Source organism: Muscardinus avellanarius, assembly GCF_963383645.1.
Source record: "Muscardinus avellanarius genome assembly, chromosome: 12".
In the NCBI taxonomy this organism is placed as follows: domain Eukaryota; kingdom Metazoa; phylum Chordata; class Mammalia; order Rodentia; family Gliridae; genus Muscardinus; species Muscardinus avellanarius.
Window position 1 is genome coordinate 55,383,411 of NC_137798.1, and position 144,179 is coordinate 55,527,589.

The 144,179-nt window shown below is 41.6% G+C and overlaps 2 protein-coding genes and 1 pseudogene across 3 annotated transcripts; 2 read left to right on the forward strand and 1 right to left on the reverse strand.

Annotated features, from left to right (window-relative positions):
- Positions 1–17,852: 17,852 nt before the first annotated feature.
- LOC308271009 (disks large-associated protein 5-like) lies at positions 17,853–71,008 on the forward strand (the record flags this gene model as incomplete). Its single annotated transcript, XM_080707144.1, is given in 23 exon segments — positions 17,853–18,090; positions 19,758–19,828; positions 23,161–23,435; positions 25,018–25,133; positions 25,759–25,885; positions 30,499–30,584; positions 31,259–31,419; positions 36,305–36,397; positions 38,924–38,959; positions 38,963–39,143; positions 42,852–43,035; positions 45,811–45,871; positions 46,733–46,973; positions 48,734–48,783; positions 50,154–50,269; positions 51,587–51,658; positions 52,723–52,783; positions 57,070–57,185; positions 58,503–58,574; positions 59,639–59,699; positions 63,970–64,085; positions 66,536–66,596; positions 70,877–71,008. Coding segments are annotated over 23 exon segments (2,727 nt in total).
- Positions 71,009–77,692: 6,684 nt separating this feature from the next.
- Positions 77,693–87,535, reverse strand: LOC308271295 (galectin-3-like; the record flags this gene model as incomplete). The annotated part of the gene is made up of 5 exons (XM_080707569.1): positions 77,693–77,749; positions 79,770–79,935; positions 83,915–84,003; positions 86,335–86,721; positions 87,518–87,535. The coding sequence occupies 5 exons, from the start codon at positions 87,533–87,535 to the stop codon at positions 77,693–77,695; spliced, it is 717 nt and encodes a 238-aa protein (XP_080563695.1).
- Positions 87,536–92,266: 4,731 nt separating this feature from the next.
- LOC308271010 (high mobility group protein B1-like) lies at positions 92,267–111,666 on the forward strand (annotated as a pseudogene). Its single transcript has 3 exons — positions 92,267–92,695; positions 109,105–109,205; positions 111,543–111,666. The product of its transcript is annotated as a high mobility group protein B1-like (transcript).
- Positions 111,667–144,179: the final 32,513 nt, after the last annotated feature.

A 144,179-nucleotide genomic window follows, 5' to 3' on the forward strand; every position in this document is an offset into this window, starting at 1 on the left:
TGTTCCCAACACACACACACAAAAATGGTAGATATTTAAGGTGATGGATATACCATTTACTCTGATCTGATCATTATATATTGTATGCAAGTAGTGAAATGTCACACTGGGGGCTGAGAGCTATAGTTGGTAGTAGAGTGTTTGCTGACATGCACCAGGAACTGGGTTTGATCTTTAGCACTGCAAATAAATTAAACAAACAAATAAATGAATGAATAAATAAATAAATAAATACAAAAGAAGTCTGACAAAAGCAATTTGGACAATAGATTCTTTGTTTCTTTGTGTGTGTGTGTGTGTGTGTGTGTGTGTGTGTGTGTGTGTTTAAAGGTAAACTCAATACTTTCTATCTGTTTAATTTTTTATTTTTTTGATGGTACTGGGGGCAGAACCCAGGGGCTTTCTACCTCCAGGCTATACTCCCAGACCTATTTTATATTTTATTTGGAAACAGGGTCTCACTAAGTTGCTGAGAGCCTCACTAAGTAGCTGAGGCTGGCTTCGAACCTGTGTGATCCTCCTGTCTCAGCCTCCCAAGCACGGGGATTATAAGCGTGTGCCACCACACCCGGCTACTTTCTATCTGTTTAGAGTAAGAGTTTTGGTGCCTGTAGGGAACATGGGCTCTATGTTATTTTCCTTTTGCTTTGTGAAGGAAGGCTAAGTAGCTCTGGAGATACTGAAGTGTCTTCTTATTCTGATTTAGACACAGCTTCAGCACTGGGTTTACATGTGCACATATATATGCATGTGTAATAACTTATGTTCATTTTTCTTGTACTTTAGGTAGACAGATATTGCAAATTTTGTCACCCACTAACTAGTTTCAGAATGTCTTAAGGCTGGTAATGTATAGAGATTATATGATTACATGTAAGCATTTTATTCAAACTTTTGAATGTATTGATATATCTTTCATTATTGTGCTATGTCTAGACTATATATTATTGCCATTCTTTTGTAATTATGCCATTCTGTAACTGTTATATAATAGTAACAACTCTTAAATGTAAACTAAGATTTCTTTTTTCTTTTCTTTTTTCTTTTCTTCTTCTTCTTTTTTTTTTTTTCTTTTGGTGGTACTGGGGTTCCTGGAAGCCCTTCTACCTCCGGGCTACACTCCCAGACCTATTTTTACATTTTTATCTGGAAACAGGGTCTCCTAAGCCAGCGCCCGCAGCTGGCTTCAAACCTGCGCAATCCTCCTGTCTCTGCCTCCCAAGCGCGGGGATTACAAGCGTGCGCCACCACGCCTGGCATAAACTAAGATTTCTAAAGGCTCACTAGAAATATGTTTGTGTGTATGTGTGTGTTATAAAGGATTGAACCCAAGGGCATTCTACTTCAGAGCTATACCCCTCCAGCACTCTTTATTATTATTACTATTTTTTATTTTCACGGTACTAGGGATTAAATTCAGGGGCTGAGGTATACCCCCATCCTTAGTTTTTATTCTTTATTTTGAAACAGAACTCATTAAGTTGTGGAGAGCCTCACTAAGTAGCCAAGGCTGGCCACGAATCTTCAATCCTCCTGTCTCAGCCTCCCAAGTACTGGGATTATAAACAGACACCATCACACCCGGCCTAGTTTTTATTTTGAAACAGGGTCTCACTAAGTTGCTAAGGGCCTTGATAAATTACTGAGGCTTGATTTGACCCTGCAATCCTTATATCTCAGCCTCCCAAATATTAGGATTACAGGTGTGCACCACCATACCAGGCTAGGGGTATGTCTTTCTAATAGGTCTTCCCAGTATTTTACATTTTTTGGATAGGGAGAAAAAGAAAACCAAAGCAGTGGAAGCTTAGTGAATGCCAAGGAAAAGGGTCCACTTGAGAAAGTAAATGATTTCATGTGCACATGTGATGCACACTGAAGATTCAGATGAGAAAGAAGGAGCTGGGCATGGTAACAGTGCTTAGGAGGCTCAGAAGGGGGGTCACAGGTTTGAAGCTAGCCTCAGCAACCCAATGAGACCCTGTTTCCAAATTAAAAATAAAATAGAGCCAGAAGACTATAGCTCAGAGGTAGGATGCTTCTGGTTCAATCCTCAGTGCCAAAAAAAAAAAAAAAAGAAAGAAAGAAAGAAGAAAATGGAAACACACTATACAAAGTTTTATTCCAATAAATGGTTATTACCAAGAATCTCTTAATGAAAAGGCTCTATTCAGGTCAAAGTATAAACTATGCACACATAGTCCTTTTTTTTTCTCCTTTTCTTTCTTTCTTTCTTTCTTTCTTTCTTTCTTTCTTTCTTTCTTTCTTTTTTCTTTTTTTTTTTTTTTTTGAGATGGGTTTTGGTATGTCGCCCAGGCTGGCCTCAAGCTCACAGGCACTAGTGATTCTCTTATATCAGCCTCCCAAGAAGCTGGGAGTACAGGTGTGGGCTACACGACTGGCTTATGCGTGTGTGATTAATTCCACAATTACCACTGAAATTTCAAGACAGTTATTTTTAAAACAGAACACTGAAATTTAGAGTATCATTAGCATATCCAAAATGTTGAGAGCTGCATGGTTGATAAAAAGCAAATGGATATGAATTTCCAGAAAAGCCAAAAGGAACTTGCTTTTTTGCTGGGCGTGGTGGAACACACTGGTAATCCCAGTACTTGGGAGGCTGAGACAGGAGGATGGCAGGTTTGAAGCCAGCCTTCTCAATTTAACAAGGCCCTCTGCAACTTAATGAGACTCTGTTTCCAAATAAGAAATAAAATTGAAGCTGGGCGTAGTGAAGCATGCTTGTAATCCCAGTACTTGGGAGGCTGAGACAGGAGGATCCGGGTTCACAGACAGCCTCAGCTATTTAGTGAGGCCACTAATTTAGTGACTCCACAATTTAGTGAGACTCCGTTTCAAAATAAAGAATAAAAAATGGTGTGGGAGTGCAGCTTGGAGGTAGAATGCTCCTGGGTTTATTCCCAATACCACAAAGAAAGAAGAAAGAAAAGAGAAGAAGAGAAAAGAAAGAAAGAAAGAAAGAAGAAAGAAAATAAAAGAAAGAAAAAATAAAAGAATTAGAAAATTGGGCTGTGTAGAGTGCCTCTGGGTTCAATCCTCAGTACCACCAAAAAAAAAAAAAAAAAACCAACTTGCTTCTTAGAACACCAGAGATAACCCTGGTTCTTTCCACAAAAACCTGGCATAAGCCTTAAAAAGGAAAGACTTATTTTGATTCCTGATTTCAGAGGTTTCAGTTGTGGTCAGCTGGCTTCATTGCCTTGGGCCTGTGATGAGGCAGAAAATCGTAGTAGAGAGGGCCTGGTGGGACAGAGCTAGGTATTACTTGGCGGCCCCAAAGGGGTGGGGGTGGGGACTTTATATCTAGGACCCACCCTTAGACTGGGTTCTACTGCCTCCAGTCTCCACCATCCCAACAGTCCATTCAGCTCCCAGCCCCTCAGTGGATCAGTCCATTGATAAGGTTAGAGTCCTCATACTCTAAGCGCCCAAAGCCCTGAGAATCAAGCCTTTGTTTCACACACAAGCCTCTGGGGGACACTCCAGACCCAAACTACAGCAGGTGGCATTCTTTTCTTTCATACTAAAGTTTTGTAAGTCAAGAATTCTGCCAGGCTGTGCATGGTGGCACATGCTTCTTGTAATTCCCGTACTTGGGAGGCTGAGATAGGAGGATCGCAGGTTTGCAGACAATTTCAGCTACTTAGTGAGGCTCTCAGTAACTTAGTGAGACCCTGTTTCTAAATGAAATATAAAATAAGGCTGGGAGTGTAGCCCGGAGGTCAAAAGCCCTTAGGTTCCATTTCCAGCCTCTCTCTCTCTCTCTCTCTCTCTCTCTCTCTCTCTCTCTCTCTCTCTCCCTCCCTCCCTCCCTCCCTCCCTCCCTCCCTCCCTCCCTCTCTCTCTCTCTGACACACACACACACACACACACACACACACACACACACAGAATTCTGCATTTAAACCAGGTGTGTGGTACATGTTTGTGATTCCAGTACTTGGGAGGTTGAGGCAGGAGGATCATAGATTCAAGACAAATAAATCTCAGCAACTGAAGACCTCCACAACTTAGTGAGACCCTGTTCCAAAGTAAAAAATAAACATAAGGCTGTAGCTCAGAGGTAGAATGCCTCGGGGTTCAATCCCTAGTACCCTCCTCCCAAAATAGCCAGGCATGGTGGCACACACTTGTAATCTTAGTACTTGGGAGGCTGAGACAGAAGGACCACAGGTTCATAGCCAGCCTCAGCAACTTAGTGAGGCCTTCTGCAACTTGGTGAGACCCTCTTTCACAATAAAGAATAAAATAGGGCGGGGAATATAGCTTGAATGTAGAATGCCTCTGGGTTCAATCCCCAGTATCACTCACACACACACACAAACACACACACACCACCACCACCACCAACAACAACAACAAAAAGAAGTGGTAGGGAGGGTAGATCATGATAAATTTTTAATCTTTCAAAGTGAAATATCAATAGATTCTATATAAACCTGATAAAACTTAGAGAAGAAAAATGATATAAAACTAATACCAGAAACTGTAAACAGAAGTGATTTATGGAAAATAAATTACCAATTGGGAAGAGAAGGGAGGATTGAGCCAAGTAGGGAGATTTTATTTTTCATATTAAGCTTGTTTTATTCTAATTTTTATATTATGTGAATGTAGCACTTTTCTAATAAAAATTAGATTAATTAAAATAAATGAGGCTATTTCAATATACTTCACTGCCTCATTAATATTTATAAGACATAGTTAATAAAGAACTCATATTAAAATATGCTCATGGGCACTAGGTCTTTACTTTTAACTATTAAATCCTTTACCATTATATAAATACCTGCTAAAAATATTCAAATTGAGGACTGAAGATGTAGCTCGGAGGTAGAGTACTTGCCTAGCAAGCACAAAGCCAAGGGTTCAATCTCCAGTATCTCAAAAAAAGAAAGAAAAGGGGGGCCCAGGCATGGTTTGTAACCCCAGGATTTGGGAGGTTGAGATAGGAGGATTGCAGGTTCACAGCCAGCCTTAGCAACAAGAGGTCCTCCACAACTTAGTGTGACCCTGTTCCAAAGTAAGCAATAAAATAGAATACCTTTGAGGTCAATCTCCAGTAGCACAAAATAAGAAGAAAGAAAGAAAGAAAGGATGGAAGGAAGGAAGGAAGGGAGAAAGAAAGGATGGAAGGAAGGAAGGAAGGGAGAAAGAAAGAAAGAAAGAAAGAAAGAAAGAAAGCAAGCAAGCTCTAGGAGGAAAAAAAAAAAGCCTGAGTAGACCAAAATATTCAAATTAAAACAAACAAAAAATGACTTAGCCTTCTACAGATGAACAGTTTACCCGAGAAGAAACACTTGAAAAGTAACTAGACAAAAACATTAACAAAAATTAATGAGTGACAAAGTAATATTAGTGAACAGGCAGTCTTTTTAGAAAATGAAATCACTCAGTTTTTTTTAAAGTCCTGTAATCAAGTAAAACTCTGTGTGTGTGTGTGTGTGTGTGTGTGTGTGTGTTGGTACTGGGAATTGAACCCAGAGCCATTCTCCCTCCACGAATACTCCCAGACTGATTTTATTTCTTATTTGAAAATAGGGTCTCAGTAAGTTACTGAAAGTCTCACTAAGTTGCTGAGGTTGTCCTTGAACCTGTGATCCTTCTGTCATAGGAAAAAAGATCACACTTGGGTGGGATGGCAGAGGTAGGGTGGGACAGGAGGGGGTGGGTGGCTTTCACTTTGTAAAGTATAAATTTTGCACTATTTGACTGGTATTTTTACATCTATTATAAAAGTAGTTCTGCCTCGTTATAAAGACTACAGAAATAAAGAATAATTTGGTGATATAAAAAAGAAGCTTGATCCAACACTCATAGCCAACTAATTTACTCTATCTCCATATCGATTCCTTGGAAAGAGAATCTGACTTAATCCGAAAAAAGAAAAAAAGAAAGTTTGAGCCGGGCATGGTGACGCATGCTTGTAATCCCTGTATTTGAGAGGCTGAGACAGGAGGATCGCGGTTCGTGGACAGCCTCAGCTACTTAGTGAGGCCTTTTGCAACTCAGTGAGACCCTGTTTCAAAATAAAAAAGAAAAAAGAGGGCTGGAAATGTAGCTCAGAGGTAGATTGCCTCTGGGTTCCATTCCCAGTACTGCAAAATAAAAAAATTAATAAGAACTTGAACAAAAATGATCACTTTAAAAATGTTAAAGAATAATTTATTATAGAAAAATTAAAAGCCGGGTGTGGTGGCACATGCTTGTAATCCCAGTATTTGGGAGACTGAGGAGAATAGCAGGTTCTAGGACAGCTTCAGTAATTTAGACCCTCTGCAATTTAGTGAGACACTGTTTCAAAATAAAGGAATAAAATACAACTGGGGGTGTAGCTCAGAGGTAGAATGTCCTGTCCTTGGGTTCAGTACTCAGGAATACACACACACACACACACACACACACACACACACACATGCATGCATGCGCTCACACATGCGCAAAACCAGGTGTGGTGGCACATAGGATTACACTTGTAATCCCAGCATGTGGGAGGCTGAGACAGGAGGATCTTGGTTCATGGACAACAATAAAAAATAGGGCTGGTGTGTAGCTTGGAGGTAGAATGCCCCTGGGTTCCATCCTGAGTACTGCAAAGAGTAAATAAATAAATATTAAAATTTTTAAATTACCTAAATAGCTACCATAAAGAGAATGCTTGATTTGTAATGTAGTAAATGATATATATGAAAACATAATGATTAATAAATTATTGCTGCAAAAAATCGTAATGAATTATGCATCTATTAAGTAAAACATTTCTTTTAAAGTAAGATGTGTTTTTTTTTTTTTTTTTCAGTGCTGGGGATTGAACCCAGGGAATTCTACCTTCAAGCTACACCCCAGCCCTATTTTTAACTTACTTTATTTATTTATTTATTTATTTATTTATTTATTTATTTATTTATTTTTGGTGGTACTGGGGATGGAACCTAGGGACATTCTACCTCTGGGCTACATTCCCAGACTTGTTTTATATATTGTTTTGGAAACAGGGTCTCACTAAGTTGCTGAGAGCCTCACTAAGTAGCTTCGAACCTGCGCGATACTCCTTTCTCAGCCTCCCAAGTTCTGTGATTACAAGTGTGTGCCACCACACCTGCCTAATGAAACCTTATTTCAAAATAAAGTTAAAAATAGCTGGGTGTGGTGGTGCAGGCTTGTAATCCAAGTAAACCGGTCTCAGCTACTTAGTGAGGCTCTCAGCAACTTAGTGAGACCCTGTTTCCAAATAAAATCTAAAATAGGTCTGGGAGTATATCCCAGAGGTAGAAAGCCCCTGGGTTCCATCCCAGTACCACCGAGAGAGAGAGAGAGAGAGAGAGAGAGAGAGAGAGAGAGAGAGAGAGAGAGAGAGAGAGAGACAAGTCTTTCCTTGGCTCATGGTTTCCGTGCCCTAATGCCTTGGGTCTGTGATGGCATAATATATCATGGCAGGTGTGTGGCTGAGGAGGTCTGTTCACCTTGTGCAAACCAAGAAGCAAAGAGAGAAGGAAACACACGGCACCCAAGATCCCTGTTAAGGGCAGCTCCAGTGTCCTTACTTCCTCCAGCCAGCTGTCACCTCTTAGAGGTTTCATTGCCTCAGGATTCGGCCATCTATGGGCTGAACCCCTGAAACCATGAGCCAACGTAAACTTTACCTCCTCTGAGTTCTTCTTATCAGGTATTTGGGTCACAGAAATGGAAAACTAACTAAAACAAGGGGCTCTGGGTGTGGATAACTTCTGTAAGAGGAAAGAGGGGCATAGTGGGACAGAAGGCAGGAAATACGCACATGTACATTTATTTATTTATTTATTTATTTATTTATTTATTTTAGTGGTACTGGGGTTCCTGGAAGCCCTTCGGGCTACACTCCCAGACCTATTTTATATTTTTGAAACAGGGTCTCTTAAGCCAGCGCGGCTGGCTTCTAACCTGTGCGATCTTCCTGTCTCCGCCTCCCAAGTGCGGGGATTACAGGCGTGCGCCACCACGCCCGGCATTGCACATGTACATTTAGCTAGCTTGTTTCTACTCTGAAACACATCACAGTCTCAGTTTCCCCAGCACCCTTCCAGGCCAATGATTGTTCCTCAGTTTCCAGTCTCAGCTTGAGAAAGTTCATGATGCAAAAGAGCAGTCGATTTTAATTCTAAAGGAGATGTTTCATTACCTCGGGGATTGGGTTTACACTGAATAATTTCAAAGGGTCTGGGGATCTGGAGTGGCTCTGGGCTGGTGCTGCCATGAAGCAGAGGCAGTTTAACAATTGGGGTTTCTTAGGACTCTGTTCCAGAGCTGACAGAAATAAAGCAGAACTGGGATGTCACTGGAAAAAGCTCAGTGGCCACTCCAAAGGAGAGAAGATGCATAGCAGGAGGAGAAAGATTGATTATGTAGCCTTGGCTTCCTCTCATCAGAAACACTTTTTTTTTTTTGGACGGGGATGTTAGCTCATGCTTGTAATCCCAGTACTTGGGAGGCTGAGACAGGAGTATTATGCAGGTTCGAAGCCAGCCTCAGCTACTTAGTGAGGCTCTCAGCAATTTAGTGAGACCCTGTTTTCAAATAAAAATAAATAAAATAAAATTTTATTTTTAGGTTCTGTTAATAGTGTTATTGTCTGTTTCCTTGGGAACTAGAATGTAAAAACCTCTTATTTGAAACTCTGGGCTAGGAATTGAGGCTGTTCCCCATGTCAAAGTGACCCACAAGAGTGGACGTGGTAGTACACACTTCTAATCCTAGTATTTAGGAGGCTGAGACAGGAAGATCGAGGTTTACTACCAGCCTCAGCGATTTAATGAGACCCTGTTTCAAAATTAAAAAAATAATTTAGGGTTGGGGTATAGCAAAGATATAGAACACCCCTGGGTTCAATCTCCAGAAGCAAAAACAAAACAAAACAAAAACCCCCAATGTGACTCAAGATTTTTTTTTTTTTTTTTTTTTTTTTTTTTTTGGTGGTACTGAGGATGGAACCCAGGGGCCTTCTACCTCCAGGCTACACTCCCAGACCTATTTTATATTTTATTTGGAAACAAGGTCTCTTAAGCTAGATGAGGCTGGCTTCGAACCTGTTCGATCCTCCTGTCTCAGCCTCCCAAATGCGGGGATTACAAATGTGCGCCACCACGCCCGGCCTTGAGGCTCAAGATTTTGCCCCCCTTTTTTTTTTAATTTAAAATTTAAACCTTTTATCTCAGCCTTCTAAGTACTGGGATTACAGGCATGTGCCACCGCCACACCTGGTTTATGTGAACATGTTGCAGTCTTGTGGATACAGCTGTTGCTCCAGATAGGAGCAAGAATCCTTTCCTTGGAAGAATTGCTTAGAGATTTTTACAGAGGACACAATTCACAATTCATCATCATCCCAATGAGACCATGCCCATTTTAAACATGTTTGGTCTAGCCCAGTGTGGTGGTGTGTGCCGGTGGACTACCTGCAAGTTTGAGACAGGAGTTTGTTTGAACCAAGAGTTCTAAGCAAGCCTGGATCAATGTATGTAGAATTAAGCTCCATAAAAAACCATAAAGGTTAGATAACACGTTATCTAACTTGGTAATATTGAACCCAGGGGCATTCTAACTCTGAGCTATACCTAACCTTATTTTATTTTTTATTTGAAAACAGGGTCTCATTAAATGTTTGAGGGCCTCTCTAAATTGCTGAGGCTGACCTCAAATCAAACTTTTTCTTTTCTTTTTTTTTTTTTTTTGTGGTACTGGGGATGAAACCCAGAGGCATTTTACCTCTGAGCTACACTCTAGGCCTAGTTTTTATTCTTTATTTTGAAACAGGGTTTCTTTTTTATAATTTTTTTATTGGAAAACAGGGTTTCTGAGTTGCAGAGAACCTCACTATGTACCTGAGGCTGGCCGCAAACCACGATCCTCCCATTTTAGCCTCCCAAATGCTGGGATTACAAGCATGCACCATCAATGCCTGGCTTGTGACGATAATTTAACGCAAACCTGTGAAGAAACAGCAGGGTTGGGGGTCAAACTCAGGGCCTTATGTGCATGCTAGGCAAGTACTCTACCACAGAGCTACATCCTCAAGCCACTATTAAACATTTGAAGCAAAGAGTCTTTCCTATCTCCACAGTAATGTGGATATTATAATTTTGGTCTGTTCTTGTTCATTTTCAGCAGTGAACAAACACTGTACTTTTCATTAAACACTACATCACATGCTTTTTTTTTTTTTTTTTTTGGCAGTACTGGGGATGGAACCCAGGGACATTCTACCTCTGAGCTACACCCTCATCCCTATTTCTTTTTCTTTTTTTTTTTTTTTTTTTTTTTGTGTGTGTGTGTGTGTTGGTACTGGAGATGAAACCCTTCTACCTCCAGGCTATACTCCCAGACCTATTTTTGTATTTTTTATTTGGAAATAGGGTCTCTTAAGCCAGAAAGACTGGCTTTGAACCTGCGGGATCCTCCTGTCTCTGCCTCCCAAGCAAGGGGATTACAAGCGTGCGCTACCACACCCGGCTTATTCTTTGTTTTGAAACAGGGTCTCACTGAATTGCAAAGGGCCTCACTATTTAGCTGAGACTGTCCACGAACCATGATTCTCCTGTCTCAGCCTCCCAAATACTGGAATTACAAGTGTGCGCCACCACGCCTGGCCCCGGCCCTATTTTTTATTCTTTATTTTGAAATAGGGTTTCACTGAGTTGCAAAGGACCTCACTAAGTTGAGGCTGTTCGAGAACTGCCATCCTCCTGTCTCAGACTCCCAAATGCTGGGATTGTAAGCATGTGTTAACCACACCCGGCTTTCATATACATTTTTCTATGTTGTGATTTGGCATTTGTGGTTATTATTTTCAGCAACTGCATAACACCCCATCAAATAGATTAGACTCTTTACTAAAGTATTTCCTCATTGTTGACATTTAAATTGCTTTCAGTTTTTCATTGTGAGGAAACTGGTGAACTTCTTTAGGCATATGATTTTATGATGACTTGTCAGATATGGCATTTTGGGGTCAAAAGGGCTCTGAAGTTTCTATGGCTCTTGGCACATACAGCCAAATTGTTTTTGAAAAGGATTATGTTAATCTAGTGTCACCAGCTATGTAAAAATAACTCAACATACACCTGCATTAAATGTTATAAATATGATCTGACATAATTTCCCTGCCACATAGAAGATCATTAACTTATTTATAGCATTCTTCTTTTTATATGTGAAGAGTCATTTTCCTTAAAATATGTAATGAAATTATATATATACATTTTTTTTGTGGTACTAGGGTTCCTGGAAACCCTTCTACCTCCAGGCTACACTCCCAGAGATATTTTATATTTTTATTTGGAAACAGGGTCTCTTAAGCCAGCGCGGCTGGCTTCGAACCTGTGCGATCCTCCTGTCTCCGCCTCCCAAGCGCGGGGATTACAAGCGTGCGCCACCACGGCAAGCTGGAATTATATATTTTTAAGTATCACTGCTACCTCTTTTCCACAGCCTCTTTCTTGACAGTTTTTTAATTTCAGAGTTTTTATGATTACAATAACTGCTGATTCATTAATTTTCAATACTGAGACACATCCTGATTTTAGGTTACAGTATATCATGAATGTTGCACAGTTAAAATATTTACAGAAAGGATAATAATTCTGTAGACCTGTACTCATTAACTTTAAAATGTTTCATTAATTGGGAAAAAATTTTGTCCTTCTGATGGTAAAAATCTCAACTAAGTTAATTGTGTGATCTTTGCCAGTTTTATTACCTGGTTTGGCCTAGAAGAGCTTAAAATGATCTAGATGAATAAAATTCCATAGAAGTTCAATAACTGCTTTTATTCCAGAAGTTCAACTATTTTCTCCATTTCTTTCTATCGCTATCTTATTTGTTGAAACTACTAGCATATTTTATGAATTAATGAATTATTTCAAATAAATAATTACCTCCTGACAATCACTGTCAAAAAACATTTTTAAAGAACTTAACATCAGTAGAGCCTAGTTAGTAATTTTGGAAAGATCACAAACGAACTTATGATGTTACTTACAAATTAAAAATACTTGAACAAAAACAGCAGCTTTTATTCTTACCGAGTTTTACAGTTTTCAGAATGTTGTCATATGCACACATGCATTATTTCCATTGCATCCTCCCCACAACTCTATTGGGTACATATTTAGATGTCATCATTCCCATAATTTACACGTGGGAAAACTAAGGTTTGGGGCCACCATGAAGTGATTTGTCCAAAAATAAATACTAAAGCTGGGTGTGGTGGCGCACGCTTGTATTCCCCGCGCTTGGGAGGCTGAGACAGGAGGATCACACGGGTTCAAAGCCAGCCTCAGCTACTCAGTGAGGCTCTCAGCAGCTTAGTGAGACCCTGTTTCCAAATAAAATATATATTAAAATATATATACATATAATATATATTAAATATATATTAAAATATATAGTATGTTATATATATATAATATAAAATATATATTTAAAAAAAAGGTCTAGGGGTATAGCCCGGAGGTAGAAAGCCTCTGGGTTCCACCCCCAGTACCACCAAAAAATAATATAGAAGAAATGAATCTTTAGTCAGGTAATTGGAATTCTGTAGGCCACTCTAGATAATTAGACAAACAAACAAATAATTAAATAGGGATGGGGGTCTGGCTCAGAGGTAGAATGCCTCTGGGTTCAATCTGCAGTAATACACACATGTGCGTGTGCACACACACAGACACACACATTATATTTGTAAAAATCTCTAATTGACAAGATTTTGTATAGCCTCTATCCCTTATTTTCTCCACACACTCATTTTCTATATATTGCTATTTTCTAGAGACTTTAATTCCTAGTTATTTTTGGTTTTTTGTGTTTTTGTTTTTGTTTTTTTGTTTTTTTGGTGGTATTGGGGGTGGAACCCAGAGGCTTTCTACCTCCAAGCTATACTCCCAGACCTTTTGTTTTTAATATATTTTATTTGGAAACAGGGTCTCACTAAGTTGCTGAAAGCCTCACTAAGTAGCTGAGGCTGGCTTCGAACCCGTGCGATCCTCCTGTCTCAGCCTCCCGAATGCAGGGATTACAAGCGTGCGCCACTACGCCCGGCTAATTCCTAGTTTTTATAAATATATGTTCTCTTTTTTTTCTTTGGCCTTAGAATGTTTGAAACAACCAAAAACATCACAAAAGTATTTTCTTTGACTGTGGTTGTTATTTTTCTATCTGTATCTTCTAGAGATCTTAGTTGCTGCTATATAGGAGCAGGCCAAATTTGTATAATCCCAGCCTTTGGGAGGCTGAGACAGGAGGATCGCGGTTCTGGGACAGCCTTTGCTACTAAGTGAAGCCCTTTGCAACTCAGTGAGACCCTGTTTCAAAATAAAGAATAAAAAATAGGGTTGGGGTTGTAGTTCAGAGGTAGAATGTTCCTGGGTTCCATCTCTAGTACCACAAAAAGAAAGAAAGAACAAAAGAAAGAAAGAAAGAAAGAAAGAAAGAAAGAAAGAAAGAAAGAAAGAAAGAAAGAAAGAAAGGAGGGAGGGAGGGAGGGAGGGAGGGAGGGAGGGAGGAAGGAAAGAAAGAAAGAAAGAAAGAAAGAAAGAAAGAAAGAAAGAAAGATCTTATTAAGTTGCTAACAAGCCTCACTAAGTTGCTGAGGCTGGCTTTAAAACTGCGATCCTCCTATCTCAGCCTCCCAAGTACAAGGATTACAGACCTGTACCACCACGCCCAGCTATAATAAGGATGTGATTAGTCTTAGAGTAATTTCAGCTGAACGGTAGTAGCAAAAAAGAAAATATAATGAATTAAAACTTCATTGGGAATTAACTGAAACACAGAATTAGGGTTTCCATGATGGAAAGGAATCTGAAGATTAATACAGTCCCACAGCTAATTAAATACCAGACCCAGTTGAGCATAGTGACACATGCCTATAATCCCAGCTACTCAGGAGACAGAGGCAGGTGGATCATTTGAGCCCAGGAGTTTAAGGCCAGGTTGGGCAACTGTGGAGATCAGGCTATGCCTAACTCTGAGTTATACCATGATATATATAGAACAGCAGTTTTTAGGCTGTGCATAACCTTGAATCACTATTTTGTAAAGCAGTAGTTTGCCATGGGTTACTCCATTCGAGAACAAGTGCTGAGGTAGAATGACTCTACACCTTATTCTGTACAAGTTAACACCACCTGTGCAGCACAACCATAAGGCGCAATTAATGAGTTAATTTTACTAATACGTAATGACCACCTGTGAATTTATCAAATTAAATCAGTAACACATGGAAGGGGCGGGCACTATCACGGAAGTGTTGGATAAAGTCCCTCCAATCAGAGGCTCAATCAGAGGCTCAATCAGCGGCTCGATGCGTGCGGGAGGTTTGAATTTTGCGCAGGGCCGGATTGTAGGCTTTTTTTGCTCCGGAGGCGACCGAAGTCGTCCGGAAACCGAGCATTCCTTTACTTTTAGTTCTGCTGAGGTTTCCCAGAAGAAGGTGCCGCAGGTAGGTGAGGGTGGCGGCGGGGAGGACGCCGGCCCGCTTCGGGGACGGCGTGAGCAGCGGGGAGGCTGCGGGGTCCGCGTCGCCCGCCCTCCCGCCTGAGGGCGCGGAGCTGCGAGGTGCCAGTGTGTGTTGCTCTCGCTTCACTGCCGGGGCTTGATTGGCCTCGGTGGCACCGGGCTTCCCGTGCGGGACGTTTGGCATCTCTGCTGTTGACACTGGATTCCAGTCGCTCCTCCCAGACTCGGTGACGACGAAAAACACCCAGTGGCGAAGGTCCGAGCAAGCCCGAGCATCGCATTTAGACTTTCAAGGGGGAAGGAACTCCTGGCAGCAGAAGAACTTAGATGTACGTGTGTGAGAGCCAGGTTGCCTGGCGTGGGATCCACCACCCAAGCCAGATGCGGGCAGTTGATGTGCCCCATCTCTACAATGACAGTAATAGTAAGCCGCTTTTTAGGGTTTCTGGGAACATTAAGTATGCCTTTAGTGTTATTTCTCTCCTCTATTTTATTAAAGTAATAGCCGAGCGTGGTGGCAGGCGCCTGCAATCCCAATACCTGGGAGGCGGAGACCCGAGGGTCTCAGGGTCAAGGCAATTTAGCTAGACACTGTTTCAAAGTAAAAAAAAAAAAAAAAAAAAAAAGGCTGGTTGTGTAGGTCGGAGGTAGAATGCCCCAGGGTCAATCACCTGTGCCATCAACAACAACAACGCTGGGCGTGGTGGCGCACGCTTGTAATCCCCGCGCTTGGGAGGCTGAGACAGGTGATCCTGTTCGAAGCCAGCCTCAAGCTACTTAGTGAGGCTCTCAGCAACTTAGTGAGACCCTGTTTCCAAATAAAAATATAAAATAGGTCTGAGAGTATAGCCCAGAGGTAGAAGGCCTCTGGGTTCCACCTCCAGTACCACCAAAAAAAAAAAAAAAAAAAAAAAGCTTTCTGATAAGCCAGGTGTGGTGGCTCACGCTTATAATCCCCGCGCTTGGGAGGCAGAGTTCAAAGCCTTGCTGGTTTAGGAGACCCTGTTTCCAAATAAAAGAGCATAAAATAGGTCTGGGAGTGTAGCCTGGAAGTAGAAGGGTTTCCAGGAACCCCAGTACCACCACCAAAAAAAAAAGCTTTCAGATAGAACCTGGTGGAGCTTTATGGAGGGCAGTGTGTCTGAAGAGGGCATGGAAGCTCCACACTAATTTATACATACCTTATCCTGTCCATCTCTTCATATGTATCCTTTATCACATGCTTTATAATAAAGCGGTAGTTGCGAGTAAGCATTTCCCTGGGTTCTGTGAGTTGCTATAACAAATTAGTTCAATATGAGGAGAGGGCATGGGCACTCTGATATATAGCTGAGAAGTCAGTAGCACGGGTAAAACAACCTGGGGCTGGCAGTTGGCACTGGATGTGGAGAGCAGTCTTGTGGGACTGAGCCCTTAATCTGTGGGATCTGACATCATCTCAAGGTTGATAGGATCAAAATTGGATTATTTGTCTGATAATCAGAAGTTTGAGAGAACTGGGGATATAGCTCAGTGATACACTTGTCTACTTGTCTAGTGTGCACAGAGCGCTGGATCCAATCTCCAGTATCACAAAACAAAAATCAGAAATTCTTGTGTTTGAGAATATAGAGGTAGAATCTTAGTTTATGTTCTGGAGTGCCTGTCACTTTTTTACAAGCTGGGCGCGGTGGTTCTTGCTTGTAATCCTAGTATTTGGGAGGCTGAGACAGGAGGATGGCAGGTTTGCAGCCAGCCTCAGCTACATAGGCCCTCTGCAACTTAGATCATGTTTCAAAATAAAGAATAAGCCGGGTGTGGTGGCACACGCTTGTAATCCCCTCGCTTGGGAGGCAGAGACAGGAGGATCGTGCTTGCGCTGCTGGTTCGGAGCCAGCCTCGCTGGCTTAAGAGACCCTGTTTCCAAATAAAAAAATATAAAATAGGTCTGGGAGTGTAGCCCAGAAGTAGAAGGGCTTCCAGGAACCCCAGTACCACACACACAAAAAAAATAATAAAAAATAAGGCTGAGAGTATTATTCGGAGGCAGAATGCCCCTGGTCCATACCTGGTACCACAAAAAAAAAAAAAGAAAGAAAAGAAAAGAAAAAGGAGAAGAAGAAGAAGGAGAAGAAGAAGAAGGAGAAGAAGAAGAAGGAGAAGAAGAAGAAGAAGAAGAACAACAACAACAACAACAAGAACAAGGCTTCCTGCATTTATCACTGGAGGAAGGTTAAAGAAACTGCTTTGTATACAGTTGTTTTTTTTCTTATTTTTACCTTTCCTTCTTCCAGTGTTCTTTATGGTAAATTTGGCCATATTCTAGGCTGTAGTTTTTCTAGGTTTCATCTGTTAAATAAGTTTCTATTTAGAACTCACAGTAGGTTATACCATCTTGTCCTTTGAAAACCCCTTTTCCGGTATTCATTGTCTCACATTTGTTCCTTGTGTATTTTAAGATTTTTTTATTTTAAAAGCTCTCAAGAAGCTGAACTGCAATCTTAATGTGTGTGTGTGTGTGTGTGTGTGTGTGTGTGTGTGTGTGTGTAACCCAGGGGTGGAACCCAGGGGCATTCTACCTCTGAGCTATACCCCCAACCCTATTTTATCCTTTTATTTGGAAACAAGGTCTCACTGAGTTGTGAGAGCCTAACTAAGTTGCTGAGGCTGGCTACAAACCTATAATCCTCCTGTCTCAGCCTTAGTCTAGGTGCTGGAATTACAGGCGTGCACCACCATGCCCAACTTAATTTTTTTAATAATAAAAAGATGGAAAGCTATACAACTTCAAAATCTTTAAAGTTACAACTAGTATATACAAGAGATTCAAGTTAGCTGGGAACAGCGGTGCACGTTTGTAATTCCAGTACTTGGGAGGCTGAGACAGGAGGATCACAGGTTCATGGCCAGCCTTAGCTACTTAGTGAGGCCCTCTGCAACTCAGTGAGACCCTGTTTCAAAATAAAGAATAAAAATTAGGGCTGGGCTTGTAGCTTGGAAGTAGAATGCCTCTGGGTTCCATCCCCAGTAACGCAATAAATAAATAAATAAATAAATAAATAAATAAAGAAAGAAAGAAAGAAAGAAAAAATAAAGCCGGGCACAGTGGCGTAAGCTTGTAATCTCAGTGCTTGGGAGGCTGAGACAGGAGGATCGCACAGGTTCAAAGCCAGCCTCAGTTATTTAGTGAGGCTCTCAGCAACTTAGTTGAGACCCTGTTTCCAAATAAAGTATAAAATAGGTCTGGTAATATAGCACAGAGGTAGAAGAGCCCCTGGGTTCCACCCCCAGTACCACAAAAAAAAAAAGAAAAAAAAAATCCATGTAAGTTGGTTTCTATCTTTTGTTTCCCTGACAGGATGTCTTCCTCAGGTTTACCCATTTGTCACAGAAAAGATTTAAGTACTGAAATGATAAGAACTAAAATTGCCCATAGGAAATTATTGTCTCAGAAAGAAAACAGACATAAGGAATATGAACGGAATAGACATTTTGGTTTGAAAGATGTCAATATTCCAACCTTGGAAAGTAGGCTTCTTGATGAATTAGATGAGACATCTCAAGAGCTTGTTCCAGAAAAGGCCAGTATCAAGCCAAGTAAGTAAAGTTCTTTAAGTGCTTTTAAGAGTAAGTAAAAGTTGATTTCATGCCTATGGGGGGCAGGGGGGACTGGCCAGAAAAATAAAATTTTGAAATACCATTCTAAATAACTGATATTTTCTACAACTAAATCCTGACCATTTAAGGACAGGACTGACGGGGCAAGGTGGCACATGCCTGTAATCCCAGTACTTGGGACGCTGAGGCAGGAGGATCACAGGTTTGAGGCCAAAAGTAAAATAATCTTTAAAAATAAAGGCTGTAAGGGAATTCACCTATGGGATATTGTGGCATTTTATTTATATTGTCTTAGAGGAAGCCTAAAGTCTTTACTTTTGGAGCTTGTGTAAGTTTTGACAAGATAAATTGATAAGCATTAAAATAGAATGATTAAATAATCTTTGAAATAAAAATACTCTGCTAATGGAAACATTACTTAGAGAAAAGAGCCAAGGAAACGCCGGGCGTAGTGGCGCACGCTTATAATCCCCTAGCTTGGGAGGCGGAGACGGGAGGATCGCTCAGGTTCGAAGCCAGCCTCGTGCGCTGGCTTAGGAGACGCTGTTTCCAAATAAAAATGTAAAAATAGGTCTGGGAGTGTAGCCCGGAGATAGAAGGGCTTCCAGGAACCCCAGTACCACCAAAAAAAAAAAAAAAAAAGAAGAAGAAAGAAAAAAAGAAAAGAGCCAAGAATTCATCCTTGCAGTTTGCCCAAAAGGAATTTTGGCAATTAGAGTTGTAATCTCAGTAATCGGGAGACTGAACCTGGAGGATTTCAGGTTCCAGATAGAGTCAGCAGTTTGTTGAGACTCTCAGCAATCTAGTGAGACCTTGTTTCAGAAGAAAAATAAAAAAAGGACTGGGGGTATAGCTCAGAAATCAAATGTCCCTGTGTTCAATCCCTGGTACTACAAAAAAGAAAAGAAGAAACAGCTAAAGAAAAAGGAATAATTTCAGAAAGATGAAAATAAAGTATCTTAGAAGGCAAGGAACATACAGGGAAGGAGGAAAAATGAGCAATGGCTTTTGCATTTAACCAAGAGTCACATCTATTGTTTATAGAGCAGGCATTAGGAGCTGGCATGATTTTGATAAAAGAGAATTAGAACTGTTGAAGATTTTGTTTTTGCTTTTGATAGGAGTGATTTGCTTTTGATATTAGTGTGTGAAGGTCAAAAGAAGTGGGCTGGTAGTCTAGGCGAAAGGAGAGAAAATAAATCTTTGGTATTCAGAGGAAAAAGAAAAAGGTAAAAAATGCCTTTATTGTTTTTGTTTTGTTTGTGGTACTGGAGATTGAACCTGGGAGCATTCTACCTTTGAGCTACACTTCTAGCCCTGCTTTATTGTTTTATTTTAGGCCTCACTAGGTTGATTGGAGTCTCACTCCTTGCTGAGGCTGTCCTCAAATCAGTGATCCTCCTGTCTCAGCCTCCCAAGTACTGGGATTACAGGCATGCCTGGCTTATTTGTTTTGTTTTGAAGTAGCTGGTGTATATTTAGCAGGACATTTTGTTTTTATCCCTTTTTACAGTTGAATTCCATCATAAAAATTCTTTAAGACATACATTCCTGTTGCCTTTTTTACCTTTCCCAAATTACTTCATACTTTTAATGCAACATTTTATATCAGTCAAAATTGGTAATCTTACTTTGTTTTTATTTAGATCATGAATCAGAAAGGAATGCACCAAATAAAGGAAGACCTGCCCAAAAGGTAAAAACAAAACCTGACAAGGTAGAGTATAAACATGTATTCATTTCTAGGTGCCTTGAAGACTTCATTCCTACTTTGATCAAGTTGAAATCAAGCATATAGAACTACTTAAGAGGTTAGGCCACATATGTTAAAACCTTGAACTAAAAACACAGCTGAGAGGAACCATTATGTGAGAATTAGATAAGAAATAGGATGGAAAAGGGTGCAATGTGTTGACTTTGGATTCAATGACCAGCGGTTGCATCTTGTCTCTGCTTCCAGTTAGCTGCATAATTTGGGGCATGCTATGTCACTGAGTTTCCGTCCCTAGAATTCCCTCAGAGTATAGTTGTAAGAATTAACTAATCCAGGCGTTGTGGCACGCTCCTGTACTCTGAGTACCTGATAAGCTGAGATGGGAGGATCATAGGTTAGAGGCCAGCCTCAGCAACTTAGCAAGGCCCTGTTTAAAAATAAAATAGGGCTGGGGTATGGCTTGGGGGTAGAACCCTCCTGGGTTCAATACTTTTAAAAAAAAAAATTAGCTGATGTTTCTGAAGGCATCTAGTGTAGTATCTAATAAGGCTCTCCCAAAAAAGGTACTATTTTTTTTTTCCTTTAGTGGTGACACTGGAGAATGAACCTTGGAGCATTTTACCTTTGAATTAAACTGTCAGCCTTATTTTATTTTATTGTGGTACTGGAGATTGAATCCAGGGTCATTCTACCTCTGAGCTATACCCCCAGCCCTATTTTTTATTTTTACTTTTTTTTTTTTTTTTGCAGAACTGAGGATGGACCTGGGAGTTACACTTCCCAGGTTACACCCCAGCCCTATTTTTTTATTCTTTATTTTAAAACAGGGTTTCACTGAGTTGTAGAGGGCCTAAGTAGCTGAGGCTGGCTGCAAACCTCTGCTCCTCCTGTCTCAGCCTCCCAAGTACTGTCATTACAAACATGCAGCACCACGCCTGGCTCTGTTTTATTTTAATTTTTTTTTAAGTGAGGTCTCACTCAGAGGCATTATTTTGAGGACCTGATCTTTTGGTTCATAATTAGTGCTAAAATTATACCTTTAAAAAAAAAAGTTAGGTTGAACAGTAACCAACCTGTCTAGATTATTTTTAAGGATCAAATGTAGATCTTCTAGGAAGGCAGTACAGGGTGAATCTTATAAACCAGCTAGACCATATAGCTCTGCTTTTAAGATTTATTTTCCTCTTAAATATTATCACTGGTGTTTAATGTTATTGCCACACTGGTCTTCAGGATAATGTTGCCACTTAATTCTTTGTCCAGGTCAAAATACTGTGGTTTGAGTTCAGATCTCATTAAAAATAAGAAACTTAAAAAATAAATCAAAGCCAGGTGTGGTGGTGCACACCTGTAATCCCAGCATTTGGGAGGCTGAAACATGAGGATTGTGGTTTGAGGACAGCCTAGCCACTTAATGAGTCCCTTTGCAATTCAGTGAAACCCTGTTTCCAAATAAAGAATAAAAAATAGGGCTGGGGGTGTAGCTCAGAGGTAGAATGCCGCTGGGTTGCGCCCCAAGTTCCGCAAAAAAAAAAAAAAAACCCAGAAACTTAGGAACCTCCAAAAATTATGTTTAAATACTAAGTAACAAGTTGACCTGGAAAAGCTGAGCATGGTGACACAGGCATGTAATCCCAGTACTTGGAAGGCAGAGACAGGAGGACTGCAGGTTTACAGCCAGCCTCAGCTACTTAGTGAGGCCTTCCACAACTTAGTGAGACCCTGTTTCAAAATAAAAAATAAAATAGAGGGTTTGGGGTATAGCTCAGCAGTAGAATGCCCCTGGGATCAATCCCTAGTACCACAAAAAGTAATGAATAAATAAATAAATTAATTAATTGACCTGGCAAAGAAAATACCATATTTTGTATGATTTATCTTACTGTGTTACATTGTAACATATTCTTATCATAAGGTTATTATTTTTATATTTTATATATCATCTATTATTTTTTGATACTGAGAATCTAACCCAGGGGCATTCTACATCTGGGATAAACTCCTACCCCTCTTTATTTTTGTTTTTGAAACAGGGTCTTGCTAGGTTACTGAGAGTCTCATAAATTGCTGAGGCTGTCTTCCAACCTGTGATCCTTCTGTCTCATACTCCCAAGTATTGAGATTATAGATGTGTTACCACATCTGGTTTAAGGTTATTTTATTTATTTATTTATTTATTTAAAAAATTTTAAGTTTATTTTAAAAGAGAATTTGGCACCAGACATGGTGACAAACACCTATAATCCCAATACTTGGGAGGTTGAGACAGGAGGATTGCAGATTCTTGATACTTTGTGAGGCCCTCTGCAACTTAATGAGACCTTTTCAAAACAAAAGAATTAAATAGGGCTGGGGAAGTAGAATGCCACTGGGGTCCATCTTCAGTACCACCAAAAAAAAAAAAAAAGAGAAAGGATTTGGTCTCTAATAATAATGTTAGTCCACTAATAAAATACTAAATCCCTTATTTTAAATTAATTGTGATTATCTATGTAAATTTAAGTAAAAAGATATTTGTTAGTTGAATACATTTTCCCTCTTAGTTTTCCTATATTTTAATGTGTTGTAATATGTACAGGGTGTTATTTATTCCTTTGATTAGAATTGGTTCTCTTCCTGGATCATAGTAATGGTTTGTGTCAAAAACAACTGCAGCCAGCCAGGCTACTTAGTGAGGCCCTTTGCAACTCAGTGAGACCCTGTTTCAAAATAAAGATTAAAAAAATAGGGCAGGGGGTATAGTTCGGAGGTCGAATGCCCCTGGGTTCTATCCCCAGCATCCCGGCATGGTGGCGCACGCTTGTAATCTCAGCGCTTGGGAGGCTGAGACAGGAGGATCGCACAGGTTGGAAGCCAGCCTCAGCTACTTAGGGAGGCTCTCAGCAACTTAGTGAGACCCTGTTTCCAAATAAAGTATAAAATAGCTCTGGGAGTGTAGCCCGGAGGTAGAAAAGCCCCTGAATTCTACCCCCAGTACCACAGACAAACAAACAAAAAAGTAAAAAGACTATAAAAAAAAAAATAGGGTTGGGGCTGTAGTTTGGAGGTACAGTGCCCCTGGGCTCCATCTCTGTACCGCAAAAAAAAAAAAATAAATAAATAAATAAATAAATAAATAAATAAATAAAACCATTGCTATGATTCAGAAAGAGAGAGAACCAATGATATATTCCATATATACATTTATATATACATTTTAATTTTATTTGGCTTTGTCTCTCAAATTATGTACCTGCAACATATAGCTCAGTTGTCATATTTTCAAAACTGCAAAAATTGGTTGAACCTATCTCTAGAAGAGAAATTCTTACTTTATTCTGTTTACTTACATCTAGGTTGTTTCTTTTAAAGTTGATAGTGAAGGAAATACTTTGGATTCACAAGCCAGTGCAACCAACGGATTGGATCCAGATGGAGTCTTATCGAATATGGAAAGATTCTCTAAGACAAATCCTATTAAAACCAAAGGAAAGAGTTCATTTGCACCCAGTGACTTTATGTTTCATCCCCTGGATGGTCTGAAGAGCTATCAAGTAGCACCCATGACTCCCAGAAGTGCCAATGCTTTCTTGACGCCAAGTTATATCTGGAGCCCCCTAAAAACAGAAATGTAAGAATATAATCTTTTTTTTTTTTTTTTTTTTTTTTTTTTTTTGGTGGTACTGGGATTCCTGGAAGCCCTTCTACCTCCGGGCTACACTCCCAGACCTATTTTATATTTTATTTGGAAACAGGGTCTCTTACACCAGTTGAGGCTGGCTTCGAACCTGCATGATCCTCCTGTCTCCTCCTCCCAAGCGCGGGAATTACAAGCGTGCGCCACCACGCCAGGCAGAATATAATCTTAAAAATGGAAAAATATGTGTGCGTGTAAACACACACAAATGTACATATAAAATCTTAAAATCTTAGTGAGATTTTGTTTCTTGCTAAGAAAGCTAGTAACAAATCCCTTTTATAGATTTGGCCTGTGATTTTGAATTGGGTTAATTATAATTATTATAATTATAAAAAATTCTTTCAAAAATCATTCTTCAGAAGGCTGTAGTAACATTTTTTTACAGTTTTGCTATTTCCTATGTACTTTTTATTTTCACCAATCTAGGGCTTTTTTTTAAATTTTGCTTTTCATAAGTGGCTTAATTATAACACATATTCATTGATATAAAACATGTTACTGGGCCTTTCAAACATGCTAGCAAGGCAAGTGCTCTACCACTGAGCTGCATTCCCCTTTTATATTTTGAGATACAGGGTCTTCCAAAGCAACTGTATTTCAGATGTGTACCACCACACCCAGCAGAAGTAAAATTTTTTACAAAAAGAAAGGCGCCATAAAAATGCTCAGGGCTCGCTGGGCATGGTGGCACATGCTTGTAATCCCAGTACTTGGGAGGCTGAGACAGGATTGCAGATTTGCAGCCAGCCTCACCTATTTAATGAGACCCTGTGCAACTGAGTGAGACCCTGTTTCATAATAAAGAATAAAAATAGGGCTACGGTTCAATCCCTAGTACTTAAAAACAAACAAACAAAAACAGTTCTCAGGGCTTTTTTTAATTTGTTTTTGCCCCTTTTTTTCCCCCCTGAGAGTTACTTTAGGAAAAGTATATCTAACAACAACAAAAAATCATTGATTTGCAAAGTGTGGACTCTTAAAAGAAATGGCAAGGCTGTTTTCAGAGACTAGCTGGCAGCAGAAACAAACAAAAAATAAAACTACTCAGGAGTATCCAAGACTATTAAATGCGTATATTTCATTAAGAAGTCTTCAACATCTTTGCATTTAGCCAGGTGTGATGTTACACTTTATAATCCCAGTACTTGGGAGACTGAGAAAGGAGGATCACAGATTCAAGGACAGCCTCAGCAAGTAGTGAAACCCTGTTGCAAAATAAAATAGGGCTGGAGATGTGGCTTGGAGGTAGAATGCCCTTGGGTTTAATCTTCAGTGCTACACACACACACACACACACACACACACACATATTTTTCCATCTTATTATAATTAATAAAGACAGACCTTCCCATTATAAGTTTTTAAACTTTTTCTCCTTCAGAATATACTTATTTTTTAAAATAGAAACATTTTTATTTATTCCATATTTTTAAAAAGCACCATAATTCTGAAATCTCATAATTAGATATATGGAGTTAATGTTTATGAAGTATATTTTTGCTATTGTTTTTAGAGAGAAGACTCAAGAAGCAACAAAAGAAATCTTGGCACGAAAATCTACCAAGACAATACAGCAAGATTCAGATAAATTACAGTGTTCTTTGGGTTCTCCAACAGTTTTGAATGATGGTATAGTATTTTAATTAAACTTATACTTTTCTGGGTTATGATTAACTAGAGCTTTGTTTAGAGCTCAATTTCACCATATTAGTTCTGATATTTGACCTCAGATTCAGAAGAAATGGGAAAACATGGAGAAAGAATGAAGAATACAGACTGAGGAGATGGAAAAAAATATAAATTTGAATGTAAATTTAATTTTTTTTTTTTTTTTTTTTGCGGGTCTGGGGGACGGAACCTAGAGGCATTTGATCTCCGAGCTATACCCCCTGCCCAATTTTTAAACAGGGTTTTATTCTTTACTTTGAAACTCACTGAATTGCGGAGGGCCTCACTAAGTAGCTGAGGCTGTCCGTGAACTGAGATCCTCCAGTCTCAGCCTCCCAAAAGCTGGGATTACAAGTGTGAGCCGCCACACCCGGCTTAAATGTAAAATTTCAGTTCACTGGTATTAAGTATATTCAATATGAATAATACTGAGAACCACATTTGAGGAGGTGTGAATGAAATAATTGAGGCAGAAATGAAATTTGTAAATTCAACATTGAAAAAAATTGAAAGATCAAAAAAAATGGGCGGGATATCATTTTAGGAATTGCTGCTTTGAAATTGATATGTACTGTTTAATTTATAGAACATGGCTTAAGTCCAAATGAAGATACTACTACAAATTCAAATGGTCTTTCAAGAAATGAAGTCTCATCACTTGAAATAAATCAGAGTCAGGCATCTCTGCCAGAGCATGATGTGCCATATTTCAGGTCTGTGTGTTTGTTCCTTGCATTAGAATTTTGTATTAATGTGTAGGGGTGTGTATGTGTGTGTTAATGGGAATTGACCCAGGGGCATTCTACCTCTGTGCTACACTCCCAGCCTGATTTTATTCTTTATTTTGAAAAATGCTTATATGTAGACATTTAAAAGCCAAATTAAGCCCGGCGTGGTGGTGCACACTCGTAATCCCAGTCTTTGGGAAGCTTAGAGAAGAGGATCACAGGTTCTCGGCCAGCCTCAGCTACTTAGTGAGGCTCTCAGCAACTTAGTGAGACCCTGTTTTAAAAATAAAGAATATGGCCGGGCATGGTGGTGCATGCTTGTAATCCTAGTACTTGGGAGGCTGAAACAGAAGGATCACACAAGTTTGAAGCCAGCCTCAGCAGCTTAGTGAGGCTCTCAGCAACTTAGTGAGACCCTGTTTCCAAATAAAATATAAAAATAGCTCTGGGGTTATATCCCAGAGGAAGAAGGCCCCAGGGTTCCACTCCCAGTACAAAAAAATAAAATAAAAAAGAATAAAAAATAAGCTGGGCCTGGTGGCGCACGCTTGTAATCCCCACACTTGGGAGGCTGAGACAGGAGGATCGCACAGGTTCGAAGCCAGCCTTAGCTACTTAGTGAGGCTCTCAGCAACTTAGTGAGACCCTGTTTCCAAATAAATATAAAATAGATCTGGGACTAGCCTAGAGGTAGAAAGCCTCTGGGTTCCACCCCCAGTACCACACACACACAAAAAAGACTGGGGGTGTAGCTCGGAGGTAGAATGCCCCTGGGTTCAATTCCCAGTACTGGGGGTGGGGGGTGGCAGATTAAGCTGGTTGGTAGCACAGGTGGTTCCTAATTCAAAGCGTAGGAAAAAGTGTAAGTGAAAAGTTTCCTTCCCAATGCTCCATTGAGAAGGGAGTTACTCTTGGGTGCTATTTATTTCTTACAGATATTTCCAGAGATAAATAATGTATGATGTAGGCAAATATTTTCTCTTTTAAGAAATATAAAGTTTATAGTACACATTTATCATTTTTATTTAATGTTAAATGTTGAAGACATTCTCCATGTATACATGTACATGTGAGTTTGTGTTTAAAGTTGCATAGTACTTAGTTATGGATGCACCACAATTGGTTTAATAAGATTCTCTTGACTATTAACTTTGGGTTCAGTTTGTCACTCTTACAGTCAAGGCTACAAGGAACAGCCTTGTTTACTTTTCAGTTCTCTTTTGTACAAATACATAATCTCAATTTGTATTCCTTCCAGCACTGTATGAGAGTTTCTACTTTTTTTTTTCAATGTAGTATCAATATGTTTGAGCTTTGCCAATCAAATGGCTGAGAACTATTCTCTTACTATAGTTTTAATATTCATTTGTTTATTTTGCAGAGGTGTTTTGTGGTGGGAGGTAATGGAGTTGAATCCAGTTGCATTCTACCTCAGAGCTACCTCTAGCCATTTTGTGTGTGTGTGTGTGTGTGTGTGTGGAACTTGGGGTTTAATCCAGAGGTGTTCTTCCTTCGAGCTACATCCCCCCAGCCCTATTTTTTATTCTTTATTTTGAAATAGGGTCTCACTAAGTTGTGGAGGGCTTTACTAAGTACCTGGGGCTGGCCGAGAACCCAGATCCTTCCTTCTCAGCCTCCCAAGTACTGGGATTGCAGTGTGCACCACCATGCTCAGCTTATCCTCTGCCCTTTTTTTTTTTTTTTTTTTCCCCATTATGGGGATTAAACCCAGGGGCATTGTACCTCCAAGCTACATCTCTACCCCTATTCTTTGTTCTTCATTTTGAAATAGGGTCTCACCACATTGTGGAGGGCCTTATGAAGTAGCTGAGGCTAACCTTAAACCTGGGATCCTCCTGTCTTCACCTCCATACTACTGGGATTGCAAGTGTGTGCTACCATGGCTGATCGTTTAGCCCTTTTTGTTATGAAATGGTCTCATTTAGGAATTGCTGCTTTGAAAATTATATGTAATGTTTAATTTATAGAACATAGCTTAAGTCAAAATGAAGATACTTGTAAAAATTCAAATGGCCTTTTAGGTCGTTAGGCTAAGGACCTAAGTTGCAGAGGCTGGCCACAACCACCAACCCCCGTCCCAGCCTCCCACGAGCTGGCATTACAGACAACAGTAGCACACCTGGCTTTATATGCTTGAGAACCACTTTCAGTTTTAGAACATAAAGTTTTAGAATGATATGGGATTTTAGACATTAGCTAGTCTATCGTGTTTTGCAACTGAGTCATTGAGACATTAAGCAGTTTATCCAATATATAATGTCAGAGTAAGCCAGGTCTCCTTTCTCATTAATTCAGTCGTTCTGCTTTTGCCATTGAATATAAACAACTAAGTTTTTGTTTTGAGAAACAAAAACCTTGAGCTAGAGCTGTGTGTGCAGGAGGCCCTAGGTTTGATACTCAACACTACAACAAAAAGAAAAACTCATGTTTTTCCCTGCTGGTATACATTTGGGGTTTTTTGTTTTGTTTTGTTTTGTTTTACTTTTCCCCTCATTTCTGTCAAATATACATAACACAAAATTTGCCCTTTTTTTTTTTTTTTTTTGGTGCTAGGAGTTGAACTCGGGCATTCTACTTCTCAGCTACACTTCCAGACCTATTTTATTTTTTATTTTGAAACAGGGTCTCGCTAAGCTGCTAAGACTATCCTCAATCCTGAGATCCTCCTGTCTCAGCCTCCAAAGTACTGGGATTACAGACGTGCACTACCACACCCAGCTAAAATTTGCTATCTTAATAATGTAAGTGTAAAGTTCAGTCCACTGGAATTAAATATATTCATAGTGTTATGCAACCATCCCTATTATCCATCACCGTAACTCTTTTTATCTTGTTAAACTCAAACTATACCCACTGAACAGTAAATCTCCATTTTCCCCTCCCACAGTCCCTGGCAAGCCCCTTTCTTTCTAGAGTCTTGACTGTGCTGTCATAATATTACTTGGGAAACTGGGATAGGAAGATTGCAGATTGTAGGCCAGCAGCACATGGAAACTTAGACCCTGTTTCAGAATAAAAATATAAATAGGGCTGGTGATGTAGCTCGGTGGCAACCCCTGTGGGAGGCTCAATTCCTAGTACTACAAAAGAAATAAATACATTCATAATTTTAAAAATAGACTCATAACAGTATTTGGCTTTTTGTGATGAGCTTATTTCACGTAGCATAGTGTCCTCAAACTTCGCCCGTGTTGTAGCACACATCAGAATTTTTTTAATTTTTAACCCTGAATACTAATTCTATATTTTGTTTATCCATCTGTCAATGAATCTTGGGTTGCTTTCATGTTTTAGCTATGAAACTATGAGCAACTGTGAATGAGTGTGTAAATATTTCTTTGAGATCTCACTAAAGTTCTTTCGGGGGTATATACTAAGAAATGAAGTTTCTGGGTCATTTGTAACTCTTATTAACATTTTGAGGAGATGCCATATATTTTCCATAGCTTACCATCTTATTTATTTGTTTGTTTATTTGTGTATTTATTTATTTATTTATTTATTTATTTATTTATTTATTTATTTATGTGGTACTGGGGGTGGAACCCAGGGGGGTTCTACCTCTGAGCGACACCCCAAGCCCTATTTTTTATTCTTTATTTTGAAGCCGGGTCTCACTGAGTTGCAAAGGGCCTCTAAGTAGCTGAGGCTGTCCTTGAACTGAGATCCTCCTGTCTCAGCCTCCCAAATGCTGGGATTACAAGTGTGCACCACTGTGCCCAGCTCCATAGCAACTTCCCATTTTATACCCCCCACTGACAGTGCACAAGCGTTTCAGTATTCCTGCATGCTAGGATGCTTTTTTTAGAGAGACAGATTAAACTTTCTTTAGATGTAGGTTTCTCAATCTTAGCCTATTGCCATTTTGGTTTGTGTACTTCTTGTCGTAGGGTGTGTTTTGCTTATTGTAGGATGTTTTGTTGTAGCATTCCTAACAGTAGTGACAATGAAGACAGTCTCTAGACATCCCTGAATATCCAGGAGGGAGCAAAATTGACTCCAGTTGAGGACCATTACCTTTACATAAGCAAAGCCAAATAATTAAAGAGATTCTGTAAGGCCATATAACTGTAATCACAGTCTTGTGGTTTTTGTTTTCACCTTGCTCTTGGCACTTGTGTTAGTCTCAGTTCCATGGGCAATATCAAAGAATCTAATGCGTACTAAGGAATGTTAGACTTTAATCAGCCTTCAGAAATGTTAGCTTGAAAAATAGGTTGTTAGCCCAGCACGGTGGTGCACACCTGTAATTCCAGTACATGAATGGCTGAGACTGGAAGATCACAGGTTCATGGCCAGTCTCCGCAACTTAGTGAAGTACTCCACAACCTAGCCAGACCCTGTTTCAAAAAATAAAATAGGTCTAGGGTATAGTTCAGAAGTAAAATACCCCTGGGTTCAATACCCAGGTCCCCCCCCCCCACACACACACACAGAGTAAATTGTTGGCATTATCCATCCAAGATTTAAATACCTTCCTAATATTATGTAACATAGTATAATAATACTAATACTGATACTAGTGTGGGAAACACTTGTAAAACTGAAATATATATATATATATATCGTAACTTTAGAAATATCCTGCAGTTGGAAACTGAGAAATTAACTTCATACTGCCTTGAGTGGGACAGAAAGCTTGAACTGGACATTCCAGACGATGGTGAGAGAACATTTATAATTGTGGATGTCTTAGCTTTGTTTCTTTTCATATAGTTAGATTCATCTGAAACATGTAAATTTAATATTGTCCTACTTTATCATTTCATTATTACCCAGAATAGCAAAGTTTTCATTTCTAAACCTGTGTTTTGTCATATATTTGTGCTAAAATAGTTTAAGACTTTGTGTTTTATTACTAGATTTTTAAATATGATTTTATGATTGATGTCAATATCCAGTATTAATTGTACAAAAATAATTTATGAATGAAAATTAATGAAAGCAAGATGGAAAAGATTTTTTGAAAAGTGATTTCATCTTATTTGGTGAAACTATTTAGAAAAAAAAATCATTTGTAGATTCAGTATGAAGTCCATCTTAAATAGATATTTATGGTTCGATGAGTTGTTTCAGATTGAACTCCTATAAAATACGAAGAAAAGCAGTAGACATGAGTTTAACATTACTAATTAATAATAGGGATCAAAGCAAATATTTAATGCTCTGAATTTGTATGACAGAATTTTATGGTAGATTTTGTTGTTGTTGTTTTGCTTTTAAGAATTTGATTTGAAATGCCCTAGAATATTTGTCATGGAATTTTATCACTTGATTGGTTTGCTATAAAGGTCCTGTTTTGTCTTTTAACTTTTAAAAACTTTTTATCTCCTTTAGCTAAAGATCTTATTTTCACGGCAGTTGGCCAAAAAAGACTCCTTATTAAGGAAAGATTCAAACAGTTCGAAGAAGTGGTGAATGATTGTGAATATAAAAGAGGTGAAAAGGAGACAACCTGTACAGATCTGGATGAGTTTTGGGATATGATTGGTTTTCAGGTACATGGTCAAGTATTTTGAACATAACTTTTACTGTGGATGGAACCCAGGGGCATTCTACCTCTGAGCCACACCCCCAGCCCTATTTTATTTTTTATTTTTTATTTTGAAACAGTCTCACTGAGTTGCAAAGGGCCTCACTAAGTAGCTGAGGCTGTCCGCGAACCATGATCCACCTGTCTCAGCCTCCCAGATGTTGAGATTACAAGTGTGCGCCACCATACCCGACTCAAACATAAGAACTTTAAAATTTTTAAAAAGTGGAGTAACAGAGGCAGGTGTAATGGCACACACCTGTGATCTCAGGACTTGGGAAGCTGAGACAGAATTGGGAGTCAAGGCTAGCCTCAGCAACTTAGTAAGACCATGTTTGAAGAAAAGAAAAAAGAAAAAGAAGGGCAAGTGGTAGCTCAGAGGTAGAATGCAAATTTAATCCATAGTACTCCCCCACCCAAAAATCAAAGTAACAGTGGTAAAATGGGGGAATAGTAGCTGCTTACATACCTTTAATATTGAGATATTAGAATAACTCAAACTGTAAGCACTATCTAAATTTTATGATTGTTTCCTACCCCCATATTGTCAGGATAATTTCTGCATGAATTGGAAATTGAAATGATACTCAACTCTTGAACAGTCTGTACTGATTCTACATGTGAAAAACGAGTCAATCTATAGTACTTTAGTGGAACTAGCAGTAATTAAATTCCTTTTGTTTGCCCAGCATTGTATTAGTTGATACACACACACACACACACACACACACACACACACACACACATTCTCTGTCTTGGAGCAGTTTGTAGTTTGATTTTATGTATCTATATTTATTTCTGCGCCCCTCCTGGAGGCAGTATCACCCATTCTCAGAGCCTATGGAAAATGTACAGAAGATTGTACTGCCATTTTATATAAGGGACTTGACTACCTGAGAGGCTTTTTTTGGTTTTGTTTTCTAGTGCTAGGGATAAACCTAGGGTGTTGCAGATTCCAGGAAAGTGGGCTACTACTGAGCTGCACTCCCAGCCCAATTCCCCAAGGATGCTGAGGGGCCACTGTATATGAATGTATCTATTCACCAGTTGATGGACACTTATATTGTTTCCATTCTTTGGTGATTATGAATAATATATAAATATTTACATACAAATATTATTTGTGAGCTGGGCATGATGGCTTATGCTTGTAATTTCAGTACTTGGGAGACTGAAACAAAAAGAGTGCAGGTTTGAGGTTAGCCTCAGCAAATTGTAAGATTCTCATCAACCAAGTGTAGCTTGAAGGTACACTATGCCCCTGGATTCAAACCCTAGTACCACAAAACAAAAACAAATACTAGTGTGTTGATAATTCTTATTGTTGTGTGTGTGGTACTGAGGATTGAACTCAGGGGCATTCCACCTGAAAGCTATACCCCTAGCCCTATTTTTTATTTTTATTTTGAAACAAAAGTCTAATTAGGTTGAGAAAAGTCTCTACTTGCTGAGACTGTCGGACCTACAATTTTCTTGTCTCAGGCTCCCAAGTACTGGGATCACAGACATGTGCCACCACACCTGGCTTGTTCTGTCAATGACTTTATTTCTCTTGGGTAAATAACTATATATTGCCAGATCATGTACTATATTTATATTTAACTTAAGAAACTACCAAAATGTTCTCCAAAGCAATTATGCATGGAGAAAAGCATTCTCGTCAATAGTTTGAGTGTTCTGTTTTTCCAGATCCTCACAAATACTGTCTCTAAGCACAGATAGATCCAACCCAACAGCAGTACCTTTTTTTTTTTTTTTTTAAATGATACTGGGGATTGAATCCAAGAGCTTTCTACCTCCATGCTATACTCTCAGCTGTATTTTATTTTTCTTTTTAAATAGGTTCTCCCTAGGTTAATGAGAGTATTACTACTTGCTGAGGCTGTCCTCCAACCTGTGATCTTCCTGTCTTCAGCCTCCCAAGTACTGGGATCACAGATGTATGCCACCATGCCTGGCTGATTTCTAGGCTTTTAAAAACAATTTTAGGCCAGGCATGGTGGCGCCTGCCTGTATAATACTAGTACTTGGGAGCCTGAGACAGGAGGATGACAGGTTGGCAGCCAGCCTCAGCAACTTAGCTAGGTCCTCCACAACTTAGGTCCTTCCTGTTTCAAAATAAAAAAATAAAATAGTGCCAGGCATGGTGGCACCTGCTTGTAATCTCAGTAGTTGAGAGGCAGAGACAGGAAGGTCACAGGTTTGAGGATAGCCTCAGCAACTTAGAGAGGCCCTCAGCAATTTAGTGAGACCCTGCTTCCAAATAAAAAATAAAATAAGGTTGGGTGTAACTCAGAGGTAGAATGCCCCTGGCTTCAATTCTCAGTATCACAATCAATTAAGTAATTAATTGATTGAATTAAATAAAATGTGTATGGGGTATAGCTCAGAAGTAGAATCCCTCTGAATCTACTTCCAGTATTAAATAAATAGATAGGACTGCTATGTAGAATAGAGGTAGAATGGCCCTGGGTTTAGTCCCCAGTATTACACCCACAAAGAAAAAGAAATATATCTCATAGCCTTCTTTGCATTTCTCTAATGAGTAGTGATGTTAACCAACTTTTTTTTTCCTCATGGTACTGGAGATGTAATCATCTTTTTGAAACAGGGTCTCACTGAGTTGCAAAGGGCCTTGCTAAGTAGCTGAGGCTTTTCGTTACTGCAGTCCTCCTGCCTCAGTGTCCCAAATGTTGAGATTACAAGTGTGCGCCATCATGCCCAGCAGTTAACCAACTTTTTTCCCAGGCCTTTTAACCATTCGCATATCTGTGTGTGTGTGTGTGTGTGTGTGTGTGTGTGTGTGTGTGTGTGTGTGGCTTGCTTGCTTATTTGTTTGGGCAGTACTAGGTATTGAACCCAAGGCCTTCCACATGCTAGCCAAGCACTCCACTCCTGAGCTTTTCCCCCAGCTTTTTAATTTTGAGACAATCTTGCTAAGTTACCCAGGAATATAGCTCAGCGATAAAGGGCATAATTGCCATGCAAGAGGCCCTGAGTTTGATCTCCAGCACCAGAAAAAAGAAAAATAAGAAAATGAACAACTCAATTAAAAAATGGGCAAAAGACCTGAACAGATGCTTCACCAAAGAAGAAAAACAGATGGTGAATAAGCAAAAGATATACGTCTCAACATCATATGTCATTAAGGAATTGCAGATTCAAACAATGAGATCCTATTATATACCTATTAGAATGGCAGAAAATTTAAAACACTGACAATACCAAACGCTGGTGAGGAAGCAACAGGATGTGGAGCAACAGGAACTCTCCGTCGTTGCTGTGAGAATGCGAAGTAGCGCATCCATTTTGGGAGACAGTTTGGCAGTTTCTTGTAAAACTAAACATACTCTTACCATATGGTTTAGCAATTGTAGTCCTTGGCATTTACCCAAATGAGTTGAAAACTTATGTCCGTATGAAAATCTACACGGGAATGTTTATAACAGCATTATTCATAACCACAAAAAGTTGAAAGCAACCAAAATGTCCTTAAGTAGGGGAATGCATAAATAACTCTTTAAATTTTTTTAAATGTTGTGTTCATATCATGTAATTTTATTTATTCATTCATTCATTCATTTTTGTGATACTGGGGATGGAACCCAAAGGCATTCTATCTTAGCGTTACATCCCCCAGTCCAATTTTATTTGAAAACAAGGTCTCACTAGGTTGATGAGAGTCTCATTACTTGCTGAAGTTGTCCTCAAATCTGCAATCCCAAGTACTGGGATTACAGGCGTGCTCCACCACACCCAGCCCATATCATGTAATTTTAGAAATGAAAGGATTTAGAATATTTTTCCTACCATTTCAGTGATCAAGCATAATCTAGGTCATGTATGAATGTATCACTTTGAATCTCATTGTGTTGTATAATTAAAATGTGCCAATAAAAGCATAAAAAAATTTAGGACAGTTATCCATATATGACATCCTTTTTGAGATTTTGGAGATTTTTGTCATACCAAAAATAATAATGAGCAATTTTATATAGCATTTTATTTATAATTATTGTTTTGCGGTGGTCCTATAGATTGAGTCCAATGGGGCGCCATCTCTGAGCTATACCCCCAGCTTTTTTCCCCCAAATGTTTTATTTTGAAGCAGGGTCTCACTGAGTAGCTGAGGTTGTCCTCATACCTGTGAGCCTCCTGTCTCAGCCTCCCAAGTACTGAGATTATAGGTATGCACCACCACTCTTAATTTGAACACTAAATTAAGAATATCACTTTTGAGTGCACGTATACACCTGTAATCTGAGCTACTCAAGAGGCTGATGCGTGGTGGGGCATGCTTGTAATCCCAGCGATTGAGTCTAGGAGTATAGCCTGGAGGTAGAAAAGCCCCTGGGTTTCACCCTCAGTACCACACACACACAAAGCTGGGTGTGGTGGTTCACACTTGTAGTCCCAGCATTTGGAGTAAGATTGGAGGATCCTGGTTCACGGACAGCCTCAGCTACTAAGGCCCTTTGCAACTAACTCAGTGAAACCCTGTTTCAAAATAAAGAATAAAAAATAGGGCTGGGGGGTGTACTAGAATGCCTCTGGGTTCCATCCCTAGTACCTCTGGGTTAGAGGTGCAACTCAGAGGTAGAATGCCCCTGGGTTCAATCTCCAGTACCAAAAATTAAAAAATAAAAATGACAAGGGCTGGGGATGTAGCTCAGTGGCAGAGCACCCCAAGTTCAATCTCCAGTACTACAAAAAAATTTTCAGTGTATTTTTAATGGCTCAACAGTTCCCAGTCACCAGTTTCCATTTTTGTTTGAAGTTTCAATTCAGTAGTTTGTAACTTTAATATGGTTAACATGAATCTGATAAACTTGGGCTTTATTTATTAATAGATAGAAGATGTAAAACAGAAATTCAACAATCTGATGAAATTAGAGGATTCTGGGTGGCAAAACAATCATAACACAAACAAAAAAGTTATAAAGGTAAGTTTGGACTTGAAATAAAAAGTTACTATATAGACTCTTCTACTGTAATTGAATTTTGTGTATAAGTTTTTAGATTTTTCATTTTACAAAGTAAATTTCATGTATTACTTACAACTTCCTAATAGCCTTTGATGAAAGAGCCAGGAAATGATCAAAATGTAGGGTGTTTATTTCTGAGAACAAAGTATGTGCTATGGTTGAATTGGGGCTCCCAGGTGGCTTTAAGATACCAGGAGGTGGATACCTGAGTGGAGGTTTTATCTTTAACCTGTCCTTGTGTATTTGGTTGCAGTAGTAATAATAATATATGATGCTTTGTGTGTGCCAAATATCATTCCTATTTATTTATTTAGTGGTACTGGGTATGGAACTTTGGATTCCATACCCGGGAACTGAGTTCTGAAGGGCCTCATTAAGTAGCTGAGGCTGTCTGCGAACCGCAATCCTCCGGTCTCCACCTCCCGAATAGGTGCGCCACCACGCCCGGCTTCCAAGTACTTTATATGTATTAACTCATTTAATCCTTAAAACAATCCTATGACATGGGTGCTGTTGTTCCCATTTTATGAAAAAGGGATCTGAGCCCCAGGAATATTAGTCACTTGCCTGAAGTGGAGCTGGATTCAGGCCAGACTTTCTTTTTCTAAAATAACCTGATCCATAAGCAGTTGACTTTGTTTCATATGCTTTTTTTATATGATAGACTCATTTTTGTGGTAATTGGGATGGAGCCCTCCAGGGGCCTTCTGCCTTCAGACTACACCCACAGCCCTATTTTGTATTTATTTTTTATTTCATTTTTTGCGATACTGGGGATAGAACTCAGGGTCTTTCTACCTCCGAGCTATTTTTTATTTGGAAATAGAGTCTTACTAAGTTGCTGAGGCCTGCTTCGAACCTGCAATCCTCCTGTCTCAGCATCACAAGTACTAGGATTACAGGCATGCACCACTACACCTAGTGCATGTTTATTACTTAGTACCTAGTCCTAGAAATATTAATATTATCATTGATGAAGCTAATTGATGGCTGCATCATGAGAGGATCTTGTAATTCTGCTTATTGTCACCAGATGTCTCTCTCCTTCTACTTTAAGTTATAGGCTACTATTGCTTGTTTTGGGTTTTCTTGGGGTTTTGTTTGTTTGTTTGTTTTGCATTGCTGGGGAGAGAACATGAGGCCCTGTGGATACTAGGCAAGTGCTCTAGCAGGAGCTATACTTTCCAGCCCTTACAGACTACTGTTAAGATGATCAAACAAGTAAAATAAAACCAATTTTATTTGTATTTTGATACCACTCTTATTCATTCAGTTAGCCTTACTTTCCCCCTGTTTTCTTCAGTGTTTAGATGTGTTTATGTCTTACCTTTGTTTACAAACACACCAGCCAATTTGTGGTGCTTCCCTCTAATCCTTTATATTGCCCTCTTTGTTCCCCTCTCTTTCCTCCCAATAATATTCAAGCATCCTGAAAATGTTACCTCTCTCTCTACTATTTTGTTTCCTGTTTCTGTCTCCAACTTATTGGTATTCAATTTCATCCCTCCTTACTCCTCTAGAACAGTTATTATAAACACTATTGATCTATGGGTTACTGAAGTTATTAATATTTAATTTATAAAATCTAACAACTCTAGTATAGTATTAAATAGTCTCCTCCCTCCTCTCTTTCTTGAAATTATATTCTGTTGATTTTCTTCTTACCCCTCTGCCCATTCTTCAGTCGTGTTTGCAAGTTTGTTTTTCTATTATCCCCGCCCGGCCCCCGCCAAACCCCCATGCCTTTCTATTTTCAGTGCTGGGAATTGAGCCCTGCCCTTGTTTGTGCTAGTCAGGATCTATACCACTACATCTCCAGCCTCTCCTGTGAAATACTAACCCAGTTTTCACTTCAGTGATTCTCACATTTGTATTTCAGACCATACTTACTGCACAACTTTTTTTACACACAAACGTGATAGATAAATGATGAGTGTATGACATATTTTATGTGTACTTTGTTTTTCTTTTCTTTTTTTTTTTCTTTTTTTTTTTCTTTTTTTTTTGGTGGTACTGGGGTTCCTGGAAGCCCTCCTTCCTCCGGGCTACACTCCCAGACCTATTTTATATTTTTGAAACAGGGTCTCTTACGCCAGCACGGCTGGCTTCGAACCTGCGCGATCCTCCTGTCTCCGCCTCCCAAGCGCGGGGATTACAAGCGTGCGCCACCACGCCCGGCTTTTCTTTTCATTTTTAAAAATTAAAATTTAAGCCAGGTGTGGTGGCGCAGGCTTGTAATCCCAGCATTTGAGAGGCTGAAACCAGAGGATTGCAGTTCAAGGACAGCCACAGTTACTGCTTAGTGAGGCCTTTTGCAACTCAACAAGACCCGGTTTCCAAATAAAGAATAAAAAATCGGGCTAAGAGTGTAGCTCAAGAATGCCCCTGGGTTCCATCCCCAGTATCACAAAATAAAATAAAATAAAATTGAAAACTATTTTTTCATAAGATGGCTTTAATAAATATAATAATTTCTCTTTGCAGAAAAAACCTGTCGCCAGTACAGCAAGTAAACCAAAATAAGATGATGGTGGAAGGATGGCAGCTAGAAATCGCCTTGCTGCCATAAAAAATGCAATGAGAGAGAAAATGAAGCAGGAGGAACATACCAAGGCAACAGGTGCCGCGGTATCAAGAGAAGTTGACAAAATAGTATTTGATGCCGGGTTTTTCAGAGTGGAGAGTCCTGTCAGATCCTTCTCAGGTTAGTTTTCACCTTTTGGTTAAGTCACTGGCTCTTCAAAGATAAGAATAGTGGTGGAAGCTAGAGAAGTAAAGTGATTTTCTTCAGGTCAGTTAGAAGTTGAGTCAGAATCACATGCAGAGGAAATTGGGTAGCAAACCTTAACACTTCTTTAGTCGTACTTTAAAGTTTATGGAAGGCAGGCTTGTTTTCGTTTTTATTAGAGTTAAAAGTTTTACTCATGTCTTTTTGAAAAATAGTAAATGTACTAATTTTCTAATTTTAAAATATTGTATTAAGCCAGGCATGGTGGCATGTGTTCATAATCCCAGGCTAAGACAGGAGGATTGCAGGTTCATGGCCAGACTCAGCTACTTAGTAAGGCCCTCTGAAAGTTTAGTGAGATCCTGTTTCTAAATAAAAAGTAAAATAGGTCTGGGAGTGTAGTTCAGAGGTAGAAAGCCTCTGGGTTCAAGCCCTAGTACCACAAATAAAATAAAATCTTAAGGGCCGAGGATGTAGCTCAGTGGTAGAGCTCATATCTAGCATTTAAGAGGTCCTGAGTTCAATTCCTAGCACCAAGAACTAAACAAAAAATAAAATATACTAGTGAAATCGGGGGTTATTTTGTGTGTGTGGTGCTTAGGGTTGAACCCAGGGCCTCACACATGCAAGGCAAGTGTTCTACCACTGAACTATATCCCCAGCCCCTGAAATCAGGTTTTAATGCTTAAGGAGATCGTGAATTTCCAGCCACTTTTCAGTAGCAGTTTTTCATAGATTACTCATTAAATATATTTATCTCAGTTGAAATTATGTATAAGCCACAGGTATCCACTAGGAAGCCTGTGTCCAATTGGATATTGTGTGTGCGTGTATGTGTGTTACTAGGGATTGAACCCAGCATTTTACCTTTAAACTACACCCCTAGCTCAATTTTATTTCTTATTTGGAAACAGTCTCACTAGGTTGATGAGAGTCTCACTACTTGCCAAGACTCTCCTTGAACCTGTGATCCTCCTATAAGCCACCCAATACTAGGATTTTTTTTTTTTTCATTTTTTTTTTCAGTACTAGGGATGGAACCCAGGGGCACTGTACATCCGACCTACATCCCCAGCTCTATTTTTTAGTCTTTTTATTTTTGGAACAGGATCTCACTGAGTTGCAAAGGGCCTTGCTAAGTAGCTGAGGCTGTGAACTGCCATCCTCCAGTCTCAGCCTCCTGAATGCTAGGATTACAAGCACGCACCACCACACCCAGCTCGCTAGAATGTTTTCTAAAAGTAAACCCCTACTTCTCTCTAATACATGCTATCAGATATTTTTATTAAAATATAAATAAAGCACAAATATATTAAGCCTCCTGTTTTAGGTACAAAGGCTGGCGTGACTTTGATTTGTTTTCTTTAAGCAGTTGTGCTCTGGATACCCAGGCATCTCCTCCACTGTTAATAGCATGGCCCCTGGCTACTTTTCAAGGATCCTAGTGGCTTCTCTCTCTTTTCTTCTTTATACCTGGTTCAGGTCTTACGATCTTTTAAAACTGACTTTCAGTTACAAAGTACAGTTTATGTGAGTCTTGTTAACATATAGTCCTTATAGAAGCTCCTCTCCTCCCATTTGCCAACCCCTAGAGACAATCCTTTCCATTCTTATTGGAATCTTTTGTTGTTTAACACCATCTCTCTAAATAAGGCCTTTTTTCTCTCTTTCTCTTTCTCATGGGGATGGAACCCAGAGGCATTGTGCCATGGAGCTACACGCCCAGCCCTGTTTATTTTAGTCTCTTTATTTCTTGAAACAGGATCTCACTGAGTTGTGAAGGGCCTTTTTTTTTTTTTTTTTTTTTTTTTTTTTTTTTTTTTTTTTTTGGTGGTACTGGGGTTCATGGAAGCCCTTCTACCTCAAGGCTACACTCCCAGACCTATTTTAAATATTTTTATTTGGAAACAGGGTCTCTTAAGCCAGCACGGCTGGCTTTGAACCTGCGCGATCCTCCTGTCTCCGCCTCCCAAGCGCGGGGATTACAAGCGTGCGCCACCATACCGGTTGCAAAGGGCCTTATTAAGTAGCTGAGGCTGTCTGCAAACTGGAACTGTGATCCTCCAGTCTCCGCCTCCCGAATGCTGGGAGTACTGGGATTACAAGCGTGTGCCACCAAGCCTGGCTAAGGCTTTGTTGTTTAAAACATATTTTTCTTCTGGTAGATTTGTTATCTTTCCTTCCTGTACTTATTATTTTCTTTATCTAAGAGGATTTCTTCAACTTAGAAAAGGCTTTTTTTGTTATTTTATTCTTTGAGACAGAGTCTCACTAAGCTGCCTTGAACTGTCTTCCTCCTGCCTCAGCCTCCTGGGGTTACTGGGTTTACAGGCATGTACCACCAGCCTGACTCGGTTTCCTAACTGTGACACTAGCTATCATGTTTTTCATTTCAGAGAGCTCTTTCCTATTCCCCAAATGCCCTGTTTTCTAACCTTCTGCATAGTGTTTCATATTTGCACCTTCTCACCATTGTGTGGATAGTGATAATGGTTTTATGCTTTCCCCCCATTGTAGTCAGTATTTGTTTCAAGATGGTTTCATCTGTTTTGTTTTCTGTCCCTCGGATTAGATGTTTTTCCCAGGAATCTGATCCTTTACTACTTGCTCATAGTCAGGAATGGGTACTGACAAGAGCCTCTGAGCGCATGGGTAGAGCCTTACCGAGAGAGAGCTGGGCCGTTATGCCAGGAACCTACACATCGCTGCATTTGAATCTTTTCTCATAGGCTATTTGGATTCCCCAGAGAGAATTATTCTCCTCTGCTGCCTGGTGGGTAAAATTTTGGCTGCCAGCCATTCAGGAACTATTAGGGGAAGATAAGCCGAGTGTCTCAGCAGTTGATTTGTAAATATGTACCTGTGCCTTTATTTTTCATATATTACCTCATCTTTCAGCTTTATCTATATTCCCCCAAACCAGAAACCCTCTGTTTCTTCTTTGAGGAAATAACCTGGTAGTTTTTGTTTTTTGTGGGGAGGGATGTTGCTTTGCTATGCAGTGATCAAAGGACCTCTCCTCTAATTAGTCCTCTACTGACTGTGAACTCCTCGTCCTGTTCTGAACTCCATTTTATCTCCACTTTGAAAGATACAGTGGGGACACCAGTTCTTTTGAAAGATTCTGTGGCAGAAATAGGATTGACTCTCTTCTCTTCTGATTGGTGGTTTAATATTCATTTGTTTGGATTTGCTAGATAATATCCCACATGTCAATTTACACTCCAGCTTTCAGAATGGTCTCATTATTGTCTCTTCTTCAGAATCATTTTTCCTTGTAGAGTTCTGCCTTTTCTGATTATTTTTGTTAATGTTACGGTAGGATGTCAGGTGGAATCACAGACTAATGTGAGGGTCTAATATCATCTTTAACAGAAAATCCCAGGAGTCTAACAAACATTACTTGACAGGAGGAAGAAACTAGTTAGTAGGTAGTAAGACTCATTAACCTAGTGAGACTCTATTTCAAAATAAAAATAAAACAGGGCTGAGCTATACCTCAGGTAGAATGCAACTGGGTTCAATCCCCAGTGTCACAATATAGATAGATAGATAGATAGATAGATAGATAGATAAAAACCAATAAGTAGGCTTTGTACTTTCTTCCTGGTTATAAAGAAAAATTAATAAAACTTTTTGGTGTTTTGATGATTTTGTGTGTGTGTGATATCTTTCATCTTCTAGTACTTTCTTCTGACTGTCCTTCTCAAAGACGTGGAACTCCTAAATCTGTGAGCAAAGCTGTGCGTGAGAGCACAGCTGATACAGACCCTCTAGGACAAACAACGTCATCAGAGAATCCTGATCCTCAGAGGACCAAAAGTGAACATGTTGATGAGATTTTGTTTTCAAATACTCCCGAAAGCAGGTATTTATCATGTTATTAAGAGTTTAACAAATGCTGGTATGAAATATTTAGATTCTCAAGCAGGTAATATATTTCCAGCATATATTTTAAATTAATTTTATTTATTTATTTATTTATTTATTTATTTATTGATGATGGGATTGGGAATTGAGCCCAGGGTGTTCTATCTCTGAGCAACACCCCTAGCCCTTTTATTTATTTATTTATTTTTAATTTTTAATTTGGAAACAGGGTCTTGCTAGGTTGATGATAGTCTCACTACTTTCTGAGGCTGTCCTTGAACCTGTGATCCTCCTGTCTCAACCTCCGAAGTACTGGGATTACAGGCATGTACCACCACACCCAGCTTTAAGCTTTACGATGACCTTATAACATAGGTAAATCTTCCTTTTCATAAATAAGGAGCCAGGCATGTGGTATGTACCTGTAATCCCAATATTTTTGAACCATTTAGCAAGACTCTGTTTACAAATAAGACCTAAAAAGGGCTGAGGTATAGCTCAGAGAGGAATGCCCTTGGATTCAACTCCTAGTACCCAAAAAAAAAAAGAGGAAATGGAGTCTTAATATTTCAGATTAGAGCTGGCGTATAGCACATGCCTGTAGTCCCATCCTCTCAGGAGGCTGAAACAGGAGGATTACTTGTGTCCCAGACCTATCTGGGTAACATAGTAAGACCGCATTTCAAAAAAACAAAACAAGCCAGGCGTGGTGGTGCACATTTGTAATCTCAGTACTTTGGAGGCTGAGACAGGAGGATCACAGGTTCACAGCCAGCCTCAGCTACTTAGTGAGGCCCTCTGCAACTTAATGAGACCCTGTTTCAAAATTAAGAATAAAAAATAGGGCTGGGGGTGTAGCTTGGAGGTAGAATGCCCCTCAGCTCAATCCCCAGTATTGCAAAAGAAAAAAAAAAAATTCAGGTTGCTAATTGGTCATGTTTAGATGGGCAAAGTACATTCTGTGCAGCACTACAAAGAAAAGATGCAATAAGGTATCCTTTGGTGTTCAGTAGATCTGAGCTAAAACACAGCTCTGTGACTTACTAGCTGTGAAACTTTGGTTCAGCTTAACCTTCAGCTTCCTCCTCATCTACAAAACAACAGTGCTGGTGATTCTCCCTCCAGGGTCATTAAGAGGTGAACACTTTTGCCGGGCATGATGCCACACGCTTGTAATCCTAGCATTTGGGATGCTGAGACAGGAGGATCGCGGGTTCGCAGACAGCTTCAGCTACTTAGGCCCTTGGCAACTCAGTGAGACCCTCTTTCAAAATAAAGCATAAAAGATAGGGCTGGGAGTAGAGCTCAGATGTAGAATGCCCCTGGGTTCCATCCCCAGTACTGCAAAAAGAAAAAAGAAGGAAAAAAAAGAGGTAGACACTTTTATAGTAGCCTTTAGAAAAGGTACCTCAAATTGCCATCTTGACAGATGGCAGAGCATAGAGAAAGGGGAGTTGGTGTGTCCTGAACAACGATTTGGGGATAGAGATGGTTCTAGGTTCTTAATTGTATCATCTCATTTAATCACTGCAAAAGCCCTACAAGGTAGTAGATCCCCATTTTTCAGTTGAGAAAACTTGAAAAGTTCAGCTTATGACCGGTGAAGCTGGATACTGTCTGCTTTTTTTCTACTTCGTAGCACTGCCTCTACACAAATGCATCAAAAGTCCTCGTTAATGGAACATGAGTGCACAGTGATGATAGGAAAGAGGTATTTTAAGTTGGAAATAAAATTATAATCTAGTACCAAGAAAAGACTCTTGGGTTTATCACTAATCTGGAAATGGGACAGAATCGAAAATTCAGTTATTGTAGCAAATTGCACTAAAGAAATGAGGAAAGTAGGAAAGGCATCTATGAATTAAAGTAGGCAAAGCAAATGACAGTTTTTATTTTGAAATGCTTAAATATTTCATGGAATGAGTTTTTTCAGGTTTTAATATATGCCAAAAGTCTTTTTAGGTTTTATGAGGATAAAAATCTTTCAGGTATTATAGAAATCTGTAGGTTATAAAAGATCAGTTTATTATCATTTTTTACTTTTATATATCCTGTAGTTTATTATCTTGTACTAGGAATAGCTATACTTTTGAGTCATACTACAAGTATTTCTTAAAAATTTACTTAATTGCTAAAAAACAGTCCTGAAAAGGGCATCTTAGAATAAACAACTCTGTACAATAAAGGCAAAGTGAAGCAAGATACTAGAAAAAGAATAAATTAAAAAAAAATTCAGAGATTGAGATAAATATTTTCCTATGGGTTGGCAGGTGGGTACTGGGAATTGAACCCAGGGGTTTTCTACCTCTGAGCTACACCCTCAGCCCTATTGAATTTTATTTCAAAACAGGGTCTCACTAAATTTATGGTGGGTATACACTAGCATTGAACCTGTGGTACTACTATGAGACAGATATTTCTAATAAAATATGAATTAAGAATTTCATAATAAAAATATGTTGTTCCTAGCATTTGGGAGGCGGAGACAGTTGGATCGCGCAGGTCGAAGCCAGGAACGCTGGCTTAAGAGACCCTGTTTCAAAAAAAAAAAAAAAAAAGTATAAAATAGGTCTGTGAGTGTAGCCCAGAGGTAGAAGGGTTTCCAGGAACCCCAGTACCACAAAAAAAAAGTGGGGGGGGGGTGCTGGGACTATATGGCTCGAAGGTAGAGTGCCCCTAGGTTCAGTAACAGGTACTCCCAAAAAAGATAGTAATATGCTTAGTTATCTGAGTATAATGCTGCTCTTTTGTTTTTGGCTCTTTTCTTTTTCAGGAAGAGCATAGTAGAAGATGCTCAGTGTCCTGGATTGCAGGGTTTAATTGAAATAAACCATGTGAGTCCCATTTCAGAATGGTAGATAGCCCAGTACATCATTTGCTATGCCATTATATGTAATGCCTCCATAAACAACACCCAGAATTTCCATTGGACATCTAAATCAGTCATTTATTCAGAGTGCTTGTTTCAGTGGCCTTTAGATTGTTTGAAACCATGCCTTTTTGTTCTTCAATCTATATCAAGATGAATACAGAGCCCACAAAGTAGAGAAGCAGAAAAAGTAGAAAGGTAGAGAAATCAAACTTGGGCCACTTTTTTTCTTTTTTTTCTTTTCTTTCTTTTTCTTCCTTTTTGGTACCAGGGATTGAACCCAGGAGCATTCTACATCTGAGCTACAACCTCACCCTATTTTTTATTCTTTATTTTGAAACGGGGCCTCCCTAAGTTGTGGGGAGCCTCACTAAGTTACTGAGGCAGGCCGCAAACCTGCAATCTTCCTGTCTCAGCCTCCCAAGTACTGGTATAACAAGTGTGTGCCACCACACCCAGCTATGGCCATTATTTTTGTAAACCGCTTCACTGTAACATAGCAATGCTTATTTGCTTATGGTTTATATCTAGCTGTTTTTGCAAAGCATTGGTGGAGTTAATAATGAGATTCTGGCCCACCAAACCTTCTACATTTACTGTCTAGTCCTTCACACAGAATTTTTGCTATTCCCTGGAGTGTAGGTACTTGTAGAGAATCTTGCCTTTGTTCCTATTTCTTCTATAATGTTATTTGAACAGATTGTCATGAAGCAAGACAGTAAGATTTAGTGTTCTATAGCTTGTGTTCAGAATGTCACTTTTCTGTTTTTCTTACTTGATAGCAGCAAGACTTCTATTGTAATATAATGACCACTTTTAATTCCAGGATGTAAATAAGATAAACTGTGAGATGGATTGCTTACCTGGTGAAAGAATTAGTTTACCTCTTCTCACTGGTGGAGTAGCAGAAGATATTACTACTAACAAAAAAGAAATTTCAGAGGTTGTAGAAACAACGGAAACAAATTCTTCAATTACCTCACAAGGTGTTTTGATGAGTAGCCCTGAAAAAAATATGCCATCACAACATAATGCCTTGCAAGAAGAAGCTAAAACTTCTCAATCAGGTAAAATCACTTAAAACACAATAAGACCTTGTTGAAAAATGAACTTGGGAAGCTGGGCGTGGTGGCCTACACTTGGAGTCCCAGTACTTGGGAGGCTGAGACAGGAGAATCACAGGATCTTGGCCAGCCTCATCTACTTAGTGAGGTCCTCTGCAATTTAGTGAGACCTTATTTCAAAATTAAAAGTAGGGCTAGGGATGTATCTCGGAAGTAGAATGCCCCTGGGTTCGATCCCCAGTACCACCAAAAAAAAGAAAAGGAAGAAAAAAAATGATCTTGGATTAAGGTATAAATTATCGTAAATCTGAGTACCAGTTTCTAAAGATGAGAGTTGAGGAATTGGATGCTCACCATAAATATCTCATGAAAATTACGTGAAGCTTGGTGTGGTGGTGCACGCCTGTAATCCCAGTACTTGGGAGACTGAGAGAGAAGAGGCACAGGTGGAAGACTAGTCTCAGCAACTTAGCAAGACCTGTTTTAAAAGAAAATTAAAAAGACCTGGGGGTGTAGCTCAGAGTGCCCTGGGCTCAATCCTCAGTGTCAAGAAAATAAATAAATAAAGGCTGGGGATATCACTCAGTGGTAGAACACTCCTGGGTTTAATCCCAAATACTGCAAAAATAAAATATGCTGTAGCACACTTCTCTTGATCCCAAACCTGAAAAATAGCCTATTTTTCCTCCTTCCTGATAATTCCTACCTACTTTGTGACTGTTCTATAAGAGGAAAAAGAACTTATGTTTTTGTTATAATATGATGTGTTCTAGTTATATTTGTTATTTTCATCTGCTACTCTGTGGTGTTGGCCTGAGGCCTAATGTGAAATAAAATGGTAAAACTATGGCCAGACATTTAATGTCCACCAACTGCACTTGATCGGCATCTTTTGGGTGCCTTTACTATTACAAGCATGAGATTTCTTTGTAAAAGACGTGTGGACGTGTGTGTGTGTGTGTGTGTGTGTGTGTGTGTGTGTGTGTGTTGCTGTGAATTGAACCCAGGGGCATCGTACCTTTGAACCACACCCCAGTCCTATTTTATTTCTTTATTATGAAACAGCCTTGCTTGGCAGGGTGGTGCATGCTTATAATTCCTGTACTTGGAAAGCTGAGAAGAATCACCAGTTCACACCTCCCAGCCTCGGCTATGTAGTGAGGCCCTCTGCAACTTAGACCCTGTTTCAAAATAAAGAATAAAAAATTGGAATGGGGATGTAGCTTAAAGGTAGAATGCCCCTGGGTTGAATCCCCAGTTCTAGGGGGAGAAAAAAAATTCTTGCTAACTTATTGGGGCTGGCCTTAAACCTGTGATACTCCTTTCTCAGCCTCCTAAATTACAGGGATTATAGGCATGCACCATCGTGCCTGTCTAGAAGATACTTTATACTGAAATTAAGGAAAACAGTATTATCAAAATAGGGGTGTGTGAGCCAGGCATGGTGGTGCACGCTTGTAATTCCAGCATTTAGAAGGCTGAGACCAGAGGATCTAGGTTTGTGGACAGTCTCAGCTACTTAGGCCCTTTGTAACTCAGTAAGACCCTGTTTCAAAATAAAGAGTAAATAATAGGGCTGGGGTTGTAACTCAGAGGTAGAATGCCCTGGGTTCAATCTCCAGTACCAAAAGAAAAAATTAAATAGGGGTGTGTGTGTGTGTGTGTGTGTGTGTGTGTGTGTGTAGCATAAAACAGCCTCTATTTTTGTTTTGGTATTTGATATGTAGAACTTAAGTTAAAAATTGTTTTCTCTTGTTTTTCAGTACTATTTGATAATAAAAGCCTCACTACCGAATGCTACCTTCTTGATTCAGTAAGTTTTCCCACTTAATTTGACAAATTTTTTTTATTCAATTTGTTTTTTAAAATAAAATAAATACTACTTTTTGTATGTGAGGTTTAAATTTATGTTTTATTTTTTTTTGTTTTTGTTTGTTTTTTGTTTTTGCGGGTGTGGGGATGGAACCCAGGGGCATTTGACCTCCAAGATACACCCCCTGCCCTATTATTTTTTTTATTCTTTATTTTGAAACAGGGTCTCACTAAGTTGCAGAGGGCCTCACTAAGTAGCTGAGACTGGCCACAAACCTGTGATCCTCCTGTTTTAGCCTCCCAAGTACTGGGATTACAAGCATGGGCCACCATGTCCAGCTGTTCATATTCTTTTAGATTGCCATGTTTATGTCCTGATATTTTGTTTGGAAATTGCTCAGACTTTTAATGAATTCTTGCCTCTAAATCTAGTTCAAATCTTAGCTCTTCTTTGTGGCCTCCTTCTAAAACTCTCCTCTTTCCTTTTTTAATTTATATTTAGACAAGTGTATAGGCACATAAAACATATATTTAATCTCTTATTAAAAGAGTATAGCCGGGCGTGGTGGCGCACGCTTGTAATCCCCGTGCTTGGGAGGGAGAGACAGGAGGATCATGCAGGTTCGAAGCCAGCCGCGCACTGGCTTAGGAGACCCTGTTTCCAAATAAAAATGTAAAAATAGGTCTGGGAGTGTAGCCCGGAGGTAGAAGGGCTTCCAGGAACCCCAGTGCCACCAAAAACAAACAAACAAACAAAGAGTATAGCTGAGCGTGGTTGCACACGCTTGTAATCCCAGCATCTAGGAGGCAGAGACAGGAGGATCTCAGTTCGAGGACAACCTCAGTTACTTAGTGAGGCCCTTTGCAACTCAGTGAGACCCTGTTTTAAAATAAAGAATAAGAGCTGGGCGTGGTGGTATACACTTGTAATCCCAGCATTCAGGAGGCTGAGACCAGAGGATTGCAGTTCACGGACAGCCTCAGCTAGTTAGTGAGGCCCTCCATAACTTAGTGAGACCCTGTTTCAAAATAAAGAATAAAAAAAATAATAGGGCAGGGGGTGTATCTTGGAGGTCAAATGCCCCTGGGTTCCATCCCCACACCCGCAAAAACAAAAAACAAACAAAAATAAAACAGGGCTGGGGATATGGCTCAGCGGTTACAATGTCTCTGGGTTCAATCCCCAGTGCCCCCCCCCAAAATTATTTGAAGCTAGGTGTTGCTGGAAAGTAGCATAATCGTTACATTATTAATAATTTTATTGTTGCGATGGAAACTTGTTTATGTTATTAATTAACCTCTTAGTGTCACATTGAAGATTTACCTGGTGAAACTCTTGATGGTTCTTGATGTCTGTCATTTTCTCTCTAGCCGGGCCTGTGCTACAGTAATCAGATGGCGGGGAGACACCAGGAGCATGCCAGGCGTATTTCCTTCGGTGGTAATCTGATTGCCTTTTCACCTCTGAAGCCCCTCAGCAGAGAACAGTAAGAAGAACTTTGAATTTAAAAATAAATACGTACATACTCTTCGTATTATCAGTGCTGTGATATATTCTTAGACTGTTAGAAATTTGTATGTTCGCTTTTATCCAGTCACTTACATAGTATCATCTAATGTTTTAATATTCAGTGTTTATCCAAGTGTATTAGATGTACTATTTCTCAAGGGAAGTGGGGATATTTTGTATATTAACCACATAGAATAAAAAGTATGTTTTGTCTCTTGTTTATTTATTTATTTATTTATTTTTTGGTGGTACTGGGGTGGAACCCAGAGGCTTTTTAACGTCCGGGCTATACTCCCAGACCTTTTTTTTTTTTTTTGAAACAGGGTCTCACTAAGTTGCTGAGAGCCTCACTAGGCAGCTAAGACTGGCTTCGAACTCATGCGATCCTCCTGTCTCAGCCTCCCAAGCGCGGGGATTACAAGCGTGCGCCACCACGCCCAGCTTGTCTCTTATTTAAAATGCATAGGTTTAAAGCTAAGTATACTTATTTACAGCTTATGAACAGTTTCAGTTTAATTTAAACTGAATGCCCCTCAGCTCAATCCCCAGTATTGCAAAAAAAAAAAAAAAATTCAGGTTGCTAATTGGTCATGTTTAGATGGGCAAAGTACATTCTGTGCAGCACTACAAAGAAAAGATGCAATAAGGTATCCTTTGGTGTTCAGTAGATCTGAGCTAAAACACAGCTCTGTGACTTACTAGCTGTGAAACTTTGGTTCAGCTTAACCTTCAGCTTCCTCCTCATCTACAAAACAACAGTGCTGGTGATTCTCCCTCCAGGGTCATTAAGAGGTGAACACTTTTGCCGGGCATGATGCCACACGCTTGTAATCCTAGCATTTGGGATGCTGAGACAGGAGGATCGCGGGTTCGCAGACAGCTTCAGCTACTTAGGCCCTTGGCAACTCAGTGAGACCCTCTTTCAAAATAAAGCATAAAAGATAGGGCTGGGAGTAGAGCTCAGATGTAGAATGCCCCTGGGTTCCATCCCCAGTACTGCAAAAAGAAAAAAGAAGGAAAAAAAAGAGGTAGACACTTTTATAGTAGCCTTTAGAAAAGGTACCTCAAATTGCCATCTTGACAGATGGCAGAGCATAGAGAAAGGGGAGTTGGTGTGTCCTGAACAACGATTTGGGGATAGAGATGGTTCTAGGTTCTTAATTGTATCATCTCATTTAATCACTGCAAAAGCCCTACAAGGTAGTAGATCCCCATTTTTCAGTTGAGAAAACTTGAAAAGTTCAGCTTATGACCGGTGAAGCTGGATACTGTCTGCTTTTTTTCTACTTCGTAGCACTGCCTCTACACAAATGCATCAAAAGTCCTCGTTAATGGAACATGAGTGCACAGTGATGATAGGAAAGAGGTATTTTAAGTTGGAAATAAAATTATAATCTAGTACCAAGAAAAGACTCTTGGGTTTATCACTAATCTGGAAATGGGACAGAATCGAAAATTCAGTTATTGTAGCAAATTGCACTAAAGAAATGAGGAAAGTAGGAAAGGCATCTATGAATTAAAGTAGGCAAAGCAAATGACAGTTTTTATTTTGAAATGCTTAAATATTTCATGGAATGAGTTTTTTCAGGTTTTAATATATGCCAAAAATCTTTTTAGGTTTTATGAGGATAAAAATCTTTCAGGTATTATAGAAATCTGTAGGTTATAAAAGATCAGTTTATTATCATTTTTTACTTTTATATATCCTGTAGTTTATTATCTTGTACTAGGAATAGCTATACTTTTGAGTCATACTACAAGTATTTCTTAAAAATTTACTTAATTGCTAAAAAACAGTCCTGAAAAGGGCATCTTAGAATAAACAACTCTGTACAATAAAGGCAAAGTGAAGCAAGATACTAGAAAAAGAATAAATTAAAAAAAAATTCAGAGATTGAGATAAATATTTTCCTATGGGTTGGCAGGTGGGTACTGGGAATTGAACCCAGGGGTTTTCTACCTCTGAGCTGCACCCTCAGCCCTATTGAATTTTATTTCAAAACAGGGTCTCACTAAATTTATGGTGGGTATACACTAGCATTGAACCTGTGGTACTACTATGAGACAGATATTTCTAATAAAATATGAATTAAGAATTTCATAATAAAAATATGTTGTTCCTAGCATTTGGGAGGCGGAGACAGTTGGATCGCGCAGGTCGAAGCCAGGAACGCTGGCTTAAGAGACCCTGTTTCAAAAAAAAAAAAAAAAAAAGTATAAAATAGGTCTGTGAGTGTAGCCCAGAGGTAGAAGGGTTTCCAGGAACCCCAGTACCACAAAAAAAAAGTGGGGGGGGGGGTGCTGGGACTATATGGCTCGAAGGTAGAGTGCCCCTAGGTTCAGTAACAGGTACTCCCAAAAAAGATAGTAATATGCTTAGTTATCTGAGTATAATGCTGCTCTTTTGTTTTTGGCTCTTTTCTTTTTCAGGAAGAGCATAGTAGAAGATGCTCAGTGTCCTGGATTGCAGGGTTTAATTGAAATAAACCATGTGAGTCCCATTTCAGAATGGTAGATAGCCCAGTACATCATTTGCTATGCCATTATATGTAATGCCTCCATAAACAACACCCAGAATTTCCATTGGACATCTAAATCAGTCATTTATTCAGAGTGCTTGTTTCAGTGGCCTTTAGATTGTTTGAAACCATGCCTTTTTGTTCTTCAATCTATATCAAGATGAATACAGAGCCCACAAAGTAGAGAAGCAGAAAAAGTAGAAAGGTAGAGAAATCAAACTTGGGCCACTTTTTTTCTTTTTTTTCTTTTCTTTCTTTTTCTTCCTTTTTGGTACCAGGGATTGAACCCAGGAGCATTCTACATCTGAGCTACAACCTCACCCTATTTTTTATTCTTTATTTTGAAACGGGGCCTCCCTAAGTTGTGGGGAGCCTCACTAAGTTACTGAGGCAGGCCGCAAACCTGCAATCTTCCTGTCTCAGCCTCCCAAGTACTGGTATAACAAGTGTGTGCCACCACACCCAGCTATGGCCATTATTTTTGTAAACCGCTTCACTGTAACATAGCAATGCTTATTTGCTTATGGTTTATATCTAGCTGTTTTTGCAAAGCATTGGTGGAGTTAATAATGAGATTCTGGCCCACCAAACCTTCTACATTTACTGTCTAGTCCTTCACACAGAATTTTTGCTATTCCCTGGAGTGTAGGTACTTGTAGAGAATCTTGCCTTTGTTCCTATTTCTTCTATAATGTTATTTGAACAGATTGTCATGAAGCAAGACAGTAAGATTTAGTGTTCTATAGCTTGTGTTCAGAATGTCACTTTTCTGTTTTTCTTACTTGATAGCAGCAAGACTTCTATTGTAATATAATGACCACTTTTAATTCCAGGATGTAAATAAGATAAACTGTGAGATGGATTGCTTACCTGGTGAAAGAATTAGTTTACCTCTTCTCACTGGTGGAGTAGCAGAAGATATTACTACTAACAAAAAAGAAATTTCAGAGGTTGTAGAAACAACGGAAACAAATTCTTCAATTACCTCACAAGGTGTTTTGATGAGTAGCCCTGAAAAAAATATGCCATCACAACATAATGCCTTGCAAGAAGAAGCTAAAACTTCTCAATCAGGTAAAATCACTTAAAACACAATAAGACCTTGTTGAAAAATGAACTTGGGAAGCTGGGCGTGGTGGCCTACACTTGGAGTCCCAGTACTTGGGAGGCTGAGACAGGAGAATCACAGGATCTTGGCCAGCCTCATCTACTTAGTGAGGTCCTCTGCAATTTAGTGAGACCTTATTTCAAAATTAAAAGTAGGGCTAGGGATGTATCTCGGAAGTAGAATGCCCCTGGGTTCGATCCCCAGTACCACCAAAAAAAAGAAAAGGAAGAAAAAAAATGATCTTGGATTAAGGTATAAATTATCGTAAATCTGAGTACCAGTTTCTAAAGATGAGAGTTGAGGAATTGGATGCTCACCATAAATATCTCATGAAAATTACGTGAAGCTTGGTGTGGTGGTGCACGCCTGTAATCCCAGTACTTGGGAGACTGAGAGAGAAGAGGCACAGGTGGAAGACTAGTCTCAGCAACTTAGCAAGACCTGTTTTAAAAGAAAATTAAAAAGACCTGGGGGTGTAGCTCAGAGTGCCCTGGGCTCAATCCTCAGTGTCAAGAAAATAAATAAATAAAGGCTGGGGATATCACTCAGTGGTAGAACACTCCTGGGTTTAATCCCAAATACTGCAAAAATAAAATATGCTGTAGCACACTTCTCTTGATCCCAAACCTGAAAAATAGCCTATTTTTCCTCCTTCCTGATAATTCCTACCTACTTTGTGACTGTTCTATAAGAGGAAAAAGAACTTATGTTTTTGTTATAATATGATGTGTTCTAGTTATATTTGTTATTTTCATCTGCTACTCTGTGGTGTTGGCCTGAGGCCTAATGTGAAATAAAATGGTAAAACTATGGCCAGACATTTAATGTCCACCAACTGCACTTGATCGGCATCTTTTGGGTGCCTTTACTATTACAAGCATGAGATTTCTTTGTAAAAGACGTGTGGACGTGTGTGTGTGTGTGTGTGTGTGTGTGTGTGTGTGTGTGTGTTGCTGTGAATTGAACCCAGGGGCATCGTACCTTTGAACCACACCCCAGTCCTATTTTATTTCTTTATTATGAAACAGCCTTGCTTGGCAGGGTGGTGCATGCTTATAATTCCTGTACTTGGAAAGCTGAGAAGAATCACCAGTTCACACCTCCCAGCCTCGGCTATGTAGTGAGGCCCTCTGCAACTTAGACCCTGTTTCAAAATAAAGAATAAAAAATTGGAATGGGGATGTAGCTTAAAGGTAGAATGCCCCTGGGTTGAATCCCCAGTTCTAGGGGGAGAAAAAAAATTCTTGCTAACTTATTGGGGCTGGCCTTAAACCTGTGATACTCCTTTCTCAGCCTCCTAAATTACAGGGATTATAGGCATGCACCATCGTGCCTGTCTAGAAGATACTTTATACTGAAATTAAGGAAAACAGTATTATCAAAATAGGGGTGTGTGAGCCAGGCATGGTGGTGCACGCTTGTAATTCCAGCATTTAGAAGGCTGAGACCAGAGGATCTAGGTTTGTGGACAGTCTCAGCTACTTAGGCCCTTTGTAACTCAGTAAGACCCTGTTTCAAAATAAAGAGTAAATAATAGGGCTGGGGTTGTAACTCAGAGGTAGAATGCCCTGGGTTCAATCTCCAGTACCAAAAGAAAAAATTAAATAGGGGTGTGTGTGTGTGTGTGTGTGTGTGTGTGTGTGTGTAGCATAAAACAGCCTCTATTTTTGTTTTGGTATTTGATATGTAGAACTTAAGTTAAAAATTGTTTTCTCTTGTTTTTCAGTACTATTTGATAATAAAAGCCTCACTACCGAATGCTACCTTCTTGATTCAGTAAGTTTTCCCACTTAATTTGACAAATTTTTTTTATTCAATTTGTTTTTTAAAATAAAATAAATACTACTTTTTGTATGTGAGGTTTAAATTTATGTTTTATTTTTTTTTGTTTTTGTTTGTTTTTTGTTTTTGCGGGTGTGGGGATGGAACCCAGGGGCATTTGACCTCCAAGATACACCCCCTGCCCTATTATTTTTTTTATTCTTTATTTTGAAACAGGGTCTCACTAAGTTGCAGAGGGCCTCACTAAGTAGCTGAGACTGGCCACAAACCTGTGATCCTCCTGTTTTAGCCTCCCAAGTACTGGGATTACAAGCATGGGCCACCATGTCCAGCTGTTCATATTCTTTTAGATTGCCATGTTTATGTCCTGATATTTTGTTTGGAAATTGCTCAGACTTTTAATGAATTCTTGCCTCTAAATCTAGTTCAAATCTTAGCTCTTCTTTGTGGCCTCCTTCTAAAACTCTCCTCTTTCCTTTTTTAATTTATATTTAGACAAGTGTATAGGCACATAAAACATATATTTAATCTCTTATTAAAAGAGTATAGCCGGGCGTGGTGGCGCACGCTTGTAATCCCCGTGCTTGGGAGGGAGAGACAGGAGGATCATGCAGGTTCGAAGCCAGCCGCGCACTGGCTTAGGAGACCCTGTTTCCAAATAAAAATGTAAAAATAGGTCCGGGAGTGTAGCCCGGAGGTAGAAGGGCTTCCAGGAACCCCAGTGCCACCAAAAACAAACAAACAAACAAAGAGTATAGCTGAGCGTGGTTGCACACGCTTGTAATCCCAGCATCTAGGAGGCAGAGACAGGAGGATCTCAGTTCGAGGACAACCTCAGTTACTTAGTGAGGCCCTTTGCAACTCAGTGAGACCCTGTTTTAAAATAAAGAATAAGAGCTGGGCGTGGTGGTATACACTTGTAATCCCAGCATTCAGGAGGCTGAGACCAGAGGATTGCAGTTCACGGACAGCCTCAGCTAGTTAGTGAGGCCCTCCATAACTTAGTGAGACCCTGTTTCAAAATAAAGAATAAAAAAAATAATAGGGCAGGGGGTGTATCTTGGAGGTCAAATGCCCCTGGGTTCCATCCCCACACCCGCAAAAACAAAAAACAAACAAAAATAAAACAGGGCTGGGGATATGGCTCAGCGGTTACAATGTCTCTGGGTTCAATCCCCAGTGCCCCCCCCCCCCCAAAATTATTTGAAGCTAGGTGTTGCTGGAAAGTAGCATAATCGTTACATTATTAATAATTTTATTGTTGCGATGGAAACTTGTTTATGTTATTAATTAACCTCTTAGTGTCACATTGAAGATTTACCTGGTGAAACTCTTGATGGTTCTTGATGTCTGTCATTTTCTCTCTAGCCGGGCCTGTGCTACAGTAATCAGATGGCGGGGAGACATCAGGAGCATGCCAGGCGTATTTCCTTCGGTGGTAATCTGATTGCCTTTTCACCTCTGAAGCCCCTCAGCAGAGAACAGTAAGAAGAACTTTGAATTTAAAAATAAATACGTACATACTCTTCGTATTATCAGTGCTGTGATATATTCTTAGACTGTTAGAAATTTGTATGTTCGCTTTTATCCAGTCACTTACATAGTATCATCTAATGTTTTAATATTCAGTGTTTATCCAAGTGTATTAGATGTACTATTTCTCAAGGGAAGTGGGGATATTTTGTATATTAACCACATAGAATAAAAAGTATGTTTTGTCTCTTGTTTATTTATTTATTTATTTATTTTTTGGTGGTACTGGGGTGGAACCCAGAGGCTTTTTAACGTCCGGGCTATACTCCCAGACCTTTTTTTTTTTTTTTGAAACAGGGTCTCACTAAGTTGCTGAGAGCCTCACTAGGCAGCTAAGACTGGCTTCGAACTCATGCGATCCTCCTGTCTCAGCCTCCCAAGCGCGGGGATTACAAGCGTGCGGCACCACGCCCAGCTTGTCTCTTATTTAAAATGCATAGGTTTAAAGCTAAGTATACTTATTTACAGCTTATGAACAGTTTCAGTTTAATTTAAACTGAATGCCCCTCAGCTCAATCCCCAGTATTGCAAAAAAAAAAAAAAAATTCAGGTTGCTAATTGGTCATGTTTAGATGGGCAAAGTACATTCTGTGCAGCACTACAAAGAAAAGATGCAATAAGGTATCCTTTGGTGTTCAGTAGATCTGAGCTAAAACACAGCTCTGTGACTTACTAGCTGTGAAACTTTGGTTCAGCTTAACCTTCAGCTTCCTCCTCATCTACAAAACAACAGTGCTGGTGATTCTCCCTCCAGGGTCATTAAGAGGTGAACACTTTTGCCGGGCATGATGCCACACGCTTGTAATCCTAGCATTTGGGATGCTGAGACAGGAGGATCGCGGGTTCGCAGACAGCTTCAGCTACTTAGGCCCTTGGCAACTCAGTGAGACCCTCTTTCAAAATAAAGCATAAAAGATAGGGCTGGGAGTAGAGCTCAGATGTAGAATGCCCCTGGGTTCCATCCCCAGTACTGCAAAAAGAAAAAAGAAGGAAAAAAAAGAGGTAGACACTTTTATAGTAGCCTTTAGAAAAGGTACCTCAAATTGCCATCTTGACAGATGGCAGAGCATAGAGAAAGGGGAGTTGGTGTGTCCTGAACAACGATTTGGGGATAGAGATGGTTCTAGGTTCTTAATTGTATCATCTCATTTAATCACTGCAAAAGCCCTACAAGGTAGTAGATCCCCATTTTTCAGTTGAGAAAACTTGAAAAGTTCAGCTTATGACCGGTGAAGCTGGATACTGTCTGCTTTTTTTCTACTTCGTAGCACTGCCTCTACACAAATGCATCAAAAGTCCTCGTTAATGGAACATGAGTGCACAGTGATGATAGGAAAGAGGTATTTTAAGTTGGAAATAAAATTATAATCTAGTACCAAGAAAAGACTCTTGGGTTTATCACTAATCTGGAAATGGGACAGAATCGAAAATTCAGTTATTGTAGCAAATTGCACTAAAGAAATGAGGAAAGTAGGAAAGGCATCTATGAATTAAAGTAGGCAAAGCAAATGACAGTTTTTATTTTGAAATGCTTAAATATTTCATGGAATGAGTTTTTTCAGGTTTTAATATATGCCAAAAATCTTTTTAGGTTTTATGAGGATAAAAATCTTTCAGGTATTATAGAAATCTGTAGGTTATAAAAGATCAGTTTATTATCATTTTTTACTTTTATATATCCTGTAGTTTATTATCTTGTACTAGGAATAGCTATACTTTTGAGTCATACTACAAGTATTTCTTAAAAATTTACTTAATTGCTAAAAAACAGTCCTGAAAAGGGCATCTTAGAATAAACAACTCTGTACAATAAAGGCAAAGTGAAGCAAGATACTAGAAAAAGAATAAATTAAAAAAAAATTCAGAGATTGAGATAAATATTTTCCTATGGGTTGGCAGGTGGGTACTGGGAATTGAACCCAGGGGTTTTCTACCTCTGAGCTGCACCCTCAGCCCTATTGAATTTTATTTCAAAACAGGGTCTCACTAAATTTATGGTGGGTATACACTAGCATTGAACCTGTGGTACTACTATGAGACAGATATTTCTAATAAAATATGAATTAAGAATTTCATAATAAAAATATGTTGTTCCTAGCATTTGGGAGGCGGAGACAGTTGGATCGCGCAGGTCGAAGCCAGGAACGCTGGCTTAAGAGACCCTGTTTCAAAAAAAAAAAAAAAAAAAGTATAAAATAGGTCTGTGAGTGTAGCCCAGAGGTAGAAGGGTTTCCAGGAACCCCAGTACCACAAAAAAAAAGTGGGGGGGGGGGTGCTGGGACTATATGGCTCGAAGGTAGAGTGCCCCTAGGTTCAGTAACAGGTACTCCCAAAAAAGATAGTAATATGCTTAGTTATCTGAGTATAATGCTGCTCTTTTGTTTTTGGCTCTTTTCTTTTTCAGGAAGAGCATAGTAGAAGATGCTCAGTGTCCTGGATTGCAGGGTTTAATTGAAATAAACCATGTGAGTCCCATTTCAGAATGGTAGATAGCCCAGTACATCATTTGCTATGCCATTATATGTAATGCCTCCATAAACAACACCCAGAATTTCCATTGGACATCTAAATCAGTCATTTATTCAGAGTGCTTGTTTCAGTGGCCTTTAGATTGTTTGAAACCATGCCTTTTTGTTCTTCAATCTATATCAAGATGAATACAGAGCCCACAAAGTAGAGAAGCAGAAAAAGTAGAAAGGTAGAGAAATCAAACTTGGGCCACTTTTTTTCTTTTTTTTCTTTTCTTTCTTTTTCTTCCTTTTTGGTACCAGGGATTGAACCCAGGAGCATTCTACATCTGAGCTACAACCTCACCCTATTTTTTATTCTTTATTTTGAAACGGGGCCTCCCTAAGTTGTGGGGAGCCTCACTAAGTTACTGAGGCAGGCCGCAAACCTGCAATCTTCCTGTCTCAGCCTCCCAAGTACTGGTATAACAAGTGTGTGCCACCACACCCAGCTATGGCCATTATTTTTGTAAACCGCTTCACTGTAACATAGCAATGCTTATTTGCTTATGGTTTATATCTAGCTGTTTTTGCAAAGCATTGGTGGAGTTAATAATGAGATTCTGGCCCACCAAACCTTCTACATTTACTGTCTAGTCCTTCACACAGAATTTTTGCTATTCCCTGGAGTGTAGGTACTTGTAGAGAATCTTGCCTTTGTTCCTATTTCTTCTATAATGTTATTTGAACAGATTGTCATGAAGCAAGACAGTAAGATTTAGTGTTCTATAGCTTGTGTTCAGAATGTCACTTTTCTGTTTTTCTTACTTGATAGCAGCAAGACTTCTATTGTAATATAATGACCACTTTTAATTCCAGGATGTAAATAAGATAAACTGTGAGATGGATTGCTTACCTGGTGAAAGAATTAGTTTACCTCTTCTCACTGGTGGAGTAGCAGAAGATATTACTACTAACAAAAAAGAAATTTCAGAGGTTGTAGAAACAACGGAAACAAATTCTTCAATTACCTCACAAGGTGTTTTGATGAGTAGCCCTGAAAAAAATATGCCATCACAACATAATGCCTTGCAAGAAGAAGCTAAAACTTCTCAATCAGGTAAAATCACTTAAAACACAATAAGACCTTGTTGAAAAATGAACTTGGGAAGCTGGGCGTGGTGGCCTACACTTGGAGTCCCAGTACTTGGGAGGCTGAGACAGGAGAATCACAGGATCTTGGCCAGCCTCATCTACTTAGTGAGGTCCTCTGCAATTTAGTGAGACCTTATTTCAAAATTAAAAGTAGGGCTAGGGATGTATCTCGGAAGTAGAATGCCCCTGGGTTCGATCCCCAGTACCACCAAAAAAAAGAAAAGGAAGAAAAAAAATGATCTTGGATTAAGGTATAAATTATCGTAAATCTGAGTACCAGTTTCTAAAGATGAGAGTTGAGGAATTGGATGCTCACCATAAATATCTCATGAAAATTACGTGAAGCTTGGTGTGGTGGTGCACGCCTGTAATCCCAGTACTTGGGAGACTGAGAGAGAAGAGGCACAGGTGGAAGACTAGTCTCAGCAACTTAGCAAGACCTGTTTTAAAAGAAAATTAAAAAGACCTGGGGGTGTAGCTCAGAGTGCCCTGGGCTCAATCCTCAGTGTCAAGAAAATAAATAAATAAAGGCTGGGGATATCACTCAGTGGTAGAACACTCCTGGGTTTAATCCCAAATACTGCAAAAATAAAATATGCTGTAGCACACTTCTCTTGATCCCAAACCTGAAAAATAGCCTATTTTTCCTCCTTCCTGATAATTCCTACCTACTTTGTGACTGTTCTATAAGAGGAAAAAGAACTTATGTTTTTGTTATAATATGATGTGTTCTAGTTATATTTGTTATTTTCATCTGCTACTCTGTGGTGTTGGCCTGAGGCCTAATGTGAAATAAAATGGTAAAACTATGGCCAGACATTTAATGTCCACCAACTGCACTTGATCGGCATCTTTTGGGTGCCTTTACTATTACAAGCATGAGATTTCTTTGTAAAAGACGTGTGGACGTGTGTGTGTGTGTGTGTGTGTGTGTGTGTGTGTGTGTTGCTGTGAATTGAACCCAGGGGCATCGTACCTTTGAACCACACCCCAGTCCTATTTTATTTCTTTATTATGAAACAGCCTTGCTTGGCAGGGTGGTGCATGCTTATAATTCCTGTACTTGGAAAGCTGAGAAGAATCACCAGTTCACACCTCCCAGCCTCGGCTATGTAGTGAGGCCCTCTGCAACTTAGACCCTGTTTCAAAATAAAGAATAAAAAATTGGAATGGGGATGTAGCTTAAAGGTAGAATGCCCCTGGGTTGAATCCCCAGTTCTAGGGGGAGAAAAAAAATTCTTGCTAACTTATTGGGGCTGGCCTTAAACCTGTGATACTCCTTTCTCAGCCTCCTAAATTACAGGGATTATAGGCATGCACCATCGTGCCTGTCTAGAAGATACTTTATACTGAAATTAAGGAAAACAGTATTATCAAAATAGGGGTGTGTGAGCCAGGCATGGTGGTGCACGCTTGTAATTCCAGCATTTAGAAGGCTGAGACCAGAGGATCTAGGTTTGTGGACAGTCTCAGCTACTTAGGCCCTTTGTAACTCAGTAAGACCCTGTTTCAAAATAAAGAGTAAATAATAGGGCTGGGGTTGTAACTCAGAGGTAGAATGCCCTGGGTTCAATCTCCAGTACCAAAAGAAAAAATTAAATAGGGGTGTGTGTGTGTGTGTGTGTGTGTGTAGCATAAAACAGCCTCTATTTTTGTTTTGGTATTTGATATGTAGAACTTAAGTTAAAAATTGTTTTCTCTTGTTTTTCAGTACTATTTGATAATAAAAGCCTCACTACCGAATGCTACCTTCTTGATTCAGTAAGTTTTCCCACTTAATTTGACAAATTTTTTTTATTCAATTTGTTTTTTAAAATAAAATAAATACTACTTTTTGTATGTGAGGTTTAAATTTATGTTTTATTTTTTTTTTGTTTTTGTTTGTTTTTTGTTTTTGCGGGTGTGGGGATGGAACCCAGGGGCATTTGACCTCCAAGATACACCCCCTGCCCTATTATTTTTTTTATTCTTTATTTTGAAACAGGGTCTCACTAAGTTGCAGAGGGCCTCACTAAGTAGCTGAGACTGGCCACAAACCTGTGATCCTCCTGTTTTAGCCTCCCAAGTACTGGGATTACAAGCATGGGCCACCATGTCCAGCTGTTCATATTCTTTTAGATTGCCATGTTTATGTCCTGATATTTTGTTTGGAAATTGCTCAGACTTTTAATGAATTCTTGCCTCTAAATCTAGTTCAAATCTTAGCTCTTCTTTGTGGCCTCCTTCTAAAACTCTCCTCTTTCCTTTTTTAATTTATATTTAGACAAGTGTATAGGCACATAAAACATATATTTAATCTCTTATTAAAAGAGTATAGCCGGGCGTGGTGGCGCACACTTGTAATCCCCGTGCTTGGGAGGGAGAGACAGGAGGATCATGCAGGTTCGAAGCCAGCCGCGCACTGGCTTAGGAGACCCTGTTTCCAAATAAAAATGTAAAAATAGGTCCGGGAGTGTAGCCCGGAGGTAGAAGGGCTTCCAGGAACCCCAGTGCCACCAAAAACAAACAAACAAACAAAGAGTATAGCTGAGCGTGGTTGCACACGCTTGTAATCCCAGCATCTAGGAGGCAGAGACAGGAGGATCTCAGTTCGAGGACAACCTCAGTTACTTAGTGAGGCCCTTTGCAACTCAGTGAGACCCTGTTTTAAAATAAAGAATAAGAGCTGGGCGTGGTGGTATACACTTGTAATCCCAGCATTCAGGAGGCTGAGACCAGAGGATTGCAGTTCACGGACAGCCTCAGCTAGTTAGTGAGGCCCTCCATAACTTAGTGAGACCCTGTTTCAAAATAAAGAATAAAAAAAATAATAGGGCAGGGGGTGTATCTTGGAGGTCAAATGCCCCTGGGTTCCATCCCCACACCCGCAAAAACAAAAAACAAACAAAAATAAAACAGGGCTGGGGATATGGCTCAGCGGTTACAATGTCTCTGGGTTCAATCCCCAGTGCCCCCCCCCCAAAATTATTTGAAGCTAGGTGTTGCTGGAAAGTAGCATAATCGTTACATTATTAATAATTTTATTGTTGCGATGGAAACTTGTTTATGTTATTAATTAACCTCTTAGTGTCACATTGAAGATTTACCTGGTGAAACTCTTGATGGTTCTTGATGTCTGTCATTTTCTCTCTAGCCGGGCCTGTGCTACAGTAATCAGATGGCGGGGAGACATCAGGAGCATGCCAGGCGTATTTCCTTCGGTGGTAATCTGATTGCCTTTTCACCTCTGAAGCCCCTCAGCAGAGAACAGTAAGAAGAACTTTGAATTTAAAAATAAATACGTACATACTCTTCGTATTATCAGTGCTGTGATATATTCTTAGACTGTTAGAAATTTGTATGTTCGCTTTTATCCAGTCACTTACATAGTATCATCTAATGTTTTAATATTCAGTGTTTATCCAAGTGTATTAGATGTACTATTTCTCAAGGGAAGTGGGGATATTTTGTATATTAACCACATAGAATAAAAAGTATGTTTTGTCTCTTGTTTATTTATTTATTTATTTATTTTTTGGTGGTACTGGGGTGGAACCCAGAGGCTTTTTAACGTCCGGGCTATACTCCCAGACCTTTTTTTTTTTTTGAAACAGGGTCTCACTAAGTTGCTGAGAGCCTCACTAGGCAGCTAAGACTGGCTTCGAACTCATGCGATCCTCCTGTCTCAGCCTCCCAAGCGCGGGGATTACAAGCGTGCGGCACCACGCCCAGCTTGTCTCTTATTTAAAATGCATAGGTTTAAAGCTAAGTATACTTATTTACAGCTTATGAACAGTTTCAGTTTAATTTAAACTGAATGCCCCTCAGCTCAATCCCCAGTATTGCAAAAAAAAAAAAAAAAAAATTCAGGTTGCTAATTGGTCATGTTTAGATGGGCAAAGTACATTCTGTGCAGCACTACAAAGAAAAGATGCAATAAGGTATCCTTTGGTGTTCAGTAGATCTGAGCTAAAACACAGCTCTGTGACTTACTAGCTGTGAAACTTTGGTTCAGCTTAACCTTCAGCTTCCTCCTCATCTACAAAACAACAGTGCTGGTGATTCTCCCTCCAGGGTCATTAAGAGGTGAACACTTTTGCCGGGCATGATGCCACACGCTTGTAATCCTAGCATTTGGGATGCTGAGACAGGAGGATCGCGGGTTCGCAGACAGCTTCAGCTACTTAGGCCCTTGGCAACTCAGTGAGACCCTCTTTCAAAATAAAGCATAAAAGATAGGGCTGGGAGTAGAGCTCAGATGTAGAATGCCCCTGGGTTCCATCCCCAGTACTGCAAAAAGAAAAAAGAAGGAAAAAAAAAGAGGTAGACACTTTTATAGTAGCCTTTAGAAAAGGTACCTCAAATTGCCATCTTGACAGATGGCAGAGCATAGAGAAAGGGGAGTTGGTGTGTCCTGAACAACGATTTGGGGATAGAGATGGTTCTAGGTTCTTAATTGTATCATCTCATTTAATCACTGCAAAAGCCCTACAAGGTAGTAGATCCCCATTTTTCAGTTGAGAAAACTTGAAAAGTTCAGCTTATGACCGGTGAAGCTGGATACTGTCTGCTTTTTTTCTACTTCGTAGCACTGCCTCTACACAAATGCATCAAAAGTCCTCGTTAATGGAACATGAGTGCACAGTGATGATAGGAAAGAGGCATTTTAAGTTGGAAATAAAATTATAATCTAGTACCAAGAAAAGACTCTTGGGTTTATCACTAATCTGGAAATGGGACAGAATCGAAAATTCAGTTATTGTAGCAAATTGCACTAAAGAAATGAGGAAAGTAGGAAAGGCATCTATGAATTAAAGTAGGCAAAGCAAATGACAGTTTTTATTTTGAAATGCTTAAATATTTCATGGAATGAGTTTTTTCAGGTTTTAATATATGCCAAAAGTCTTTTTAGGTTTTATGAGGATAAAAATCTTTCAGGTATTATAGAAATCTGTAGGTTATAAAAGATCAGTTTATTATCATTTTTTACTTTTATATATCCTGTAGTTTATTATCTTGTACTAGGAATAGCTATACTTTTGAGTCATACTACAAGTATTTCTTAAAAATTTACTTAATTGCTAAAAAACAGTCCTGAAAAGGGCATCTTAGAATAAACAACTCTGTACAATAAAGGCAAAGTGAAGCAAGATACTAGAAAAAGAATAAATTAAAAAAAATTCAGAGATTGAGATAAATATTTTCCTATGGGTTGGCAGGTGGGTACTGGGAATTGAACCCAGGGGTTTTCTACCTCTGAGCTGCACCCTCAGCCCTATTGAATTTTATTTCAAAACAGGGTCTCACTAAATTTATGGTGGGTATACACTAGCATTGAACCTGTGGTACTACTATGAGACAGATATTTCTAATAAAATATGAATTAAGAATTTCATAATAAAAATATGTTGTTCCTAGCATTTGGGAGGCGGAGACAGTTGGATCGCGCAGGTCGAAGCCAGGAACGCTGGTTTAAGAGACCCTGTTTCAAAAAAAAAAAAAAAAAAGTATAAAATAGGTCTGTGAGTGTAGCCCAGAGGTAGAAGGGTTTCCAGGAACCCCAGTACCACAAAAAAAAAGTGGGGGGGGGGCTGGGACTATATGGCTCGAAGGTAGAGTGCCCCTAGGTTCAGTAACAGGTACTCCCAAAAAAGATAGTAATATGCTTAGTTATCTGAGTATAATGCTGCTCTTTTGTTTTTGGCTCTTTTCTTTTTCAGGAAGAGCATAGTAGAAGATGCTCAGTGTCCTGGATTGCAGGGTTTAATTGAAATAAACCATGTGAGTCCCATTTCAGAATGGTAGATAGCCCAGTACATCATTTGCTATGCCATTATATGTAATGCCTCCATAAACAACACCCAGAATTTCCATTGGACATCTAAATCAGTCATTTATTCAGAGTGCTTGTTTCAGTGGCCTTTAGATTGTTTGAAACCATGCCTTTTTGTTCTTCAATCTATATCAAGATGAATACAGAGCCCACAAAGTAGAGAAGCAGAAAAAGTAGAAAGGTAGAGAAATCAAACTTGGGCCACTTTTTTTCTTTTTTTTCTTTTCTTTCTTTTTCTTCCTTTTTGGTACCAGGGATTGAACCCAGGAGCATTCTACATCTGAGCTACAACCTCACCCTATTTTTTATTCTTTATTTTGAAACGGGGCCTCCCTAAGTTGTGGGGAGCCTCACTAAGTTACTGAGGCAGGCCGCAAACCTGCAATCTTCCTGTCTCAGCCTCCCAAGTACTGGTATAACAAGTGTGTGCCACCACACCCAGCTATGGCCATTATTTTTGTAAACCGCTTCACTGTAACATAGCAATGCTTATTTGCTTATGGTTTATATCTAGCTGTTTTTGCAAAGCATTGGTGGAGTTAATAATGAGATTCTGGCCCACCAAACCTTCTACATTTACTGTCTAGTCCTTCACACAGAATTTTTGCTATTCCCTGGAGTGTAGGTACTTGTAGAGAATCTTGCCTTTGTTCCTATTTCTTCTATAATGTTATTTGAACAGATTGTCATGAAGCAAGACAGTAAGATTTAGTGTTCTATAGCTTGTGTTCAGAATGTCACTTTTCTGTTTTTCTTACTTGATAGCAGCAAGACTTCTATTGTAATATAATGACCACTTTTAATTCCAGGATGTAAATAAGATAAACTGTGAGATGGATTGCTTACCTGGTGAAAGAATTAGTTTACCTCTTCTCACTGGTGGAGTAGCAGAAGATATTACTACTAACAAAAAAGAAATTTCAGAGGTTGTAGAAACAACGGAAACAAATTCTTCAATTACCTCACAAGGTGTTTTGATGAGTAGCCCTGAAAAAAATATGCCATCACAACATAATGCCTTGCAAGAAGAAGCTAAAACTTCTCAATCAGGTAAAATCACTTAAAACACAATAAGACCTTGTTGAAAAATGAACTTGGGAAGCTGGGCGTGGTGGCCTACACTTGGAGTCCCAGTACTTGGGAGGCTGAGACAGGAGAATCACAGGATCTTGGCCAGCCTCATCTACTTAGTGAGGTCCTCTGCAATTTAGTGAGACCTTATTTCAAAATTAAAAGTAGGGCTAGGGATGTATCTCGGAAGTAGAATGCCCCTGGGTTCGATCCCCAGTACCACCAAAAAAAAGAAAAGGAAGAAAAAAAATGATCTTGGATTAAGGTATAAATTATCGTAAATCTGAGTACCAGTTTCTAAAGATGAGAGTTGAGGAATTGGATGCTCACCATAAATATCTCATGAAAATTACGTGAAGCTTGGTGTGGTGGTGCACGCCTGTAATCCCAGTACTTGGGAGACTGAGAGAGAAGAGGCACAGGTGGAAGACTAGTCTCAGCAACTTAGCAAGACCTGTTTTAAAAGAAAATTAAAAAGACCTGGGGGTGTAGCTCAGAGTGCCCTGGGCTCAATCCTCAGTGTCAAGAAAATAAATAAATAAAGGCTGGGGATATCACTCAGTGGTAGAACACTCCTGGGTTTAATCCCAAATACTGCAAAAATAAAATATGCTGTAGCACACTTCTCTTGATCCCAAACCTGAAAAATAGCCTATTTTTCCTCCTTCCTGATAATTCCTACCTACTTTGTGACTGTTCTATAAGAGGAAAAAGAACTTATGTTTTTGTTATAATATGATGTGTTCTAGTTATATTTGTTATTTTCATCTGCTACTCTGTGGTGTTGGCCTGAGGCCTAATGTGAAATAAAATGGTAAAACTATGGCCAGACATTTAATGTCCACCAACTGCACTTGATCGGCATCTTTTGGGTGCCTTTACTATTACAAGCATGAGATTTCTTTGTAAAAGACGTGTGGACGTGTGTGTGTGTGTGTGTGTGTGTGTGTGTGTGTGTGTGTTGCTGTGAATTGAACCCAGGGGCATCGTACCTTTGAACCACACCCCAGTCCTATTTTATTTCTTTATTATGAAACAGCCTTGCTTGGCAGGGTGGTGCATGCTTATAATTCCTGTACTTGGAAAGCTGAGAAGAATCACCAGTTCACACCTCCCAGCCTCGGCTATGTAGTGAGGCCCTCTGCAACTTAGACCCTGTTTCAAAATAAAGAATAAAAAATTGGAATGGGGATGTAGCTTAAAGGTAGAATGCCCCTGGGTTGAATCCCCAGTTCTAGGGGGAGAAAAAAAATTCTTGCTAACTTATTGGGGCTGGCCTTAAACCTGTGATACTCCTTTCTCAGCCTCCTAAATTACAGGGATTATAGGCATGCACCATCGTGCCTGTCTAGAAGATACTTTATACTGAAATTAAGGAAAACAGTATGATCAAAATAGGGGTGTGTGAGCCAGGCATGGTGGTGCACGCTTGTAATTCCAGCATTTAGAAGGCTGAGACCAGAGGATCTAGGTTTGTGGACAGTCTCAGCTACTTAGGCCCTTTGTAACTCAGTAAGACCCTGTTTCAAAATAAAGAGTAAATAATAGGGCTGGGGTTGTAACTCAGAGGTAGAATGCCCTGGGTTCAATCTCCAGTACCAAAAGAAAAAATTAAATAGGGGTGTGTGTGTGTGTGTGTGTGTGTGTGTGTGTGTAGCATAAAACAGCCTCTATTTTTGTTTTGGTATTTGATATGTAGAACTTAAGTTAAAAATTGTTTTCTCTTGTTTTTCAGTACTATTTGATAATAAAAGCCTCACTACCGAATGCTACCTTCTTGATTCAGTAAGTTTTCCCACTTAATTTGACAAATTTTTTTTATTCAATTTGTTTTTTAAAATAAAATAAATACTACTTTTTGTATGTGAGGTTTAAATTTATGTTTTATTTTTTTTTGTTTTTGTTTGTTTTTTGTTTTTGCGGGTGTGGGGATGGAACCCAGGGGCATTTGACCTCCAAGATACACCCCCTGCCCTATTATTTTTTTTATTCTTTATTTTGAAACAGGGTCTCACTAAGTTGCAGAGGGCCTCACTAAGTAGCTGAGACTGGCCACAAACCTGTGATCCTCCTGTTTTAGCCTCCCAAGTACTGGGATTACAAGCATGGGCCACCATGTCCAGCTGTTCATATTCTTTTAGATTGCCATGTTTATGTCCTGATATTTTGTTTGGAAATTGCTCAGACTTTTAATGAATTCTTGCCTCTAAATCTAGTTCAAATCTTAGCTCTTCTTTGTGGCCTCCTTCTAAAACTCTCCTCTTTCCTTTTTTAATTTATATTTAGACAAGTGTATAGGCACATAAAACATATATTTAATCTCTTATTAAAAGAGTATAGCCGGGCGTGGTGGTGCACGCTTGTAATCCCCGTGCTTGGGAGGGAGAGACAGGAGGATCATGCAGGTTCGAAGCCAGCCGCGCACTGGCTTAGGAGACCCTGTTTCCAAATAAAAATGTAAAAATAGGTCTGGGAGTGTAGCCCGGAGGTAGAAGGGCTTCCAGGAACCCCAGTGCCACCAAAAACAAACAAACAAACAAAGAGTATAGCTGAGCGTGGTTGCACACGCTTGTAATCCCAGCATCTAGGAGGCAGAGACAGGAGGATCTCAGTTCGAGGACAACCTCAGTTACTTAGTGAGGCCCTTTGCAACTCAGTGAGACCCTGTTTTAAAATAAAGAATAAGAGCTGGGCGTGGTGGTATACACTTGTAATCCCAGCATTCAGGAGGCTGAGACCAGAGGATTGCAGTTCACGGACAGCCTCAGCTAGTTAGTGAGGCCCTCCATAACTTAGTGAGACCCTGTTTCAAAATAAAGAATAAAAAAAATAATAGGGCAGGGGGTGTATCTTGGAGGTCAAATGCCCCTGGGTTCCATCCCCACACCCGCAAAAACAAAAAACAAACAAAAATAAAACAGGGCTGGGGATATGGCTCAGCGGTTACAATGTCTCTGGGTTCAATCCCCAGTGCCCCCCCCCCCAAAATTATTTGAAGCTAGGTGTTGCTGGAAAGTAGCATAATCGTTACATTATTAATAATTTTATTGTTGCGATGGAAACTTGTTTATGTTATTAATTAACCTCTTAGTGTCACATTGAAGATTTACCTGGTGAAACTCTTGATGGTTCTTGATGTCTGTCATTTTCTCTCTAGCCGGGCCTGTGCTACAGTAATCAGATGGCGGGGAGACACCAGGAGCATGCCAGGCGTATTTCCTTCGGTGGTAATCTGATTGCCTTTTCACCTCTGAGGCCCCTCAGCAGAGAACAGTCAGAAGAACTTTGAATTTAAAAATAAATACGTACATACTCTTTGTATTATCAGTGCTGTGATATATTCTTAGACTGTTAGAAATTTGTATGTTTGCTTTTATTCAGTCACTTACATAGTATCATCTAATGTTTTAATATTCAGTGTTTATCCAAGTGTATTAGATGTACTATTTCTCAAGGGAAGTGGGGATATTTTGTATATTAACCACATAGAATAAAAAGTATGTTTTGTCTCTTGTTTGTTTATTTATTTATTTATTTTTTGGTGGTACTGGGGTGGAACCCAGAGGCTTTTTAACGTCCGGGCTATACTCCCAGACCTTTTTTTTTTTTGAAACAGGGTCTCACTAAGTTGCTGAGAGCCTCACTAGGCAGCTAAGACTGGCTTCGAACTCATGCGATCCTCCTGTCTCAGCCTCCCAAGCGCGGGGATTACAAGCGTGCGCCACCACGCCCAGCTTGTCTCTTATTTAAAATGCATAGGTTTAAAGCTAAGTATACTTATTTACAGCTTATGAACAGTTTCAGTTTAATTTAAATATTAAACTTTTGCCAAAATATTTGTATCATTTTATACTTTATTAGTTTGAGCTCATAATATATGGCTGACAAACAGTTTTGAGAGCCGGATGTGGTGGCGCACCCTTGTAATCCCAGCATTCAGGAGACAGAGACTGGAGGATCACGGTTCACAGACGGCCTCAGCTACTTAGGCCCATTACAACTCAGTGAAACCCTCTTTCAAAAATAAAATAATGACTAAAAAAAGAGGGCTGCGGGTGTAGCTCAAAGATAGAATGCCCCTGGGTTCCATCCCCAGGTCCACAAAAAAGAACAAAAACCAAAACAGCTTTGAGTCTTGCATTTTCCAGGGTGTGCTGAGCTTCTTGAGATGAGTTTTCTGGACTATGAAGTGAGTTTATATGCTGCAATTTCAAATTATTACAACTGCCTATGAAACCCTTACCTTTCTTTTCATTTCCCCTTGATAAGGCAAACAGACATTGAAAGAAATCATATCAATCACATAATGTGTTTGAAATATTTCTCTTTTATAAACTCTTAAGTATAGGGTTGCAAAATCCAGAGCCATAGGATAACAGTGGCAAGAAGACTCAGTAGCTAAAGCTTGTAACCAGGCCTGTGTTTTATTTCTGTCTGAAAATGAGTTGAGAATTGGAGCCACTTTCAGAACAAGTAGGAACTTTAACCTTTCAAGATTAGGGATTTCTTTTTTTTTTTTTTTTTTTTTTTTTTTGCAGAACTAGGGATGGAACCCAGGGGCATTCTACCGCCAAGCTATATCCCCAGGTCTATTTTTTTTTTTTTAATTCTTTATTGTGATACAGGGTCTCACTGAGTTGCAAAGGGCCTCACTAAGTAGCTGAGGCTGTCCACAAACCCAGATCTTCCTATCTTATCCTCTTAAATGCTGGGATTACAAGCATACGCCACCACATCTGACCTTTTTTTCTTTTTTTTTTTTTTTTTTTTTTGCAGGTCTGGGGATGGAACCCAGGGGCATTTGACCTCCAAGCTACACCCCCTGCCCTATTTTTTATTCTTTATGTTTGAAACAGGGTCTCACTAAAGTTGCAGAGGGCCTAAGTAGCTGAGGCTGTCCGCGAACTGCGATCCTCCAGTCTCAGCCTCCTGACTGCTGGGATTATAAGCGTGCGCCACCATGCCCAGCTCCCATTTTTATTTTTTGAAACAGGGTTTTGCTAAATTGCTGAGACTGACCTCAAGCCTGTGATCCTACTTTCTTTTTTCTTTATCTTTTTATTTATTTATTTATTTTAAACCCAGGGCATTCTACCTCCCAGCCCTATTTTTTACTCTTTATTCTGAAACGGGGTCTCACTGTGTTGTGGAGGGCCTCACTAAGTAGCCGAGGCTGGCTGCAAACCTGTGATCCCCTTGTCTCAGCCTCTCAAGTACTGGGGTTACAAGTGTGCACCACCACGCCTTGGCTGTGATCCTCCTTTCTTAGCCTCCCAAGTACTGGCAATGTAGGCATGTGCCACCATGTTTGGCTCACACCGTGTGTGTGTGTGTGTGTGTGTGTGTGTGTGTGTGTGTGTGTACTTCAGATGGAACCCAGGAGCATTCTACCTCCAAGTAACACCCCCAGCCCTATTTTATTCTTTATTTTGAAACAGAATTTCACTAAGTTGCTGAGGCTGGGCACAAACCTGTGATCCTCCCATCTCAGCCTTTCAAGTACTGGGATTACAGGCATGCACCACCCTACCTGGCAAAAGCTAACATTTGTGTATGTGTGTGTTTTCTGTCTGGCTTATTTGAATTATTCAAACAAGTAATAGACACAAATTGGCCTAACAATAGGGAAATTTACTATTTCATGAGTCAACAGGGTGGTTCCAGGCGTTTTACAGTCGACAGCCCAATGATGGTACCAAGGTTCAGCACTCCATTCCTAGCTGCTCCCTTGTCCTTGGTGTTGGCCTCTCTAAAGCTGAGTCCTGTGGGGGTCATAAGATGGCTACTGGTGACACCCAGAGGTCAGTCCTTCCCTTTGGCCTGGTTAGGCCAACTGATACACATCCTACCTGCAGATCAGTGAGTCAGCAGGGGATTAGCTTACACAAATCAGGACTTCCTATTGAATCTGGGGTTACACTTGAATGAGATCCAGGCTGGTATATTGTGTATTGGGCTGGCAACCATCCATGTCCCCTCCAACCAGAGAGTGTTCTTGGGCTATAGAGCTCTAGAGGTGTTGGGGAAACCTTTAGAAACAAACTGAGTAGAACAAGAGTCTTTCCAAAATAAAAAGGGAAATTTCCATTTATTCATCACCACCTATTTGGCACTCCTTTTGCAAACAGCATATAAATGAAGAAATATGCCCATTTTATAGACAAAGGAACTAAGGCTATTGTGTAAACCAAGTTGTGTTTTGGGTTTTTACCTCCAAAGCTATATGCTTTTCCATTTAATCATCTGAGTGGAACAGTAAAGACAAAGTTAGTGTAAAGAGTTTGCTTTTTTTTTTTTTTTTTTTTTTTTGGTGGTACTGGGGTTCCCGGAAGCCCTTCTACCTCCAGGATACACTCCCGCAGGCTACACTCCCAGACCTATTTTTTAACATTTTATGTGGAAACAGGGTCTCTTAAGCCAGCGAGGCTGGCTCCGAACCAGCACGATCCTCCTGTCTCCGCCTCCCAAGCGCGGGGATTACAAGCGTGCGCCACCACGCCCGGCATGCATAATTTTTTGAATATGCTGTGATGTGTTGTCCAGATCTCTTTAGGGACCCAAAGAGGACAGACAGCCCTCAGCTTGCCCTTTATAGATCCTGCCTCGGCTGAAGGGAGACATTTACCAAAGTCACACCATGTCCCAGACGACTTACTGGTTGGTTGAGGTGGAGATGTGAAGGCCGAGGCCTCTCCCACTCAGAAGGGTGGTCCCAACATCAGAATGCCCGGAGCGGCTTCCGCTGGCTATTGAATTTCTCCCTCTGCCCAGTCATGTTCTTGTCCCCAGAGTTGATTTGTTTTGTTTTTCTGTGGTATTGGGGATTGGGCCCAGGTGCATTCCACCTCCAAGCTATATCCCCTGCTGTGTGTGTGTGTGTGTGTGTGTGTGTGTTACTAGGGATGGGATCCAGGGGCAGTCTACCTCCGACCTACACCCCCAGCCCTACATTTTATTCTTTATTTAGAAACAGGGTCTCACTGAGTTGCAAAAGACCTCACTAAGTAGCTGAGGCTGGCTGGGAACCGTGATCCTCCTGTTTCAGCCTCCCGAATACTGGTGTTACAAGCATGCGACACCACGCCCAGCTCCCAGCACTTTTTATTTTCTATTTTGAAACTGTGAGTCTCGCTGTATTTGAGGCTGGGCCTTGAACCAGCAATCCTCTTGTCTCAGCCTCCCAAGTGCTAGGGTGCTAGGATTATAGGCATGCACCACCACACTCAGTTACCCATCAGTCTCGAGGCAGGTGCATTCCCCCGGAAACCTTGCATTCTATTCTGCTTCCTGGGAAAACCAACTTGTCACCATGAACAGTGTGAAGTGTTTAGGAAGATGGTATCAGAGAAACAGTAATAAACAAAGGTCCTCTGAGCTGAAGTGGCATGACCTCAGCCTAGCTCTGAAATCATCTTACTCGTTAGGCTTCCTGGTGATGAAGTGTAGAAAAGCCTTATTATAAGAATACTAACAGCTGGGCGTGGTGTGCACACTTGTAATCCCAGTACTTGGGAGACTGAGACAGGAGGATCGCAGGTATAAGACCAGCCTCAGCTACTTAGTGAGGCCCTCGGCAACTTAATGAGACCCTGTTTCAAAATAAAAAATAAAAAATAGGGCTGGGGTATAGTTCAAAATGCCCCAGGGTTCAATCCCCGGTATTGCAAAAAAGAAAAATTTTTTGACAATGAGAACAATTAAATTGGGGGGGGGGCTGGGGTTGGAACCCAGAGGCATTTGACCTCCGAGCTAGACCCCCTGCCCAATTTTTTATTCTTTATTTTGAAACAGGGTCTCACTGAGTTGCGGAGGGCCTCACTAAGTAGCTGAGGCTGGCCGCAAACCGCAATCCTCTGGTCTCAGCCTCCCGAATGCTGGGATTACGCCCGGCTAGGGAACAATTAAATTTTAAAAGCTTTCTAATTAAGATACTATTTTTTCTATAAATCTGGAAATTTCAAAAAACAGACAGGTTGTCTCATGTTGGTATCAAATACTAATTTGAAAGCATTAAGATATAGAGAGATTAAAAGTATTAAACAGCCAAGAAAATAAAATCAAATGCTACATAACATTTTGGTCAGTGATGAGCTACAAATGTGGTGAATTATGATGGAGACGAAGAATTCCAGCCAGCTAGTGACAAGGCCTTTGCAGTGCAGCACAGTACAGGTTTGTGGTGATGCTGGTGTGAAGGAACCTGCACTGCCGGGTATAAAACAGTACACACGATAATAAGCAACTATGTAACTGGTCTATGTATTTACAATGTCCTTTGTTCTTTGGATGATATTTCTTCCACTTATTTTTTTCATTTATGTTTTTTGTGGGTCTGGGGATGGACCCCAGGGGCATTCAACCTCGGAGCTACACCCCTGCCTATATTTTATTCTTTATTTTGAAGTCACGGAGGGCCTAAGTAGCTGAGGCTGTCTGCAAACTGCAGTCCTCTGGGTCTCGGCCTCCCAAATGCCAAATGCTGGGATTACAAGCGTGCAGCACCACGCCCGGCTTCCTTCCGTTTATTTAAAAAAAAAAAAAAATCCAGCTGGTCGTGGTGGCTCCAGGTTGTAATATCCCAGCATTTGGGAGGCTGAGGAGAATCGTGGTTTGTGGACAGCCTCAGTTACTTAGTGAGGCCCTTTGCGATCAGTGAGACCCTGTTTCAAAATAAGGAATACAAAATAGGGCCAAGGGTGTCACTTGGAGGTCGAATGTCCCTGGGTTCCATCCCCAGTACCGCAAAAAGTAAAATAAATAAAAGGGGCAGAGCTGGGGTGTATTTCAGTGGTTACCTGCCCTAAGTTCAGTCCCAATACCACACACAAAAAAGTTTACTGTGAGATATTATGTGGTGTTAATGGTGGCAACAGCATCATACATGCCACGCCTACCGGTTCTCTTGTAACAGGAAGCCGTGTAGAATGAGTGACCTAAACCCCCTGCGTCTGTGTAGGTGCGCTCGCTGTTCACGTGAGGGAATCCCCCACTAAGTTCCTCAGAATGTATCTCCAGAACTGAGCAGCGTGAGCACCAGAATGCAATATGGTACATTTCCTTGTGTAAGAAATCAGGATGATTTCCTTTGAGCATCTCCTAGTTTTGAGGAAACTAGAAGAGAGAATTCGAGTGGGGGCAGTATTTACTTTCTTTTTTTTTTTTTTTTTTTTTTTTTTTGGTGGTACTGGGGTTCCTGGAAGCCCTTCTTCCTCCGGGCTACACTCCCAGACCTATTTTATATTTTTGAAACAGGGTCTCTTACACCAGCACGGCTGGCTTCGAACCTGCGCGATCCTCCTGTCTCCGCCTCCCAAGCACGGGGATTACAAGCGTGCGCCACCACGCCCGGCAGTATTTACTTTCTCTTAACGATGTTACCTAGTATAGAAAACTTTGGGAGCCCCTGATGCAGGTTTAGGAGGTTGTTTGTTTTGTTTTGTTTTGTACTAGGGATTGAACCCAGAGGCAACAACATTCTACCTCTGAGCTATAGCCCCAGCCCAATTTATTTTTTGTTTTGAAACAGGGTCTAAGTTACTGAAGACCTCAAATTGCTGAGACTGGCCTGGAACCTGCAGTCCTGTCCCAGCCTCCGAAGCACTGAGATTACAGGCAGGTGCCACCACAGCCAGCTCGGATGCAATATTAATATTGCCACACATTTCTTTTTACATTGTATGTTATCTTAAATAAACTCCCCTTCAATGACACATAAAGACAGGCAGCTCTCAGCATAAGAATATTTATTAAATGGATGACTTACAAGAAGGATATTGATGAATAAATGTAAAATGTTCCACTCACGGTGAACATAAAGCCTTTAATGTTTAAGGTTTCGATTCCATTTATTTTGAAAGACTCCAGCCCTGGCAGATTAAATCATGGCATGTGAAGCACTGGTGAGAGTGATGTCACCAGAAATTCCCAGCTTGTTGATTTCCTGGAGGTTTCTCATCCGATGATTGAACTGCAACTAGTGGGCATCGTTGACAGCAACCTTGAAGTGGTCCGGCTCCACCAGGACTTGAATCTGAAAGATGTGCACACGTGAGGGGATGCGTACGATAACTAGCACAATTCAGCTGTCCCGTGGTGTGCACATATTTCAAGATATCATAAGGGTTGGGCGTGGTGGCACACACTTGTAATCCCAGCATTTGGGAGGCTGAGACCAGAGGATCGCGGTTTGCACACAGCCTCAGTTACTCAGGCCCTCCACAACTTAGTGAGACCCTGTTTCAAATTAAAGAATAAAAAATAAGGCAGGGGGTGTAGCTCCGAGGTCAAATGCCCCTGGGTTCCATCCACAGACCCACAAAAAAAAAGACATATTATACACAAAATAGATTTTATGTCAATTTAAGTTAAAAGAGGGAAAAGTATCCAGTGATTCTGAACCGGGCTAGCACAGTATATCCAATATTTCATCATCATCATTTGTGGAACTAAAATGCAGAGAACATAACCTTATAGCAAAAGTAAACTCCAGGTTATTCCGATTTTTTTTTTTTTTTCAGGTCTGGGGATGGAACCTAGGGACATTTGGCCTCTGAGCTACAGCCCCTGCCCTGTTTTTTTATTCTTTATTTTTAAAGAGGGTCTCACTAAGTTGCGGAGGGCCTAAGTATCTGAGGCTGTCCACGAACCGTGATCCTCCAGTCTCAGCCTCCCCTATGCCAGGATTACAAGTGTGCGCCACCACGCCCGGCTCAGTTATTCACATTTAATCAACAGAAAAAAAGATGAAGCAAGCTGGACATGGTGGCATATGCCTTTAATCCTAGTTCTTGGGAGGCTGAGAGAGGAGGATCACAGGTTCGAAGACAGCCTCAATGAGACTCTCATCAACCTAGTGAGACCCTGTTTCAAAATAAAAATAAAATCGGGGGTGAAGATCAGAGGTAAAATGCCTCTGGGTTTAATCACTAGTACCACTTTAAAAAAAAAAAAGAAAAAAGAAAGAAAGAAAGAAGAAGAACCAGGCATAGTGGCACAAGTCTGTGATCCCAGCTACTTGAGAGGCTGAGGCAGGAGGATCTCAAGTTTGAGATCAACTTAGAAAACTCAGGGAGACCCTGTCTCAAAATGAAAAATAAAAAGGAGTGGGGATGTTGCACAATGGTAGAATGTCCTAGCACCACAAAATAAACAAAAAATATGTTGCCTGTTATAGAAAATGCTGGGAAGATACTCAACAAATTGTAAGTTCTGTGAGTATGGAGGAAGGGGTAAAGGATGGACTTCTAAATTAAACATCTAACACCAGGTGTGGTGGTGCACGCCTGTAATCCCAATACTTGGGAGGCTGAGACAGGAGGGCTGTAGGTTCAAGAACAGCCTCAGCACGTACTGAGACTCTCATAAACCTAGTAAGACCTTGTTTCAAAAGAAAAAGGAAAAGAATTGGGCTTGGCTGTAGTTTGGAGGTAGAATGCCCCTGGGGTCAATCCCAAGTACCACACATAAAAAGAAAACAGTGGGGTCTAGCTTAGAGGTCAAATGCCTGTGGGTTCGATCCCCCATTCATTCATTCTCTCTCTCTCTCTCTCTCTCTCTCTCTCTCTCTCTCTCTCTCTCTCTCTCTCTCACACACACACACACACACACACACACACACACACCTCTATAAATTTTTCTTTCAATAAGACAAACATTAACTTTTTGTTTTTTAGTCCTGGGGATTGAACTAGGAGCATTCTAAAATTAGAGAGAAAAAAAAAAACACTTACTTCTAATTGCCCTGCCAGCTACACTGTCTGAAGGAACTAAAGTCCCAGTGAGCCGTGTCATAAAGACTTTGTGCCATTTTTAATTATGATGATATATGTTTTTTTTACCAACAGTGACGTTGGCGAGGTGGGGGAAAGGAACTAGGGCCCGTGCCACTTCCAGCCAGGTTCTCAGCCTGCCGAGCTGAGGACGGCAGGGAGACAGACTGGTCAGGTCCCCCAGGACAGGCCATAAAAATTCATCTCAAGCAAGTTGTGGTGTCAGGGGGATTTTCCATGAGAAATGTATATTATCAGTATCCAGTAGCTGAGACAACTTACTTTGAATGGTTTTCCACTTTCGAATGGGAAGGCCTTCTGTCTTTCTTCCTTTCCCCAGGCGTTGTCCATCTTTGTGTTGCACACAATGACCTTACTGTTGTTTTCATTGAAACGTGGGTTAAAATGGAAGGCAACGTCATTCCCTCTTTTGAAGTCTAAAGCAAGTCTGTTCAAAACCAAAGACCAGAGTTGGTAAGATGATTAAAGCTATGTTTTTTTTATCAAGAACATGCAAGTTTCTAAAAAGCAACTCATGTCATACTCTATAGGAACTATTTTCTGGATGGAAAGTAAATAAGGTGGGCATGGGTTCAAACTGGGAAATAGGTGTAGCCCAATATTCCTGGTACTATCATAAAATGTGGAGGCCAGCAAGGCGATATGTGTTTGTCGCTTCACTGTCTTTGGTCCCATGGTTCCCATTCAGCTGGGCGCAGTCTTTACAGACTCTACTCATGAAACCCCCTCAAGATTCCTTATAGAGGCTTACAGCCACTTTTAAAATACCATGGCATCTGGGCGTGGTGGCGCACGCTTGTAATCCCCGCGCTTGGGAGGCAGAGACAGGAGGATCGCGCTGGTTCGGTGGAGCCAGCCTCTCTGGCTTAAGAGACTCCGTTTCCAAATTTAAAAAAATATATAAAATAGGTCTGGGAGTGTAGCCCGGAGTTAGAAGGGCTTCCAGGAACCCCAGTACCACACACACACACACACACAAAATACCATCGCAATTTTAGTTAATCTCTTTTAATACTTGTAAAGGCAAGCCGGCAACATCAATAACTATCCACTACCTGGCTTCCCTGGTGGTTGACCAGAAGCCTATTTCCTCTACAACAACAAGAATGAGACAATGCGGTTAACATTCAGTACGGTATTGCTGAATTGTAAAGACACGACAATAAACATGTGGGACGTTCCGTGATAGGAGGTGGAAAGCGAGAGTGTGAATGTTGACCTTCTGCCTTCTCCTTGGATGCTAATGCACTCTACCTCTGAGTTTTTCCAGGCATGCTCTATAAAGTACCAAACCAGAGTCAGCTACTGTTCTTGTTTTAAAACAAGTTCTGTGCTCCTAGGTCCATTCATTGTTGTCTGGGGTGTGTGTGTGTGTGTGTGTGTGTGTGTGTGTGTGTGTGTGTGTGTTACTAGAAATTAAACCCAGGAAAATTCTCAATTCTTTGAGCTACGCCCACAGACCAATTTATTATTATTATTGTTATTATTATTATTATTACTATTATTATTATTATTTGTTTTGAAGTAGGGTCTGACTAAATTGCAGAAAGCCTCACTAAGTAGCTGAGATGGGCTGTGAGCTGGTGATCCTCCTGTCTCGGCCTCCCAAGTCCTGGGATCACAAGGGTGCGCCACCATACTCAGCTTCTCGGAGCATTTTGACTTACTCAGCGGCCGTCACATTCAACCACAAACGTATCTTACAGTGAAGGGGAAAATGGCAGTAGAGTTTGCACTTGACTCAATGTCTAATGGCTCTATTCCGTCTGAAGTGAAAGGAAGGTTTTGTTACCTCTGTCACTCTAGCAGTTCTTTTTTTTTTTTTTTCATGCAATTCATCATAGAAAAGTCTGTAGGACCAAGAAACAGTTTGTCTGTTTCCTTTTCATTTTACTGCCATTAACTATTTCAACCAGAATTGGTTTTGATCTTCCACAGTTTCAGTCTACACCTCTAGTATTACTGCACCTAAACTTTTTAGTGCAATGACCTAACTGTGGCAAGAATATCTTGTAGTTCTGCGTGTTAGGGCTTGAGGTGAATGGACATCACACATGAGTTGTGCCATCTATGTGGTATGCTAGGTTGTATGTTATGTTGGGAGGAAACATGGGTAGGGACACAAGCATAGGGTGTGGAGGGTGGGTGGGAGATGCATGTATAAGAAAGCACTGAGCCGGGCGTGGTGGCGCTCGCTTGTAATCCCCGCGCTTGAGAGGCAGAGACAGGAGGATCGCACAGGTTTGAAGCCAGCCTCAGCTACTGAGTGAGGCTCTCAGCAACTTAGACCCTGTTTCCAAATAAAGTATAAAAATAGGTCTGGGAACATAGCCCAGAGGTAGGAAATCCCCTGGGTTCCACCCCCAGTACCACAAGAAAGAAAGAAGAAAGAAAGAAAGAAAGAAAGAAAGAAAGAAAGAAAGAAAGAAAGAGGGTGGGCGGGCGGGGGAGGGGGAGGGAGAGGAAAGGAAAGGAAAGGAAAGGAAAGGAAAGGAAAGGAAAGGAAAAGAAAGCACTGAGTCACTGAGTCTAGAGAAGCTGTCTAGGCTGTATAGAAAGATTTGGCTTAGGGTACTGACTGCTGTGCAGAAACAGGAGGCTGGAGGTTGCCTGGCAGAGACGTCAACTAACTGTGTGAATGGAAAATGAACAGATCAGAGCTGTGTCCATCTGGTGATAGAATGTGGTTCATGTTGATCCACCAGGAATCAAATGACAGATACTTAGGGGTTATTTACAGTTTCTTGAATAAGTACTTGGCTTGAATGTAACCTTCTTTGTACTATGCAAAATACTCAGAGACGCCGGGTGTGGTGGCGCACGCTTGTAATCCCCACGCTTGGGAGGCTGAGACAGGAGGATTGCGCAGGTTCGATGCCAGCCTCAGCTAGTTAGTGAGGCTCTCAGCAACTTAGTGAGACCCTGTTTCCAAATAAAATATAAAATGGGTCTGGGATCTGGGAGTATAGCCCAGAAGTAGAAAGCCTCTGGGTTCCACCCCCAGTACCACCAAAAATTAAATTAAATTAAATTAAATTAAATAAAAAAATAAAAAAGATTTATTTAAAAACAAAAAAAGGCCGGGCGTGGTGGCGCACGCTTGTAATCCCAGCATTTGGGAGGCTGAGACCAGAGGATCGCGGTTTGCGGACAGCCTCAGCTACTTAGTGAGGCCCTCTGCAACTCAGTGAGACCCTGTTTCAAAATTAAGAATAAAAAATTGGGCGAGGGGTGTAGCTCGGAGGTCAAATGCCTCTGGGTTCCATCCCCAGACCCGCAAATAAATAAATAAATAAATAAATAAATAAATAAATAAATAAATACAAAAAAAGCCGGGCGTGGTGGCGCACGCTTGTAATCCCCGCGCTTGGGAGGGAGAGACAGGAGGATCGCACAGGTTCGAAGCCAGCTGCGCTGGCTTAGGAGACCCTGTTTCCAAATTAAAATATAAAAAAATAGGTCTGGGAGTGTAGCCCAGAGGTAGAAGGGTTTCCAGGAACCCCAGTACCACCAAAAATAATAATAAAAAAAAAAACCTCAGAGACATAGGCTGCTTAATGGACGCAGGAACTTTAATGGCGCCACGATTTTCAGGGACAGAGAATGGCTTCAAGACACGCAGCCTCTTTGTCCTGTATGTAAGTACAGCCAGCACAAGTGGTGATATACAGGGCCAGGCGCCCACAGCAGCCACCAACCAGCATGAGTTTTCCTTAACTAGCTCAGTGGACCTTTACCCATCCTGGTCAACCTCAATCAGTCAGTTCCAACGACAAAGGCTGATTTATTCTGATAAAGTCTTTAACTGTACAATCTTTTCACATCCTTTCACAACACCCACTCGGAAGACGGGGATTCCCAGGCTCGCCACTGGCCACAGTTAGGACCCGAGCCTCAGCTTTACCTACAGAAGGAGTTGGTGATGTTTTTTGTGCTGTCGTGACCATGAGGATTAAGTGATACAAAGCGTTCCAAAATACAAATGAGGATGTATTGCCAATTACTGACCCTGGCCTTTGGGCAATTTAGACGAGAACACATTCTCAGTTGTGGGATTATGCCATACACTGATATAGCCAAGATTTCAAATGTGCAGTTTTTTAAATCCATTAAAATTAAACACAGGCCGGGAGTGGTGGCGCACCATGTAACCCCAGCATTTGGGAGGCTGAGACCGGAGGATCGCGGTTCGCGGACAGCCTCAGCTACTTAGTGAGGCCCTTTGCAACTCAGTGAGCCCCTGTTTCAAAATAGAAAATAAAAAAATAGGGCTGGGAGTGTAGCTCAGAGGTAGAATGTCCCTGGGTTCCATCCCCACCCTCCCCAAAAAAATCAACACAGATCATTCCTTATTCAAAAACCAGTCAACGAAAACTATGTCAGGTTGTGAATGCTGCCCCCTTTACCTGTTTGCGTTGGGCTTCACTGTGCCCATGATTGTTATCAGCATGCGAGGCATGACTCCTCCAGGCAAGGGCAGGTCATAAGGCACAGTCTGGGAACAAACAAGGACATTGTGTATCAACAGTCATGTTTTAGGAGGGAAGGAAAAACATGACACACTAAAATCAATCACTGTTAAAAAAAGCCAGGTGTGGTGGAGCACGCTTGTAAGCCCAGTACTTGGGAGGCTAAGACAGGAGGATCGCAGGTTCGAAGCCAGCCTCCGCTACTTAGTGAGGCCCTCTGCAACTTAATGGGACTCTATTTCAAAATAAAGAATAAATAATAAGGCTGAAGTTGTAGCTTGGAAGTAGAATGCCCCTGGGTTCAATCTCTAGTACTGCAAAATAAATTAAATAAATAAGTAAATAAATATTACTGTTAAAATGTATGCATCAAGCTGGGCGTGGTGGCACATGCTTGTAATCTCAGCATTTGGGAGAGATAGGAGGATTGCGGTTTGCAGACAGCATCAGCTTCTTAGTGAGGCCCTTTGGTGGTGGTACTGGGCTTCCTGGAAGCCCTTCTACCTCCGGGCTATACTCCTAGACCTATTTTTACATTTTTATTTGGAAACAGAGTCTCCTAAGCCAGCGCGCACGGCTGGCTTCGAACCTGTGCGATCCTCCTGTCTCTGCCTCCCAAGCGCGGGGATTACAAGCGTGCGCCACCACGCCCGGCCCACGATGTTCTTTAAAGTGTCTCCAGAGGAGATGGTGCTGCCCTGCACCACCTTCTCCACTGTCCTGACATTGTTACACCCTCCATGGTTGTTTAGCTCTTTCTTCCTATTTATATCTTGTTTCTCAACCAGACTGAATCCAAAAGGGAAGGATCCATGACAAAATGTGCCTGGATCCCCCCAGAGTTAGGTTTGCATTTAGAATCCCTTACCAAAATGTTTCAATCTGCATGCAGATTCAATCCTTAGATAATAAGGTCTTCTTCAGAAGGTTTTCCAAAACCAGAGTGCCTGGGTCCCCCCATATGTTCATTTAATAACCCTTGACAAATTATACAACATCACCATTGTCCCATTTCCCCATGTGTAAAATAGGAACAACAGTATTTTATGGGTGGTTATGGGGTTAAGTGAGAGAGAATATGTAGGTGCAGACTGATGGCACTTTCTGTGTGTACTTGGAGTTTATTAATAAGAATAAAAAAAATTCTCCCCATTACTCTGATATTAACTTTATTTATTCGTTTATTTATTTTTTGTGATACTGGGGGTGAAACTCAAGAGCGTTTTGCCTCCAAGCTATATTTTATTCTTGATTCTGAAACAGGGTCTCACAAAATTGTAGAGGGCTTCACAAGTTCTGAGGCTGGATGCAAACCTGTGATCCTCCTGTCTCAGCCTCCCAAGTACTGAGATTACAAGCATGTGCCACCATGCCCAATAAAACTCAGTCCATCAATACATCCTGTGTGGGGTTTTGTCTTTTGCGGTAGTGGGGACTGAACCCAGGGGCATTCTACCTCCGAAGTACATCCCCAGTCCTATTTTTAAAATTATTTTATTTATTTGCTATTTATTTATTTATTTATTTATTTATTTATTTATTTTTGTGGTACTGGGGATGGAACCCAGGGGCATTTGACCTCTGAGCCACACCCCCAGCCCTATTTTTTATTCTTTATTTTGAAACAGAGTCTCACTGAGTTGCGAAGGGCCTCAATAAGTAGCTGAGGCTGTCCTCGAACTGCGATCCTTCTATCTCAGCCTCCCAAATGCTGGGCTTACAAGTGTGAACCAACACACCCAGCTTATTTTATTTCATTTATTTATTTATTTATTTATTTAGTGTGTGTGTGTGTGTGTGTGTGTGTGTGTGTGTGCGTGTGTGTGTGGTACTGGGGGTGGAACCCAGAGGCTTTCTACCTCTGGGCTATACTCTCAGACCCATTTTATATTTTATTTGGAAACAGGGTCTCACTAAGTTGCTGAGAGCCTCACTAAGTAGCTGAGGCTGGCTTTGAACCTGTGTGATCCTCCTGTCTCAGCCTCCCAAGCGCGGGGATTACAAGTATGCGCCACCACGCCCAGCGCTTATTTTATTTTTTGAAACAGGGTCTCACTAAGTTGCAGTTGGCCTTACTAGGTAGCTGAGGCTGGCTCCGAACCTGCAATCCTTCTGTCTCAGCCTCCCAAGTACTGGGATTACAAGTGTGTGCCACCACTCCTGGTTTAACCTGATTTGTATGAAAGCAGATTATCAATGCCTTTGAAAGATCCTTGTCTTCTCTTTATGCTAACTGTACACACAATAAACATTCTTTTTCTTTTCTTGAGAAGTGGCTGTAAGCAGCAGGTTTAAATATTCAAATGTCCCTGGTACCCTTTGCATATCAAGTTCATGACACAACTATGCCATCTTACCAGTGGTCCGGCAGGGCTGCTGAAGGGGCCAGAGGCAGGGTAGGCTCCAGGAGCGCTGGGCTGTCCAGGAGGTGGGTAGGCCCCAGGCCCACCTGGCTGCCCCGGGTAGGCTCCAGGTGGAGGAGGCCCCGGATAAGGTCCGGGCGCAGTTGGGCTTGGATAGGCACCAGGAGGTGCTTGTCCAGGGTAGGCACCAGGTGGTCCCTGTCCGGGGTAGGCACCGGGTGGTCCCTGTCCGGGGTAAGGCCCTGGAGGTGCCTGCCCGGGATAGGCCCCAGGATAGGAAGCCCCTGGGTATCCCCCTGCTCCAGCCCCAGGCTGGTTCCCCCATGCAGCAGGCCATCCTTGAGGGCTTGGGTTTCCAGACCCAGATAGGGCATCGTTAAGCTAGAAAGGAAGACACAAACAATTAGCGGATATAAAACATTCATAAGAGCAGATTTTTTTTACAGTAAAACAGACATTGTGATCCAAAAAAGGGAGAAGTAAAAAAAATTGAGACCTAAGAAGAGGAAAAATATCAATATTTTTGCCTATCTATTAATATTAAAGACTAGACTCAGACTTTTTCACTGTATTCTGGCTTCCAGTCATCTCAGGTCAGTGAGGGCTGTGTTTCTGTGATCTGCTCAAGTCTGGAGCTAGCTCTCCTTTATCTACAAGTGCATGTTTTCGTGGGGTCTTTTTTGTTTGTGTGTTTGTTTTCTCTTTTAGCAAAAAAGAAATTGAGGATTGAACACAGGGCCTTGGCCATGCTAGGTCCCAGGCTCTACCACTGACCTACATTCTAGGCCATGCACTCCCCCTTTTGAACATTTTATTTTGAGACAAGGTCTGGCTGTTTTGCCTAGGCTGGGCTGGAACTGGACATCCCCCTGCCTCAGCCTCTGGAGCAGCTTGGAGTACAGCAGGCAGGTGCTTCCTAATCCCATGAGAAACACAAGCACAGACTCTGTGCTCAGACCTTGGCACCCTGCTGCTCCCAGCCCAGTGAAGGGGTTCCTGTTGCCGGGTCCCAGGCCTCTCTCCGCCTTGCTTTTTCCCCAGGACTGCTGCTGGAAGAACAAGACTAGCTAACAGGCCCTTGGCGCACAAGCGAGGCTGAGGAAGCGTGTAGTAAAAGCTAAGCCCTTGGACTCAGTGAACATATATGTGGCCAAGAAAAGTGGCATGAAACACTTACCGAAAAACTGTCTGCCATTTTCCTGAGAGGAAGAGAGAGAGAGAACAAGAGATGTGTTATTTAATCTTAAAACATTTCACCAGTTTCCATGAAATTTAACATCTCAAATAGTTCCTGGGAAGGTCTCGTCAACGTTCAGGCATCCTGCCTAAGTCAACAGCGCAGAATCGTAAAAGCTTCTCATGGAGGGGCAGGGTTGCTTTCCAGCTATGTGACCAAATTCTGTTTAACTCATAAATTTAACTCATAAATTCAAACTCTGATGGCATTTGCATGTGATCTGAATCCTGAGAGTAAGAGACCAGACAGCCCGTGAGGGAGAGAAACGAGAAGAGGAAACACTCTGCCCCATCTCGAGGCTTCCCTCTCCACTGTCTCTCCGGCACCCCCTCACCTCACAAAGGGTTCGGTGTTGCCGGGGGCCACCTCCCTGTCTTCCCACTCACGGCCCACACCCTGGGGCTTGGGAGGAAGGCAGTGTTTGCCAGTTCCCACTTCACTTCCTCCCACCCTTCCTTCCTCCCTCCCTCCCTTCCTTCTTTCCTTCCTTCCTCCCTTCCTTCCTTCTGTCCTCCCTTCCCCTCCCTTCCTTCCTTCCTCCCTTCCTTCCTTCTTTCCTCCCTTCCCCTCCCTTCCTTCCTCCCTTCTTTCCTCCCTTCCCCTCCCTTCCTTCCTTCCTTCTTTCTTCCCTTCCCCTCCCTCCCTCCCTCCCTTCCTTCCTTCCTTCCTTCCTTCCTTCCTTCCTTCCTTCCTTCCTTCCTTTTTCCTACTGGAATTGAATCCAGGACCCTGTACATGCTAACCTTGTGCTCTACCACTGATCCATACTTCCAGCCCCTCCCCCCAATTTTTCTCACCCCTAAATCATCCTATACATTTTCTTTCTAATTGGCTCCATATCTTCCAGGGTTGTGCACAAATAAAGCACAGAAAAGCACAGCAATATGTTTTTATATAATAGCAAATATTACAAAGCAGTATTAACTCAGCTACAAACCAGGCAAAGAGGAGGAGCTAGGGAGCAAAGGATACCTAAGGAGAACCCCACTCCTTTTTATCCTGGTCTTTATGAAGATGTGGCTAAGGTATCATCCATGTCCTCACCACCAAATGCTCAAATTCCTGACCTCTATGCTTTACACAAAATAAATATAAAAATGTATTGCTAGGGTTAATAAAACTTCAGCAAGTTCTAAACAAAACAAACCCTGCATACATAATCTTCAAAATATTTTATTTTTGCCTAAAATTTTTCAAAGATTTATGAAAAAGAGAAAAGGCATTGTTTACTTAAAAAGAATTAGTGAGTCAGTTGTCATGCTACACCTTTCTAACCCCAGTACTTGGGAGGCTGAGAAAGAGAATCATAGGTTTGGAGCCAGCCTCAGCAATTTATTGAGGCTCCCAGCCACCGAGCAAGACCCTGTTTTCAAACAAAAAATAAAATAGGGCTGGGGGTGCAGCTTGGAGGTAAAGTGTCCCTGGGTTCAATCCTCACCACCAAAATAAAATAAAAGATAAAATGAATTAGTGCCTGAGGCCTATGTCTCTGGCAGCTCCCAACACTAAGATGTTGTTCTGTGCCAGGAACAGTGGCACAAGCCTGAAATCCCAGCTACTCAGGAAGCCAAGGAAGGAGGATCACAGGTTCAAGGCCAGCCTGGGCAACTCAGCTAGACTTTGTCTCAAAATTAAAGATAAAACAGGCTGTGGCTGTAGCTCAGTGATAGAGTGTCCTTGAATTTAATCACCAGAACCAAAGTGGGGGAAATAGAGAAGCCATTCTGCAACACTATTAGATACCTGATGGGAAGGGCAGTTAGTAACTCAAAGTATACTAAGGAAAAATTTTGGGCTGAAAAAATCCTGGGCTCTGCACAAAGCTTTCTACAGTTCCATCACATGTCTCAGAAAAGAGAGGATCCAGGAGAGGAGAACTCAGGACTCAATAAAGTGGATTTGGTTTTAAGTAAATGGTAAGGTGATATCTAAAGGTCTCTTCCACAATATCAAAGGCTGGTAGAGTCTGGCATGATGGCTCACACTTGCAATCCCAGTATTTGGAAGACTGAGAGAGGATTGCAGCTTTGCAGCCAGTCCCAGAAACTTAGCAAGGCCCTCAGCAACTTAGTGAGACGCTATTTCAAAATAAAATAGGGCTGGGGGTGTGGCTTAGAGATAGAATTCCCTGGGTTTGGTCTCCCTAGTAACACACACACACACACACACACACACACACACACACACACACACACACACGGTGACTGGTTGAAAGGCAGTGGTTCTTGACCCTGGCTGCACATTGATATCACCCAGGGAGCTGTTGAAAAGTAAGGTGTTCCAGGTATAGTGGCGCATGTAATACTTAGGAGACTGAGACAGGAGGATCATAGGTTCTAGGCCAGCCTCTGCAACTTAACAAGACCCTCAGTAACCTAGAAAGACCCTATTTCAAAATGGAAACTAAGAACCGGGCAGTGGCTCACACTTGTAATCCCAGTGTTTGGGAGGCCGAGACAGGAGGATTGTGGTTCGCAGACAGCCTCAGCTACTTAGGCCCTTTGCAACTCAGTGAGACCCTGTTTCAAAAAAAGAATAAAAAAATAGAAGTGGGGGTGTACCTCAGAGGTAGAATGCCCCCTGGGTTTCATCCCCAGTACTGCAAAAAAATATATACATACATATATACATACATACATACATACATACATACATACATACATACATATGGCCTGGGGATGTAGTTCAGAAATAGAATGCCTTTGTGTTCTACCCCCAGTATCAAATAAATAATAAAAATAATAAAAAATTCATACACGTTACCTCTGAACTATGCCTTAGCCCTACTTTATTTTCCATTTTGAAACAAGTTCTTGCAGGATTGCAGCCATGCACCAACCACTACAACTGTCCACCTGAGAACAACTAAAACGGAATTTCTGGGAGAAGGAGCCCAGGCATCTGTGTGTCTGATGAACAATATGGAATTACTGCCAGCTGAGTGCAATAGCACATGCTTGTGATCCCAGTACTTGGGAGGCTGAGACCGGAGGATAGAAGGTCCAAGGTCAGCCTCAGCAATTTAGCAGGACCCTCAACAACTTGAGACCTTATTTCAAAATTTTAAATAATAATAATTTATTATTATTATTATTATTATTATTATTATGCTGATAATGATGGTCAGAAGTGTGGCATAGCTCAGTTAATGATCCTGGTTTCAAATCTCAGTACTGAAAAAAAAATACTGCCATAAGGAAGAAGTGTACTGATAAAATGGTTCTTTAGAGCAGGGGTGGCTCTGCAGGGAAGCTCTGATTTAGATAGCATTGCCTATTTCTGGTGCAAATACTCTCACCATGGTCAATTTATTTCAAGCTATAATGTGAAGACACTTAAACTGGAGTTGGGAAGGGATGTGCATAATCAGCTCCCATCAGCTCCTAAATGCTAGCTCCAGAACATCACATTAGAAGCTTTTCATGAGGAAGTTTAGTAAGGTATCATGTCCTTGGGCTTTCCTGCCCCTCTGTAACATTTTGCCCTGATGGGAGGATGAAGGAATGACCACCTGGACCAGCAGCTCCCAGTTCAAGTAGAAAGTACAACCAAAAGGTGATCCAGACTCTGTCAGTGTGAGCATCACTAGGACGAGATTTCCCCATTCCCTTCGAGGGTCTGCATGAAGATGGAGATGGCCTGATTGAGGGATTCTTTTTCTGGGACCCCAGCCCTGTGGGGACAGCATATGGTCCATACAGGACACTGGGCCCTGGATCTCTATGACATATTAGAGCTGGCTATTCTTTCTTCCTTTGGGCTCTTCTCATCCAGAGGGTTCCTTTGTAATTCCTCTCTGGCCTCTGCCAAATAGTTCATTTGAAATGTCAGGGGCTTTGTATCCCTTTCCAAACACATATATGTATGCATTTTCTCTTCTTAACTCATCCAGGTTTCTCTCAGCCAACAGAGCTCTCAAATGATTACCATGAGTCTTTCTTTTATGGGTAATAAACTCACTTTGATAATAGCCAGCAGTTCTTTTGCATTTTTCTAAAAGAATTTTGTTTTGATTTTATAGGAACTCAGTTTTCCACATGCACGACTGATCTTTACATCTGCTCTGGAAAGATTCCATTCTATATTTATAGGACAAACTACCTCTAAATTGTTTTTTTAGTGAAAATTCATTTCTTTTCCTTGATGCAATTCTAAAAGAACTTGAAGTTTCTGCTAGAGCTCTGGCTTTTCCATTCCTGATTTTGTTTGTTTGTTTCTTTGTTTGTTTGTTTGTTTGTGGTGGCACGGGAGATTGAACCCAGGGACATTCTACCTCCGAGCTATATACCTGCATCCTGATATTATTTCTTATTTGGAAACAGGGTCTCACTAAGTTGCGGAAGGCCTTTTTATGTTTCCGAGGATGGCTTCGAACCTGTGGTCCTCCTATCTCAGCCTCTCAATTGCAAGCATTACAAGCATGCACCACCATGTGGTCCCCGCCAGTTAGTTTGTTTGTTTCTAACTGTATTGACACTCTCACTTATTCAGAGACTTTCTAAAGGATCATTAAGCATAACAATTAATTTACCTTCATCACTTAATTCACTATACATTTTGTTTCTTCAAGAGGCTTTACATAAGTAACTCGGCCTTATTAATCCATGTCTTAATGCCCCTTTGGTGTAGCCACGTTCCTACCATGTATGTTTTCTTCTCCAGAAAATCACCTAGTCTCGAGATGCTGAGATGTCATTGTATGCATTTTTTGTGCAAACTTGCTGAGAAAAGCACAAGAGAAGCACCCAGATGCTTCTGTCAGCTTCTCAGACTTTCCTAAGAAGTGCTCAGAGACATGGAAGACCATGTCTGCTAAAAAGAAAGGAAAATCTGAAGACATGCACCCAAGAAGCCTCCATCGGCCTTCTTCTTGTTCTGTTTGGAGTATCACCCCCAAGTCAAAGGAGAACATCCTGGCCTGTCTATTCCTGATGTTGCAAAGAACCTGGGAGAGATAGGAATGACATTGTTGCAGATGACAAGCAGCCTTATGAGAAGAAAGCTGCTAAGCTGAAGGCAAAATGCGAAAAGGATATTGTTGCCTACTGAGCTAAAGGGAAACCTGATGCAGCAAAACAGGGAGTTGTCAAGGCTGAAAAGAGCAAGAAAAAGAAGGAGGAGGGGGGAGCTGAGGAAGGAGAAGGAGAAGGAGAAGAAGAAATTGGCTCTAGTACAGTGTCTTTTTCTTGTCTATAAAGCATTTAACTTTTAAAGAAAAAATTGAAATATAAGGCTCTTTTAGATTTGTTTTTAAACTGTATAGTATCTTTTTTTTGAATAGTTAACACATTACCAAATGTCTTTATTTATTTTTATTTATTTTTATTTTTATTTTTGGCACTGGGGATGGAACCCAGGGGCATTCTACCTCTGAGCTACACTCCCAGCTCTGTTTTTTATTCTTTACTTTGAAACAGGGTCTCACTGTATTGCAAAGGGCCTCACTAAGTAGGAGCTGAGGCTGTCTGCAAACCATAATCCTCCTGTCTCAGCTTCTCAAATGCTGGAATTACAAGCAGGTGCCACCATGCCCGGCGCAAATGTGTCTCTGTATAGCCCTGTCCTGTTGATATTTTCTTTTTTATTTTTTTGAAGATTCAAAGAAGTTTATTAAAAGATAGAAATACAGAAAATAGAAATACAGCCCCATGCCAAAATGGCATGAGGGGGTGACTCGAAATGAATACACCCCTGTTGATATTTTCAATAGCCACTAACCTTGCCTGGTACAGCATTGAGGTTGAAAACTGGCATGGAAATTTAAAGCAGGTTCTTGCTGCACAGCACAATTAGTTATATATGGGGATGGTAGTTGTTTCATCTTCAGTTGTCTATGATGCAGCTTATACAAAATAATTGTTGTTCTGTTAGCTGAAAACCACTATGTAATTACAAAAAAAAGTTGAAACTTTTTTGGTTAACATTCTGGATGCTTCTAAGTAAATACAATTTTTATTAGTAACAAAAAAGGACTTGTTTCATCTGTACCTTAGTTTTCTAATCTTTCCTTTCTGCTGGATAAGTTCAGTCACTCTTCATTCCATTCTCCAACTTCTTGTGAGAACAGCTTTATGCTTTCTTGAGAAATCAGAATTTTCATCCAAAGCCTCTTTGAGTGCTTCTAAAGTTGTTTTCATTCTTAACATATATTTTGAAGTATCTATAACCTGTTTTGGTTGTAGATACTTGAAATTTTATGTATTTTGATGCATCTTACTTTTTTTTTTTAATTTTTGGTGGTACTAGGGATGGAACTCTTCTACCTCCGGGCTACACTCCCAGACCACTATCCTCCTGTCTCCGCCTCCCAAGCACAGGGTTTACAAGCATGCGCCACCACGCCTGGCAATGCATCTTTTTTTTTTTTTTTTAATGGTACTAAAGATTAAACCCCAGAGTCATTCTACCTCCAAGCTATACCCCGAACCCCATTTTATATTTCATTTAGAAACAGTGTCATATTAAATTCCTGAAGTTGGCCTGAAACCTGTCTGTTTGTCTGTCTGTTTCTCTCGGAGGTTAGAACCCAGAGCCTACATCATGCTAGACAATCAATCTACCACTGGTAGCCCTTCCTTTTAATTTTTTTTTTATTTTGCCCCTGGGTCTGGCTAAATTGCCCAGACTGGCCCCCAAACTTGCAATCCGCTTGCCTCAACCTCCCAAGTAACTAGGATTATAGGTATGCACCGCTATACCTATCAAAACTGAACCTTTTTTATATTGTTAATCTTTTGCTCAATCTGTTTTATTTTTTAGTTTTTGGTATTGAAGATTGAACCCAGGGGTGTTCTACATCCAAGCTATATCCCAAGACGTTTTTATTTTTTATTTTGAAACAGGGTCTCATGAGTCGGGCATGGTGGCGCACGCTTGTAATTCCAGCATTTAGGAGGCTGAGACAGGAGGATCGTGGTTCACGGACAGACTCAGCTACTTAGTGAGGCCCTCTGCAACTCAGTGAGACCCGGTTTCAAAATAAAGAATAAAAAATAGGGCAGGGGCTATAGCTCGGAGGTAGAATGCCCCTGGGTTCCATCCCCAGACCCTAAGAAAGAAAGAAAGAAAGAAAGAAAGAAAGAAAGAAAGAAAGAAAGAAAGAAAGAAAGAAAGAAAAAAAGAAAAAAAGAAAGAAAGAAAGAAAGAAAGAAAGAAAGAAAGAGAAAGGAAGGAAGGAAGGAAGGAAGGAAGGAAGGAAGGAAGGAAGGAAGGAACAGGGTCTCATGAAATTGCTGGAAAAGGAAAAACTATGGAACCTGTTATCCTCCTGTCTCAGAATTCTAAGTACTCAGGCTATAGGTATGTGCACCACACCTGCCTTCAACTTGTTTTAAATGTTCAGATTTATCTTCTATCAATCCTTTTTTTAAAACTATTTTAAGTCCAAGAGTTGGAAATTTATATGTCTCTCTCTCTCTCTCTCTCTCTCTCTCTCTCTCTCTCTCTTTTTGGTGGTACTGGGGTTCCTGGAAGCCCTTCTACCTCCGGGCTACACTCCCAGACCTATTTTATATTTTTATTTGGAAACAGGGTCTCCTAAGCCAGCGCGCAGCTGGCTTCGAACCTGCGCGATCCTCCTGTCTCTGCCTCCCAAGCACGGGGATTACAAGCGTGCACCACCAGGACTGGCTTATATGTCTCTCTTAATGGCTTCCACTTCTCTGATTTTTTATGTTTTGTTCTCAACTGTGGCTTTTCATTAAAATCCATTCAAGGCTCCTAATTCTTTTTTCTTCTTCCTGAAGTAGACCTTTTATTTTCTTATAAAGGACATTATTAGAACCCCTGGATATAATTTAATGTGGTCTCAGAAATTTCTGATTTTGATGGTTATATTTTAGTTATACAGAAGAATATCCAACATACTCCCCCAAAGAACCTGGGGATGATGGGGTGTCAGGTTGCCAACTTATTCCAAATTGTTTAATAAGTCCCTTCCCCCTTTTGTTTTTTTAATTTTGAAACCATGTCTTGCTAAGTTGCTGAGCCTGACCTTGAACCTTCAATCCTCCAATCTCAACCTCCCATAGTATCCAACTCAGATTTTTTAAGTTCATAAACTTTACTTTTAGAGCAGTTTTTAGACTCACAACTATACGAAGCAGGAAGTACAGAATGCTATACACCCTGTCCCCACACATGCACGCCTCCCTGCTCTCGACACAGCACACCACAGGAGTATACTGGTTACACCTGATGAGCCCCACGGACCTGTCACCATCACCTGTAGTCCACTGTTTACGTTAGGGCTCACTCTCGGTGGTGTACGTTCTCTGCATCTTGACACATGGGTTATGACATATATGCACCATTGTGGTATGGTGTTGAACAGAACAGTTTCACTGCCCTAAAAACCTCTGTGTTCCGTTTGCTCATCCCTCCTGTTCCCCTCATCCCTGATGACCACTAATCTTTTTACTCTCCATAGTTTTGCCTTTTCCAAAATGTTATATAGTTGGAATCACATAGTTCATAGCTTTTCTAAATCCTTTTTCAATGAATCTAACTAAGCTTGTCAAAAATTTTATAACATTCTCCAGAAAGGAAAAAAAAAAAAAAAAGAAATCTAGGTGTCAGTTCTTTGTTTCTACTTGTATGAAGTAGACTTATTATCTATTTATTTATTTATTTTGGTGCTGGGAATGGAACCCAGGGGCATTCTACCTCCAAGCTACACCCCCAGGCCTACTTTTTATTCTTTATTTTGAAACAGGGTCTCACTAAGTTGCAGAGGGCATCACTAAGTAGCTGAGGCTGGCCATGAACCCGGATCCTTCTGTCTCAGCCTCTCAAGTACTGGGATTATAAGCATGCACCATCACGACTGGCTTGAAGTAGACTTCTAATATTTAAAAACACAACGTTGAGCCAGGTATGGTGGCGCACGCTTGTAATCCCAGGATTTGGGAAGCTGAGACAGGAGAATCACAGTTCTTGGACAGCCTCAGCTACTTTGTGAGGCCCTTTGCAACTCAGTGAGACCTTGTTTCAAAATAAATAATAAAAAATAGGGATGGGGGTGTAGCTCGGAGGTAGAATGCCTCAGGGTTCCATCCCCAGTACTGCAAATAAATTAAATAAATAAATAAATAAATAAATAAATAAATAAATAAATAAAACCACAGCAATCCATGAGAACCTAAGTCTGGTCTGAGTTCCCTGGGTCATACTGCCACCACCTATTACAGTGTCCCCAGGACAAGTGGACCACCAGCTCTTTGAAGCCCCAGGGTTGCCAGGAGACATCAGACATGCAGGAACACTGGTGTGCACCCCACCCAGAACAGACCAGTGGCTGGCAACAGGCATAGACCTCAGTGCAGGGGTTAAACAGTGCATTAAGCATTGGCCAATGGCTCTCCTTCTTCTGAGTTTGCTGTTTATTCTGAAGCATTGAAAGCTTTATCCTGGCCACAAAGGTCTCAGAAAACTCCCTATTCTCAGCTTCTTTTCTAGATTCAATAGTATTGATTCCCAAGATTGGTAATTGGTTTTTATTTGTCATTTAAATGAATGTGGGGCAGGATACTTGGAAAGATTATGGAAAGTCCTATAAAGTATTACAATTAACTTCACTAATTTTACCTTTTAAAAAACTACCTGGGTCACAGACAGCCTCAGCTACTTAGTGAGGCCCTCTGCAACTCAGTGAGACCCTGTTTCAAAAAAAGAATAAAAAACTAATCCATGCATATCTATGTTCATAGCTGCACAATTCACCATTGCCGAACTATGGAACCAACCGAGATGTCCATCAATGGATGAATGGATTACAAAACTATGGGATATGTACACAATGGAATTTTACTCAGCCATAAAAAAGTACAATTACAGCATTTTCAGGGAAATGGATGGAACTGGAGGACATTACGCTAAGCGAGATTAGTCAGTCGCAAAAAGTACGAAATCAGATACTTTCACTAATATGTGAAAGCTAAAGTGAAATGGGTCATAGGAGGAGCCCCAGGTGAAAAGGAGAACCTATGGAGGAGCAAACAGGGCCATCTGACTGAGGGGAGGGGAGTGGGAAAAGAGCTCTCTGAGGCACAGGATGCATTTAGACAAACGTATTGACATCAACCACTAAGCCAAGCGTGGGAGGGAGGGCTTGGGAGGGAAGGGGGTGGGGATGGGATGGGGGCCGACTGGGTGATGTGTGCATGTATGTCTACACAAGTTTTTTTTTTTTTATCCCACTATGATGTATAAATACAATGCACCAATAAAATAAAATAAAAATAAATAAACCTTGCCATAAAAGAACAACAACAACAAAAAGGAATAAAGGTATAGCTCAGAGATAGAATACCCCTGGGTTGCATGACCAATACTGCAACAAAACAAAACAAAACAAAACAAAACAACACTAACTGGGTGTGGTGGCACACACCTGTAGTCCCAGGACTTGAGAAGCTAAAATTGGAGGATAATAGGTTTGAAGCTAGCCTCAGCAATTTAGCAAGACTCTGTTTCTAAAAATAATAATAATAATAGACAGGGCACACCAGCTGGGGCCCGGGTCGCGGGACTCTGGGTCCCGGCCGAACTGCGCATAGCACGCCAGACCCCTGGAGAAACCAGGCCCAGTAAGAAGCTGGGTTCTGGGCGGGGGGGGGGGGGTCGCGGGCTGGGCACACCGGATGGGGCCCGGGTCGTGGGACTCTGGGCCCCAGGCAGAACTGCGAGTAGCATGCCAGACCCCTGGAGAAACCAGGCCCAGTAAGACGCTGGGTTCTAGGCGGGGGTCGTGGGCGGGGCACGCCAGATGGGGCCCGGGTCGCGGGACTCTGGGCCCCGGCCGAACTGCGTGTAGCACGCCAGACCCCTGGAGAAACCGGACCCAGTAAGACGCTGGGTTCTGGGCGGGGGTCACGGGCTGGGCACGCCAGATGGGGCCCGGGTCGCGGGAAACTGGGCCCCAGGCCGAACTGCGAGTAGCACGCCAGACCCCTGGAGAAACCAGGCCCAGTAAGACGCTGGGTTCTGGGCGGGGGTCGAGCACAGGGCACGCCAGCTGGGGCCCCTCTGGGCCCCGGGCCGAACTGCGAGTAGCACGCCAGACCCCTGGAGAAACCGGGCCCAGAACAGAAAAAGATAAAGAAAAATATCGGAGAGGTAGTAAGAAAGCCGTTATGGATGCCAGGACACTGGAGATGCAGACAAAACTTATCTAAATGCACTGGAACTTATGGAAAAATTCGCCGTGAAAGAGGACTGCTATTTCTCTATATTGTTAAGAATCTCAGACATCACATATAAGGAGAGAGTTTAGCGGAGACCAAGGAGAAATGCAGTGTTGAAAGAGTTCTCCGCGATGGTGGTGGAGACTTGTATTCAGGAGAAGCAGAAACCGGATCTTACCAACTTTATTTTTTTTGGAGAAATTACACCAAATGTCGAATGCTACCATCACGCATGCTTAGGAACACTGGACAACATTCAGAGTGGAAAAAGAGCCTGGGAAGGATTTGAAACGGTAGAGGCAGTGGCAATGCCAGTGGCCAATATTCGGGGGAGGCAAAGATCTGATACATTACAACTGGAACCTTTGAAATAATAACCACAGAGATAGTGATCGGAACCTGCTGAGGGGTTAGGCGGACGCCGGGGCCAGTGGCCGACATCAGAGCTTGCTGTGAGGCAAGGCCACTACTGAGGCCTCCGTGGCCGGGATTGGAACCTGCAGAGGGGTTAGACCGATGCTGGGGCCAGCGAGGCCGGCATTGGAGCCTGCCATGATGCAAGGCTTGTGCTAGGGCCTCCGAGGTCGGGTCCGGAACTTGCTGAGGGGTTAGGCCGGTGCTGGGGTCAGCGAGGCCGGCATCGGAGCCTGCCGTGAGGCAAGGCCAGTGTTGGGGCCCCCGAGGACGGGACCGGAGCCTGCTGAGGGGTTAGGCCGGTGCTGGGGCCAGCGAGGCTGGCATCAGAGCCTGCCATGAGGCAAGGCCGGTACTTGGGCCTACGAGACCAGGATAAGAGCCTGCCGAGGGGTTAGGCCGGTGCTGGGGCCAGTGAGGCCGGCATCAGAGCCTGCCTTGAGTCATGACCAGTGCTGGGGCCTCCGAGGCCGGGATCGGAGCCTGCCTTGAGGCAAGGCCGGTACTGGGGCCTCCGAGGCCAGGATAAGAGCCTGTCGAGGGGTTAGGCCGTTGCTGGGGCCAGCGAGGCCGGCATCAGAGCCTGCAGTGAGGCATGACCAGTGCTGGGGCCTCCGAGGCCGGGATCGGAGCCTGCCGAGGGGTTAGGCTGGTGCTGGGGCCAGCGAGGCCGGCATCGGAGCCTGCCTTGAGGCAAGGCCGGTACTGGGGCCTCTGAGGCCGGGATCGGAGCCTGCCGAGGGGTTAGGCCGCTGCTGGGGCCAGGGGGCCGGCATCGGAGCCTGCCGTGAGGCAAGGCCGGTACTAGGGCCTCCGAGGCCGGGATCGGAGCCTGCCGAGGGGTTAGGCCGGTGCTGGGGCCAGCGAGGCCGGCATCGGAGCCTGCCTTGAGGCAAGGCCGGTACTGGGGCCTCCGAGGCCAGGATAAGAGCCTGCCGAGGGGTTAGGCCGTTGCTTGGGCCAGCGAGGCCGGCATCGGAGCCTGCCATGAGGCAAGGCCGGTACTGGGGCCTATGAGGCCGGGATCGGAGCCTGCCGAGGGGTTAGGCCGGTGCTGGGGCCAGCGAGGCCGGCATCGGAGCCTGCCTTGAGGCAAGGCCGGTACTGGGGCCTCCGAGGCCAGGATAAGAGCCTGCTGAGGGGTTAGGCCGGTGCTGGGGCCAGCGAGGCCGGCATCGGAGCCTGCCTTGAGGCATGACCAGTGCTGGGGCCTCCAAATCTGGGATCGGAGCCTGCCGAGGGGTTAGGCCGGTGCTGGGGCCAGCGAGGCCGGCATCGGAGCCTGCCGTGAGGCAAGGTCGGTACTGGGGCCTCCGAGGCCAGGATAAGAGCCTGCCGAGGGGTTAGGCCAGTGCTGGGGCCAGCGAGGCCGGCATCGGAGCCTGCCTTGAGGCAAGGCCGGTACTGGGGCCTCGAGGCCAGGATAAGAGCCTGCCGAGGGGTTAGGCCGGTGCTGGGGCCAGCAAGGCCGGCATCGGAGCCTGCCTTGAGGCATGACCAGTGCTGGGGCCTCCGAGGCCGGGATTGGAGCCTGCCGAGGGGTTAGGCCGGTGCTGGGGCCAGCGAGGCCGGCATCGGAGCCTGCCGTGAGGCAAGGCCGGTACTGGGGCCTCCGAGGCCAGGACAAGAGCCTGCCGAGGGGTTAGGCCGCTGCTGGGGCCAGCAAGGCCGGCATCGGAGCCTGCCTTGAGGCAAGACCGGTACTGGGGCCTCGAGGCCAGGATAAGAGCCTGCCGAGGGGTTAGGCCGGTGCTGGGGCCAGCGAGGCCGGCATCGGAGCCTGCCCTGAGGCAAGGCCGGTACTGGGGCCTCCGAGGCCAGGACAAGAGCCTGCCGAGGGGTTAGGCCGGTGCTGGGGCCAGCGAGGCCGGCATCGGAGCCTGCTGTGAGGTAAGGCCGGTACTGGGGCCTCCGAGGCCAGGATAAGAGCCTGCTGAGGGGTTAGGCCGGTGCTGGGGCCAGCGAGGCCGGCATCGGAGCCTGCCTTGAGGCATGACCAGTGCTGGGGCCTCCGAGGCCGGGATCGGAGCCTGCCGAGGGGTTAGGCTGGTGCTGGGGCCAACGAGGCCGGCATTGGAGCCTTCCATGAGGCTAGGCCGGTGCTGGGTCCTCCGAGGCTGGGATTGGAATCCTGCCAAGGGGTTAGACGGGTGCAGGGGCCAATGGCCAGCATCGGAGCCTGGCGTGAGGCAAGTTCACTCCTGCGGCCTCCAAGGTCGGGACCAAAGCCAGCTTAGGGGTTAGACCGGTTCAGGGGCCAGCGAGACCAGAACTGGGGCCTCCCATGAGGCAAGGCCGCTGCTTGAGCCAGCGAGGTCTGGATCAGTCCACTGAGTAGCCAGGCCACTACTGGGACCATCAAGAGTGGGATCGGTACTTGCAACGCAGCATGCACAGAGAAATATCACAGAAAATATAAATCAGACGCTTCTCTTAATCAGCAATAACTAGGAGGAAAAGGGCAACAGGAAGAGGTTGAGCTATAGAAAGGGCCCTATAGTGAAGCAACTAATGTGACCAATCAGAGGGTATGTAATACTGGAGGACGGAGCCTCTTTAAAATGCAGGAGGTACAGAAACAAATGTATCAAAGTAAATCACCAAAGAAGTGTGGGATGGAGGGAGGGGGAGGGAATGGGATGGGGGCTAGAGGAGGGCTAATTGGATGATGTGTGCTTGTATATCCTCTCAAGTCTTGTACTCCAATGTGATTGATATATGCCTACAATGCACCAATTTAAAAAATAAATTAATTTAAAATAATAATAATAATAATAATAATAATAATAATAATAATAATAATGCCGGGCGTGATGGTACACGCCTGTGATCCCAGTACTTGGGAAACTGAGACAGGAGGATCACAGGTTCAAGGCCAGAATCTGTTTCAAAATTAAAGGGGTTCTTTTTTTTTTTGTCTTTTTAAAATTGGGGATTGAACCCAGAGCACCACACTTGTAATGCAGGCACTTTGCCACTGAGCTACATCCCGGGCCTGAACTTGTTTCAAAATTAAAAGGAAAGAAAAGGGCCTGGGATATAGCTCAGAGGTAGAATGCCCGATGAGTTCAATCTCTAGCACCAAACTAAATAAACAAATAATGAAAAGGGCTGGGTGTCATTCAGAGATAGAATGTACCTAGGTTCAGTCTCTAGTACCAGAAACAAACAAAATTCAAGAACATGCCGGGTGTGGTGGCGCACGCTCGTAATCCCCGCGATTGGGAGGCGGAAGCAGGAGGATGGCGCTGCTTCGAAGCCAGCCTCTCTGGCTTAAGAGATCCTGTTTCCAAAAAAATATATAAAATAGGTCTGGGAGTGTAGCCCGGAGGTTGAAGGGTTTCCAGGAACCCCAGTACCACCAACAAAACAAAACAAAAAAACATTCAAGAATGTGCAATCCAGTTCTTGGTGATGAAATCCTATGTGCAGATTATTTCTGCTCCTAGTATGAGGCCCTTTGGGTGCTGCTCTTCTGAACAATACTCTTAGGAGGTACTGGGTACTGGATGGAGCCTTTCCTCAATGTGGAATCTTGTCATTGAGCCCCAAGACACCCACTCCTTGTCCAGCTCAATGAGGTGTCCCATCTTGTTGACAGTGAATCTGTGGGTCAGCTGGGGATGGTTAATTTTTTTTTTCAGTACTAAAGATGGAACCCAGGGGCATTCTACCTCTGAGCTAGACCCCCAGCCTTATTTTTCATTCTTTATTTTGAAACAGGGTCTCACTGAGTTGTGAAGGGCCTTGCTAAGTAGCGGAGGCTGTCTGCAATCCTCCAGTCTCAGCCTTCCAAATGCTGGGATCACAAGCGTGTGCCACCACGCCTGGCCTGGGATTGGTTAATTTTGACTGCATAGAAGTGAGCTGGCCTTGCTCATGTGGCTAATCTGGGCCGGGCAGGGCATCTCTATTCATCTTGGCTGACCCAGTTCATGTGCCTGGGGTCAGCTAATATGGGTTCAACCCCCAGTACTGAAAGAGAGAGGAAGGAAAGAAGGAAGGAAGAAAGAAAGATAGCTGCTGACATCTTGCAGCCAGAGGAAAATGTGCACATGGGACTATATACATGTATTGAATTCTCACACTGTACCCATAAAGTTGTGCAGTTAAAATATCAATTAATAAACTGGGCATGGTGGTGCATGCTTGTAATCCCAGTATTTGGGAGACTGAGACAGGAGGATCACGGGTGCACGGCCAGCCTCAGCTACTTAGTGAGGCCCTCCCCAACTTAGTGAGACCCTGTTTCAAAATAAAGATCAAAGCTGGGCGTGGTGGCGCACACTTGTAATCCCCACGCTTGAGAGGCGGAGACAGGAGGATCACACAGGTTCGAAGCCAGCCGTGTGTGCAGTGGCTTAAGAGACCCTGTTTCCAAATTAAAAAGTATAAAAAAATAGGTCTGGGAGTGTAGCCTGGAGGTAGAAGGGTTTCCAGGAACCCCAGTACCACCAAAATAAAGAACAAAAATAGGGCAAGGGGGGCTGGGCGTGGCGGCACATGCTTGTAATCCCAGCATTCGGGAGGCTGAGACCAGAGGATTGCAGTTTGTGCACAGCCTCAGCTACTTAGTGAGGCCCTCTGCAACTTAGTGAGACCCTGTTTCAAAATAAAGAATAAGGGGGTGTAGCTCAGAGATCCAATGCCCCTGGGTTCCATCCCCAAACCCGCAAAAATCAAAACCCTTTGATGAGGCTTATGAAAGAACTCTAATAGGACTAGGTATGGCAGTACACATCTGTGATCCCAGTATTTGGGAGGCTGAGACAGGAGGAGGTCTGCAGGTTCAAGGCCAGCCTCAAAAACTTAATGAGACCCTCAGCTACTTAGGGAGACCCTGTTTCAAAATAAAAAATAAAATGGGCTGGGGTATGTAGCTCAGATATAGAATCCCCCTAGGTTCAATTTCTACTACCAAAAGAACTCTACACACCGGGACAAACTAGCCCAATTTCCTCCTCTTTCAGAGAATCAGAAAGTAAGAAATACAGAGGGAGTCAGCAGCTGGTGAAAATGGTGTTACAAAAGTGGGAGAGAGCCAGGAATAGGAAGCAGAGAGTCAGGGCCCCCTGGTTCAGAAGCAGCATTTACAAGGTTGTTGCGGTATCACTAGATTTGCCACAGTATCTGGATTAAGTTTCTCTTTTTTTTTCTGAAGCCTGACATAAAACTCCCATCACATAAAAGGATCCAAACACACCTCTGCTCCTGTAATCTGAAAAAGTCCAACCTATTGCGCCCACTATCGAAGAGAAAATGCAACACAGAGCAGCCGATTCAGTGTCCAAAGGTTGCTCTGGATTTGAGCTCCAGGAGGAAACCATGTTTGGGTAATTTTTGTGTCATCCCACAGCACCTAGTACTTATGGGGAGCATCAGGAGGTGCTTGTCAAAAACCGGAACGAGGGCGTGTGCAGTAAGTGCGGTGTGTGGGACTCCCAGTACAGGACAGTCGCCCTTATAATCCTGGCGCGCTGCGCTGCGCTGCACATCCTGGATCTCTCACCCAGATCTATCACCTGCTCTTCTTCTGGCCTCCTCTGTTCCTTAAAAGGATGCTATCAGAGGATCTCAAGATTGTGCTTCCTTATCCTGTGGCTTCCCATTGGGAAAGGCAAAACAGGAGCACTGCTCCTAGTAATGGGAAGAGGGGAGAGAGCTGGGAAATCATTTTTACCGTTTTATTGGTACAATGCAATTATACATCATCATGAGATTCAACGTGATGCAAACACACTTGCACACATCACTGGCTGTATTTCCCTCTGTATAACCCCACCCCCAAGCATCATTCCTCTTCCTCTCTCCCCATACATGCTAGTGAGATTGGACGTGAAACCTTCTTGTATGGACATAATCTTATTTGAACTGCTCCCTTCCTCAATCCTTTTTTCTCTCCTCCCCACCCCTCCCCCAATCTTCTCCCACTATTATACTGGTTTCCCTCCTCTTCTATCTAGAGTCCGTGTGTGTGTGTGTGTGTGTGTTACTAGGGGTGGAACCCAGGGGCTTTTCTACCTCCGGGCTATACTCTGACCTATTTTATATTTTATTTGGAAACAGGGTCTCACTAAGTTGCTGAGAGCCTCACTAAGTAGCCGAGGCTGGCTTCGAACCTGTGTGATCCTCCTGTCTCAGCCTCCCAAGCGCTGGGATTACAAGCGTGCGCCACCACGCCCGGCCTATCTGAAGTTCCTTTTGTTCCCTATGTTCAGTCTAGCTTCCACGTACGAGAGCAGATATTTGACCCTTGACTTTCTAAGACTTGGTGAGCTCACTTAACATAATATTCTCTAGTTCCATCCACCTTGCTGCAAATGGCATAGTTTTGTTCATCTTTATGGCTGAGTAAAATTCTATTTGGTGTATATATGGCACATTTTCATTTACATTTGTGCACTGATGGACACCTACGTGGTTCCATAATTTGGCTGTTGTGAATTGTGCTGCTATAAACATGGGTTTGCATGTGTCACTATAGTATTCTAACTGAAATTCTTCTGGAAAGATTCTGAGAAATAATATGGCTGGGTCGTACTGTGGTTCCAGTTTGAGGAACCTCCACACTGATCTCCAGAGTGCTTGTACTAATTTGCCATCCCACCACCAGTGTATAAGAGTTCCTATTTCCCCACATCCTTGCCAGCATTTATTAGTATTTGTGTTCTTGATGATTGCCAATCTAATTGGAGTTAAATGGAATCTCGGGATAGTTTTGATTTGCATTTCCCTGGCTGCTAATCATCTGAACATTTTTCATATATTTTTTGGCCATTTGTATTTCTTTTGAGAAGTGTCTATTCATTTCAATAGCCCATTTTTTTGATTTGGGTTATTTGGGTTTGGGGTATTAGGGTTTTTTTTAGTTTTTTATATATTCTAGATAATAGTCCTCTATCTTAGCTGGCATAAATTTCCTCCCAATCTGTAGGAAGGTCTGGGAATTCATTTACTACCACCCTGTGTGGATCTGGCAGGGCTGTGTGCCAGGCAGTGAGTGTCTCCACAGCTCCAGCTGCCCAGGCCTCTGCTCTCTGCTCTCTTTGGACCTGCAGTAGCAATAGCTTCTGGCTGCTGCTAAGCCTTGGGTAGTTCATTAGCCTCTGGTGAACTCCTTAACCCTGCCACACCTCTGAAAATAGTGCTGCATTAAGCTCTTCAGTGCAACTCACTGTGCCAGCCATTTTCACCCAGCACCCTGACTGGTATATTATATTCGTATTCTAGAAAGGAGCAGACAGTTCTGATCTTGGCCTTACCAAGTAGGTTGCTCAACTTAGCCTTACACCTCCCTCTTACAAAGTAGGTCACTTTCACAAGTCTCAAAGAAATGTACAAAACAACATTTGCCTTCTAGTATTGAAGACACAAGGAGTATATCTTTGTTTACTGACTATGTTTCATCTATCAGTGCTTCTCCCCAAATTCTCTTACTGAAACCAGGTCTCAACCTCTCCTTCCCTTTAGCAGAGAAGCTTCTTTCCCTATAGCTAGGATGTCTGCTGCCTGCCTGCCTGTCTCTCTCTCTCTCTCTCTCTCTCTCTCTCTCTCTCTCTCTCTCTCTCTCTCTCTCTCTCTCCCCCCCCCCCTCACACGGGAACTTAACCCAGAGGCATCCTATCTCCAAGCTTCACCTCCAGATCTTTTTTTTCTTTCTTCGAAACAAGGTTCACTAAGCTCCTGAGGGCCATGTGCAAATTGCTGAGGCTGGCCTCCGACCTGCAATTGTCATGTCTCAGCCAAGTATAGGGATTTACAGTATTGTGCCACCATGCCCATCCGGGTTTTTCTCTTTTTACTTTTTCTCCTGACTCCAGGGGCCCACTGCTTCTTGCTCCAACTGTCAGTGTTCTGACCTAGTCTGCTTCCTTCAAATGGGATTGGGGTTTCTGCAATGCTGGAAGCTCAATGGAAGAAAGAGAGAAAAGAGCCCTTCTAGGTGGTCTGCTGTCAAATTATGGTATCTGTAGGATAATCAGATCACTTGCAGGTAAGATTAAACAGCCTATAGGTGTTTTCTGAACTTGTGGGAGGTTTGCTAAAAGGCAGAGTGTCTTCTGTTAGACTGGCCTGACATGTACCTAATTTTAGAAAAAGAAAGGAGAAGGTAGGGAGAGGACTCCCATTCTATTTCTTTCAGAGCCAGGTGTGATGGTGCACACTTGTAATTCCAGTACTTGGGAGGCTGAGATGAGATCAAAGATTTGTAGCCAGTCTCAGCAACTGAGTTAAACCCACCATAACTTAGTGAGACCCTGTTTCAAAATAAAAATTAAAAAATTTGGCTGGGGGTGTAGCTCAGAGGTAGAATGCCCCTGGGTTCAGTCTAGTACCACACACACACACACACACACACACACACACACACCCCTATTTCCTTCTGGAAGCAAGACTTGAATTTAACTTTGAAGAAGAGATTAAGCAATGTGTAAGAAGAAAAAGGGCATTTCAGAAACTGAATGATGAGAGCAAGAAAATGGAAATATGAGCCCAGTGTAGTGGTGCACAGCTGTAATTCCAATACTCGGGTGGCTGAGACAGGAGGATGAGGATCGCAGGTTCAAGGACAGCCTCGGCAACCTTATGAGACCATGTTTCAAATCAAAACCTAAAAAGAGCCAGGGCTGTAGCCAAGAGGTAGAAGGCCTCTAGGTTCATCCCCCAGTGAAGGAAGAGGAGGAGGAGGAGGAGGAGGAGGAGGAGGAGGAGGAGGAGGAGGAGGAGGAGGGTAATGTGGCACTTGGCAGGAAATGAGTGAACCACTTTGGTTGATGTAAGAAGGAGAGGAGATGGGTTTGGAGAGCTACTTAGTGAGGCCCTCAGCAACTTAGTGAGACCCTGTTTCAAAACAAAAAATAAAATAGGGCTGGGGTGTAGCTCAGAGGTAGAATGCCTCTGGGTTCAAACCCCAGCACCACACACACACACACACACACACACACACACACACACACACACACACAAAGTATACCAGGGAATGAAGTTTATTCTGGGGTGGCCATTTTCCTGGCTAAACGTTCTATTACTATGGCACACACATACACAAAGTATACCAGGGAATGAAGTTTATTCTGGGGTGGCCATTTTCCTGGCTAAACGTTCTATTACTATGGCACACACATACACAAAGTATACCAGGGAATGAAGTTTATTCTGGGGTGGCCATTTTCCTGGCTAAACGTTCTATTACTATGGAGTGAGGGGAAATAAACTTTAGGGAACGGTAGGCACTTTCGGCCACTCTGAAGAAATGAGATCTATTAGAGTTGATAGAATGATCTCAGGCGAGGTGACATAATTAGCAAATCACTTGGGAGAGTGGTTATCCATTTATAACCCAGCAAACAAGGCATGGGTAATATGGAGAGAAATCCCAATTTGGAGGAATTAAATAATGGAAACGGAACAATGAATTGTGAGTTAAAAGAACTGTTTGCATCCCATTTCTAGTAGCTGGGCAATCTGTAACAAGTTGCCTATCCTCAGTAGGCCTGTGATCTAGCTGGGCACAGTAGCACATTCCTGTAATCCCTATACTTGGGAGGTTGAGACAGGAGGATCTCAGGTTTGAGGTTAGCCTCAGCAACTTAGTGAGATCCTGTTTCAAAATAAAAAATAAGGCTGGGTGTGGTGGCACACACTTGTGATCCCAGCATTCGGGAGACTGAGACTGGAGGATTGTGGTTTGCGGACAGCCTCAGCTACTTAGTGAGGCCCTCCGCAATTTAGTGAGACCCTGTTTCAAAAAAAAAGATTAAAAAATAGGGCAGGGGGTGTAGTCCAGAGGTCGAATACCCCTGGGTTTCATCCCCACACCCGCAAAAATAAATAAATAAAAAAAATAAAAAGAGTTAGGGGGTGTGGCTCAGAAGTAGAATGCCTCTGGATGTTTCACTTCTGGAGAGAGAGAGAGAAGAAGAAGAAGAAGAAGAAGAAGAAGAAGAAGAAGAAGAAGAAGAAGAAGAAGAAGAAGAAGAAGAAGAAGAAGAAGAAGAAGAAGAAGAAGAAGGGGAAGGGGAAGGGGAAGGGGAAGGGGAAGGGGAAGGGGAAGGGGAAGGGGAAGGGGAAGGGGAAGGGGAAGAAGAAAGAAGAAGAAGAAGAAGAAGAAGAAGAAGAAGAAGAAGAAGAAGAAGAAGAAGAAGAAGAAGAAGAAGAAGAGGAAGAAGAAGAAGAAGGGGAGAGAGGAGGACAATTAAATCAGCATCAGTACATGGATCAGAAAGTAAAGGGTGATTATAAAGCACATGGCTGAGGTAATCAGTGAAATGTGAATGTAGTCTATGAGTCTGTGAATAGTACTGAAATAATTGATCTGAAATCTGGGTAAACAATAAAAAAGAAATCTTGCATTATTCTTGCAATTTTCTATAAATTTGAAATTAATTCAGGAGAGTTATTTTTAAAAAGCATAATATGAAAGATATTAAATATCAGTTCATTAAAAATCACAGGGCTTTTGGCTCAGCCTGGTGGCACATTCTTGTGATCCTAAATACTTGGAAGACTGAGGCAGGAGGATTGCATGTTTGAAGCTAGCTGGCAATTTAGCAAGACTCCGTTTCAAAATCAGAAATAATGCCAGGTGTGGTGTTGTACACTTGTAATCCCATTACTTGAGAGGCTGAGAGAAAAGAGGATCACAAGTTTGCAGCCAGCCTCGGCTACTTAGCAAGGCCCTCTGCAACTTAGTAAGACCCTGTTTCAAAATAAAGCATAAAAAATAGTGCTAGGGTGTAGCTTGGAGGTAGAATGCCCCTGGGTACAATCCCCAGTACCACACACACAAAAAAAGAGAATTAAATAATGGGGTTTTGTGTAGCTCAGTGAGAGTGCCCCTGGGTCTAATTCCTAGTAACACACACATACACACACACACACACACACACGCACGCACGCACGCGCGCACGCACGATAAAACAATTTCTATTCCAAAAAAAAAGTTCAAATGGCTAAGTTAGGAAAACAGAGTTAAACAGATTTCTCTATTATCTAATATCTTAGGGACTTTAAAAGCTAGCGTGTATTTTGAGGCCTTAAAAGGGGATGATAGCCAGGAATGGAGGCATATGTCTGAATCCCAGCAACTTAGGAGGCTGGTTGAAGCAGGAGGATCACAGGTTCAAGGCCAGCCTGTGTGACTTAGTGAGATCTTGTCTCAAAATAAAAAATGAGAGCTGAGCGTGGTGGCGCACGCTTATAATCCCAGCATTTGGGAGGCTGAGACAGGAGGACCATGGTTCTTAGCCAGCCTCAGCTACTTAGTGAGGCCCTCTGCAACTGAGTGACACTCTGTTTCAAATATAGAATAAAAACTAGGGCTGAGGGTGTAGCTCAGAGGTAGAATGCCCCTGGGTTCTATTCCTAGTACCGCAAATAAATAAATAATAAAAAATAAGAAGGGCTGAGGATGTAGCTCAATGGTAGAGCCCCCCTGGGTAGGGTACTTGCCTAGCATGTTCAAGACCCTGGCCTGATCCTCAATAATGCAAGAAAAAAAATCAGAGGCCAGGCCTAGTGGCACACGCTTGTAATCCTAGCGCTTGGGAGGGTGAGACAGGAGGATCCTACAGGTTCGAAGCCAGCCTCAACTACTTAGTGAGGCTCTCAGCAACTTAGACCCTGTTTCCAAATAAAATATAAAATAGGTCTGGGAGTATAGCCCGGAGGTAGAAAGCCTCTGGGTTCCACCCCCAGTACCACCACCCCAAAAAAATCAGAGTAACGGCCTCATTAACAGATAGTAAAATCTATAAAATAACTCACCATGCTGTCAGCTCCAGGCCACACTGCAGCCCAATGTGTATCTTTCACATTAGTGAAATCCCAGCAATAAAATTGCAGGGATGGTTATTTAAATAAATCTATACTATGAAAGTGATAAATTCTATTGCTTTAATGAATAATGTATAAATTAAGTACTTCTAGAAAATTGCCTAAACTTTCATCTTACTGTCTAAAAATGTACTTTTGCACCTCACAGCTCTGGTGAGGCAGTAAAACATCAGAGTTAATTAAGATCACAGGCTTCAGAGTTAGGCAGTAACACCCCATTCTACCTATTTCCTTCTATTCTTTGGGAGGAAATTTTAATTCCACAACATACTGTGACATCATTCTGGAAAAGGAACCAGAGATTGTCAGTTGAATTAACATATGAACCAGAAACTGCCACCGCGACTGTACTTCCATGGGGTCCCTCTCTTCTATTTTTTTCCGCTTGGCATTTTGACAGAAAAATGACCTCATGAGTACAACCTTGGACTAAAATTAGAGTACTCTGCTTCATTTCCAGTGTTACTTCTGATAAGCCCTATGGCCATGGGAAAATGATTTAACCTACATTGCACTTATTTCTTCGTCTAAAGCAATGACAAAATTCGGAACCTCAGGGAATCAGATAAAATAAGGGGAAAAAATAGCCTAGCGCTTCGTTCTCTGTCTCCACAAATTAAGGAGGCAGCAGGCTGTGGTGCAAAGCGCCATGGCTGAAAAAGAATTGGGCGTCTAGTTCTGCAGTGTCTCTGGAAGGCTGGGTAATGTGGGACACATTATTGACCTCCGTGGGTTAGAGTCTAGTTACGGGATGAACTCTAGAATCTCTTGTGTGAGATACCAGAGATAATGCACTTAGAAGAGGTTTATTTGGGCTGTTCTGTCATACGCGCGCACACACACACACACACACACACACACACACACGCTAGTGATAGTGATTTGGCTCAGCAGTGGTGGGGCCAGCCAAGCAAGGCTGAAATTTGAGGAGCAGGCAGCCACGGAAGATTCCAGCAGCCTGTACTCTACGGAGACAGGCTAACACTCGTCCACCAGCAGTCAGGAAGGAAGGTTGAAAGGAAGGAAGAGGAACTGCAAACGCCACCGCTCGCTACAGTTTCTGAGCTGGGGAAGCCATTAGGTCCCATTTCCCAAATCCTTTGGCCCTTTATAAATGGTGTTGTCTGTTGTTGATTTGTAAGAGTTTTTTTTTATATGTCTTGAATACAAATCTCTTATCAACTACATGATTTATTTGCAAGTATTTTCTCCCATTTAGTAAGTTGTCCTTTCACCATCTTGAAATTTTTTTTAAATCAAAACCAAACATATTTTAATTTTGATGAAGTACAATAGGGCTGGGGGTATAGATTGGAGGTAGGATGCCCCTGGGTTCCATTCCCAGTACTGAAAAAAAAAAAGAATAAATATTTCCTCCTATGTTTTCTTCTGGGTTCTATAGTTTTAGCTCACATATTTAGATCTACAATCCCTTTTAAATTTTTAGTTATTTATTTACTTACTTACTTATTTATTCCTTGTGGTACTAGGCATTGAACTCAAGAGCGTTTCACCTCTGAGCTACACTCCTGGCCCTTTTTATTTTGAAACAAGTTCTCTCCTGTTTGATGAGCGTCTCACTAAGTTGCTGAGGCTGGTCTTGAATTTGTGACCCTCTTGTCTCAGCCTCCCAAGTACTGGGGTTTTAGGTGTGTGTCACCACACCTAGCTTACAGTCCCTTTTAAAATTATTTTTGGGCTGGGCATGGTGGCACACGCTTGTAATCCCCTTGCTTGGGAGGCGGAGAAAGGAGGATTGTGCAGGTTCAAAGCCAGCCTTGCTGACTTAAGAGACCCTGTTTCCAATTAAAATATAAAAATAGGTCTGGGAGTGTAGCCCAGAGGTAGAAGGATTTCCAGGAACCCCAGAACCACAAAAAATAATTATTTGGTGGTATAGTGTGATGCAGGAGGTTGAATTTCAATCTTTTGTATGTGAATCTTCAGCTTCTCCACCCCATGTGTAGGAAAGACTATTCTTTTCCCTATTAATTATCTGGACACTCTATCAAAAGTCAATTGACTATAAACTTTCTTTTCCCTATTAATTATCTGGACACTCTATCAAAAGTCAATTGACTATAAACTTAAAAGTCAATTGACCAAAGCTGGGCGTGGTGGCTTATGCTTGTAATCCCAGCATTTGGGAGGCTGCGACAGGAGGATCCGGGTTCACGGACAGCCTCAGCTACTTAGAGAGGCCCTCTGCAACTCAGTGAGACCCTGTTTCAAAATAAGTAATAAAAAATAGGGCTGGAGGTGTAGGTCAGAGGTCGAATGCCCCTGGGTTCCACCACCAGTACCACACAAAAAAAGTCAATTCATTATAAATATCTGGATTTTCAGTCCTATTGCATTGATGTGTAAGTCTATCCATAAGCAGTACCTCTTGATTACTATAGCCTTGCAGTACGTTTTGAAATCAGTAAGTGTGAGATTTCCAAGTTTGTTCTTTTTCATGTGACTAGTATGGGAACTTTGCATTTCTATATAAATTCTTAGGGCCAGCATGTTAATTTCCACAAGGAAGATAGCTGGAATTTTTTTTTTTTTTTGCGGGTCTGAGGATGGAATCCAGGGGCATTCGGCCTCCAGGCTACATCCCCTGCCCTATTTTATTTTTAAACAGGTCTCACTAAGTTACAGAGGGCCTCACTAAGTAGCTGAGGCTGTCCATGAACCGCCATCCTCTGGTCTCAGCCTCCCGAATGCTGGAATTAAGAGCATACAACACCACGCTGGAATTTTGTGTGTGTGTGTGTGTGGTACTGGGGTTCCTGGAAGCCCTTCTACCTCCAGGCTACACTTCCAGACCTATTTTATACTTTTTTTAAATTTAAAAACAGGGTCTCTTAAGCCAGCGTGGCTGGCTTCGAACCTGCACGATCCTCCTATCTCTGCCTCCCAAGTGTGGGGATTACAAGCGTGCGCCACCATGCCCGGCTACTTTTATTGGTGCATTGAAATTATATATCATAGTGAAGTTCAAAGTCATATAAATAAACATGCACACAGGTTTCAGTGTTTCCCTTCAATCCCACTCCACTACCCTCCCCTCCCTGCACAGGACAGTGAGATTGGTTGTGATTCCTTTGTAAATGGGCAGAGCATAATTTGAATCATTTCTTTCAACCATTTTTCCTTGTCCCCATCTCCCTCTCCATCCTCTTTCACTATTCTACTGGGTCATTTTTCTTGATTATCTAAAGTCCCTTTTATTTCCCATTTTCTCTCTATCTTCCTCATAGGAAAGAAAACATTCGATCCCTGACTTTCTGAGGCTGGCTGATCTCACTTGGCATAATATTCTATAGTTCCATCTATTTTCCTGCAGATGACATAATTTTGTTGTTTTTTATGTACACATATCACATTTGCATTACCCATCCATTTGCTAATGGACACATAAATTGGTGCCATAATTTAGCTATCATGAATTGTACTAGGTAGCTGGAATTTTTATGGGGATTGCACTGAATTTGTAGATCAATTTGGGAAGTATTGCCACCTTAATACTATTAACTCTTCTGATAAATGGACATTGATGCCTTCCCATTTTATTTCTATTATTTATTTATTTATTTTATTTGCAGATTTAGGGATGGAACCCAGGGGCATTTGACCTCCGAGCTATAGCCCCAGTCCTTTTTTTTTTTTTTTTCTTTTCTTTTCTTTTTTTTTTTTTTTGGTGGTACTGGGGGTGGAACCCCGAGGCTTTCTACCTCTGGGCTCTACTCCCAGACCCATTTTATATTTTATTTGGAAACAGGGTCTCACTGAGTTGCTGAGAGCCAAGTACTCTACCACGGAGATACATCCCCATCCCTAGGTTTTATACACACAAGATCATATCATCTCCAAACAGAGTTTTACTTTTTTCTTTTCAATCTGAATACCTTAAACTGGGCGTGGTGGCGCATGCTTATAATCCCAGTGCTTGGGAGGCTGAGACAGGAGGATCGCACAGGTTCAAAGCCAGCCTCGGCTACTTAGTGAGGCTCTCAGCAACTTAGTGAGACCCTGTTTCCAAATAAAGTATAAAAAAGGTCTCGGAGTATAGCCCGGAGGTAGAAAGCCCTTAGGTTCCACCCCCAGTACCACAACAAACAAAGAAACAAACAAACAAATAATCTGGATACCTTTTACTTAAATTTCTCACCCAAGCCGGGCATGGTGGTGCACGCTTGTAATCCCCGCACTTGGGAGGCTGAGACAGGAGGATTGCACGGGTTCGAAGCCAGCCTCAGCCACTTAGTGAGGCTCTCAGCAATGGAATCTCCAGGAGATATGATAATTAGAAGGAGTGAGAGAGTGGACATCCTTATCTTATTCCCAATCTTAGGAGGAAAGCATTCAACCTTGTATCATTAAGTATGACTTTAGTCTTTTGTTTTGTTGTTTTGTTTTGTTTTCAGTGCTGGAGATTGAACCCACGGCCTCACACAGGCTACACAAGCACTCTATCTTGAGCTACGTCCCCGCCCACAACTATTGCTTTTCAAAAGTGTCCTTTTTAGGTTGGGAAAGTTTCCTGGTTTATTGATTGCTTTTATCATGAAGAAATGTTGAATTTTGTCAAATACATCTATTGAAATGATCATGTGGGGTCTTTTTGTTGTTTGTTTTGGTACTAAGGACTGAAACAAAGGCTGTTCTACCTCCAAGCTATACCCCCAGTTCTTGTATTTTATTATGTATTTTTGAAATGGAGTCTTGCTAAGTTGCTGAGGGTCTGGATAAAGTGCTGAGTTTGACCTCAAACCTGCCGCCTCCCAAGTACTGGGTTTACAGGTGTGCACCATCACACACAGCTTGATATACAGTTTTGTCTCTTATTCTGTTGATATAATTTATTTACATTAATAAATTTCAGATGTTAAACCAACATTGTATGTCTACGATAAAGCCTTCTTGGCCATGGTGCAGAATCCTTCTTGTGTGTGTGTGTGTGTGTGTGTGTGTGTGTGTGTGTGTGCGTGCGTGTGTGTGCATACCCAGAGGGTTATAGGATTATATACATACTGAGATTTGAGAATTACTGCCTATTAATAATAATTTAACAATGCAAATAAAACTATGTGATGATGGATTAGTGTCTAGAGTATACAAGGAACTCAAAACATTTCAACAGCAAAAATAACAATAATCTACCAGGTGTGGTGGCACACACCAATAATCCCAGCAACTCAGGAGACCAGAGATAGGAGGACCATCAAGTTCAAGGCTGTTCTCAGCAATTTAGTGAGACCTGTCTCAAAAATAAAAAGAGTAGCCTGGCGTGTTAGCACACGCTTGCAATCCCAGGATTTGTGAGGCAGAGACAGGAGGATCGCAATTCGTGGGCAGCCTCAGCTACTTAATGAGGTGCCTTGCAACTCAGTGAGACCCTGTTTCAAAATGAAGAATAAAAAATAGGGCTGGGGGTGGAGCTCGGAGGTAGAATGCCCCTGAGTTCCACCCCCAGTACCATAAAATAAATAAATAAATGAATAAATAAATAAATAGAGTTGAGGATGTAATTCAGTGGCAGGGTTCAACTTCCACTGCCTCAAAAATAATAAATAAATAGCCAGGCGTGGTGGTGCAGCAACATGGATAGAACTAGAATAAAATGAAGCAATATTTTCTATTAAAATTACAAGATCACATAGAAACCCACAGGCTTCAGTTTTGTAACTATAGCTTAGGTTTCCACTTTGTAACTTTTGCACACAGGTCCATATGTTTCACTCCGGCATGGACTAGTTTCCTGTTTCTCCTTTTTAAAATCTACCCAGTTAAAGCTAGCCAACCAAATTAGATTGTAAAAGCCATGCAGAGAAAATTAGATTGTAAAAGCCATGCCACAGCCAGTGGGGAACAACGCAGTGGCCTTTGCATTAGGGAATAAAAGGCGGAATGGACTGCAGGCCCAGTGTGCTTGCATCCTTCTGTGCAGAGGTAAATTGCCTCGCCCAGTTACTTTTGGTTTCATGAGGGTGTGTGTGTGTGTGTGTGTGTGTGTGTGTGTGTGCGCACGCGCGTTTCTGGGGATTGAACCCAGAGGCATTCTACCTCTGAACTATACCCTCTGCCCTATTTTATTCTTTATTTGGAAACAGGGTCTCACTAAGTTGCGGAAGGCCTCACTAAGTAGCTGAGGCTGTCCACGAACCGTAAACCTCCTGTCTCAGCCTCCCAAGTACTAGGATTACACCACCACGCCCAATTTTATTTGCAGCTTCCCTAAAATTTGTTTCTAATATCTTGCAATAAACATGTCTCTTTAACATACTGATTTCAATTATTTTAGCTATATATCCAGTAGTGGAAATGTTGGATCGTATAGTAGTTTCATTTCTATTTATTTATTTATTTATTTAGTGGTACTGGGGGGTGGAAGCCAGGTGTTTTTCTCCCCCCGGGTTATACTCTAAGACCTATTTTATACTTTCTTTGGAAACAGGGTCTCACTAAGTTACTGAGAGCCTCACTCAGTAACTGAGACTGGCTGCGAACCTGCACAATCCTCCTGTCTCAGCCTCCCAAGCGTGGGGATTACAAGCATGTACCAACGAGAACTAATATTTAGAAAGTCCTAGAATGGTAATTCATTTACAGAAAAATTGAATTAAGCCAGGTGTGGTGGCGCACGCTTGTAATCCCTGCACTTGGGAGGCGGAGACAGGAGGATCGTGCAGGTTCAAAGCCAGCCGCGCTGGCTTCAGAGACCCTGTTTCCAAATAAAAATATTTAAAATATAGGTGTCTGGGAGTGTAACCCGAAGGTAGAAGGGTTTCCAGGAACCCCAGTACCACCAAAAAAAAAAAAAAAAATCGAATTACCCCAACCTCTCAGCCTGCACAAGAGTTAACTCAAGATAAATCAAAGACCTGGAAATTAAACCAGAGACTTTGAAATTACTAGAGGAGGGTATAGGAACAATGCTCTAACATAGGCACAAGTAGAAACTTCCTCAATAAGACCCCCAAGGCATAAGAAATTAAAATGATAATATATAGGATTTTATTAAATTAAAAAGCTTCTGTGCAGCAAAGGAAACCATCAAGAGCTTTAATAAAGAGCTGACAGAATGGGGAATCTTTTTCAGCTATTCCTCTGATAGAAGACTAGAATATACAAAGAATTTAAGAAACTTACTCGGTCAGGCGTGGTGGCACATGCTTGCAATCCCAGCGCTTGCTTGGGAGGCTGAGACAGGAGGATCACACGGGTTCGAAGCCAGCCTCAGCTACTTAGTGAGGCTTTCAGCAACTTAGTGAGACCCTGTTTCCAAATGAAATATAAAATAGGTCTGGGAGTATGGCCCGGAGGTAGAAAAGCCCCTGGGTTCCACCCCCAATTTCACACACACACACACACACACACACACACACACACACACACAGAAAAGAAAAAAGAAAAGGAAAAGAAAAAAGAAACTTCCTGCTTAAAACAAAAACAAAAACAAAAAAACAGCCAGGCATGGTGGTGCACACTTGTAATCCCCAGCATTTGGGAGGCTGAGATAGGAGGATGGCGGTTTGCAGATAGCCTCAACTACGACTTAATGACACCCTTTGCCACTCAGTGAGACCCTGTTTCAAAATAAAGAATAAAAAAATAGGGCAGAGGGTGTAGCTTAGAGGTAGAATGCCCCTGGGTTCCATCCCCAATATCACACACACAAAAAGTAAACTAAATAGACACTTCACAAAGAAAAATACAAATGGCCAATAAGTATATTAAAAAATGTTCAACATCATTAGCAATCAGGGAGATGCAAATAAAAACCACACTGAGATTCTATCTAACCCCAAGTAGAATGGCAATCATCAAGAAATCAAACAACAATAATTGCTGGTGAGGATGTGGAGAAATAGGAACTCTTCTACACTGTTGGTAAGATTTCAAATCAGTGCGGCTGCTATGGAGATCACTGGGAATGGATGCACCATATGATCCAGCGATAGCACTCCTGGGTATCTTTCCAAAGGGACTGAAATCAGAGAGCTACAACAATATATGCATATCCATGTTCAGAGCAGCACAGTTCACAATAGCCAAATTATGGAAACAATCTAGGTGTTCATCAACAGATGACTAGATTACAAAATTATGAGATATACACACAATGGAATTCTATTCACAATAAAGAACAAAGTGATGTCATTTGCAGAAAAAATAGATGGACCTAGAGAACATTATATTAAGCGATATTATCTAGTCACAGGAAGTGAAATGTCATATATTTTTCTCTCATATGTGGCAGTTAGGGGAAAATAGGGATACAGGAGGGGCTTTAGATAATAGAGGAGAAATCCCCATGGAATGAGAAAGGTGGCTCAGGGGAGGGGGAAGGGAGAATTAATAAAGAAAAGACTTCCACTGATGTTATGTTCATATGGGAGAATACCAATGCCAATCTCAATATCATGGATGGGAAAGGAGAGGCAGCAGAGAGGGAGCAGGGGGAAGCTTACCATGTCCTATGTGCATGGATGTTACTATCACGCTGAGCTAAATTATGATGTGAGACTACAGTGCACCGATAAAAGTATAAAGAAGAAGAAAGTCCAAGTTGTGTCCTCAAGATCACACAGTAAGACTTGAGCTCACAAAAAAAGGTAAAGCTATTTAGACTCTAGCTCTAACCACCAGTTTGCAGAAAATGCATGCCACAGAGGAGCATGTTTAAAGACACCATGGGAAATCAATCAGCAAAATTCAAAATGCGGAAAAATCTGTACTTAGTTTGTTTTTTTGGGTTTTTTTTTTTTTTTTTTTTTTTTTTTTTTGTGCGTGTGTGTGTGTGGTACTGGGGATTGAACTCAGGAGCATTCTACCCCCAAGCTACACCTCCAGCCCCATTTTTTAATTCTTTTATTTGAAACAGGATCTCACTCAGTTGCAGAGGGCCTCACAAGTAGCTGAGGCTGGCCCTGAACCTTCGATCTTCCTGTCTGAGCCTCCCAAATGCTGGGATTACAAGCGTGTACCAACATGCTCGGCTATACAATTAAACAGAAGGAAATAAAATAGAGAAGAGAGACTCATAGGTTAGCACTCTCATGTAGTACTTTCTTCAATGATAGGGATGTTCTGTATCTGTTCTATAAAAGGACATTTAGCACCAGAGATGTGGCTATTCCAACAGGGGAACTGAATTTAAATTTTTTTTTGTTATTTAGAGGAGGAAAGGTTTATTTGGCTCGTGGTTTCAGAGGTCAGTCTATGGTAAGCCAGCTCCAAGGTGGAAGCATCATGGCTGCAGTGCATGGAAGGGGAAAGCTGATCAGCACATGGCAGCTAGGTGCCTTCCCATTTTTTTTTTTTTTTTGGTGGCACTGGGGTTCCTGGAAGCCCTTCTACCTTCGGACTACACTCCCAGACATATTTTATATTTTTGAAACAGGGTCTCTTATGCCAGCGCGGCTGGCTTCGAACCTGCGCGATCCTCCTGTCTCCGCCTCCCAAGCGCGGGGATTACAAGCGTGCGCCACCACGCCCGGCCTGCCTTCCCATCATTTGGAGAAGGATGTTTCATGACGCCAGGATGTAGAGTCCTTGAAGGCCTTCTGAACGTGGCTACCCATTTTCCATCTGTATTCTGCATCTTCAGAGATGGCTTGGGAGCCTTTCCTGAAGGGAATTCAGAACAAATCTCTGTGCTTCCAGCCTATCTTCTGTTTCCACATTTTCTTTTTCAATCCAGTTAAGTGAGCTGTTCATATTCCTTATTTACAAGGTCACTTTCCTTGCTTGGAACCAACTGGGACCAGTGCACACCCAAGGATTCTGTGGATGAGGCATGCTAAGTGGCGGGGTGTGCCTTGGTCTGGGAATCAGAAGATCCAGGCCTGGCTCCAGTCTTTTGCTCCTTCACAACTCTGCGTCTTAGGCTTGGTTGTCTGCATATATACATAGTTTTTGGGGGGTTCGTTCCACAAAAGGCTGAGACTGGATCTCAGGGGCTGGTGGCAAGAAATGGAGAGGGAGAGAGCACGGTTCTGTCTCGCATCATAGAGGTCAGAAGCAAGAGAGAGAGCCAATTTAATTTAATTTTAGTTAATATTTGAATTTTGTCACAAGTGGCTAGTGGGTACTAACAGGACTTAAAAAACACAACTCAGCCAAGTACCACATGGAGGACTTATTTAAATCCCAAGTCAAACAAAATAACTGTAAAAAGAAAATGTTATAAGACAATTAGAAAAATGGGCACTGTAGATTTTTTATTTTTAAAGTATGATAATGGTTTTACAGTATGTTGTTTGTTTGTTTTTGGCGGTACTGAGGATGGAACCCAGGGGCCTTCTACCTCCAGACTACACTCCCATACCTATTTTATATTTTATTTGGAAAGTGGGTCTTGTTAAGTTGCTGAGAGCCTCAGTAAGTAGCTGAGGCTGGCTTTGAACCTGATCCTCCTGTCTCAGCCTCCCAAGCAAGCGCTGGGATTACAAGCATGTGCCACCATGCCCAGCTTTCTTTCTTTCTTTTTGAACTGGAGATGGAACCCAGGGGCCTTCTACCTCCAGGATACACTCCCAACCCTGTTTTATTTTTTATTTGGAAAAAGGGTCTCACTAAGTTGCAGAGGGCCTCACTAAATTGCTGAGGCTGGCCACAAACCTGCAATCCACCTGTCTCAACCTCCCAAGTACTGGGATTACAAATGTGTGTCACCATGCCCGGCTTTATAGTATGCTTTTTATAGAGAGACTTTAAGAAATACATACTAAAATACTTATGGGTAGAATGATACTATGTTAGCCAGCTTTCTGTCTCTGTGACAAACTGAGATTAAATAATTTAAGGAGGGAAGATTTAACCAGGCTCACAGTTTAAGAGGTTTAGGTCTGCCAGACATCCCGGTGCACACCTGCAAGCCCAGTACTTAGGAAATTAATACAGAAGGATGGCAGGTTCCAGACCAGCCTCAGCAATTTAGTGAGGCCATCAGCAACTTAGCAGGGCCTTGTTTTGAAATAAATATAAAATAGAGCTAGGGGTGTAGCTTGGAGGTAGAATGCCCCTGGTTTTAGTCTCAGTACCAAAAAAAAAAAAAAAAGAGGTCTAGGTTTGTGATTGGTTGGCTTGTGGCCCATGGCCTGGGGGCTGTGGTGAAGCAGAACATGATGGTGGACAGTGAGTGCATGGCAGAGTAAAGCCACTCGCCTAAAGGCAGCCAAGGAGCAAAAAGAGGGGAAGGAAGGAGCCAGGGTCACACTAGCCCTTTTTTTTTTCTTTTTTCTTTTTTCTTCCTCCTCCTTCTTCTTCTTCTTCTTCTTCTTCTTCTTCTTCTTCTTCTTCTTCTTCTTCTTCTTCTTCTTCTTCTTTTTTTTTTTTTTTTTTTTCTTCTCTGTACTGGACATTGAACCCAGGAGCATTCTACTTCCAAGCTACACTCCAAGTCTTATTTTTTGTTTTTATTCTTTATTTTGAAACAAGGTCTCACTAAGTTGCAGAGGGCCTAAGTAGCCGAGGCTGGCCACAAACCTGTGGTCCTCCTGTCTCAGCTTCCCAAGTACTGAGATTACAAGCATGCACACCGGGCACACTATCCCCTTCAAAGGCATGCCCTCTGAGACCTAACTTCTTTCTACGAGGCCCACCTCTTATAAGTTCCACCACCTCCCATGGCCTCTGAGGGCTGGTAACCAAACCTTTGACTACTGGCCTGTTGGGGACATTAAGATCCATGATATCTGGAAATTTGTTTTATAGTAATATTCTTTGGTGGACGGAGGAGAAACTGGGTGAAATATAGATGTAACATCATTGACCACAAATGGATGATCGTTGAAACTAGGAGGTAGATACATGAGGGTACAATATGCTCTGCTCTCAACTGAAGAATGTTTGACATTTTCAGTAACTGAAAGTTGTTGGATTTTGTTGTTGATGATGATGATTTTTGTTTTGCACTAGAGATTAAACCCAGGGGCGTTCTACTTCTGAGCCACACCCTTAGACCTATTTATTTATTTATTTATTTATTCTTGTGGTACTGTAGATTGAGCCCAGGACAGTCTACCTCCAAGCTACACCTCCAGCCCTTTTCTTTTCTTTTTTTTTTTTTTTTGAAACAGGTGTGTACCACAATGCCTGGCTAACAACCTGCTTTACAAATTAATACTGTTTTAAAAAAGATATTTGTAGCCAAGTGTCATGGCATATGCCTATAATTCTAGTACTTCAGAGGCTGAGACAGGAGGATCACAGGTTCAGGGCGAGCCTCGGGAACTTATAGTAAGATCCCCAGCAATTTAGCGAAATCTTGTTTCAAAATGAAAATTTTTTTTTTTTTTTGCGGGTCTGGGGATGGAACCCAGGGGCATTTGACCTCTGAGCTACACCCCCTGCTCTATTTTTTATTCTTTATTTTGAAACCGGTCCTCACTGAGTTGCAGAGGGCCTCACTAAGTAGCTGAGGCTGTCCGTGAACCGCGATCCTCCAGGTCTCAGCCTCCCGAGTGCTGGGATTACAAGCGTGCGCCACCACGCCGGCCTAGAATGACTGTTTAAAGATGAAGATGTAGCCTGACGTGGTGGCACACACTTGTAATTCTAGCACTTGGTAGGCTGTAGATCACAAGTTCAAGGCCAAGCTCAGCAACTTAGAGAAGAAGGAGGAGGAGGAGGAAGAAGAGGAGGATGAAGAGAAGGAAGGAAGAGGAGGAGGAAGAGGAGAAGGAAGGAAGAGGAGGAGGAAGGAAGAGGAGGAGGAAGAGGAGGAGGAAGAGGAGGAGGAAGGAAGAGAAGGAGGAGTTGTTCGGTGAGATTAAGTTGCCTAACTAGATCACACAGTTAGTTGGAGGTTGAATTCAAATCCAGGCGCACAACCTCCAAATGTCATGTTTTTCTATCACTCGATGCTTGGTATGAGCTGTGATATCATCATCAGTTGCTTCCTGGAGAATAAGGTAAGAAGGACCGGGAACTGGGTTGAGCACCATTGCTCTCGCTCAGGGTAATGATGCTGTGCTTCTCTAATTAGGAAGAGATTGATGCCAGCCGCCAGCTGCTATGAGCTGAATAGTGAGCATGGAGGACGTGTTACTGAGCAGTGATTTATAAGTTCCAGATGTGAAAGAGAGGCTATGATAACTTTTTCTTATATACCATGAAAGATGATAATAAAAAGCAATTTAAAACAATAAATTCATTGGTTGAAATTGCTCATCTCAGGATTCAAAGGTTATTTTATGCTCCTTTTCCTTCACAATGTAGTGAATATGTGCTGAGAGGAAAAATACTATCAGGCTAATATCTGAAATAAGGATGAATAATTAACTTAGAATTTGTTCTAACAGGTTTGTTGTCAAATATTCTTGTCTTTGATTGCATATGATTTTTTAAAACATCCTGAGCCTATTGTTATCTATTGGTATGTGATTTTCTGTTGGCATTTACAGTTCTTTCTTTCTTTCCGTCTCTCTCTCTCTTTCTTTCTTTTTGTGAAACTGGGGATTGAACCTGGGGGCATTCTGCCTCTGAGCTACATCCCAAGTCCTATTTTTTAATTCTTTATTTTGAAACAGGATTTCACTAAGTTGCAGAAGGCCTCACTAAGTAGCTGATGCTGTCTGCGAATCTGGGATCCTCCTGTGTCAGCCTCTCAAATGCTGGGATTACAAGTGTGTACCACCAGGCCCAGCTTGGTATTTACATTTTATTTTATACACAAAATATTTCATTTTGTGGGGACACAGCTCATCCAATGCTTTTAGCAAATATTTTTATTTGATAATTATAATACAGTGAAGAAAGCTAGTAGGTTAACCACTTAATATCTAGTAGGACATACAAAAATAGATTAACATACCAATTTTTATCTTATGTAGATCTTTAGTATTATGCTCCATTACATTATGCTCCATACTTATCTGATTATAGTAGTGAATAAATAATTACATGTTGTTTCATACTCTACAAAAAAGATTTGCAAACTTTTGACTAGTTCTGTGTCAGAATATAATAAAAGGGACTGAGGTGGTAGTGCCATGTTAGTTTGTGCCTAGCACATGTAAGACCCTTGATTTGATCCCCAGGACCACAAAACCAATGGACCAATAATGATGGGACTTAGGCAGTAAGAAAAAACAAAGAGTCTGAAGTTGGGTGTGGTGGTGCACATTTATAATCCTAGTACTTGGAAGGCTGAGACAGGAGGATCACAGGTTTGCAGCCAGCCTCAGCTATTTAGTGAGGCACTTTGCAACTTAGTAAGATCCTGTTTCAAAATGAAGACTAAAAAATAGGGCTGGGGGTGAAGTTTGGAGGTAGAATGCCTCTGGGGTCAATCCCCAGTACCATACACAGAAAGAAAGAAAGAAAGAAAGAAAGAAAGAAAGAAAGAAAGAAAGAAAGAAAGAAAGAAAGAAAGAGGAGGAGAGGGAGGGAGGGAGGGAGGGAGGGAGGGAGAGAGAGAGAGAGAGAGAGAGAGAGAGAGAGAGAGAGAGAGAGAGAATTGGAAAGTCAGCTGGGCGTAGTGGCGCATGCTTGTAATCCTAACATTTAGGAGGCTGAGACAGGAGAATCCTGGGTTCACAGAAAGCTTCAGCTACTACTTAGGCCCTTTGCAACTCAGTGAAACCCTGTTTCAAAATAAAAGAATAAATAATAGGGCTGGATATGTAGCTGCTTGGAGGTAGAATGTCCCTGGGTTCCATCCCCAGTACCACACACGCACAAAAAAGTTAATCTTGAAACAGTGTCTTATAGGTTTTGTTTCTAGACTCAGAAATAGGGCTTTGAAGAACTGTAATCTTCTCTCCTAGAACAAGTGCCTGCTTCCCAAGCAGCTGCACTAAGTCCAAAATCCCCACCACCAAAAGCAGCAGTCATGTCTTAGTCCAGGCTGGAGTTCATCTGTTTCAACTGAAAGCTGAAGTCAGAGAAAGATGGGAGTCAGGGACAAGGGAGTCAGGTGGATGATAAATGTCAGGCATAGAGTTATGGAACAATGACTTCCAATAATTAAATTAACAAAAGATAACAAATAGCCGGGCGAGGTGGCGCACGCTTGTAATCCCCGTGCTTGGGAGGCGGAGACAGGAGGATCGCGCAGGTTCAAAGTTAGCCTCGCTGGCTTAAGAGACCCTATTTCCAAATAAAAATAATATAAAATAGGTCTGGGAATGTAGCCCGGAGGTAGCAGGGTTTCCAGGAACCCCAGTACCACACACACACAAAAAAAAGATAACAAATAAATGAGAGACATTGCAACTCAGATTTTAGCCAAGAGTGCCTTGGAGTTTGCTGAGAAAATAGTATAATTGATACGTTACCATAAGAGTCTGAGAAAACTTCATAAATGAGGTATGTCTTTCCATGTGTCTTGAGTGAAGACTTATTTACTTTCTATTCAATATTCTTATTAAAAACCCGAGTCTGGCCAGGCATAGTGATGCATGCCTGCAATCCCAGTTCTGAGACAGGAGGATTTCATTTTTGAAGCCATTCTCACCAAAAGACCCTCCACACTTAGTGAGACCCTATTTCAAAATAAAGAGTAAAATAGGGATAACAGTCTAGCCTAAAACTAGAATGCCCCTGTACTATTCAATCCCCAGTACCAAAAAACAAACAAACAACAACAACAACAAAATCCAGGTCTGGTCAAAAGATTTTAAGAACTTGGCCAGCCAGGCATGGTGGCGCATGCTTGTAATCCCCGCGCTTGGGAGGCTGAGACAGGAGGATCTCACAGGTTCGAAGCCAGCCTCAGCTATTGAGTGAGGCTCTCAGCAACTTAGTGAGACCCTGTTTCCAAATAAAATATAAAATAGGTCTGGGAGGTAGAAAAATAGCCTGGAGGTAGAAAAGCCCCCGGGTTCCACCCCCAGTACCACAAAAAAAAAAAAAAAAACTTGGTCTAAATATTGTGTAATGTTGAAAAACAAAATGTTTATTCCTCGCGAAATTTAAACTTTTCTGAAGTGGAGGATTATCTCCAAAGAAAATTGCCCCGTAAATTGGAAGAATACTCATCATAAGGCAAAAATTCTTCATTTTGTACATAGAGGGTAAAAGAATATAATCTCTACCCAGAGACAGTATGTGAAACTACTTTTAGATTTTATACTCTTATAAATGATTTTTGAAAATAAGTGTAAAATTAAAAAACGCCAAGCCATTCCTGATTTACCATACCTGCTACATTCCTTGCTTACTCTGTAATTTATTGCCAATTATACAGGATAGCACAGCAGATGTTACATATGGTCATCTGCAGGTCTGAAACTTTATTTTTAGCTAGATGTCATGACAGAGTTTAATGCCTTGGATAAACTTGTGCTACAAAAACTTTTAGCCTGAATTATATATTCCAGCTAGGATTTTCCTGAAACTTTGACCTGATAAGGAAGTTAATACTACTTCAAAAAGAGAAGGATGAAGATTGGAGGAGAAAAACCTCAGTCATGGTACTCACCAGATTAACTGTATACCATGGACCAAATACAGTTATCCATGATGCATTTAATAATTCATTTTGGGGCAGTGAGCTAAAGCTTTTCAATGTAAAAGGATGGCTACTATAGAATAGTTAGCACAGTGTATCAAACATATTTTCTGAACTTAATTTGACTTGACTTTTGGCCTCTCTTAATACTTGGCAAGCACAGTGTTGTACAATCTAATTAGAATCCTGCTGTGGCCGGGTGTGATGGTGCACGCTTGTAATCCCAGCACTAGGGAGTCTGAGACAGGAGGATGGCAGCTTCCTAGCCAGCCGCAGCAACTTAGTGAGGCCCTCCACAATTGAGTGAGACTTTGTTTCAGAATTAAAAGTAAAATAGAGCTGGGAGTGTGGCACAGAGGCAGAATGGCCCTGAGTTCAATTCCCAGAACCATGAGGGGGGAAAAAAAATCCTGCTGCCGGAGGACCACAATTCTGGACCATCAGCATTTTTGTAAAATGAATCAAACAACGCAATCAGCTGTACTTGTGTGACCTATGTTGAAATAACCTTTACCACCAAAACTGAATGTGACCAAAACACCTCGAAGAATGACAACACAGACGCCACAACAGGTTAGGTGTCAAAATGCAGTCCTGGGATGAAGTATTGTACTATCAAAATCACAGTCCTCAGAAGACAATGTCAGATTCAAAGAAGAGATGAGTAAAGAAGAACGCTCATTCACTGATGGCTGAGTAGAAACTGCAGTGAGCGGTCATATTTAAAGGCAATTCAGCAATTCACCAAAATTAAGAGTCTGCATGCTCTACAGCTAAGCAGGTTCACTTTGAGAGGTAACCTAGAGAAATTCTCAGACGTGCACAAGGACATATATCCAATGCAGTATTGTTTATATTAGAGAAAAAGGGCAAATAAATGTTTATTAATTTTAGAATAGAAAAATAAGCCTGCCAGGCATGGTGGTGCACACTTGTAATCCCTGTACTTGGGAGGCTGAGACAAGAGGACCAGGTTCGTGGCCAGCCTCAGCTACTTAGTGAGGCCCTCCGCAACTTAGTGAGACCCTGTTTTAAAATAAAGAATAAAAGATAGGGCTGGGACCCCCAGGGGTGTTCAATCCCCAGTACTGAAAAAAAAAAAAGAAAAGAGAAGAAAAAGAAAAAGAAACCCTACACCTGTAATCCCAGTACTTGTATGGGTGAGAAAGGAGGATTATTGGTGTGTGCTACCACACTCAGCAATTGTTTTTATTATTATATGTCCTCAGTATCGGATGACATCAGATACTGGAAATATAAACAGAAACATATGTGTGTATATACATATAATATATAAGTGCACATATATATTATATATATATATTTTTCCCCTCCCTTGTCCAGAGGATAAAACTCAGGCCTTTCTAAATGCTAGGCAAGCATCGTACCACTGAACTACATCCCCAGCCCTTTTTTAACTTTTGAGACAGGGTCTCACTAAATTGCCTGGGCTGAACTCGGACTTGTGATCCTCCTGCCTCAGCCTCCTGAGTCTCAGAGATTACAGGTATGGACCACTGTGCCCAGCTTCAATTTTACACTTTGAAACGGATCTTACTAAATTTCCCAGGTTAGCCTTGAACTTAGAATCATCCTACCTCAGCCTCCCAAGTAGCTGGGATTACAGGCATGCATCATTAAGATATACTAGCCGGGCGTGGTGGCGCACGCTTTTAATCCCCGCGCTTGGGAGGCCAAGACAAGAGGATTGCGCAGGTTTAAAGCCAGCTGCGCTGGCTTAAGAGACCCTGTTTCCAAATATAAAAGTACAAAATAGGTCTGGGAGTGTAGCCTGGAAGTAGAAGGGTTTCCAGGAACCCCAGTACCACCAAAAAACAAAAGAAAGAAAGAAAAAAAGAAAAAGATATACTAAAAAATTGTTTGTTGTATATCTCAAATTTATATTTAACTGGCAATCATGTTCTTTTACTTGCTGTATGTATTTGCTAAATCTGGCAATCCCACACACAATCTCAGGTGCCTGTGACTACTTTTAGTTTGCCACAGGGGAAACCCCCTAAGCTTTCTGAAGTATAAAATCCCTGATGCTTAGATTTTACATTTTAATCTTCCTCTTTTGTACTTATGGAGTAATTATAAAGCAAGCCTCTGCATAAACAGCATCCAAGTTAAGAAATAGAGTTGAGGGGTGAGGATGTCACTCAGTGGTAGAGCGCCTGCCTAGCAGGAGCAAGGTCTTGAGGTCAACAGTACTGCAAAAAAAGAAAAAAGGAAAGGAAGAAAGAAAAGAAAAAAGCATAGTAGAATGATGCCAACCCCTTAAGGGCTCTATATGTCCCTGTCCTCAGACGCCATCCTGCTCTTTCCCCTTGATAACAACCACTTTCCTGACCTCTATGACAATCATTTTTGGACGTTTCTCTAGGTTTCTCCCTTCTGTTAATCCTTCTAGATAATTTACCTCCATAAATTATCTAGTTTCTTTTGACGTGTGTGTGTGTGTGTGTGTGTGTGTGTGTGTGTGTGTGTGTGTGTGTGTTGCTGGGGATCAAACCTAGGGCTTCACACATGCTAGGCAAGCTCTATTCCACTGAGCTATATCCCTAGCCCATTTTTTTACTATTTTTGAACTTGATATAAAAGTTTACATATAAGTGATCTTTATGACTTGTTTTTCACCCAGTGTTGTGTTTATGAAATCGATCCACATTATTACATGCAGCTGTAGTTCCTTAACTCCCACTTTGTATAATGTTCCAATATGGTTTGTGCACGTGGTTTATTCATTTATTAATAAAATACATTTATTAAATATATTACAGCAAGCTAAATAGCTATCATAAAAATAATTTCATATTGTTCAGGAAAATTGCTAATGCTTAGTACTTCCTCTGAAATTTTTTATGATTCTGTTCAATAATAGGGCAAAGTTTAAAAGGAGTCATATAAAATGGTCCTCATTTATAGCAAATTAAATTTGTGTGCATGAGTATGTGGTACTAGGATTGAACCCAGACGCCTTCTACATCTGAGCTATAACCCCATCCTTATTATGTATTTTATTTATCTTTGGTACTAGAGATTTAACCCATGGGTATTCTATCTCCGAACTACAAACACAACTCCCGCTCCCCTTTTGTGGTGTGGATCAAACCCTATTTTATTGTTTGTTTTTTTTGTTATTTATTTATTTATTTATTTATTTATTTATTTATTTATTTGCGGTACTGAGGATGGAACCCAGGGGCATTCTGCCTCCAAACTACACCCGCAGACCTATTTTTTATTCTTTATTTTGAAACAAGGTCCCACTAAGTTGCTGAGGGTATCTGAGAACTGCAGTCCTCTTGTTTCAGTCTCCCAAATACTGGGATTCAAAGCCTGCGCCACCACGCCCAGTTTAGTGTGTGTGTGTGTGTGTGTGTGTGTGTGTGTGTGTGTGTGTGTGGTACTGGGGTTCCTGGAAGCCCTTCTACCTCCGGGCTACACTCCCAGACCTATTTTATTTTATTTTTTATTTATTTTTTTTGTGGTACTAGGAGTGGAACCCAGGGGCTTTTCTACCTCCGAGCTATACCCCCAGACCTATTTTATATTTTATTTGGAAACAGGGTCTCACTAAGTTGCTGAGAGCCTCACTCAGTATCTGAGGCTGGCTGTGAACCTGTGCGATCCTCCTGTCTCAGCCTCCCAAACACAGGGATTACAAGCGTGTGCCACCATGCCCGGCCACTCCCAGACCTATTTTATACTTTTTTTTTTGGAAACAGGGTCTCTTAAGCTAGAGTGGCTGGCTTCGAACCTGCACGATCCTCCTGTCTCCGCCTCCCAAGCCTGGGGATTATAATCGTGCACCACCACACCCTGCTTATTGTGTATTTTTAAAACAGGATCTCACGGGTTGTGGAGGGCCTCATGTTCCTGTGGCTGGCTGCAAACCTGTGATTCTCCTGTCTCAGTCTCCTAAATACTGGGATTATAAGTGTGCACCACCATGCCCAGCTCACCCACAACCCTTTTTTGTTTTTTCAGTACTGTGGATTGAACCTAGAGGCATTCCACCTCTGAGCTACACTCCCAGCCCTATTTTTTATTCTTTATTTTGAAACAGGGTCTCACTAAGTTGCTGGGTCTGGCCGCAAACTTGCGATCCTCCTGTCTCAGCCTTCCAAGTACTGGGATTAGAAGTGTGTGCCACTAGCTGGGCATGGTGGTGCAGGCTTGTAATTCCAGCATTTGGGAGGCTGAGACCGGACAGCCTCAGCTATTTAGTGAGTGAAACCCTTTGCAACTTAGTGAGACCCTATTTCAAAATAAAGAATAAAAAATAGGGCAAGGGGTATAGTTCAAAGGTCAAATGCCCCTGGGTTCCATTCCCAGACCAGCACACACACACACACAAAAAAAGTGTGTCATATCGATTTACCTACAACCCTTTTTATTTTATTTTGAAATAGGGTCTCACTAAATTCTTGAGCCTGGCCTTGAATCTGGGATCCTCCCATCTCAGCCTGCCAAGTATAGGATTACAGGTGTATGCCACCTCGACCAACTGTCAATTTAGATTTTTAATTGAGGCACAACACACATATAGTAAAATGTACATACTTTAAATATATAACTTAATGAATTTTTATATACATCTACCCTATGGAACCACCACCCAGATCAAGATTAATACAACTGTCTTTTTTTTTCTTCTTTTGGTGGTACTGGGGTTCCTGGAAGCCCTTTTACCTCCGAACTACACTCCCAGACCTATTTTTACATTTTTATTTGGAAACAGGGTCTCCTAAGCCAGCGCGCGAGGCTGGCTTTGAACCTGCGTGATCCTCCTGTCTCTGCCTCCCAAGCGCGAGGATTACAAGCGTGCGCCACCATGCCCGGCAATACAACTGTCTTTCAACACTGTGTATTTCTGATTCCACTTACAAGATAGCTATGTACATTTTCAAACACACACACCTAATTTGGTTCTACATACTATTGGCTGTGGGGTGCCATCCCCTGGTGATTCTGCTGTACTACAACGTGGTTCCTTTCAAGAATGGTGCAAACAATAGATTTCCAAAATAAAAAAGTGCTAATGCAGATTCTGGTGCAGCTGGCAATTAAAGCAGCCAAACTGATATTTCTACTAAAATATAAAAAAGATCTGCCTTCCAAAATAAGGGTTTAAGACCAGGTGGATACTGGTATCATAAATATTTATAGTTAAATTGAGTATGTAACTTTCTGCTTGTGTATTTGGTATATAAAAAAAAGTCTCAGGGCAGAATTGACGCGAGAATATAAATTTTCTTGAAAATAATCTCTAGGTAAAAAAAAAGTCATGTTGTTCAACCCCAGCAGGCCAATTCTGATCTCTGAAACATGGTACAATCCAGTGGTGAGGAAGGCACAGTATAGTACATGTCATAAACACAGAAAAAGCAAATGTTGATTCTTCATGGAAAACTTTCCAAAAAATCCTATTATTTGGATTTGGGTTGAGTCACAAACATAGACTAGGTATGTGTAAGACATCAATAGTTGTTAACATACTTAGTGAGGCTCTTTGCAACTCAGTGAGACCCTGTTACAAAATTAAGAATAAAAAACAGGGCTGGAAGTTTCGCTCAGAGGTAGAATGCCCCTGGGTTCCATCCCCAGCACCACAAAAGAGAGGGAGAGAGGGAGAGAGGAGAGAGAGAGAGAGAGAGAGAGGGAGAGAGGGAGAGAAAGAGAGAGAGAGCGAGAGAGAGAGAGAGAGAGAGAGAGAGAGAGAGAGAGAGAGAGAGAGAGAGAGAGAGAGAGAGAGAGAATGTTAACAGCTAGGTATAGTAGCATACAACTATAATACCAGTGCTTAGGAGGCCACGCCAGGAGGATCACAGGTTTGAGGCCAGCTTCAGCAACTTAGTAAGAGCCTCAGCAACTTAGCAAAACTCTCTCTCAAAAGGGGTGGGGGTGGGATGTAGCTTGGAGATAGAATGCCCCTGGGTTCAATTTTCAGTGATGGCGCACTTGTAATCCCAGTACTTGGGAGGCTGAGACAGGAGGTCCGCAGGTTTGCAGCCAGGCTTAGCTACTTAGTGAGGCTCTTCACAATTTAGTGAGACCCTGCTTCAAAATAAAGAATAAAAAATAGGACTGGGCCGGGCGTAGTGGTGCACGCTTGTAATCCCCGCACTTGGGAGGCAGAGACAGGAGGATCACACAGCTTCAAACCAGCCTCAGCTACTGAATGTGGTTCTCAGCAACTTGGTGAGATCGCGTTTCCAAATAAAATATAAAAAATAGGACTGGGGGTGTAGCTCAGTGGTAGAAGGCTCCTGGGTTCTACCCCCAGTATCACACACACACACACACACACACACACACACACACACACACACACACACAAAGAGTTATTACTGACATTCCAACCAGGGAGTCTACCTGGATTTCAGCTGGTACAGTTTGATCAAACTGGAAAAAAGCAGCTAGATTTCTTTTCCCACCTCCCCCTAGCCGTTAGAATTTTTAGAAGAAAAAAAAAGCCATCTGACGTACATATGTAGATTTAGCTAGGCTATTCTAAGCCAGACATGAGAGACTCAGGTTGATGATGCATGTCAGAGTCAGGGGGTACAGGCCCTTAGCTTCCCTTTTCAGTATAAAAACATACTGGATACAGAAAAGCAGTTATTGGGAAATTATTTTTAATTTCAAAGGAGATCTGTTTCAGAGTAAGGGATGGCTCTTAAAGTTAGATGATGGATCAGAAGGTGAAAGGCATGGGGAATGAAAACATAACTCATTCAGAGAGAGAGAGAGAGAGAGAGAGAGAGAGAGAGAGAGAGAGAGGGAGAGAGAAGAGAAGAGAAGAGGAGAGGAGAGGAGAGGAGAGAAGAGCAGTATGGGTAGAACACAACAGATAGAAAAGTGAATACTGGAAAATAAAACATAAAAGAAAGATCAAAGCCATGCCGGGTGTAGAGGCACATACTTATAATCCCAGTACTTGGATGGCTGAGATGGGAGAATTGCAGGTTGAAGGCTAGCCTCAGGAACATTTTAATGAGACCATGTTTCAGAATAGAGAGCAGAATAAGGCTGGGGGTAGAGCTGGGAGTTAGCATACCTCTGGGTTCAGCCTCCAGTACCAAAAAAGAAAATGACAACAACAGTAAAAAGATCAAATTCACATTGCAGTGGATTTTCTAGGACTGAAATGTTCAGCTTCACCCTTAAGGGCTCCTGGGAAATGTGAACCAGTGATACAAAGAAACCTCCACGGTCACTCAACAAGGCAAATGTTTACCTTTTGCAAAAAGGGTGTGCCATCAACAGAAGTCTGGTGAGCAAGCACGCCGAGCAGGAAGTTCGCCCAGTTTTAATCCCCAACACAGACTTATGTACTGGACTCCTATTTGTGGGAGTGTAGTTTCATAGTCTTACCTGATTGGCTAATTCATCTAGAACGGAATACCAGAGGAGAGGTTGACATTTGCAGTTTTCGGGAAACGATAACTTACAAAGAAACAGGAATTTATACAAGAGTACAAAACAGTGGTTTTACAAAATGGAGTTACTTTAAATGAAGCAAATCCTTTGATAGAAAATGTTTTATTATGTTCTCACAGGCAGGTGAGAGGAGACCTTGACTTCAGGAGTTGGTGGGGTGAGGGAGAGAGAATGGTAACCAGTACCGGGGTGCAGTTTGATAGGAGGAAAAACTTCCAGTGTTCTATAGAACAGTAGAGTAACTGTGGTTAACAATTTATGTTTATTTCATACGGCTGGTAAAGAGGATTGTGTGTGTGTGTGTGTGTGTGTGTGTGTGTGTGTGTGTAGTACTAGGAGTGGAACCCAGGGGTTTTCTACCTCTGGGCTATACTCCCAGACCTTTTTTATACTTTATTTGGAAACAGGGTCTCACTAAGTTGCTGAGAGCCTCACTAAGTAGCTAAGGCTGGCTTTGAACCTGTGCAATCCTCCTGTCTCAGTCTCCCAAGCGCTGGGATTACAAGCATGCACCACCACGCCCGGCAGAAGAGGACTTTTTAATGTTCCCAACACACACACACAAAAATGGTAGATATTTAAGGTGATGGATATACCATTTACTCTGATCTGATCATTATATATTGTATGCAAGTAGTGAAATGTCACACTGGGGGCTGAGAGCTATAGTTGGTAGTAGAGTGTTTGCTGACATGCACCAGGAACTGGGTTTGATCTTTAGCACTGCAAATAAATTAAACAAACAAATAAATGAATGAATAAATAAATAAATAAATACAAAAGAAGTCTGACAAAAGCAATTTGGACAATAGATTCTTTGTTTCTTTGTGTGTGTGTGTGTGTGTGTGTGTGTGTGTGTGTGTGTGTTTAAAGGTAAACTCAATACTTTCTATCTGTTTAATTTTTTATTTTTTTGATGGTACTGGGGGCAGAACCCAGGGGCTTTCTACCTCCAGGCTATACTCCCAGAACTATTTTATATTTTATTTGGAAACAGGGTCTCACTAAGTTGCTGAGAGCCTCACTAAGTAGCTGAGGCTGGCTTCGAACCTGTGTGATCCTCCTGTCTCAGCCTCCCAAGCACGGGGATTATAAGCGTGCACCACCACACCCGGCTACTTTCTATCTGTTTAGAGTAAGAGTTTTGGTGCCTGTAGGGAACATGGGCTCTATGTTATTTTCCTTTTGCTTTGTGAAGGAAGGCTAAGTAGCTCTGGAGATACTGAAGTGTCTTCTTATTCTGATTTAGACACAGCTTCAGCACTGGGTTTACATGTGCACATATATATGCATGTGTAATAACTTATGTTCATTTTTCTTGTACTTTAGGTAGACAGATATTGCAAATTTTGTCACCCACTAACTAGTTTCAGAATGTCTTAAGGCTGGTAATGTATAGAGATTATATGATTACATGTAAGCATTTTATTCAAACTTTTGAATGTATTGATATATCTTTCATTATTGTGCTATGTCTAGACTATATATTATTGCCATTCTTTTGTAATTATGCCATTCTGTAACTGTTATATAATAGTAACAACTCTTAAATGTAAACTAAGATTTCTTTTTTCTTTTCTTTTTTCTTTTCTTCTTCTTTTTTTTTTCTTTTGGTGGTACTGGGGTTCCTGGAAGCCCTTCTACCTCCGGGCTACACTCCCAGACCTATTTTTACATTTTTATCTGGAAACAGGGTCTCCTAAGCCAGCGCCCGCAGCTGGCTTCAAACCTGCGCAATCCTCCTGTCTCTGCCTCCCAAGCGCGGGGATTACAAGCGTGCGCCACCACGCCTGGCATAAACTAAGATTTCTAAAGGCTCACTAGAAATATGTTTGTGTGTATGTGTGTGTTATAAAGGATTGAACCCAAGGGCATTCTACTTCAGAGCTATACCCCTCCAGCACTCTTTATTATTATTACTATTTTTTATTTTCACGGTACTAGGGATTAAATTCAGGGGCTGAGGTATACCCCCATCCTTAGTTTTTATTCTTTATTTTGAAACAGAACTCATTAAGTTGTGGAGAGCCTCACTAAGTAGCCAAGGCTGGCCACGAATCTTCAATCCTCCTGTCTCAGCCTCCCAAGTACTGGGATTATAAACAGACACCATCACACCCGGCCTAGTTTTTATTTTGAAACAGGGTCTCACTAAGTTGCTAAGGGCCTTGATAAATTACTGAGGCTTGATTTGACCCTGCAATCCTTATATCTCAGCCTCCCAAATATTAGGATTACAGGTGTGCACCACCATACCAGGCTAGGGGTATGTCTTTCTAATAGGTCTTCCCAGTATTTTACATTTTTTGGATAGGGAGAAAAAGAAAACCAAAGCAGTGGAAGCTTAGTGAATGCCAAGGAAAAGGGTCCACTTGAGAAAGTAAATGATTTCATGTGCACATGTGATGCACACTGAAGATTCAGATGAGAAAGAAGGAGCTGGGCATGGTAACAGTGCTTAGGAGGCTCAGAAGGGGGGTCACAGGTTTGAAGCTAGCCTCAGCAACCCAATGAGACCCTGTTTCCAAATTAAAAATAAAATAGAGCCAGAAGACTATAGCTCAGAGGTAGGATGCTTCTGGTTCAATCCTCAGTGCCAAAAAAAAAAAAAAAGAAAGAAAGAAAGAAGAAAATGGAAACACACTATACAAAGTTTTATTCCAATAAATGGTTATTACCAAGAATCTCTTAATGAAAAGGCTCTATTCAGGTCAAAGTATAAACTATGCACACATAGTCCTTTTTTTTTTCTCCTTTTCTTTCTTTCTTTCTTTCTTTTTTTTTTTTTTTTTTTTTGAGATGGGTTTTGGTATGTCGCCCAGGCTGGCCTCAAGCTCACAGGCACTAGTGATTCTCTTATATCAGCCTCCCAAGAAGCTGGGAGTACAGGCGTGGGCTACACGACTGGCTTATGCGTGTGTGATTAATTCCACAATTACCACTGAAATTTCAAGACAGTTATTTTTAAAACAGAACACTGAAATTTAGAGTATCATTAGCATATCCAAAATGTTGAGAGCTGCATGGTTGATAAAAAGCAAATGGATATGAATTTCCAGAAAAGCCAAAAGGAACTTGCTTTTTTGCTGGGCGTGGTGGAACACACTGGTAATCCCAGTACTTGGGAGGCTGAGACAGGAGGATGGCAGGTTTGAAGCCAGCCTTCTCAATTTAACAAGGCCCTCTGCAACTTAATGAGACTCTGTTTCCAAATAAGAAATAAAATTGAAGCTGGGCGTAGTGAAGCATGCTTGTAATCCCAGTACTTGGGAGGCTGAGACAGGAGGATCCGGGTTCACAGACAGCCTCAGCTATTTAGTGAGGCCACTAATTTAGTGACTCCACAATTTAGTGAGACTCCGTTTCAAAATAAAGAATAAAAAATGGTGTGGGAGTGCAGCTTGGAGGTAGAATGCTCCTGGGTTTATTCCCAATACCACAAAGAAAGAAGAAAGAAAAGAGAAGAAGAGAAAAGAAAGAAAGAAAGAAAGAAAGAAAGAAAGAAGAAAGAAAATAAAAGAAAGAAAAAATAAAAGAAAGAATTAGAAAATTGGGCTGTGTAGAGTGCCTCTGGGTTCAATCCTCAGTACCACCAAAAAAAAAAAAAAAAAAAAAAAAAAAAACCAACTTGCTTCTTAGAACACCAGAGATAACCCTGGTTCTTTCCACAAAAACCTGGCATAAGCCTTAAAAAGGAAAGACTTATTTTGATTCCTGATTTCAGAGGTTTCAGTTGTGGTCAGCTGGCTTCATTGCCTTGGGCCTGTGATGAGGCAGAAAATCGTAGTAGAGAGGGCCTGGTGGGACAGAGCTAGGTATTACTTGGCGGCCCCAAAGGGGTGGGGGTGGGGACTTTATATCTAGGACCCACCCTTAGACTGGGTTCTACTGCCTCCAGTCTCCACCATCCCAACAGTCCATTCAGCTCCCAGCCCCTCAGTGGATCAGTCCATTGATAAGGTTAGAGTCCTCATACTCTAAGCGCCCAAAGCCCTGAGAATCAAGCCTTTGTTTCACACACAAGCCTCTGGGGGACACTCCAGACCCAAACTACAGCAGGTGGCATTCTTTTCTTTCATACTAAAGTTTTGTAAGTCAAGAATTCTGCCAGGCTGTGCATGGTGGCACATGCTTCTTGTAATTCCCGTACTTGGGAGGCTGAGATAGGAGGATCGCAGGTTTGCAGACAGTTTCAGCTACTTAGTGAGGCTCTCAGTAACTTAGTGAGACCCTGTTTCTAAATGAAATATAAAATAAGGCTGGGAGTGTAGCCCGGAGGTCAAAAGCCCTTAGGTTCCATTTCCAGCATATCTCTCTCTCTCTCTCTCTCTCTCTCTCTCTCTCTCTCTCTCTCTCTCTCTCCCTCCCTCCCTCCCTCCCTCCCTCTCTCTCTCTCTCTGACACACACACACACACACACACACACACACACACACACACACAGAATTCTGCATTTAAACCAGGTGTGTGGTACATGTTTGTGATTCCAGTACTTGGGAGGTTGAGGCAGGAGGATCATAGATTCAAGACAAATAAATCTCAGCAACTGAAGACCTCCACAACTTAGTGAGACCCTGTTCCAAAGTAAAAAATAAACATAAGGCTGTAGCTCAGAGGTAGAATGCCTCGGGGTTCAATCCCTAGTACCCTCCTCCCAAAATAGCCAGGCATGGTGGCACACACTTGTAATCTTAGTACTTGGGAGGCTGAGACAGAAGGACCACAGGTTCATAGCCAGCCTCAGCAACTTAGTGAGGCCTTCTGCAACTTGGTGAGACCCTCTTTCACAATAAAGAATAAAATAGGGCGGGGAATATAGCTTGAATGTAGAATGCCTCTGGGTTCAATCCCCAGTATCACTCACACACACACACAAACACACACACACCACCACCACCACCAACAACAACAACAAAAAGAAGTGGTAGGGAGGGTAGATCATGATAAATTTTTAATCTTTCAAAGTGAAATATCAATAGATTCTATATAAACCTGATAAAACTTAGAGAAGAAAAATGATATAAAACTAATACCAGAAACTGTAAACAGAAGTGATTTATGGAAAATAAATTACCAATTGGGAAGAGAAGGGAGGATTGAGCCAAGTAGGGAGATTTTATTTTTCATATTAAGCTTGTTTTATTCTAATTTTTATATTATGTGAATGTAGCACTTTTCTAATAAAAATTAGATTAATTAAAATAAATGAGGCTATTTCAATATACTTCACTGCCTCATTAATATTTATAAGACATAGTTAATAAAGAACTCATATTAAAATATGCTCATGGGCACTAGGTCTTTACTTTTAACTATTAAATCCTTTACCATTATATAAATACCTGCTAAAAATATTCAAATTGAGGACTGAAGATGTAGCTCGGAGGTAGAGTACTTGCCTAGCAAGCACAAAGCCAAGGGTTCAATCTCCAGTATCTCAAAAAAAGAAAGAAAAGGGGGGCCCAGGCATGGTTTGTAACCCCAGGATTTGGGAGATTGAGATAGGAGGATTGCAGGTTCACAGCCAGCCTTAGCAACAAGAGGTCCTCCACAACTTAGTGTGACCCTGTTCCAAAGTAAGCAATAAAATAGAATACCTTTGAGGTCAATCTCCAGTAGCACAAAATAAGAAGAAAGAAAGAAAGAAAGGATGGAAGGAAGGAAGGAAGGGAGAAAGAAAGGATGGAAGGAAGGAAGGGAGAAAGAAAGAAAGAAAGAAAGAAAGAAAGAAAGCAAGCAAGCAAGCTCTAGGAGGAAAAAAAAAAAGCCTGAGTAGACCAAAATATTCAAATTAAAACAAACAAAAAATGACTTAGCCTTCTACAGATGAACAGTTTACCCGAGAAGAAACACTTGAAAAGTAACTAGACAAAAACATTAACAAAAATTAATGAGTGACAAAGTAATATTAGTGAACAGGCAGTCTTTTTAGAAAATGAAATCACTCAGTTTTTTTTAAAGTCCTGTAATCAAGTAAAACTCTGTGTGTGTGTGTGTGTGTGTGTGTGTGTGTTGGTACTGGGAATTGAACCCAGAGCCATTCTCCCTCCACGAATACTCCCAGACTGATTTTATTTCTTATTTGAAAATAGGGTCTCAGTAAGTTACTGAAAGTCTCACTAAGTTGCTGAGGTTGTCCTTGAACCTGTGATCCTTCTGTCATAGGAAAAAAGATCACACTTGGGTGGGATGGCAGAGGTAGGGTAGGACAGGAGGGGGTGGGTGGCTTTCACTTTGTAAAGTATAAATTTTGCACTATTTGACTGGTATTTTTACATCTATTATAAAAGTAGTTCTGCCTCGTTATAAAGACTACAGAAATAAAGAATAATTTGGTGATATAAAAAAGAAGCTTGATCCAACACTCATAGCCAACTAATTTACTCTATCTCCATATCGATTCCTTGGAAAGAGAATCTGACTTAATCCGAAAAAAGAAAAAAAGAAAGTTTGAGCCGGGCATGGTGACGCATGCTTGTAATCCCTGTATTTGAGAGGCTGAGACAGGAGGATCGCGGTTCGTGGACAGCCTCAGCTACTTAGTGAGGCCTTTTGCAACTAAGTGAGACCCTGTTTCAAAATAAAAAAGAAAAAAGAGGGCTGGAAATGTAGCTCAGAGGTAGATTGCCTCTGGGTTCCATTCCCAGTACTGCAAAATAAAAAAATTAATAAGAACTTGAACAAAAATGATCACTTTAAAAATGTTAAAGGATAATTTATTATAGAAAAATTAAAAGCCGGGTGTGCTGGCACATGCTTGTAATCCCAGTATTTGGGAGACTGAGGAGAATAGCAGGTTCTAGGACAGCTTCAGTAATTTAGACCCTCTGCAATTTAGTGAGACACTGTTTCAAAATAAAGGAATAAAATACAACTGGGGGTGTAGCTCAGAGGTAGAATGTCCTGTCCTTGGGTTCAGTACTCAGGAATACACACACACACACACACACACACACACACACACACACATGCATGCATGCGCTCACACATGTGCAAAACCAGGTGTGGTGGCACATAGGATTACACTTGTAATCCCAGCATGTGGGAGGCTGAGACAGGAGGATCTTGGTTCATGGACAACAATAAAAAATAGGGCTGGTGTGTAGCTTGGAGGTAGAATGCCCCTGGGTTCCATCCTGAGTACTGCAAAGAGTAAATAAATAAATATTAAAATTTTTAAATTACCTAAATAGCTACCATAAAGAGAATGCTTGATTTGTAATGTAGTAAATGATATATATGAAAACATAATGATTAATAAATTATTGCTGCAAAAAATTGTAATGAATTATGCATCTATTAAGTAAAACATTTCTTTTAAAGTAAGATGTGTTTTTTTTTTTTTTTTTCAGTGCTGGGGATTGAACCCAGGGAATTCTACCTTCAAGCTACACCCCAGCCCTATTTTTAACTTACTTTATTTATTTATTTATTTATTTATTTATTTATTTATTTATTTATTTTTGGTGGTACTGGGGATGGAACCTAGGGACATTCTACCTCTGGGCTACATTCCCAGACTTGTTTTATATATTGTTTTGGAAACAGGGTCTCACTAAGTTGCTGAGAGCCTCACTAAGTAGCTTCGAACCTGCGCGATACTCCTTTCTCAGCCTCCCAAGTTCTGTGATTACAAGTGTGTGCCACCACACCTGCCTAATGAAACCTTATTTCAAAATAAAGTTAAAAATAGCTGGGTGTGGTGGTGCAGGCTTGTAATCCAAGTAAACCGGTCTCAGCTACTTAGTGAGGCTCTCAGCAACTTAGTGAGACCCTGTTTCCAAATAAAATCTAAAATAGGTCTGGGAGTATATCCCAGAGGTAGAAAGCCCCTGGGTTCCATCCCAGTACCACCGAGAGAGAGAGAGAGAGAGAGAGAGAGAGAGAGAGAGAGAGAGAGAGAGAGAGAAGTCTTTCCTTGGCTCATGGTTTCCGTGCCCTAATGCCTTGGGTCTGTGATGGCATAATATATCATGGCAGGTGTGTGGCTGAGGAGGTCTGTTCACCTTGTGCAAACCAAGAAGCAAAGAGAGAAGGAAACACACGGCACCCAAGATCCCTGTTAAGGGCAGCTCCAGTGTCCTTACTTCCTCCAGCCAGCTGTCACCTCTTAGAGGTTTCATTGCCTCAGGATTCGGCCATCTATGGGCTGAACCTCTGAAACCATGAGCCAACGTAAACTTTACCTCCTCTGAGTTCTTCTTATCAGGTATTTGGGTCACAGAAATGGAAAACTAACTAAAACAAGGGGCTCTGGGTGTGGACAACTTCTGTAAGAGGAAAGAGGGGCATAGTGGGACAGAAGGCAGGAAATACGCACATGTACATTTATTTATTTATTTATTTATTTATTTATTTATTTATTTATTTTAGTGGTACTGGGGTTCCTGGAAGCCCTTCGGGCTACACTCCCAGACCTATTTTATATTTTTGAAACAGGGTCTCTTAAGCCAGCGCGGCTGGCTTCTAACCTGTGCGATCTTCCTGTCTCCGCCTCCTAAGTGCGGGGATTACAGGCGTGCGCCACCACGCCCGGCGTTGCACATGTACATTTAGCTAGCTTGTTTCTACTCTGAAACACATCACAGTCTCAGTTTCCCCAGCACCCTTCCAGGCCAATGACTGTTCCTCAGTTTCCAGTCTCAGCTTGAGAAAGTTCATGATGCAAAAGAGCAGTCGATTTTAATTCTAAAGGAGATGTTTCATTACCTCGGGGATTGGGTTTACACTGAATAATTTCAAAGGGTCTGGGGATCTGGAGTGGCTCTGGGCTGGTGCTGCCATGAAGCAGAGGCAGTTTAACAATTGGGGTTTCTTAGGACTCTGTTCCAGAGCTGACAGAAATAAAGCAGAACTGGGATGTCACTGGAAAAAGCTCAGTGGCCACTCCAAAGGAGAGAAGATGCATAGCAGGAGGAGAAAGATTGATTATGTAGCCTTGGCTTCCTCTCATCAGAAACACTTTTTTTTTTTTTTGGACGGGGATGTTAGCTCATGCTTGTAATCCCAGTACTTGGGAGGCTGAGACAGGAGTATTATGCAGGTTCGAAGCCAGCCTCAGCTACTTAGTGAGGCTCTCAGCAATTTAGTGAGACCCTGTTTTCAAATAAAAATAAATAAAATAAAATTTTATTTTTAGGTTCTGTTAATAGTGTTATTGTCTGTTTCCTTGGGAACTAGAATGTAAAAACCTCTTATTTGAAACTCTGGGCTAGGAATTGAGGCTGTTCCCCATGTCAAAGTGACCCACAAGAGTGGACGTGGTAGTACA